Here is a 139,704-nt window from a genome sequence, read left to right as displayed (position 1 = left end):
CCCTACTGTGCATTCCAAGATGCACAGCACAAATGTGCTCTGAACACAACAGAACTAATTGAACAATCACAGCAAAGGAGGTCAAAACCCAACAAACAGTGTAGCATCTAAAATGACTCTGGAGGATTTTAACAGATGGACACTTGTAAATCTAACAGGATTTCCTACTGGTGAGAATGCCTTAGGTAAAATTCAGAATGTCTCATTAAATTGTCAGCCAGCTATGAGGCATTGCTCATGTGAATATGAACAGCTATGCAGCTTTACTGTAAATACAGACAGCCATGTATTAACATAGGCCTGAAAAACAACATTTGGATGCAAGTTTGGTTAGAAAACCCTTTCAAAATTGATGGAAGATCAGATGTAATGTTTCTGGCTGGCATACTTTAGAGATACAGAAGGGAAATTAAGCTGGGGGTCAGGTTTTCTCTCCCCATCCTCGAAGTCATATGGTTTTGCCTGCGTGTGCACTCCCATGCAAATTTGCGAATCAGTTTGGTGTAGATTTCTTAAATCCCTTTCGCTATTGCTTTCTTGTAACCTTCCATGTTCTTATGCTGTTGCTGAAATGCATCAACAGACCCAACACAGGTATAATAGTGCTCTGCGTCTCCCAAGTGGATGGTCTCATTTGAATGTAGGTCAGCAAAATGCAACGACACAGTGGTTGCACGTTTCCACTTTTACACATTTGTTTTACATAGTGCCAGTGACCTGGATAAGGGCAATTAGTCTGTTTCTCACCAAAATGCAGTGTGTGTCCCTTTACCTCCCCCAGCAACCCTAGTGCTTATGAGATCTGTGAGCCTGTTGTTCAAATCCACATTCCTGTACAGTCCCACTTTCTCCGTAAGAAATAGTCTCTGCTGCGTTTATTGGCATTTCTCACAGTATCTGAGTTCAAAGAAAATGATTACAAGTTAAGACAGAGCTCTGTTCTTTAAAGCGCCACAGTGTATAGATCTGTTGAGTGATATATAACATAGAACAACTTCCAACTGAGGAAAGCTTAACACAGCTCGGGCTAGCTTGCTGATAGCTGCTCAGCTCCTAGAATTACTGCTTACAAACCATAAAGGCCCCAGCTTGAGTTTCATGGACCATCCGTGTGTGTGTGTGTGTGTGTGTGTGATGTGTGTTGTGCACACCACAAGTACAGCCACAGGGCGGGTAACCCGCCAACTCCCTAACCTCAGCCAAAAAATCTGGCCACTGCCTGACAGGCTGGGTATGTGTATTCACTGTCTATCAGTGGCAGCAAAACAGCTTAAAGTCAAAAAAGAATCGTGCGAAACCACTGACTTCAGTCGCGGGAGTATTAACATGCCAAAGCGACAGGCTTGGTATCTGTTAAAACTGCCCTTCGTTTCTGTGACATTTTTGGCAAGGAATCAGCCTGTAAATATAAACAGGTCACTTCTCTCCTTACTGAAAAGCAGGCACCTCGGAGGGAGGAAGCACAGTGCATGAGTTATTATCAGAGTAATAAATTCTGCACAAGGTTTGCACGCAGGGGCAAATTTCATGATTGAGCTGAGACTCAAGGAAGGACAAGTTAACTGTGAGAATAAAACACACGCAGCATATCCCCACAGCGTACACCTCTGTTGGGGACTGTTTGCACTACTCTGAGTAGGGCAATTGCGCCAGGACAGGACACATGGGTCTCTGATTGTTGACCAAATCCTTTAGCCAAAAACAGGCGCAGCACTCCTGGGCTAGAATAGTAACCATGGAGTTGTATTCCCATCCAGCGTCCAGCCAGAGAGCCTGCATGTCCCTGACATCTCTCTCCCACTCCCAAGGCTCTTGTACTCAAACTCACTCTGAAGAAAGAGCATTCGATGTGTGTGCATGAAAAGAGGTTACGGCAAGATGCACACACCGTTACAAAAACTGTGCTTGGTGGCACTGTAATAGTGTCACAAAAAATTATTACACTTAACAAAGCAAATGCAATCTTTATTGGAGCTTTAACAAAACAAGGTAGGCCACAAATGCCATGCAACATAGCTCATACTATGTTATATGAATACTTCATATTTGCTGCAGTTGATCGGAAGTGTAAATTGATCATAATGGAAAACAGTAGGGGGGACACATGTATTGTGCTATTTTAGAAAACAAGGATTTTGATTAAAAAATGAAGAAGTTACTAAAAATACATCAATTAAAGACTATTTTTTGTAGCGGTTACTATTTATTTTTCAGGTTTAATTTTCTTTTCATTTCCCAAACCAATTTTTCCCGTCTTAACTGCCCATTGTTTTTTGAATTCTCCTGTCGTCAAGCATGTTAGTACATTATAGCTGTATCAGAAACTTGATCCACACCCCTCCCTTTTATCTTTCAACATCCTTCTCCCTACTGCATACTTAAAAAAGTGTCTTTCCTTTTACTTGTTTCTCAATTGAATCTGAAGGAGAGAAGGAAAATTACTAGAGTATTAATGACAGAAGATATACTAAACTTTCAAAACAAGAAGGCCATGAAAACAGACGTAAAGGTGGAGTTCTACATTCATTTATCCGTACCCAGTGTGTGTTAGAGTTCCTTCCCAGCAGAAAAAAAACCCCTTCAAACTGTCTCTTGCAGTGGAGTGATTCTGGTTGTTGTGGTTCTGAAGTTGCACTGGCAAAGCAAGGAGAATCAGGCACCAAATCTCTGCAGTGGGAGAATCCCTTCCAGCAGCCCTCAGAGCTGCGGCAGTATCCTGCCCTGGCATGCTGCTGCCCTGAGCCTGCTTGGCAGGTGACCGAGCAACGAGCTTTCCTCCTATGCTTGGGCAAATCAAAGAACTCTGAAAGATTTGTGAGATGTGACTTGTTGACAAAAGCCTTGTTGACTTTTCCCTGTTATGGCACATTTATCTATATAGCTACAAGCTCTCTCTGTACTATAATCTCTACCAGCGTACATGGCAGAGAAGTCAGACTGTAATTCCCTTGATCAGCCCAAGAGTCTGTTGGAATATCACATTTGCTACTTTATATTCAGCTGGCATTAAAGCGTATTTGATCAGTAAGTTACCTGTACCACAATTAACAAAGCAATTTCATACTTGTTTGTTTATACCACTTGTGTGAATATTTTCTGACTGGCAGTTTGTTACTGTTCCGTTCACTGAGTTGTCCTACAGTCTGTGTTACTGACACCAAAAAGGAAAAATGATCCTTAGATTCACCCCTTTAAAGAACATTTCTACTGTAAGAACATCAATGAGGTTCTCTTAGTGAGCACAAATGAAAAGTATTTATTTAGATTACCAGTAACAGTTTTATCTTTCCTAACCATTCCTTTTATATTTTGTTAATGTTTTCACAATGCCAGGTCTTTGGAAGGCATCCTGTTTCCGATGAGTTTGTTATTATTAGTTTTTATGGCTGTAGTATAAAATCTGAATCCAGATTTGAACTTTCCCAGATTTTAGAGGTTCAGATTTGGACTATTATAAAAATATGATCACGATGTGGGGCCTGAGGCATGGCTTTGAGCCTAACATTGCTTGCAAATATGACTGTGCCCTTGCAAGGTGATTCAGTAAAATCACATGGTGGGCCTCCAGGTACTTATTTTCAGCTCCGTTATTCCACATTGGCCTACTCACAAGAAAAATATCGTTCATGCTCTGCAAATGAGACACAGAACTGGGATATTTTCTCCTCAGGTGTAAATATCATCAGGGCTGCACACAACTGGAAGTTCTTCACTGCTGATGATTATGTAGGAGAAGAAAAGGACCTATCTGTGAGATGAAGCTCTGTTGGCCAACAGAAGTTGGATCCTCTACAGGGAACGATTGCTCTGTTGTGTTATGAGCCGCTGCCAGCTTGCTGCAACCAAATTCTGAGCGCTGACTACCAGCCAGCTGGTAGTGTCATATAGCTGTAGGGAGGGTAGTGCCCTAGCTAATTAAACCCTTCTGGTGTATTATCACTAAGCTGGTGTGACATAGCTCTTAGCTATCTTGAGGTGTATGCTTACACCAGTTGGGATTATACCTTTTTAGTATATTCTCCAGACAGATTTATGAACCTTCCTTGAGGAAAATTTCTGACTGACCAACTTCTGAGTCTCTCCTCCAACCCAGCAACCTCACTTTAATTTTCTACAAGTTCTAAGAGCAGAAGATGACCTCTCAGACAAGCGTCCACCTTTTTTATTTGGCATCTTGTCCTTCTTTGGTACATACCACGCTTTTGCTGTATGTCAGCCCTCATTATAACTTCATATTCTGTCACTGAAACAAGACACACAGGTGAAAAAATACACAAAAATGGTGGTACTATGTTTGTGATAGGCTGTGCTGTTTTTCTGTCACACCATTTCACGTGAGGCAGGCAAGTAAGGATAAATTAGTTTTGCTTCTATGAAGTTGGTTTAGTAAAAATAAAAGGAGAATGTTAAGTTTTGATGAGCTGTTTTTTAATTCCTTACCACATACCCCAGCTCTGTAAACAGTAAATAAACTCAACAACAGATTCTTGTTGTATGACTTTTACCTTACTTGTACTATTATTAATTATCAGAAAGATAAGAGAGAAGAAGTGAAGAAAGGAAGAAGGACAGAAACTAGCCCAAGAGGCTTATTTTGGGGAAAAAAATTCTAATTTGCAACTTTTGCTCATGCATTACCTTTCCTTGAAAACTCATGGCTTAATATTAAGTACAGCAGTACCAAAGACCTGATTTACTGTGCACATCAAATGCAGCAAATAACTCCCTCATGTAAAGAAGAGAAAGCCTTTCAGTAATTGAGCTCTCACCATGAAGAAAGTGGAGAAGGTGGGGGAAGACACACCACCTGACATTCTTCACTTGCTATATGCAAATTTAAAAGATCATCCAAACAGCTAAAAAACTATGTGTTTTTTGTCTTTCTTTTGTGGAAAAATTAGCCATTTCTTTAGTGGTGAATATTTTTGTGTGAAGAGGTAAATTCTGAAGAAATTGATTGTACTTTTCAGCGACCATATTTCTGACAATTTGTTAAAGACAGAAAGCGTTATCTTCCAGGAGAAGCAGAATTTGGAAACAATAAACTTTGAAGCAGAAGATGCTTGGACTGGGGGAGTAAGAGACGAGTGTAAGAAAATCTCATTTGTACTTCAATAGCAACTATTGAAAGCAACTATTGCTCTGATAGACTATTTTCTGTTTTTTAATCCAAGCAAGCAGCCTGTCTCTGTTCTTACTCATCCAATGCTTTGTCAGCAAGACAAGGAAAAATTTAGATTGCATTTTTAACATGAATGAAGTTGCAAGGGATCCATACCGTGTTTGCAAAGCAAAACCATCTCACTTGGTTCTCCCTTTTAGGGACCATTCTCTTGTGAAGGCTGATATTTACGGAGTTGGGAAGCCAAGAGTAGTGCCAGGTGTCCTGACTACTTTGTGTGTCTCGAATATGCTGAGAAAATGTTGGAGCAGGGAGGCGTTGCATCTTCCTGCTGCACTTCTCAGTGGGCAGAGGCTTCCGGCTGCTGTCAAGTCACTGCTTGTGTGCAGGTTAAGCAGGTCCTACTTGGTGACAGCATACCTTTTTTCTCTGAGTATTCCAGGAATTATCAAGTCTTATTGAGCTGGCCATGCCAGCAAATTCTCCTTCTGTGGCAATCATAATGCATGCAGTGGAAATCTGTAACAAAATTATTTTGGCAATCTGTTCATGCTTGTAATAATCCTTCCAGATGGAACTAATGGGAGAATACCTGATACTGTCTTGTGCTGTAGGCCAACCTGGTTCTCTAATGGAACCCAAGAACAGCAGAAAATAAAATGCAGTGAGACCGTGTTGCCTTCATGAGGTTTTGGGCCTTGAATTAGGGGAGCTCAGCTATCAGGGCTGGGAACCAGTGAAAAATCCTAGCATTCTCAAGGTTACTAAGGGTCCCACATTAAAGGTTATTTAAAAGCTCTTCAAGAACTTTTAAGTTTCCAGGTGAATTCAGTGTCCTCTCTGTAGCCTACAGATAGGAGATCCAGAGTGTGTGAGCATGCCTTGTGCAGCTGGCAAGGGTTGCCAATGTCATGCTGTGCCCTTTTGCTTAGGAACCCAGTAATTAGGGCTTTCTTCTGAGATATGAAAGACCCAGGACAAAACCATTCTTCTGCCTCCTGGGGCATGCACAGGTGTCCTCTCTGAAATGCCTCATTGCCCCAGGTGATGCGGGAAGTTAGATTCAGGCACTTCTGCTGAAGCTGTTCTGCTATGTGCAGGATACTTAAATATTCACAGTGATGAAGGAAGGAGAACGAATGGTTCGTTTGGGCCACCGAGAGACAAGTGGAAGTACCAGGAAGTACCCACGAGGTCACCATCCCCTCCTCTTCCTGGAGGTCCTTCTCTGGCCCCTGACACTGAGTGGTGACTGATGATGGGTTCTCCAGGGGAGCACCCGAGCAGAGTGAGATGTGTGGGATGTGCTGTAGGGTGGGCAGCAGCAGGGGTAGGAAGAATCTCCAGATGCTCCAAAACCTTAATTTTACCCTGACTGTATGGCCTCTCTACTCCAAGGTCTCTACAAGTGATCATAATGTTTTTCTAAAGAATACCTAATTCAAACACATAGTTAGTAAGCTTCAATAGGAGAAAAAAAGGCTTTCCCACCTCAGAGCCCTGTAAGAGCTAATGGACAGACAGAGCATGCCTTTATATGATCGTATTCAGATCCCCTTGGGCATCAGGCACTGAATGTGATGGTGGCACCTAAATCCTCTTTCAGAACCTGCTATAATTCACTACTAGCTGAAAAGCAAACCCATTTACAGTGATTATACATGTATTTACAGCTTCCAGAGGGAAAACAAATAAAGCAATTAATGAAACTTACAAAACCAAAGTGCCTACTCCACAATAGGAATGACTCGTGACAAAAAATATTTTCTGAAGTGATCAATTTCTTAGTGGTTCAGAAATCTTGGAAATAAAGAGGTAATCAGTGATATTTTTTTAAAATTTAAAAGAAGTAACTAATGAATATTATTTTATTTTTAAAAAAGGTTTAAAATTAGTTAATGCCATTAGGATAGCAAAAATTCTTCAAATAAAACCACATGCTTTCTTTCCTAGGAAGATTTTGCCTTAAGAGATTTTAGAGTCCCTGTAATGAGTACACAGTGTAGCATACTCATGATCCATAGGCTGTGGCACGTGTATCTACAGTAGCTATTACACATAATGCATATATAGAATCTTATACAGTAATCCTGCGTCAAGGGAAATACTCTCTCTGACTTCAGTGGGAATTGGAGAGGCCCTTAAGGAACAGAAGAATATACCATAACAGAAACAAAGCTTAGTTTAGATGTGAATCACAATGCTGCCACTGAGTTTATGCTCAGTTTAACCTATTAAACAATGTGAGATGAGCAAAAATTACTCATTTACATACTGCTGATTTTGCAGACTTCAGAAACCCTGAGTATGAAATAAAGAATTTGCCTTTAATAATTTTCAGTGTGGATAATATATTTAAATGTAAGAGGATGCAAATGATGTATTTTTATTGCATTGCTGGTTACCTCTTTGTATCAATTCAGATAAAAGCAGAAGTTTAAAATCACAAAGAACTGCCTAAAAAAAAAAAATCTCTGACCATCACAAGTAAACAGTGGTAAGACTGTGCTATTATGGAAAGTTCTGAAGATTGAGTCACCTATACCAATATAATCAGTGCTGTGTTTCCTGAATGACTGGCCTGGTTGTATAGCTATGTCTGTACCATAAAAATGCAATGATGAAACTGCACAGAGAAAAAGACTGGAAATCACTGTGCACAAATCTAAGTAATATTCCTCTACATTATTCTTCATTAGACGGATTTCCTTTGTCAGTATACCATGTTCATTCCTAAAGAGAGCACTCTGAAATGACAAGATCACTCTAAAGTGCTCTTAGCACTTGAGAACTGTGTAGCTGCTGGGTGTTTTTTTTTCTAATAAATGAAACGAACATTTCTTAGAACCAATGCTTTGGGAGTTAAAAAGATAAAATATTCATTTTACAAGGCAGGATGTGTCTAATTTATCTGACATATTAGGGAGCGACAGGGAAATTGGTGATTATGAAACTTATTTGCTTTTCTGCTGGCTAATTTACAGTTATGATAAATTTTAATGAAATGGTCCTTCTTTTTGGTAGGTAAAGTTATGGTCACTTTCTGCATAGCTGCTTACCTTTGTGAAGTCTTTTCATCTCTCTTTTTCTACTGGTCCTAATCTATGACCCTTTTCACTGTCAGATCTTAATTCCACATACAAAACTGAACAAATAATAAAACACACAACTCCCTCTAATCTCTTCTCATTCCTTCCACCAGCCTTATTTTGTCTGTTTCTCCATCTTATTATGTTTTTCTTCCAACTTTCTTTTCCTGTGTCTGTTTTTTCTTGCTATGACCACGAAGAATTAAGAGAGTGACAAAGATGTGCTATCTGCAAAGATACAATCTCTATGCAGACTTGAGTCCCACAACCATGTTGCCCCAGACTCTTTCCTTTGCACCGCTCCCTGTGGATGTAGCTGTCTCACATGATCAAATATAGGTTATCATGTTCTAAGGAAGCATAAACATTCCAGAGTGCCAGGGGACTACAAGTATTAAAAGCCATTAAAATGTATGAGACTATAGCTTGATGTTCTTCTGAAGATGTCTCATGACTAAAAATGGAGCTGCAGCATTTACACAAGTTTCCATGTAGCTTCTTTCTGAACTTCGATTTTCCACTGGTCATATATTCCTTCCTCCTGAGCTCCTGCACCATTAGGTCTCTCTGGTTTGAGGTTTGTTCTCTTCAACTCTGCCTTACCAGAAAAACTACTTATGTCTAAGAACAGGAGCTGGCAATGGGGGCACCTGCAACAGTGCTGTGGAGACAGAGGGATTCAGACGTGACAGGTACACAAAATCCATCCACGAGACACTGCACACCACCAGCATGTTTTGTGTGCATCAAGAAACTTTTAGGTAAACTGTGGCTTTCAGAACTTTGAAAGTAACTTCTTCCTGAAGTCAGGGTGGAGCAATCCCCTGAGCTGATCTGTCCCTGGACATGAGCTTCTGCAGTGCCCTGCCATTGCTCACCAGTTGAGCTTGTGTGTAGTAACTCATTCTGCACGACCTATTATTTCTGAAAAAGTTAAGATACAGAAGGTTGAGATAAAAATCACAACTGATAAACACCCAAGTGAAAAAATACTTAATGTGTTTTTAAGATTTGGGATTTGAGTCTTACTGCAAACGAGAGGGAAAAAGTGAGAGAGGAACAGAGGGAACGAGGGAGTACATCTTTCTAATTCTAAAAGAATAAATGAAGTCCTGAGCTTTCAGAATGTCCTCTCTCAATTATTATTAATTATCTTATTTACAACAAAAATATTGTATTATGACATATATACCAACCTATAAAACATAATGCATGTCATACATGGGCCACTTTATACCCAATATGTTAGATCAGTGCTGTAATCCATTTGATAAGGATCTAATTATTTGAAAAACAGATGTTGATTTTATTTCAGATACAGTTCTGTGATTTTTGCTCCCTGTCTTTTTAAAAAAAAATAAGGTAAATTAAATTTTGAGATGTAGCATGCTTCATTGTGATTTCCATTATAAATCCTGTGGAATACGTTAACTTCCTGATGCCTTATTCGGAGAGAGAGAAAATAAAATTTTTCAATATACATTTTTTTTTTCTGTGCATGATTTTAAAGCAGCATGTATCAATTAAACTTGGAACCTCCTTCCCAAATAAGCTAGTAAATTTAGAATTAAATGGATGACAGCAAATGTGCAAAAGTCTCTCTGGAGGCATGCTTGGTTAGACTGCAAACTATGTATGTTTTTTCACTAGTAGGGACTAATTTTTTTTGAATGGATGAAGATCAGATTTGCAGCAGTCAAACTCATAACAGATATAACATCATTAAACAAGTTTGTATACAAAGAACACTGTGCTTCAGCTGTTGCCTTCTTAAAGTTTGTTTTGTTTTCCATCTGCTTCTTATCTGATCATCAAGAATATAATCAGATTGTTCGTGTAAAAAGCATGCAGCAAAAATTTCTCCACCCCACTGCAAAGACACAGATGGGTTAAACCTGACAGTGTAAAAGAAAGAGCCTAGACATCAGAGGGTTACTAGATACACCAGTTTTTTACATAATTTTAATGTAACGTCATATGTATACTTACACTTTATATACAAATCTGCTTTATTTACTAGGTATTTCAACATCTCTTCATGTTTCCAGTAATTTATTTTTTTCTTTAGGGGAAGCAGATGAGATTTTAAAGAGGAAAGTTGCACCCAGCTGCTGAAGATGGAGTTCTCTGGAGTAACAACCCCTAATACTTCCTGCTGCTGCAATTGCCATAGAAACCAAAATGCTACTTATACTGCTCTCCCTTCCCTGCAATGAAATATTGCCTTTGGAGGGGATTTAGGGGGTTGCATGCAAAGGCCTTGATCCTGCAAGGGGCTGAACACCCATGGTGAGGTACTGGGATCCTGGTTCCCAAGATATTTACATATATCACATCTACTGATTTTCTAAACCACAGGAAGCTTGATGTAAGATGATGATGTGAACCCTGCCTGCCTTTTAATTCTTGCTGAAAGGGCTGAGGTTTAGGACTTAGCTCATTTCCCATTGCTACCGTTTGGGACTTCTGCTGTTTAAACAGTGATAGGTCTGGTCCCATCGTAAGTCTGATTGGTATTTATTTGAGGTTAGAATGGGTCACAGCAGGCAGCCACCGATGCAGCACAGCCTGATGCCAGCACAGCACTAAACATGTTGGTTTAACTTGCCCAGTTCTTACTATTTTCATATCCTTATTTCAATCTTATGCAGTCTGGTGGCTGAAACATGATATATTCCTTATTTACTGCTGAAGGTATCAGAAACTATCCAGCACAAGTGGCCAGATAACTGTCTACAACTTGAATAAAATTTGGTGGTTTTTTAGATCCACAAGGGATCTCATTTTTTACAGAGAAAGCAGACCAGGGCAATAATAATCAAAGTAATATTTAGCCCTTAATAACGGCCTATTTTTATGCTGGTGCTAGAGGTTAATAGCACTGTTATTTACTCCTCTGTCAAAAAGTACTGAAGGATGTGAAATGTAGCAGTCAATAAAGCTGAGGCGTCAGATAAATAACATTCATATTACTCTCTGACAAATTCTTTTGCTACACAGGGATATAAATAACACTAAGAAAGCAGTTCCTACATTACAAGTTTACTGATGTGTAAAATGTAATTTTAAAAAGAGCCCAAAGCACCAGGAGCGTGACTCTCTGTAACATGATATATAGAAAGAGATATATGGCATATCTAACACCTGTAAGGAGAAGAAACTGGGAGAGTGAGACATCTTTGTGAAGGTGGGATGCAGCACTAAAGCGGAAAAAATGGAAAGAGCAACTCCCATTCAGAGAAGCAATGATAGCTTTATGCACTGAACAAAGCTTCAAAACAATAATGATGATGCTTCTGTGTTCACAGTCCTCAAAAGGATAGACTGGGCAGAAACAGGCTGGCTCTGAGTGCAAAACTGCATTGTGCTTATGCTCGGAGAACAGAGGGTGTGACGAGCTCCTGATACAACAGGGAAGATTTACCTCTGAGGGTTTTCTTTTCTGTAAGCACCCAGGATGAACCAGGCTGCACCTTCCCAACAGTGAACAGCTACAAAGGGGGACACAACAGCGCTCTTGAGAATAGATTGTCTGGCCTTAGAATAACACTTCAGAAGTTCAGCCCCCCGAAAGTGAAAAAGACCATTGTTTGCATTTTTACACTGGGTTTTGGAGTGACTCAGTAAGAAGAGAGATATAGGTAGGTAGACACAGGAATGTGTCTCCTAAACCTACCATGTATAAAATATTGACATTAGAAACAACAGATGTGAGAAATGGCAGCATGCATTAAATGAGTGTGAAGAATGAGAAAGAAATGTGGGAATTGTCTGTAGTGTTGTGTGCATGTCATGCAGACATGTGTCCCTTTGCAGCGTGTGTGATGGAGAAGGAAGAAATCGCTTCGTCCAGGAGAATTGTGCTATTTCTTTTAATTACTCTGCCTCCAGTTTCTCTACTGCTCAGTCCTTCAGAAGGCTTTCTTTGCAATGGTTTGGATTCAAAACTGTACTGGCCGAGCTACTTCCGTGGACAACATTGAAAATCAGTGCAATCTTCAGCTTCATCTAACATAGACCATTCAGATTATGTTCACACCGTGACGATGGAGAGGCCCTGCAGCCCTGCCTGCACTCCCCTTCGCCTTTGGCCCCGAACTGGGGACAGCTAGTGCTGGGCAGGAGGCAGGAGTCCACCTCAGATCCATCTCTGTCCTGCTGGGGGGAGCTGAGCTGTTTGACAGTCCCACAGCTCCAGAGGGGCTCAGGGGGTGGCTCTGTGTCCCTGCTCAAAGTGCTCTATAACATGACCCTTTGGATGACTGCTTCCAATGGGGATTATTTTGGAGTTTATTCAATAATTACACCTCCCACGCCGTTTGAGGTAGGGATTTACAGGAGTTCTTGTCCTGCAAATTACCATGTGCTGTGTTTTCTGCTGTTTTGTGTAATTAAAGAGAATTTCTGCATGGTATTACCTATCGATATGTACGAATTATAAAAGTTTCAATTTCCTGAAAATCTGATTTGGGAAAATGTCAGTCTTGTCTACTGTTTGGTGCAACAAGCAAGGCTCTCTGCTATCACCCATGAAAGACCCCAGCGACATCTGCTCAGTGCCTGCCTTTTGTACAGGGAAGAGAGGAGAAAGAAGGACAGAGAGAAAAAAGAAGGGTGGACTGTCAGCTACTGACTTTACAGCTGAGCTTGGCTATTGCTGAGGTGGATGACTGTTCTGGAATAGTCCTGGATTTTGCCCTTTTATGAGAGATAATAAAAAGTTAATTTAGGATTATTATGCATGATATTAATGTTTTGAAACTTCTTGGAAGTATTATGTTGATATTTTAAGGTTTATGTTTCCAAAATAATTGTTTGTGTCTCCTCTTGTTGAGTTCCATGACCATCCTCAGACCATTAACAAGCATGCAAAGAAATGAGAATAAGAAAGCTGTTTCTAAAATGCCAGAAATGTCTTTGCCCAGCTAAGAAAATTTGTAGCAGAAACCAGAAGAGACAGAGTATTTAAACTGTAGCAGCAGCATGACAAGAATAATCAAGTGTACTGATGGCTTGGACTAAATATGTAAGTAAGACATTTCAGTCAGATCTTTATGCTGTGGGGTTATATAGATTCGAGCGGAAAGATGTCCCTTCAGACTTTTCCCTACTAATTGAAAATGCATTTTTGTAATCCAAACAACTTTACACTCTGTCTTCTTCCAAGAAAATAAGGAAATTACTCAAATTAATATTAATTAAGGATATATGGGAAAGTACTTCTGCAGTGGAGGAGTGAGACCTCTCTAATTTCTTTTAAAATATGTTTCAGACATGGTAGCTGCCATAATCAAAAGGATAAATTTTGCAAACATTATGAACATATCCATTTGGGAAGTCAAAACAAATAAGATGTAGACCCAGCTTTTGTCATAGATAAATAGTTCTTTTTGTAGCAAGCCCTGGAGTATTTAGAGCAACCCAGCAAAGTCCAATGAAGTGTCAACTCAAGCCAGAAGCATTATTATTTATTGTCAGTTAGGACCTTCATCACTTACAGACATCACTGGAAATATTACTGGTGATTGATACTGATGGCAATGATGATTACTCTTGCAATAAGCTTAATTAAAATAATGAAGTACTGTTGCACAGAACTTGGTTGTTGCCCAGGCAGGATAATGTATAAGCAGCACAAAGAAGTCATCAGCTCAGAGAGTGCTTCATATTTCAAGTGTGACATCGCTAGGGAAGCTAAGAGGCATTGTGTGTCATTTCTCCACTATTCCTGCTCCATCTCCTACGTGTGTGCATATACAAATAATTGCTGGAGGCAGCGATTGCCTCTGAGATACTAATTCTGACTCTCTACCATAATGGAATGTATATTGCCTATAGTGGTTGGTATTGCTGTTTTTATAAGATGCTGCAAGACTCAAGAAACTTTTTTGTGTCATTATTCTTCAGGGAGCTCTTCTCTGACCATTTGGTTGTGACAGTTTAATTGATCTTCATCTGCCACAGTGAGTAACCCATGCAATCAAAGGTTATAAGGGACCTGGGGAGTAATTTCTGACCTTTCTTGTTGTAGGTAGCCAATGCCAGAAAACAACCCAAGCACTAAGGTGTAACATCAGCTCATCATTCTTGGACAGTCAGCTTAAGCTATTAGCTGTGCATTTAAAAGCTCAGAATATAGATGTAAACTCAGAGCCACCCAGGCTGACCAAGCTGGTCTCAGACCCAGGTCTTCCACAACATGGGGAGCAGCTATAAAGATCATGGGCATCTCCAATCTCAGAGCAGCACAGACTGTCCCCAGATTCTAGTCTTTTTGGATCAGGTTAATTAAGACAGTAGGCTGTATAAACATTTAAGGGCAAGATGATTATATGGGTTTTCCTAACAAGATTTTTATTTCTGGCTTGTGTAGCCTAATGATTCAAAGTGAAGCATGGATTATTTCAAAATCATTTAAAGACTCACACATCTGTCCTATTATGTAAGACACAGACACTCATTTAGGAGAAAATTTAATAAGAGCTTAGGGAAAAGGCTTTTCTGATCAGGTAAAATGCAACTGTGCAATAAAATTAGGATCTAAGCCTAGAGTTGCTACCACACTGTGCCATTGAGACAGTCTAATTTTGGATATTCTGTCACTTGTTGTTCCTTATTCCTAGGTCAAGGATTGATAATGTTTAATGTTATTTTGCCGGGAAGCTTGCACCTTGTTCCTTTGCCTGTCTGCAGCTCGTGAAACATGCCAAGTGTTTTTTTCTTCCCTGCTACTTTCCACTTACTTTAATTCACTGAGCACTTCCATTTACTCTCACACCAAAGTTTTGAATATAACCTTCCTCTTGAATGAGAAAATACTGTAAAGCTAAGCAGTATTTTGTATAAATTACACACTCTGCAAGTGAAAATGATGTCCAGATGAAGGAGAAAGGGCATGACTTAGGCGCCTGTGTTACTCATACAGACCTGTGGACTCCTCTGGCTCAGCTGAGGATGCACCCTCACCAACATCATTCCAGTTACTCCAGCCACCACAGTTCCAGTACCACCAGTGTCCTCTCAATTTATGCCAAGAAACTATTTTGCCTGAATAAATTACCTTATCTCATCAGTTAAGCCTGAATCCTGTCTCTGTTAAGAGGAAGGGAACCACAAAAGAGATATGCAATCAGCTGAATAGTGATGGCTGTAAAACTGGTTTCACATGAGATGATATCAGGGTTCGGATTTTCTTGTGCATAACAGGAAAGCATATTTGCTTTTGCAATGAGATGTTTTGCCTATTAAACGCAACCCATAGTGCCAACTGCAAAGTGGGAAACCACCTGAAACGTCTTTTACAGCCATTACAGGCAGTCATACAGATTGAGCTCTAATAGTTCTTAAAGAAGGGAGAAATGGTTTGATTAACACAGATGTGTTTGGCTAAACACCTGTATTATCAGCAGAGAGCAGGGTGGCATTTTTAGGAGGTACATTTGACTCAATTTTGTAGCACAATAAAATCTCTGTGGCTTTGTGTCTTGATAGGCCACCAAGAAGCTGAGAAATATGTCACCCCATTTAGGCCATTTGACAAACTGTATTCAGAGTGGTTTCTAAAGAATTGCATCAGGAGTGAAGCAGTGGAGAGAGACCAGAAGGGAAAGCAGAAAGGAGGGTGCGTGTGTGTGCTCAGATCACTGTGTGGGAAGCTGGCTTGCCAGCAGTATCGCTCTCCCAACCATATTCTTATGCATTCCATAAGACCATAAGTCTTACGCAAGGAGAACTACTCAGGATAGGCACAACCGAGGTGCAGCTAAGCAGGAGTAAGAAAGCTAGGAAAACCTGTTGAGTTAACCAAAACTTAAAAGGTTTGAGCTGGAAGGGGTGATGTGTGGGAAAAACCCCAAATTAGTAGAAAGCATCCCAGCCAGCCAAGATTAGAAATTTGGGGGCTTACACAAAGCAAGATAGCTATACTCACAAAGCAGGTAGGTACTCAATTTTAAGTAAATGTGCTTAAAGGCTTTACTGAACAGGGAAGAAAATACGCAACATTAAATGTTTTTCTACACAGGACAGAGGTGCAGCCCTAATATGAATTAGGGCTTCAAAGAGTTTCCATAGAAAATGTAGTCCTTCCATCAAAAAAATCCAAACATGGAAAGGCTGTAAATTTTCCTTTCAGACCTCAAGTGTGTTTATGCAAATATGCTATCCACACCTGAATTCCTTTCAGTGTTGATTTGCCAGTTTTACCTGTAAGATAGTGTAGCAAGGAGTCTTAAAATGCACCATCATACCTCAGAGAAAGATACTGGTGTAAGGTCAAATATGTTGGCCAGTTAGGGAGTTAAGCAGAAAAATTAAAGCATTTCAACAAGGCACCACAGTAATGTTCATGTTTAATTTTTTTTTGAAATGCAAGTTTTCAGTTCTATTGAACATTTTTGTCTTTGTGCAAAAGAAGTAGAAAGCTTTGCTGACAATCACTTTTTCCTATGTTTGTCAAACTTCTAGAAGGACAAATTTATACCAACTCTTTTCTGTCCTAACATTTTTTTTATGCCCAGACGCAGAACATACACATTTCAGGCAAAAGGGTCATTAAAAACCGTATCTTACTGTTAAAAATTACTTAACTGTTACATCTCGAAACATAATTATAAATGAAAAGCCATGAATGTGTGAGAGTATTTATAGTGGGGCTCTGTGGAGTTTGGTCCTCTGCTAAAAAGAAATATTAATAATTTTATATGGAATGTAAAAGCTATGAAGCATGTCTGATAAGGATAGAGAAAGTAGTTAAATAGTGAGAAGGACAGGTCAGGTATTATTATAATCCTGATAATGGGATGAGCTGGAAACAGTCAAACAAATGCGTTTTAACACAGTCATTTACAAGATCATATAGGTAGGAAGAAATCAAGTAGCAAGAATGTATACTATTAACACTGGGAAAGAAGTGATTTTGTAAAGAAATGGGGAGTCACAGCAAATAGACATTTAAATAGGATTTCTCAGTGTAAAACTATGGCCAAAAAGTTATGTAATGCTTTAGTATGTAAGTGAGGATAGAGGGTGATATTATCTATAAATACAGTATCAGTTAATTCAATAGTACAGTGCTGTCTCTCTTTTTTATTGTCCTTCCTCAATAAGGATATCAAAGTATTGGTTGAGAAAAGATCCAAAAGAATAATCCAAGGCCTGGAAAGTTTGTCTTATGAAAGGAATTCTACATATTTAGCTAATGAAGGTGAAATTCTGGCTTACAAACATCACCCCACAGAAAGAAATTCTAAGTAAGTATGAGACTTCTCAATTAACAAGTGAATAATACGATCCATGCAGCAGAAACCAAAAGCAGAAGAACTGAAACTAGAAACATGCAGGTTTTGAGGTGAACAAGGCACCTCTTACGACAGACTGACGGTGGAGGAAGAAGTTTTCCACAACCCAATGTTTTGAAATTAAGATCAGATTGTCCATGGATACTTGTGCTGTGGTTGAACCAAAAGCAGGTATCAGCAGCCGAGCATCTACTCTCTATGCAACCTGTGTGTTAAGATGATGTTTATTGCCCCATATAGTCTTTGAATTTTATCGATATATCAGAAGATGAACATTGTCCACTGCCCACCATGGAAAAGGGTACCACAACGTGTATCTGAGGAAGCTGATCTCATCAAGTACAGAAACCAAAGAGAAGGTAGAATGCCATTTTTCCTACAGATGCATTGTACAAAGAGAGAATTATTGTCAGTCTGTAAGAATGGATAGCGAAGTAGCAATGCTGCAGAGAAGGCAAAAAGGTTTTGAAACTTGAGGTAGGTTCCTATCCAAATTAGGTGAAAAAGTAATACGCTGATATTAATTCAGGACGATTAATAGGAAATACAACATACTGGAAAGAGTAATTTGAACTATCCAAACATACCTGGTTCTGATCTCAGTATAGCAACTCCGTAATCACTTGTCAGCACCACCTGAAATAAGGAAGAAAAAAGATTAAATAAAGAAGAGAACAGAGACTAAGCCAGAGACTATTACAATGGCATGATATAAATCTTACCAGGATTCTTTTGTTTTCCTATCTCAAAGATGACATAACAGAAATTGGAGAGCTTGGAAACAGCTAAGGATGATAAGGAAGGTAAATGCTTCTTATTTGGAGAGGATTTACATTAAGGAGAAGACAAATTTAACAGCTAATAATAGGATACAGTGCCATGTCTAGTATACAGATGGGACACTGCACTTTTGTTACCCTCTGTCTTAATTAAAAAATGAAAGGCAGTGAATATAATTAAAGGGCAATTTTTTTTTTTTTTTTTTTAACAGTGCCTAACAAGTGTGACACAGACCCTCATTTTAGCCAAGTACTTAACAGGACTGAAAAATGTAACACTGTTGCCTAAAAGAGTGGCTAGCATCATCTTAAGCTGAATTTTAAAAAGATTTTCCCTAAGCATGCAAATAAACCCTCATGCCCAAGGACAAAAGCCAGCCTCTAGACGACAGTGGGCTAACAAGCAGCTTCCCTGATGGAGCGTTTACTCCAGAAGGCCCCAGCTCAGCAGTTCTTCACTGGTTAGGAAAGCATGTTGAGTGGAAATGTTCAAAGGGGTAGAGAACAATTAGGTGTGTGACTCCCATCCAAAGTGTGGGGGAGGAGGAGAGGCAAATGCCAGACTTCCACCAGGCTGTTGAAAATCTTCCCATGCCTGAAGTTAAGCATGTGCTTAAATGCCTTGGACTTTCACAGTAGAGACGGGACCCTGGATTAGAGGACTCATGGAATGGATCAAGCATGGGGAGCCCTATGCTGCTGTACAATAAAGCTGAAGTCTCTTTTCCTGTTGTTAATCTCTTTCCTGTCTGTTAGCCTCAAGGCACAGTGAAGAGTTAATTGATTTTCATCCAGGAAAAGAGGACTTCACTGAAAAGTGCAGTCATGGAATTTTTTATTTTATTTTAAGCACCAGGCACACCTGCCAGGCCTCCAATTATTCCTCAGGAGGAGAAAGTCTACTCTTTTTCCTGTGAGGAAACCCTCTGATCCAAGCACTTGTCAGAGGTTTGTACTTCATCTATGCGCTGTGTTAATCTGTCTTCCCTTTTAAAACCCGGCTGCTGGTGGAGGTTTGGGAGTGCCTGTCCTTTTGTATAGGTGTTTAGCAGTTAGAGCATTTAACCAGAGAAAGCTGGGGCTAGTTTCCTCCTCAGTCCAGGCAAATGTCTCCTGCAGCCCTGCTGCCTGGCCAGCAATGAGGGAGATGAGGGTTTTGAGCCCCTTGCACTGGAGTGGCATTCCAACCCTGTCCTGTCATTCCTGGGGCCTAGGCCGTTGCAGAAAAGTAGAGATTCCTCCATGTAGCATCTGCCAGATGGAAGTATTTTGTGTGGGGCCTGACCCTACTGATGAATGCTGGGGGTCTGGAAATGCCCATCAGGTCATGTCTCCTTGTTGAGTTAGGGAGCCAAGTTGGTGCAAACACCACGTTCGGCCAGAGCTAACCTCAGAGTTGCCCTGCCTTTCCAAGGGGAACTGTAATTTGATAATTCGGAAGCACCATTAGGAATCATGAGCCAAAGAGAGAGGTTTTGCACTATTTTGTGCTCTGGCATTAGGTGTAAGGTTGAGGTCCAGCACAGGCTGTTGAAGCTGCATCAGGGTGCTGCCTCACTGTGAAATCTGGACCAGTTTGGGTGAAACCAAACTACAAGATCATCTCTGGGAGAGCACAGAGCGCTCCACTCATTCATGGACATCTACTGGTGCTGCTTATCAGTTTGTTCCCCAGCCCTAACACAGACAATGTGGGCCTTGGGCCCTCAGTACCAAATATTTCCCTCTACACATCCACTCCTGATGCATCACTTCACATGTAGATGAAGTCTTAAGTGTTCAGAATGTTAACATACCTCTGTCCTTTTTTTATGGTTTTCATCAGTCATATTTTGAACCACTAGTGTAGTACCCAGCCAGAATAGTTTTTATAGTACTACATGGGTAAATGAGACCTGTTCTGCTGAGGTTTGAAATAAATAAATAAATAAACCTAAAAAGGCAAAAGCAAGAAATATTTGTGCTAAATACAAGCTTGCACAGGAGGCTGTAATGGCTTTACATTTTTTTCAAATACCAGCATGAGTTCTGTTGTGTGTCTTGTACCCACTAATGGATTTTAACTTTATTACTATCCAGTTTTATTGGAACTAATCAGAAGACTGTAGGAATGAAAGGACTCCCACATTACTGAAACAGTTAATTTTTTTAAAGCCAGGCTACTGAAGTGCAAGTTAAAAGGGAAGAGCAGATCAAATCCATGTGCAGGTCATTTAAGAGCTCAGTCTCATTTTTGAAATATAGATTATCCAGGATAACACGAATTCTGCATTTCTATGTAATACTGTTTCATTGATTGATCCCTTAGGCCAACAGGACTCGGCTCTAGACAGATACCTAAAAATGAATTTAAAAACTTTGTCGTCTTTTAATATTTTATAATCTGTCAAAACCAATATCAGTCAGAGGCTCTGCCTTTTCTCAAGTTCTCATATCACGGCAGCAGATCTTCAGCAGAAATGCATTTTTTTTTCATACGACTAAATGATAGTTGCCACGAAAGCACACGGCGAGTCATGACTCCGAAGAAGTTCCTGGGTGAACAGTAGCAAAGGTGAAGCGAATGGCTAACACCTGCCAAACCCTGCATGGAGAGTGCTGATGTCATCAGCAGTGCCATCACTTCGCAGGCAAAGCCTCTGCTCAGGTCTTGACAGGTAAGGGTAGGAGGCTATGACCTTCAAATAGTCTATTTTAAGATGCATTTTCTGTGTGGTCTTTTTAAGTCCCACTGAAGCCTGCGCAGGACCCAGCCTTTTTCTCATCAAGTCCTTATTTATGTTTATTTATAAGCTTTTTCCATGGAGGTCATCCTGGTACTATGTGAGTGCATTATGTATATTAATGGCCTTGTCCTCAAGCTATGCTAAGAGTGATGAAAGTGCAATTTCTCGCAGGGGGATGGATGCAAAGAGGGGTGAGGTGACGGGCCAAGGTCACACTCAAGAGTCTGAGGCAGAATCTCCTGTGTCCCCGTGTCAGTGTTAACTACTGACTTGCTTTTGGTTAAGTTATAGCTATTTACTTTTGTGGCAGCTGAAGCTTTCACGACCCTTCCCAGGGTCAGGTCTAAAATGGAATAACAGTAGTGTGATGTGATAGACAGACAGAGACATGCGTACACAAACTTCAGGGCTGAAGCATCATGAGCAATTTCACAGACATCCCTGGAGCTCTGATGAACACTCTCTGTGAGCAATACGGAGACAGTGCCATCCAACAGACACAAAGCTGGAGGAGGAATTTCTCGCTCCACCATAGGCTCAGCATGGGAGTACCGGCAATCTATTTAAATGTGCTGCAGCGTACTGTAAAATGGACATTCTGACCCTAGAGCCACCCTGCCTCTTTGAAGAAAACACGCAGATCAAAAGCAGTTCAGATTTTGATATCCTTCATGAAACGACTGACTTTTCAAACCTTGTTACCCTAAAAATACAATACCATACCCTAGGAAACTATCCACTGAAGCACTGGGAATACCCAGTCAGCATCACAATGATGCTTAATACAGGTAAGTAGCAGCAGTAGCAACAACAAAGTGTAATATTTAGTCATTTGCCAAGGCCACTGTTCGGGACAAAACTGCACAGGGAACTAGTTAACCTGCATGATAGTAAAATACTAGCAACCTATATTAAGTTGACACAATAACCAGTCAAGAAAGATGAGAAAACACAAAGGAAATTGCAGTCTGTCCTGAGGTACGCTGAGAAGAAAAGCATATTACTCTCATCCCTTAAAAGACTGCTTTTTAAGAGATGCTGTAGCATCAGAACTGATAGTCCAGGCTAACTGGATTTAAGGTTTCAGGACACACAGCAGCTGAAATTGAAAGTAATGTAGATGAAGGTGATGTGTTTAGCCTCAGGAAGCATGGAATTAAACTGTCTACTGGTAGGAGGTGAGAGAGGAAAAAGCTCGAAACTCAGAAGTTCCTTGTTTCGGCAACAGCAACACACAGGAAGGTGGGAGGGGGAAGGAAAGAGGGGGATGAAACCACAGCAAGTTTTCCCTTCATTGTACCTAGCAGGAGATTAACAAAGAATATGCTTAATTATTGCTTCCTGCCCACCTGCTTAGTTCCTTCAAGAACCAGAGCTCACTCAAATAGCTTCACTCCCTTGGCAAATGCACCCCTAATGGAAGCGGTTACAAATTAACCAGGCCAGCTTCCTTCTTTACCTAGAAGGAATTGCAATTATTTTCTTCTACCTTTTTTTTTCAGACCTGCTGTTGAACTTTCAGTTTTCAAGGATCAAAATCTGGATGTCACGCTGGGGTAAATCGGCGTAACTTCTGTTCAAGGCAGTGATACTGTCTGCATTTACACCAGTCAGTCATCCATCAGTTCTGGATGATCAAATTCACTGTCCTATTTACTGCCTTCAGTAATTCTGTGTTATCCTGGCTGGTGCTAGATTTATTTTGTTAATAATTCATGGGTTGCCTTCAACTTATGACTCTCTGTGCTACACAAATGATATGGAGTAATTAAATTACCTTTAAAGCACCTTGAGTGCTGTTGGCAGGAACAACAGCAAGCATTTAAAAGAATATTTAATACCGTGTGCTGCCGGCATGCATGCTGGGAAACAAGCTCACATCCCAGAGCCTATGCTGGGCCAATCACAGGAGAATGGCTTAATTGGTTAATCATATAAATTACAGTCACTTAATCATTTTAATCACCATCAGCCAATTAGCTCGGAGTTATGGGCTCTGAGGTAACTGTTATGCAAATGTTTGTTCCACTGCAAGCTATTAACAGCCATATTTTCTATATCAAGCTGACAGTGAATTATGTGAAGAAAGTGAGTATTTATTTAATATAAACTTCTCTCCTTCTGATTAGAATAAATCAAATTATAGGAATGGCCTTAAAAGGGAGCAGTTGTCTTCTTTATCGTAGAAATTACCCTCCATCGGTTATTCTGGTGCAGGCATGCTGAGGTGCTCTCCTAGATATTTTTGCAGAACACTACAATGATTGCTCTGACGTCCCAGCATCCCTGTTGCTACTAATGAAGCGCTTCGCTAGTAGGACAGGAATAAATGTTAGCATTCAGTAACTGGAAATTTGTAATATGAGTGAATAGTAGCTAGTTATAACTTTGGGCCACATCTGCTCTGTTTCTGTCAAAATCACTCTGGAATTTAATCTATATGACTGTAGTGTCACCATGCTGGCTTAAGTAATACTATTCACAGTAAGGATCAGAATTTAGCCACAGCCCTTTCTCCTAACTGAAAGAGTACGGATGAAATTTTTCAATATTTGCATTGCTTGGGTAAAATGGGGCAGCTCAGCAAAAGCCCCGGCATAGGAAACACAGAGCAGCCAAAGAATCTTTGGTACAGTAATACTTACAGGTGCATCGGAGCTAGGACATACAAGACTTTTGTGTGATCAGATATCTGTTGATATTAGTTCTGTTCAGGAAATACATTCTTCTGCCCCAGTGCTGACTTGGTCTCCCTTGATAGGCATGCAGAAGTTTCAAAGCTTCATTCCTACAATAAATTTGCTGTGGAAAAAAAAAAAAGGTGGAGAGGATGGGGGACATATGTTAACTCTTTTACAGTATATGTTAACTCTTTTACAGTATATACAGTAAAGTGCACTTAGATATCTAGTGGATACAGAAGGTTTAATTGCCACGGTTCTCTGGAGCATTCAGAAGTTTGTCACTAACAAGTGACACAGGTCTCAGAGAAAAACTCAGGAGTTGCAAAGCCTCACATAGAACACAGACTCATAGAATAATAGAATGGTTTGGGTTGGAAGGGACATTAAAGATCATCTAGTTCCAACTCCCCTGCCATGGGCAGGGACACCTTCCACTAGACCAGGTTGCTCAAAGCCTCATCCAGCCTGGCCTTGAACATTTCCAGGGATGGGGCATCCACAGCTTCTCTGGGCAACCTGTGCCAGTGCCACATCACCCTTTGGGAAGAATTTTTTCCTGATATCTAATCTAAATCTCCCCACTTTCAATTTAAACCCATTACCCCTTGTCCTGTCACTACAGGCCCTTGTAAAAAGTCCCCCCCAGCTTCCTTGTAGCCTCCTTCAGGTACTGGAAGGTGCTATAAAGTCTCCCCGGAGCCTTCTCTTCTCCAGGCTGAACAAGCCCAGCTCTCTCAGCCTGTCCCCATAGCAGAGGTGTTCCAGCCCTCGGAGCAGCTTCATGGTCTCCTATGGATTCAGTCCAGCCAGTCTATAACATTTTTATGTTGAAGGCTCCACAACTGGATGCAGGGACATACAGGCACTTGTTACAGTTGATGTGGAAAGCCACAAATAGCCCATTCTCAGAAATGCCTCGCTACCATCAAGAATCTGAGTTAAAAGGTTTCCACAAAACTCCACTAGCATCATAGTATTTTAGCTTGATTGTTGTGTGTGTGTTGTTCTTTTAAAATATTTGGTGTTGCAAAGTTCCATATTTGAGGCACTAGGAGTCATGATTACATATACACATATCACTGTCATCAGAGTTAGTATTATGGCTTGAATTAAATGTGCCTACTAAGGACATCAGTAGAAAGAATAATATGCAGTTTTAAGCCATGGTTATTTGAAACCAATTAACCTGTTGGACTCTATAATACTCAATTAACAAATTATTACAACATCTATTAACCATTTATTGGTCCTATATTAGTTACTTATAAATAGAACCCTAATGTAAAGCATGATCATTTTGGCTATTTAAATTAACAGTCAGTTGGGAGAGATGATGTATGAGTTAAGAGTAACTCACTTCAGCTCAGAGGGACTGATCTTGTCAGGTGGAGCAGAAAAATCAAACCCCTCACTATATATTAACCAACAGAGAAGCAACTTGTGATTGAAAAGGCTGTTCACAAAGATTTTCCTATTTGGTGCATGGGAGGAAGAAAGAAATATGTTTCTGAGTTTCAGCTGAATCACAGTGATGCCATGAATAACTGATCTATGTACATATACTGAACAAAGAACTACAAATAGGTTGCCACCTCTGAAATGCAAAAAAACCTGGCAAAGCCGGGGAAAAAATTGCTACAACAGCTGCAGATGGGTCTCTACATGCAAAGCAACTCTGATGCCAACCAGTAAAACCTATAGCAAAGGCGGCCAAACTGAATGGCAAGCACCCAGAGGGCAATCCCATTCATAACAGGTCTGTGAGCTAGGAAAATATTTGCACAGAAATTTTATGGAGGAAAGTGAAATTGAGATTAAAGCCTTGATCTTATAAAAAGACCAAGCAGTGACCTGTGCCTATAGAGACAGGCTCTGTCCGCGGCACACCACACAAGCACAGCTCTGTGCCTGCATGGAGGCATGGCCCTGAGTGGCTTGGGGATCAGCGGCATGGCACAGGAAAACCCAGACCTGAGGCTCCATCCCAGATAAGATCGGGTGAGGAATTATACATCCTCTCCTTGTAAAGGAATAAAATGCCTCATTTCACAGTTCCGATCCCCCAATGCTATTGCATCTTTTGATGGCCTAATCTGGGAGAAATCCCTGAAAAATACTGAAGTGATACTTTAAAATTTCTGCATTTCAGCACTAACTTACCTTTCTGTAGCACCAAAGAAACTACCGTTAAGTAGCGGTATCTTTCATCTGTGTTGACAGGGTCCTCTGGTCTTCGTCGTGCCCTCGGCAGAGATACTTACGCCTGGTAAGCACTGCTTCCTCTGCCAAGGTCGTTCTGTGGCTTCACAGACATGCTCTGCCCGAAATAAATTAATAACGGAGCACACCTATCAATATTTATTACAATTACTCAGGCAGAATGTAAAACAAAGGCTTCATCCATCAGCAGCATGCAGTTAAACCATTGGAATGACCCCAAGACCAGGCCCCCGAAACCTTCACCCCCTGTAAATGGTGTTATGTCCTGTCAGAAGTGAGGGTTGGAGCTGCTCTTCTGCTTCTGCAAGGAAGATGGAAGCAGGTGAAGAGTCCAAACAAGAGGAAAGCTTCCTGCAAAGAAGGGAGAAAGCTGTGAGGACTCTAATTAGTCTTCCACTAAAATATTTCCCAGTTCAAAAGAGGAAGGGTGTTGTCTAACATATTCATTTATTCTGTTAGGCTGAAATCCTCCAAAATCTTTCTGACCCACATGCTGGAAGATGTCTTTAAGATGGTGGTTGTGCAAAAACACTCACTTCAGTAGCCAAGTGGCCATATTATGACTTTTCAGCTTTCAAAAATAAGTACAGCTGTGATTTTGTATGTATGTGTGTACTCTTTAAAAGCCTTTAGGAGAAGAAAACCATTATTTTCTTGCTCGTTTATTGAATGACCACTGATTGTCATATTTTGCATCTGTTACTGGAAAAAGGTGTTTGTGTATGTTTAAAAAGATACTGTGATGTGAGGTCTTCATTTCTTTACTAGTGCTATTGTTTTCCTATTCCTACACTCACTTCAATCAAGCAGTGTGAGAGGAATGCCAGATCAGGCTTCCCGAAAATTAGGCTCAATTAAGCCAGGTGCCCTTTGATTGTTAACGATTGATTAGAAAGCAAAAAGACAGATTTACAGCAAATTAGTCAATAACTGAACTTTTTTCTGGTTTTGGTAAAAGAGATCTCCTTTCTGCCTATTGTTATTTTTGGTATTCCATTAAGATGCCTGTGTTTATTTTAGCATGTCTCAAAAGAATTCTTTTTTACTTCTATTGGCAAACCTGACACTTAGAAAAGAATATAATGCCGCTGCTGCTTTTACTGATTAGTGACAGTGTTGACTATATTAAATACGATAATGATCTTAATATATTATCATTTAGGTACACGATGGTGCTTGTTTTCTACTTGTAGTGAGGTCACACTGTACCACACTATTTGTTTTCATTAGTGTGCTGAGGGCGGAGAGGTACATCAGTGCGTAACCCCAGAGCAGGAGCAATCTCCACTCAGGAACAGTGCTGTGCAAATGTTTTTCTCTCTGATATTTTTAAACCTAAAATGAGCACGATGAATCTTTGACCTGCCTTAAGCAACAGTGTGCCTAAGGAGTGGCTTGCATCACAAGCTGGATCAATATTTGTTTCAGGCATTTTATTCCAGACAGACAAGTTATCTAAGGTTGTGAATACCAGCAAACACAGGTAGATGGCTAGAGTTAAATTCAAGAAGGGGCTGTGACAGCAAAGTGCAGCTCCCCTGGAAGCTTAGGCACCTCAGGGAGCAGCATCTGAACAGTAGCTTTCTGAATCTCAGTTTTGGCCTGAATTCCTGTTGAAATTGCAGTTTGGATGCTGGTATGTCCACTAGCTGTAATGCCAACTAGAGCTTAGTAGCAAGGTAGCTCTGAGAAAGATCCTAGCCACTTCTGGTTTTAGAGGCCTAAATATTTTTTAAAAATCTGGCTCCCTAACCAGCTGCACAGAGAGGCATCTTACAGCCCATCACCAAAGCAAAGGCAACCAACAGGAACAACATTTTCCATTGTTCTTCTTCCCCATCTCCCTGCCTCTGACATCTTCACCAGGCTGCAGGAAACAATGAGCAGCTGAACGACACCCAAACCTAATAGATGGGTGCATGGAAGAGGGCTGGTCCTCACGTGACCTGTAATTTGAGCAAAGATATCAAAATCAGTAAGTAAAATAGTCAGACCCTGTTTTTCTGTAAGGGTTAAGTGCAAAAACCCATGACTGTTCTTCAAGCACCGGTATAGCTGGGTGAGCCTTGTCTTGGGCATGCCAAGGAATTGAGTGCAGCCAACAGCTATTCCCCTTTGGCACAGGGCATATTTTCCCCACTTGCAAAGTAAAGGCAAAGGACAACTGCAGATTTCTTGAAGGCACGGGGAACTGCAGACTCCCCTTTGACTTTCTCCCTTTGCAGTGATTGCATGTATGAATTCAAAAGACGTTTAAGTGCCATAGGGAAATTAAGACAAAATCACAGCTGTACTGCTTAAGAAATGTAGGAATAGAAAGGACATGGTTAAATTAATAGGGGTGTTCTGTTGTTCAGATCTGGGAACATGGAATACAAGCCAGGTCTGGGCAGTGAATGTTAAAGCAGCAATAAAATGGGCAACATTAAAAGTATAAAAGGACTATTATAAACTCCTGATTTAGCCTTCTTAATAAAAACTGAAAGCTGGCATTGCTTCCAGTAAGGGCTACTGAAAGTGTGACTGTTAGTACAGGTGAGGCCAGGGAGAGGGAAAGGAAGAGAAAACAGAGCATCAGGAGAAAGTGAGTTTTATTGTCTGATTTTGGTTTTTATTAGCAATGTTTGTAATGAAAAAAGGGTAGCTGGATTGCTCTACTTTATGTGGTGAAGGAGAGCCTGAAGAATCCCCACAGAGAAAGAAGAGAAGGAACTCGCCTGTTTAACGTGCTCCATTTTCCATCTTTGAATCCAGAGATATCAAGCCCCAGCCAGCAGCCAAGGATGAAGTTACACTAAGGAGAAGACAGAAGAGTTTACTTTCTTGGTTTTGGGCTGGCCATAAGTGAGAGGTGACTTGACCTCTCTTACAGGCCTTTTTATTGTGCACAGAGATAAGTCAAAATGAACTTGCACTGTTTCTGGGCTAAAAAAAGCCACCTACTCTTAGCACACAAAAAATCTGACTGATCCTCTGGAGGGTTCCCTGTCTTTGCCTCTGTTGACTGCACAAGGGCCTTCATCAGCTACTCTTCCTCACTGAAGTCCCTTAGCTACATGCTGAACTAAGGTGCTGTGAACCTGGGGACACTGCAAGACCAAACGGGACGTATTGGGGTACTGTGAGCGGCTCTTGTCAGTGCTACAGCCACTGAAGACAACAACCTCTTCTCCATGTGCACTAGACTTCTAGAAACGTGTCACGTGGCAGAAATTCAAAGCGCTGAAGGCTCGACCTTGCCCTGGACATTGGCTAGAGACTTTATTATTAGCTTATGACCAAGAGAACTCTGTTCTGTTTGTTCTTTTCTCATACACTGTATATTGAATTAAATGATGAATATTCCCCTGAAGAACTCTGCTTCTTCCCATTGCTCTTTCTCCTTTAACCCTTAAGGATAGCATCTAAAATGATTGAGAACGAGAGTTAAAATAGCTAAAAATGAAACAGCTGTTGACCCTGATCTTTTAGCCATTTCTTTCAATTTTAGTTACTCTTGTAAAGACCTTTAATGAGGGACACAAAATATTTTTATTATCTTAACTAATTCTAACTATTTTCTCAGTTGTGTCATTCAATATGCTTCTATCGATTAGGTTAATGCAGATTTTTTTTCTTAGAAAGTAGGTTAGATCTATCTGTGACTGACCAAGGCATTTGGTTTATTCTTGCCATCTCTAATTAACAGAAATCAGAGTAAAATAGGCAAGTAATTGAAAGACGATTTCCCACCAGTTTTGAGTTGGTAATGGATTTAGATTGACCTAAGTCTGCAATAATGCAGGTGTGAATGAGGATCATTGAGCACAATTAATTTCTGCTTCCTCAGCGACCAGTACAACATATTTGCCTATATGAATGTCCGTATTTACAGGATAGGGCTCCATGAATGATTTGTCGGATCAGCTTCAGAGAAATGGTGAGATTTGATGATGTAAAGCATAAGGTAGGTGGTGTACTGAGTACCTGCCCTCACACACAGAGTGTTCAGCATCTTGCAGAATTAATCCCTAAATGACGGCTGTTGTGATTCACATTTGTAACGACCAGCTCACCCTAGTAAGAAACAAGCACCATTTCAAACTTTGATCCAAATGTAAATTGGCTGCTGGTCAATTAAACAGAAATTAGATCATCACTCACTAGGCCAAAGACATCAACAATATGTTGATGCATTTCTCAATAGCAATTTCTCAAAATCATTCTGCAGCTGTAATCAGAGAAGGCAACAGAGGTTTGTTTCTCTGCTTGCTTGTAGCTCTGTCCCTTTTGGGTCCAAGAGGAGGTAGCTGTGGTCATGGTCTCGTGCATGGAAGCTCTGGAGAGCTGATGAAAGGAATCAGGCAACAATTTGCAAACTGTGGTTCCTGATGCTGCATTCCTAACTTGAGCAGGATCTCATGCCTCCCACGCTGGGAGGAAAAGTCTGTTCAAGAGAGCTACACAAAAACACATCGCTAACTGGAAGGCAGGTATGGACAAGAGTAGGAATTTTTGTAGATTTAGACCACCAGAGGTGCAAAAAGCATGGTAAGATATTATGTGACAAAATGTCCTAATCAATCCTTGAATTTTAACAGAAGAAATTATGGAAGGAGGTGAGGAATCATCATCAAATGAGATACTAATGCAGTAAGTACAGTAATTGTTCACTGAAGAGAACAGTATGTCAGGAATGCTTTGTAAAAGTCAGGAAAAGCAGCTGTTTGGTCCTGTGTTCATGAGTAATACATGTCTTACAGGCCTGTGATTGTTTACTATGCATCATGTTCTCTGTGTCTCCATATCTATTTCATTCCATAAAACTATAAATGGCTAATATTCCCACAAGTACAAAGCTACAGTGTTGTACTTTCATCTTCTGAAGACTTCATGTCATTTTAAGAATAAGAAAACCTAACTAGATCAAGTGTTAACTCCAGATGAAAAATACATCCACAACTGTAAAAGTCTATGAGAGTGTCTCCCAGTCCAAAGGGTGTCTGAAGATTCCTGTCAAAGATCAAAGGACTGTGCAAAGGGCTGTGCAAATGTGGGAATCTGTGTGCAGTTCATGCACTCTGCTGGATAAGAAATGCTGTAAGCATGGCTGCAAAAAAAATTAAGAGTCCCTCTTGATTGTGTTAACCTGGTTTGTACCACCATTATCATCATTTTACATTTGTTTTGAACTGAAATGTTGAGGATTATAGATAGAAAAATAATACTGGAAGACTGTTAAAATGGACAACTTTCCATAAAAGTCATCCATTTCCAGTGGCCTAGCAACTGCCATGATGACTTGACAAAAAAATACTATGTATCACCTAATTTCAAAAAAATTCTTACCTCTGGGCTGTTCTGAGTCAGGTGCCAAGATAAGGGCAAAAGTTAACCAGGTCAGTTCAGCAACAGAAACTGTCCTTTCTGACTTCAAGGAAGAGGGAAGGACAGGAGATGTGGGGAAGGTGGACCAATGGTTTTAATACAGAGAATTTTACATTGGAGGCTGGTAAGGAAACATGGAAACGTGGAAGTGAAGGCAAGGCAGGCAAATAGTTGGGTGAGGTGGGAGGATTTGGAAATGGAGAAGGAACTGAGGGATGGAAGAAAGGAGACAGCCTGCATCAGAGGCACCACCGAGGTTACCAGGCTGTGAAACAGAAGTGTGCCTGAAGGGACCAGAAGGTTGCACAAGGCACTGAGCAGGGAGGCTGGGTCTGACTGACCAAGGAGACAAGAAAGAAGAGTCCAGTTACGAGGCAGGATTGAATGATGAACATGAGGAGGAGGGCTGCCCAGCTCAGCGAGGAAGGGCCGTGGAGCACGTGGAAGCCGCACTGTGACAGAGAGGCTGTAGGAGACCTGGCAAGGTGTTGTGCTTCAGAAGGGGAGAGGAAGAGGAGGGTATTTCCAGAGCTATAAATGGTAACTGGGATTCCCCAACTTGAGTGTCACTACTCCTCTGTCAACAAATAACTATGAAAACTGGTAAATATTTCTAGTACTATTCTCCCAGAATGATGACAGCTTGGTACTATTATTGGTTACTCCATTAACTCACCTACTAGAGGTCCAAAGATCCAATTCTGGTGACGACCCGTAGGAGTGTCAGTGTGACACCATGTCATGGAGTTTGTTTTTCCATATGCTTTCCTGAAAGCCCTAGGAAATTACTCTCACAAAAGCATATTAAAAGGACTTTATTAATACAGTTGAGTTAATCAGAGTATAAGCTAGGAAATGCCAGAAGTGCCACAACCAGCCGACTGTTACTCCTCTGGGGTGTTGCAGTCCCCACTAATAAAATATACAACCAAAATTATAATAAAAAAGCAAACAGATTTTTTTGGGTCAGTCATGCTGTGATCACTTTGAAAGTGACTGCATGGTAAGGCGAGATTTTTAAAGTTCCAAACAGAAGCAATTAAGTTAGTGAAAGAAAATAGAGCTATTTGCAAATATGCCTTCTCCTCCTTCACTCTCCAGTGCAAGAGTACTCCTAAGGGACCAGTTAATTTCTGCATGTGTATGTAGTGTTCTTTAGGTCACAGTACAGCAGACTGAGACACAGAAGTTCAAGCCAAAATTGTTTTGCAATTAAGAAAGTGTTGCAAGGTGAAGTTGTGAGGGGAAATAATAAAAAAGGAGGTCTTTAGTATCATAATTTTTTTTTTTTTACTTCAATGGGTCTGAAGCATATGTTTTAATCTAAGGTACATGCTTGAGAAATATTGTTTTGAATTAGGTCAGACTTAGATGTTTAAGAGAATTCAGGAATGAGAGGCAAAGCTATACACACTGCACATAGTGTGATGCTTTAGTTTAAGGGTCTCTGGTTATCAGACAATAAAACTGATGTAAATTGTGTTAGTCACATGCATTAAGAATAAAACCTGAGAAAGGACTGACATACTTTAAGCAGCCCACATTGCAAGTGTCTTACGGCTAATGGAGTCCCTCCCTTACAGCAAGGAATTACTTTCCAGAAGGCCAGTGAGATATCAGCACAAATTAAGACTTTTCCACTGTCACAAAGAACACTTTGGATTGAATCAGGGTCTCCTGAGTCCCAACCCTGCCTTCACAGCCCTAAGCAGTTGTATGTAAACCCCTTCACGCTAACTAAAAATAGGCTAAATACATTTTAAATGGCAAGCTTTTGAGAATTGTATTTTCTCAACAACCAGCCGTGGAATACAGAACAAAGCAGAGCCCAAGTGTTAATTGCTCCAACCCCATAATTAAATGCAGACATACTGTACTCTGTGATTCTTGAAAGCTTGCCCACTTATTTTTTTCATTCCAATAAAGAAGAACACCATCCATTTTTTGTTTGAGTAAATGCAGTTTGCAATAGCTGACGTGTCAATAGATCATTGGCATAATTACGATCTAGCTACATGCCAAAAAAAAAAAAAAAGGGAGTAGTCAGGCCACTGCAAATTATTCTGCTTATTAACATCCGGTATGTTTTAGAAAGCAGTGAACGCACATGTGTTTATCTTGCGGTTCTGTCAGGGAATGGCCCTGGGATGGGATTTAGTGCATGCCTGCCTGGATGAGCCCATGCTCTTAGTTGGACAGATGCGGGTCTGTCTGGCCCTGAAGCCAAACACTCACATCAGCGCAGTGCCATGAGCAACCCGATGTGTGTTGCTTCTTTGCTAGAATGTCTTCATAGCTCTGGACCAAAGGCCAACTTACACACATCCAGACCAAAGTGTTTGCAACTAGAACCAGCATCGCGCTTCCTCCAGTCGTGTCCTATGCTCTGAGCCAACACGAACAGTTTTATCCTCACCCACAGCATGTAGATCCTGCTATCCCACTCCAAGCCTGACCTTCACTGTTGGCTCTATTTAGGAATTAACTGCAGGTTGAATATTTATGATTTAGATGTGCCAAGATCAAGCCTTTACTTCCCAATTAAATTCAAGTGGTTGGTTCAATAAACAAGAAATTTCTTCCAAAAATTGCATCAACACATTATATGCCTTCACAGCTTGGACTCCCTAGGCTACCTTCTGCTTATGTTTTATTTACATCCTGCACATTTTCTTTGTAAGTGAGTGTCTAAGTCTGCAAACAAAACCAAAGCTGAGATTTTCATATGATCACTTGTGGATGTTTAAATCAAACACCCGATTTAATAGTAAAATGTGAGCAATAATTTTAATTTCCTTTAGAGGGTGGGCAGCATCAGGGCACTGCTCTCGTCATCACCTCTATGTTGGTGAGGCCCCCTCCTGTGGGTAGGAAGGCAGGGATGCTGTTGCTCTCACTGGGAGGGTCCCCTCTGAGGAATCCCGGACTCATGCGCTTGCATTTTGGAAGTGCACTGAACTAAAATGCAGGTTACCCCATGATCACAATCCACCTCCTCCCCTCCCAGCACCACCTATCCTTTGGGCATTTACCATCCATCTTCAGGTTTCCATGCAGAGAGGGGTTAAAAGTATTGCTACACTTATATCCTACGCACAATGGACTTTGTACCACAATGGTTTCTGCTGTGCCCCAGCTGGTAATTTGAAAGGTGTTTAATGATCCCTGCAGAGTGAAATAAACTTGTAAGGGAGAGGTAAAGCCTCGAGCCTGAATAGCGCTATAAAGCTGTTTAATTCTAGAAAGTTAGGCAATCTCAAATAATATCCCCTTGGGGGTTGAGTAAATTCTTGTGGGAGAGGATGAAGATAGGGTGAAGGAAACGTTTGGTAGATGCTGTTCTGCCAGTGCTTTTGCCTGAGACACTGATCCATCGTTCCTCCACCGCAGGCCATCAGGCTATGCACCCCACCTGCAAAGCAGCTCTTTGAGATTGCAAAGAGGACTTCTGAATCTCATTTGGACCTCCAAAGTATCTCTAAATCTGATCTGATGATTTCCTGACCAGGTATACCTGTTTTTTCCCTGCCCTGATACCCAAATATAATACAGCTAGTGAATTAATCGATTACTTTTTTTCCTCCCATATCAGTACTGTATCCTACTGTCACATTTGCTTTCTGTCTTACATATTTCCTTATAAAGAAGACACTAAACCTGAGGAAGCTGTGGTTGCTTTAGAGAACCTCTGACACAATTCAAACATCTTCCCGGAAAAATATAAACTGTTCCTTTCTAAATCTGTCCTACAGTTTCAAACCAGAAATACAATTCTTCTGAAGCTGTTAAATATGGTGCAGTTATTAAAAGGCGGTGGTGTGTTCAACCAAGAGGCTATAGCATCACTTTGAACAGGCAAACTGTTTTAGATACCCTTATCAATAACAGTAAATAATTACGATTAGTCCTATAACCAAACTGTTTTAGCCTCACGGGAATGCAGGGAGAGAGCTGACTTCTCCAGTGAGAACTGCAGCCATTATTTGGCAGCATTGAACCTAGATTTATGGTATTCCATTAAGAAGGAATGCATTAACTCTACAACTGTCACCACTGCATTGATGTCAAAGGAAGTGCTCTGCCTGGCTCTGCTGACTTGATTGATGGAAAATAGTATATCAGTCTGGTCACTCTCTCTCTGATGAGAAAGGCAAGTATCCTGGATCCCTGAAGCAAAGCTCCATTTTTTTCCTACTCTTGGCTAATTTTCCTGCATTCATTGGCCCTGGCCATGGAAAAGGAAAAACAAGACAGTTGACTTTTTTACACTGCATAAAGAGGAAGCAACCCAACAGGCAGAGCAATGAGGTTGAACCCTTCTCATCTTCCACTCCAGTTCAGTTTTAAGCTTGAACTTTCAAGCTATCATCACACTGGGCCAAACTTAAACAGCAAATTCAAACAACTACAGATTTGGAGATCAATCCAGGTTGAAACCCAGTCAAAATCTTGATTGCAGGATAAAGTTTTCTTACCAGGGGTCCACTCTCCCAGCAGACTGCAAAAATATTGGATTCATCTCATGAATACTTAAAATAGCACCTATTCCTGCAGCACATTAAAAAGGCACTTATTTTTTGCAAAGCGAGGAAGTGCTGCTGTTGCTCTTGAACAGACGGAGAATTGAGACACACAGGAAATGTCTAGTAAGTAAAATAACCAGGGACCACACTCTGGCCCCAGGGCCAGGCAGCACAGCATGGCTCAGCTCTACATACCATAGTCTCTTCTTTCCCTTCCCCAACCCCTCAGACCCAGGGTATTTGAGTCAAAATTGCCTGCTGGGAATGGTCCCTGGCTCATGCTCTCCCCTGAAGCGTGTCTGTGTGTTGTCTGGAAGAATGGCAACCAGCACAGCCAGGACTGAGCTTGGGAGTGTGCTAGCAATTAAAGAGCATGGACAACTGCCGGCCTCTGCTGCTGCCCTGCTCTCTCTGTCAGGGTAGACTCAGGAAAAGAAGCTGTGTGTCCTTTTACAGACCCATAAAGGACTTGGCAGAACACGAGCATTCAACTCCATAAATATGATCCTTGAAACTCACATCTAAACCTACTGGCATTTCAATTTTTAACAGCAAACTGAACCAGATGGGTAGCATTCTGAATCTGCATATGTCCCCAACTGCTTCAGTTGTGGCGACCCCGGATATTTGCCGTTCTGCTCCAAAAGACTTTGACCAGATCAGGGAGGGCACTATTCTTGTCAGTCAAGTCAGGAAAGTAACATAAGGAGGTGGGATCCACGATCAGCTTCATTAGATTTGCAAATGAGAATCCCAAGTGCACGCACATGCATGCATACACACACACGGAGGGCTACGCACGTGCACACACAGGCATGCACAGTCAAAGGGACAGTGCCTGGTAAAACTTATCGGAGCCATCTAACATACAGATAGCAGACAGGTTCTGCAAAAACAGTGCCTAAGTCTCTTGATGAATGATGTCCCCACAGTTACAGTGTTCATCCTTTCCATGTCCAACCCTGCTCCTGTCTGTAGAAGTCACGGCGTTCATGGTGCTGACCAAGGACTAGAAAAATCTGAATTCCTCAAAAAAAAAAGAAAAGGACAGAACCACAGCTAAATTACATACCATACATTAGAAGTGGTGACATCAATATAACACAATTTTTCTGAGTTTTGTTTTCACTTTGGGTCAGGAAGTAAATTCAGATTATGGAAAATACCATTTTATCAGCTTCTTGCCCATACACACTGATGGTTTTGATTCTATGTCTTAAAAAAAAAAAAAATTAGGATTCTGTGAGTTTTCTTCCTGTGTTATTATTAGAAATCGTCCCTGTAGACTTAAAGCTAATGTTCTCTTTACAGAAATAATCTCTATTATTCATAATATTTTTGGCCTGAAATTAGTCCTTCCACAAAGCCTTCCCATCTCAGCTGAAATATTAGTCTCTTTACTGTCTTGTTTCACTGCCCTCTTCTGTTACTCATCTGCTCATACTTCATCTCATCCAAAGCTTTCGCAAAAGCAGGGGGCTTACAATGAACTCATTAATCAACGTTTCTGGAGTTAAGATGTGGGGAAGTCTCACCCCTGCACATCCTCTCATCATTGCTGTGCTCATCATCATCTTAAATTGGTTTGTCAGCCAGCTACTCACCTCTGCTGCTGTTTCTTGCTATGCCAGCATCACACTGCCTAAAAGAAATCATAAATTATGGCACGTAGCAAAGTTCATATACCATTGAGCCCAAATAATCACTCAGAATTTTGTTACCAATATTTCCCTCACAGCCTCTTGCCCAAATGGGTGTTTCTAAGTCAAGTTTTTGCGTTTGCTTTCTGCCAGTATTCATTCAAGTCTCACAATTTTATTAAACGTGAGCTATTGAGCTAACTCAGTTCACTGAGTTATTTCACAAATGATTAACACAGATTATTCCAGAAACCATCACCACTTAATTCTTTACCTTCTAATTATATTTACATATGAGGTTTCTCTGCCTCCAGGTTGAGACTGCAGCATTCTGGTGGTGCTTCTTAATGATTCTTGCACTCACTGCATGGGAAATTCAGTGTAAGCCATACAGAAAGGATCATAACATAGCTGTATACAGAGCAGTGCAAAAACTGGTCTTTTCCACAACAGGGAGCAGATTTTTCTCTATATTTGCTTGACCACCATCTTGCCCTTTCTAATACACTTAGTTGTCACTGGCTCAGAGTATCAGGCCACATGATTCAGCAATCTCCAGGCAAAACATAGTACAGATGTGTTTGGTCAGTCTGCTGGCTGATTGATGATCTATCAGCTGACAGCCTGCACCAGAACTGGCTGCAGATGCCTCTCGTTGAGAGCTGTGATGACTATTCTGAGTGCATTAAGCTTCAAATTTTGTATTTCTGTAAAGAACTCTGATAAACTGATGAACATTTAAATATTCTGAAATAAATATGCTAAACATATTCTAGACTATCGGATTTTATTATCAAAATCTGGACGTTCCAGGGGCTTGTTTTTGATATATTCATAGAAAGTACAGATGAAAAGAAGCAGCATAAGATTTATTTGATAACATATATTTTTAATTGTTTGCATAAACCCTGGTAGGAAAGAATTCTGTGTGCAACCTAACACACACTCTCATCTTTCTGTTTGATTGCAGACTTCCAAATAACCATTGGCAAGACTAGCAGAACACAACAAGCATCTGTGTCTCTGTTTCAGATTCTATTGCCACGACAATTATCTGTATGAAACCAGTTCTTCACGATAATATGTGCTCTACCATAACAGACCCAGTCAGTTTGGTACAATGACTCTTCAGAGGATTTAACTTTTTATTATATTCAATCAAAAAGAAAGAAGCAATCTGGCTGAATAGCTGACTCTTGAGCTAAAACATGTTTTATCCATTCATTTTTCAACAAGCTTTCAAGACTGTACTGCATAAAGTTTATTTTAGCTATCAAAAAAGCTATCAAGATGTGTTACTCATTTTAAACAAATGTTCCTATTGTAGTGTCAGATTTACATGTTTTTCTGGCTCTGACTCAGATGGATTCTTCATGGGGATCAAAGTGATAAAGTTCATTACATCAGAAAACTCACTTAGATCAACTTACAGTACTTCAATGAAAGCGAGTTTCCTTTGCTGGAACAACTTAAAGTACATGCATATATTTTGACGTTCCTGGTTCTAGTCTTGTGATGTTTTCAGCCCAAATTCTCTCCTTGGTTCCAGAGGCACAGAAAAGGTCATGCAAATATTCCAAGGTTATACCCATTTTACACAGCATACAATGTTGAAAGCTGTAGCTTTAAGAGAAACTGAAGTTACTTAACACTCTACCAAGAGCCTGATGCATCATTCAGGAAGATTTTTACTGTCTTTTGTGGGTTCATGATTTTGTCAGCGCACAGGCACAGGTTAGGTTGCATATTTAATGAACTATATAAATGTTTCTCTGTTACTGCCAGCTTCTTCTACAGAGTATTGTCCTACTGTCCAAACAGTAACATTCCTTTACACCTACTCACCTATTCATGAAAACAAAAGTAAGATCAGGTAAAGAATGTTTTAAACCATTTTTAATGGAAAAATGCACATCCATCCAGCAGAACATTTTGTGAGAAGATGCTATTTAAATAAATATTGCCAAGTTTTGAGGGACCCGGAATGGAATGGCTGGTCAGGGAACAGGGTAAGTTGTGAACACACAGGGTCAAATTCCCAAACACTCACGTTTCCTGAGTTTTCCTCAGCTATTGAAATGCAGGATATTCTGAGCTGCCATTTTGTTCTTTCCTTTAAAATGGGTTGGGCTCTAGGCCTTGTTGCATCTCAAGACAAAAGCAAATGTCAAACACTGGGATTTTTTTCCAGAACAGAATTCCTGTTTTCTAGTCACCCCTACCTAAGTGAATAAAACAGTGATGCCATCATCTTTTATTTTATTTTATTCCAGTGACAAGACTCGGGGCAATGGCCATAAATTGGAAAACAGAAGGTTCAACCTGAACGTGAGGAAACACTTCTTCACTGTGAGGGTGACAGAGCACTGAACAGGCTGCCCAGAGAGGTGGAGGAGTCTCCTTCCCTGGAGACTTTCAAAAGCTGCCTGGACTTGTTCCTGTGTGATCTACTCTGGGTGATCCTGCTCTGGCAGCGGGGTTGGACTAGGTGATCTCTAGAGGTCCCTTCCAACCCCTTCAATGCTGTGAAATCTGTGAAATTGGTGCAAGCTTTCTGTTTTCATACCACATTATTTCATTGAGTATTTCTTCCTGAGCTGATCCCTGCAGCTCATGATTAGTAGTCAACTGTGTTTTCAAACAACTAAATATTTCTGCAAACAGTTGCTTAGCACACGTAGTCTGTGATGTAGCTGATTGAGTTATACTCAAATTAGCTTTTTCCACCCCATGGTCTTTAACCTCTGTAGGGCCACTTCCTTTGACATGCCCAGCTGGACGGAGCCTCTTTCACAACTGTTAGTTAGGAAGTACTTCTATTCTGTCCCAGAACTTCAATTCCTGAGCCATGGATCCTGCAGTAAATGGAAGAAAAGGGGCAAGGACAGACTTGAAGCATGCAGACTGTTTCATGCCATGATTACAGATAATGTCAATCTACTACTATATTGCCCACACAAGTACTGCCAGCCTGTGTGACAGAAATGTGCTGACTTCTGCAAAGATAAGTTAAGCGCTCAGCAAAATTATTGCGGAGTTAGAAAGTGATGGGTTGAAGGCATGCATTTCCGTGGGTTCCCAAAGTGCTAACTGTGAATATTTGTAAATGATGCGTGGATAGTTTAGATCTAAGCCTAAGTACCTACACAGTTTTGCTTACCAAGTGGCTCTTAAAAATGACCAGTGAAGACTCGCAGAGTTATGCTTAATATGGAGTAGTAAAGCTACATGCAGTTCTATAGCACTTTCCTCTCTCTCCTTTTCCAAACCTATTTCTATGACTGGCATTAGAACTAAGTCCTGGTGAGACTACCAGGCATGAACCCTTGCCACCCATGCCTTAGCACTAAGTCATACTCAAAGACTTAAATCCGGTCTCTCCACTCTCTTGTCTTTCACAACCTCGGCAGAAGGATCCTCTTTGAAGATGAAGACAAATATGAGAATCTCAGAAGAACAGGTGATTTCATGAAATTTTCACAATGTTGAGATGAAATCTTGCTGCAGAGTCTTAGGGGATTTCCCTGTCATTAAGCCAGAATCTGGAACTTAGCCAAGTTTCAGCCTTTAACTTGAAACCCAAACCCTGATTTAAAGCTGATATTGACCCACATCTGGTCAACATCTTCTGATCTGAGTTTACATGCTGAAGAAACCTTGAGCTGGATTTGTTCTTTTTAGAGGTGATGAACTCCTGTTTGAAAGGTGAAGAAGAGAGCGTTTTCCTTTTATTATTATAGTAACTTATGTGTATATAGTATTTTTTTATCCCCAGAATCCTAAAGTGCTTTAGAAACCACAGAAAAGGATCTCTTAATCCACTTCTGAAACACACCACCTAATGCAATACCATATAGCAGCTTAGGAGAGGATGCATGCCAGAAGTCTTTAATGACCACAGACAGACAGGACCTTGGTTTTAAGTTTCACTCAAAACACAGTAGCTTCATCAGCACAGTCTCTTAAACTCCAGACTGAGTTGGCAGTTCAATTCCGACTCCAAAGACAGATTGCCACCTACTAAATCATAGCGGCACTTGTGACAGCACCAACACATTCCTCAGAGCCCTTCTTCTCAAGCCCTTGTTGGCTGCAAATCCACTCCAATCTGTGAGGTGCAATATGTCTACGTAGGAAAGCGTAAGAAACGGCGGTAAGGGGAGAACAATATCAGAGAAGAAATACTTGCAACCCAATCTACACTTTCTTCTTGAGAAAAGACAATCAACCTCTCAGGTCTGCTTTCAGTTATCATCTTGTTCATAAAAAACACATAAAGGAACTTGCTTAAAACATACCACTGAGGCATAGATGTTATTAACACATAAAGCTTAATCAATAAATTACATTAATTAATGTATCGATCACATCATCTATTTTAAAAATAAACATAACAGTCCCTCCGGTAATATAAACCAACAAGAACATACAATTAAATGGTACCTGAATTATCCTTCTCCCCAGAAATCCTAGACTGATCCAATAGTATTGGCAACTCATAGAGGCTGTCTATTTTTCATAGCATATATCAGAAAAAAATAAATTTCTGAATCAACCTGAATATTTTGATAACAAATTATCTAAAAGAGTCTTTTCAGACATGATAAAACTCAGATTTAGGTCCTTATGTTTTAAAAATTACCAATCTTTTAAAAATAGGCAGAGGTGAAAAACAGTCCTTGCAATGTTCATATGATTTATATGTATACAAGTCCTATTAAGTAAGAGTAAAAAGTGAAAAACAGACTTATTGTAAGGGCAGATGAGGAGACCAGCAAACAAAATATGTTTCAAAGGACAAGGCTTGCCATTGCTAAAGCTGAAGGCTGTTTTATAAGTTGGGAAGTCTCATTTTTTACACGTCAAACTAGATACACCTCTAATTTTTACTAGAGGTTGTGAATCTGGCATTCCAAGTTGCAAATGCTACTTGAATATTTTATCTGAAAAGCTGAATTAAAGGAAAGAAAGAATGAGTGATAATTGTGGATTGTATCTACGATAAGAAAGTGGGAGGTGCAGAGAAAACAATATTTGTTGGACGGATATTCTAACTCAGTTTGAAGTTTCACACTCAGCCATTTTCATTTTCCAAGTAAACGGCATAAAAATAATACAGGAATTGGTCCACTTGCATGAATCTGGAAAGCTATGACCAATATACCAGGCTAAGGCAGCTGCAGAGGAAGAGTCCCAAGTGATAAGCAAGAGTAATGCTGGGATGCAAGAGCTAAGGAATTGAGTCTCATTTAATTCCCTTCAACTTGATCATATACTTTTCCTGTAAAGTAATTTCTGAGGAGCTTAGCTCGGCCAAGAAAAATTAAGAATACTGCACTAAAATAGGAGAAACAGGATCAAGTCAGCTTTTTCCTTAGTAAACTATGCAAAACCTTACTGTACCATTAAGGTACACGATCCAATTACTAAAATATGCAAAATTGAAATAATAAACATGTAGTTTGATTAGACGAGGATATAAAAGCTGTGGTAGTAAAGTCAACATTTGAATCAATCAAGTTTATGAAAATTAAACTAGCAGAGCATGCATAGATTACTTCAGCATGCAAGCATTACTACATTTATTAGGGAAAATGGTGAAGTTTTGTTTTCATCTAGAATGATATCACATATAGGCATGACCTTTGTCACCTCTTTAGCACTACATAAGTGACCTTATCATGCTTAGTGGCAAATGACTTTTCAGTCATTTTCATTATTTACTATTTCCATTAAAGGAACTTTAGGGACATGATTTTTGGTGCTGCAATGCATTAAAATAATCATACTTTTACCCATGCAAACAATGACTAGCATTTTTGCACTCAAAATGAGCAAAAGAAGGTCCACGGTGCCAGACTGCCCAACTCGGGCTGAACACAGAAATGTTGTTTCTGAGCTATGAATGCCTTTTTCTGTGAGAGAATGTTTCTAAGTGAAGCTGCTCAGGTTTCTGCCCTGAAGCTTTCTCAGTTTCTGGGCTTCAGCCTCTGTTGGTTGCAATAGAAAAAGGAAAAGCAAAATCAAAATTTCACTTTAGTCTTTGTATTCCATTTGTAAAACGGCATTCAGAAAAATATCTATTTCAAATGTGAATGCACCAAAACAGATGGAGTGTGGATAATTTTCCCTGTGTGTTCACATTTCTGTCACAAGACTCCTTCATATACACAAAAGCCAAAGGGTCATATATTATGCAAATGGCAATATGAGGAGAAACGCAGTATCAAGTCTGAGACCCCATCATGTGTAACAACACCTTGAGGGCTACTGTCAATTGCTAAAAGAAAAAAAGGTGGCTGCTGCCTAGGGATGCATATCTGCTCTATTTATGGCCCTTCTGCTTCCTTTATTATCCCAAATTGACACATTTTCCTTGATCTCTTTCTCTTGCCTCAGAGATCCATTCAAAGGTTATTTTCCCAATGAGGAAGCAAAGATTTAGGCAGATTTGTTATTCTGAGTTTAGCAACTGTAAGGCTAATTCACCCCTCTACTTGGAGGGGAGATATCTGTTCATCTGCTGACCACCTTAGTCTTTTTTTCAACCTTCCCTGTGGCCTTTGGCAACAGATTTGTGTCTCCTGTCTTTGTATCAGGCAAGTTAGGCTATCTCCTCTAAACCCTGACCAGCGATGTCCAATTGCTTGAGGGTTTAAAACAGTTAAAAGGGATGTGGTGGGGTTTGGTTTTGTGGTTTTCTTTCTTTTTATTTTTTTTTTTCTTTCTTCTTAGGAACTGCTATTAGCCTTACCCTCATGTTTCAGTGAGTTTTCTCCCAGCAGGGAAACTGCCTGCTGCAGGGTGCTTTGTTGCTTTCATAAATCTCTAATTAGGTCCCTATCTGATTTAACAAGAAGTCAATCCTGTCCCCAGTCATCTTGAAAGATTTACAAATCTTTGCTTTTTGAAGATCCCAGTGAGAAAACAGCATCCTACCTATCCCACATCTAATCTTTTCTACTTGCTTTGAAGGCGTTTCCTAATACCCTAACCTCCTCTCTAAATAAAATCAGAGCAATTAAATAAGAAAACATTGTAACATACATTTCCATGCTCAAAGGATGTCTGTCAGATGGTTAGGAACGGTTCCTGACCTATGATAAAGCCCTTTACTGGCACCAACAGGGTTCATTAAAGAAGGTACAACTCCACGATGCTTTGGCAATATCAAGATATTATTTGAATTTCAGAACTAGTGCGGTTTTTGTTGGGCTTTTTTTGTTTGTTTTTGTTTAAAAGTTTAATTTACTTTAATGTTATCCAGCAGCCACTATTGTAGACAGAAGAGGGCCACCAGTGGAATCTGTTCACATTTTCTCCACTCCTTGCTCAGCAGGTATAGGAGGAAAATGGAATAAGCAGCTGTTAAAAAGTTGGAAACAGAGTCTGGAAATCGAGACCAGTGGAACACAAGCATTGATTGTGCATTTGAGTTCCCCCCCTGGGCTTTTAAAAGGAAATTTAACATTTCCAGCATGTGAAGAGGTTATTTCTGTACATGTAACACAAGTGGGATTATGAAGAAGCAGTTTCCCTGATAGCAAAAATTGAAATAGTCATACTCACGTGTCCCCCCCTCCACAACTTACACGACCACTTCTTCTGTGGCTTTTGTCCCCAAGGGAAGCCCATCTTAACCCAGTGGTTGCCTGTGAGGCCCACCTTCCTCTGCAGCTTTCAGCTCAAATGCCAGGGACCTGACGAGATTAATACATCTTTCATGAAGCCATACAAAGGACCTTGTGAGAGGTGCTGAGCGCCCTCAACTCACAGGATCAGGCCAGTAAAAAACTAGAAAAATGTGTACAAAACAGCAGGAGCAGAAGGGACCAGACCGGAGAAATTTCACGGTGTGCTTTCCTTGTTGTCACCTTCTCTCCGCATCCATTGCTTACGGTCAGACCTGACCTGGTGCTTTTCTTTTCCTACACAGGACTGCAGTTCAAAGAGAACTGTCTGTCTGGCATGAATTGTTTCACTGCAATTATAGGAGCAGACATTGACATAGGAAACAAATCACAGCGTTTATTAACAGCCATATTTCCATGAGGTGCAAACATTGAATTTTTAAGGATTTTCTTCTCCAAACAATTTCACAAGCACTGTTGAGTCTAAACAGGGAGGAAGTTAAGAACTGGAGACACAGCTGAGAGTATAATTCATGTCAGTAAGGACTTCAGTTCTTGACACCACCGAGAATATAGATCCAGAAATAACTTTTATTGCCATGACATAGCACGAAGTGTCAAAATCCATCATGAATACACCTGTACCTCATATTTAGCTATCATTGGGCACTAGTACCACAAATCATTAGTGCAAAAAGCTGAAAAGCCCACCCCAAGTCCTAAAGGACAAATGTACTGAACAGTAATTACTGCATCTTTACAAGGCCAGAGCCTCTGTTTAATATTGAAAGCAAAGAAGGAGACAAAGATCTGAAGATGCTGTCACACAACCTGTGGTGATCCTGACTGTGAAACTCAGTAGCTGAGTGCCTGAGCCAGAATATGTTAAAAGCATTCCCAAGGATGAATTTGTCACTTTTCCTTGTGAATTGTTTGATGATTAATTACTGTCGCTGTCAGCAGACAGCACTTTTATTTCCCGCACTTGGTTTTTTCAGGCCTCAGTGTCAAACACTGGAAGGGAACTGGAGCTTGCAACTCTGCTGGGCTGAAGGGCTGGCCAGTCTTGGACATGTTTTCCCTGTGACAGTCTCCCCATCATCATTATCATCATCATCATCATCAAGTCTGCTCTCCACCTCTTCCTTGGAAAGCCACCTGACACTGCTCTTCAGGTACATTTTCCACACACCAAGACCATGTTTGTGGAGCAGGATGATGCTGGCACGGTTAGGACAGGCAGGGTGGGGGAGAGAGGTGCCTTTGGCTCTGGCAGAAGCTCCAGGACCAGTGGTGATGTTTCAGCAGCCACGTTATGCTTCTGCTGGTGTACTCTGTCTTGTGATAGCTGTCCAAAGCACATCTTTTGCCTGTGACAGTGCATACCTGGTGACAAGTGCTTGGCCTTGTGTCAAAACACTCCTGGAACTTCTTCCAGTATCACATCCAGCTTTCTAATGTGCGCATATCTCTAAATATCAAAGCTAGCCACCTTGTTCTAGAAGTAACACTGGGACATCACCAGTGCTAAGGGGGAGCATTAGGATATTGATGTGCAAATGAGCAGACTCACCGAAATCTCAGGTTAACTCTAATTTAAAAGCTACTTGCTAGAGAAATTGTCGACACAGCAGGTCACTTCTTTGGAGCTTGGTTTTGCATGTCAATACACTGCATGCTCCCTCCTTAAAGGTAGATGGCAGCTGAAGAGGGAACATAAGGTAACCAGGGGCTCTTTTGACGAGGGTCTCTATTAGAACAGAGATTTAATTTTTTTGGATATAAGGTCTATAGTAAAGACTTTGGAAAATTCCTACATACTGAACATGCCGACTGAGAGTGGAATAAAAATGAGATTTGTCACCAAGCACATCAAGTGTGTTGCAAGGGGCTCACCCATGTGCAAGTCATACTTTTGATGTAAATCAGAAGAAACAAAAGTATAAACCCTGCTCATCAGCACACTAAAGGCTGAAGAAACCTGTGCAAAAAAACCCTGTCGACACATTCACACATTATAGCAAAACCACACAGTGACGAGCTATAAAGCAAGGCGTGGAGGGATACACTCATTTGTGATCCCACATACAAAACCTCCATGAATACCCAAGGAAAACATGCAATCTACTAAAATATATTGGATCTGTTAAAAAACTTGCATTCCACATTAACGTAACAGCAGAAAACAGTGACATTTCTGCTGCCTGGCTCTTACCTCCTGTTAGGTACATTGTATTATTTCCAAGCAGTGACAAACAAAATTGAACATTCCTCCAAAGGTCACATCTATCACAGTTTTTATTTTCTCATTTGATTCAGTGTATTAGGGTCTTGTTATTTATTCTATTTTACCTGTTTGGTGAAGTAAATCATTCCTCTGCTGGATAGAAACCAAATGTTATTTACAGAGTTGAATGAGTATTTCACAGCAAATAGCCCATCCAGTCAATTCAAATTTTCTTTCTGTTCATTATTTGCTTATGATCAGCTTGCTATTTGTTATCTCAAATTAGGGATAGTAGTTCAGCCTAAATCAATGGAATATTTAGGCTGCCATGCACAAAATCATCGTACTTCATCAAGTCACAGCAAATTAAATTATTTCCAGTTGAATTCTAAATATATTGTCATGCCCATTAGCAGAAAAGCCTTCAAACAGGACATGGCCACTACATTCAGGGTAGCTTGGCAAACTTTGCTTTTCACCTTAATTATGAATATCATGACTCACAGGGCCACCCTACAAAGGGAAACTCATAGACAAACTTGTAGCACCGAGCACAGTATCATATATAAAATCTTTCCCACAGTGAAAAGCATTAAATTAACAGTTACCACCACTGAATGCTACAAAGAATTTCTGAATTAGACCCCCAGCTATTTTCACTGTGGCTTGTTTTACACTATTGGCTTGGTCACCAGCACAGATCTTTCACCCTGAGCATGTTTTTTGCTGGTTCTGGTTGTAACATGAATAGAACAAGAAAATCTTATTTTAGAAATGATAGTTCAGTCTTGTCCTCAGTGGTCCCTTTGTGGTCAGACAAACAAAGTGAAGCCACAGGTTTCTAACCTCACTGTAGGTAGAGGTGCATGAAGCCATCTCATCCCAGAGCAGCACGCTTGGGTGTCTGTGGGAAACACCTTGGCAGGGGATATGCAGAGAACCAGGGCTTGGTCCTGTCCCTCCCCAGAGAAGCTCTGCCCTCAGGAGTTATGCTAACATGCGCTTTAGTACAGGACAAAAAACACTGGAAAGAGTCCAAGGAAGGGCCATGAAGTTCATGAAGAATCTGGAGCATTTCTCCTATGAGGAAAAGCTGAGAGACTGTTCAGGCTGGAGTGGCTGTATTTATATACCCCTCAACAGTGTATATATCCCTCACCTGAAGGGAGGGTGCAAGAGGGTGGAGCTTCTGGTCTCTCTTCAGAGTGGTGCCCAGTGACAGGACCAGAGGCACAAACTGAAACACAGGAGGAACATCAGGAATCACTTCTTCACTGTGAGGGTGACCAAGCACTGGCACAGGTTGCCCCAGGGCGGTTGCGGAGTCGCCATCCTTGGAGGCACTCAAAAGCCATCTGGACACGGTCCTGGGCAACTGGTTCTATGTGGCTCTGACTGAGAAGGGTGTTGGACCAGACAACCTCCAGAGGTGCCTTCCAACCTCAGCCATTCTGGGATTCTGGGATTCTTCAACACACTTGAGGCCACAGGGATGACAGACTGCTGCTCAGCATAGTAGTGCCTGCAAATTTCAGCAACGGGTTGTTCTTGTTTACCTCTTCATGTATGAAAATGTTAAATAGACCAGGTTCCTAGCTGTGACCCTGTAATTCCTGACTTCTAGCTATTTAATATTTTGCTACCTTTCATCAACAAATGTGTTGATCTTCACTCAACTTTCAAGTCCAGACAATTTGCCCCTCTGTTCATTTTTGAGAGATCCTGTCATACAGTAATACAATTCAGAGATCAGCTATGGTCTTCATATTCAGTATTTCTTGAAAAATAATTTGGTTCAATGATATGATCTGATTTTGATAAAACACTTGACACTTTTTGTAACTTGAAGAGCCACACTCCAATTTGAATTGTGCCATAACAACGAGCTACATGGGAGAGAAACGTCTGTCCTACTGAAGCAAATGACGAAATTTCCACTGACTCTGGAAGTACTCAGAATTTTAAAGAACCATGTCCAAGTGGCACAACTCAAGTCCAGGAAGGAAAGAAAGATGTTTCATGCTTCAAAAATACCCACAGCAGTTTTTCTCCTTCGCATTCATGAAAGTACTATAATTCCCAGGCCTGCCATAGAGCACAGCGGATGAACATGCCTAAAGCTACGACAATTTTTCCCGTAGAGGTAAGGAAGTCCACAGGAAGCAGAATTACTTTCTATATCATATGCTTTTTAGCAAATTTTAGTAAATACTTTGGCAATATTCTTTTAGTACAGTACAACTGGTTAGCCTTTATGGCATGCAGTAAATTAATAAGACCTACACACTGATTTTTATTACTTTAGGTAGAAAGATCACAGCCTGCTCAATGTAACTGAGCAACTGTAAATTACTGTTAACAACTACATGAGAGAGAAGGAAGTTGGAAAAGTCACCTCCACACTGACAATTGTTTCCTATTCTTCCCTTGTGGGTTTTGGTAAGGGAAGCTTTCAAATAAAATAAATAAAATAAATAAATTAAAGGGGAGACTAATGGGTTGGAAGCCCTGTATCCCTACCAAGGCTACTGAGGACTTTGTAGCTCACCATCAAAGGAATTCCTTACAACTAACAGATTTGGCAGCTATTACACTGTTAAATTTTTCATGAATGCAAATGTATTTTGAAATCTTTTAAAATCCAGGGTCAGAAAAAGAACCCCCACCCAGAGAACAGTTTTTAAATCAAGTGAATATATCTTGTTTCCACAATAATAACCAGATTAGCTCCATAGGAATACAAAGCTAACTGAGTGCTGCAACTCCTGTATTAGAAAAACAACTGATTTAAATTTAGGCCAGTATCAGTATGCTTCCCAGAGTGAGCATTTGCAATATGCAGAATATGGTCACACACATGACATTTCACCAAACAGAAGATACATTTGAGAGCGGATCCCACCTCAGATGACGTAAGGAGTATCCCCACAGAAGTCCACAAATGTGCTTGGATACAAAATCAATGCCAGTAAGAAGAGGGCCCACCCCACACTGCTGGAAGGCTCAGGTTTGCAGTATTCCCATTGATCTGATGTGGCACAGATCTCAAATGTTAAAAAAGTGAAAAATCAGCTTCTCTTAAAGGACGTACAGGATCTGTCTGCATCAGCAGCACAGTAGGAGCAAATCTGGAAAGCTGCACAGTCGGTTTTAAGGACACACTGGATGTGTTCTGTATCTGGAGTTCTGCAGACCAGCTGCAGCCTGGTCCTGCGCACAGAGGGCCCATGAGCAAGTCAGAGTGCCTGAGACAGACCTGGAGCACCATCCTTCTCTGTCACTTCATCCGAAAGAAAACCTGCTTGTATGCTCTGGGATCGCTCTACAATATGAATCCAAGTATGGTAAACGGGTATGCTCTGAAAATAGGCTGTAAAGCAGGTTCCTGCTCTGGACTACATCCCTGGTTTAGACACAGCCTTAGAGGCTGCATCGATTGAAGAAGTGAGAGGACACTTGACAGTCATTTAGTCTAAAAGTCAGTTCAGGGAGCAGGAGCAAGGTACAACATGTGAAAACAAGAGTGAATGGGGTGACATAAAATTCAACCTCCTTAATGACTTGAATTTTGTCTATTCCCACTCTTCAAACTGCAGAGCGTGTGTAATGCCTGTGTGAGTATTGAGGGTTGCGAAGGTACAAGAGAACAACGGAGCAGGAGGGACAAAACACGCCAGTCCACAAGTAAAAAGAAAGGAAAGCTATAGCAATGGCTGGGGTGGCATCATATGCTGCTTTTAGGGGTGAGAATGATGGGTGTCTGTGGATGGTGTTTTGGGACAGAGACATGCATGTGTGACGGAAGAAGTGAGGAGTAGACCACAAGGCAGAGTGGCTACGGGAGGAGATGAGTGGGAGACACTTTTTAGAGTCTGTGATCTGGAGGCAACAAGCAAAGCAGAGCTGTCACAGAGGGAGAAATGAGAACCAGCAGCAAGAGAATCAATAGAAAGGTCGGTTTATACAGACTAAACTGAAGACGTTTCTTTTTCCTCCTCGGACATGACATGAAGCAGAGGGTTCCAGAAAGCTCAGAAAGAGGCAGGTGCTTGGGTAGTGCTGGATGTACGGGACAGCTGATGTGTGAACAGTGCGGGTCTCTGAGCCCACTGCCAGCCTTCGTTGGACTCTGGTGGTTGATGGGAACCAGACTGGAGGGGAAGGAGGCACCAGCTGCAGAGCTCAGGGGTCGGCCACAGCCACAGAGGATGTCCAACATCAGACCACAACATTGTCCCACCCAGTTCCACTCTGCCTGAAGCCATACTCAGCAACCAGAGCATCAGAAAAGCCCCACAGTGCTTTGCAATGCACGTCGAACAGACATGGTCTAAAGTAGCTAGAGGCAAAATAATTTTCTGCCTGCTATTTATATCCATAAGCATAAGATTTTATTATGGCATGTTGGATAGCTATGTATTTTACTGAGCCCTTTAAAATAATTCCAAGAATTTGACACACTGCTTTCCAAGAAGAGAGCAAAGAATTCCAAAAGGTGTTTTACATGCTGTGAAATTGCAGGTTCTTTCCTTTGTTCTAAATTTACTAGTAATTAATTTCCTCTAGCAATCCCATATTTCAATCTTGGCACTATAAAACCGAGGGGCTGAACACAAGTCTTCAAAGGCAGATGGCTGATGGGCTGATGCAGAGCGCCCTGTAATAATGTACGTTTTATTTTTTGAGGAAGTGTTTGGGTAGCGTTCTTATCATAGCCTAAGTGAAAAACTAGCATCTGGCTGATGAAATAAATAAATGAAAACCAAACAGGGATTTACAGGGGAGAGTTTCTAACTATATTTAGCCTGTCCATGAAAATGATATGTATTTTCCTCAGTCCAACCTTCCCCTATATTTTCAGGCACAAAGACACTAACGTCGTTTACTTTTCAAGCAGAGGGGGACACAAAATGGAAATAGTATAAGCAGTGAAAAAACAGATTAGTAACATTTTTCACTGTTACTAGGGTAAGGCAGAACTGTGCAATTAACTTTCCTGTGTCTAACACTGGCATTCTGCTTTAAAACACACATACCTACATTATACCCTTATTTGTATACCTGTCACCCCAAAGTTTGTGGGATCATTAATACAGAAAGAATCTAGTCTGTCATTTTAAAGACCTTTCCAGCTGCAGCTGGTTTGCACTGAAACTGCTCACACTGGTTTCAGCAGTACTTTGTGGTTTCTTCCCCTTTTGATATTTTTGTCTCCCCATCAGAAAAAGTTGCAGTTTTGCTGCTTTCTTGATTCAGAATAGCAAACCGTTGGCCAGGCTGAAATCAGCTGAGTAGCGGTGCACTTTAAAATGCAAAAGACACTGAAGTACTGTAGCTCTTCTATACTCTGGGGTGAATCTCACCATCTGCTCGGTTTGTGGCTGAGACTGACCTCCCTTTGTATTACACAAAAGTAATTGTGTGGATCAAAAGAAGTTTAAACAGGGAAAAACGCAAGTGCCAAATTTGCAGGCTGCACACAATTTCTGTGCACAAACCCGCAAGCATCCACGAGGCATTCATTTTTATTCAAAGGCGATGAGTATTTTACAGCCTAGCGAAATCCTCTCAAGTGAACACTTCTGCTCTGCTGAACACCAGTGTCTGGTTCCCAATCCTCTGCCATGTACGCTCCTTACCCAACCGAGGATGAAAGCCACCAATGAACAGAGAGAAGCAACCTTTTTCCGAATTTCCAAGTATGAGCTGTTTGTCTAATTCCCACTCTCTGGCATGGAAGAGGCTGGGCAAACATGCCAGCCTGCCAGTCACCAATAGCCTGTTAACATCTATGAAGAGAAAAAGCACTATTTCCAAATCAGGATCCTGCTCCTTCTCACAAAGCAACTTTCTAACGAGATTTCCAACTAAAAGGAACCCAGTAGCTTTCCTACAATGGCTCGTTAAGGAAGTAGGGTTTGTGTGCAAAGACTGTCCTATGCAAATCAGAGCTGATGAGCACTTGACTAATCTGTTTACAGACCAGAGCTGCTGGGCAGGCCTCAGCGATTTTCTATCAAAGCAAAGAACCATTCTTTATGAGCATCTGGTTGTCCCTGAATTGGTAGTTTAAGCATATACCCTTGCTTCAAAGAAAGATCAAAGGATTTATTACTTCTAAATGAGTGCATTATTTCCACTTACTACTTTCTTGTTTGCAATGTGTTATTAACAGCACCGTGGCAGGGTTACCTTAAGAGTTGAGTTTCTCACAGATTCCTGAACAATTTTAGATGTTGTATGTAGCCTGTAATACACAGGCTGTTACATAGGTGGAGAAGGATGTGAAATACTAGGAAACACATTAGAACATCCACGTGTGGATTGAAAAAAAAAACCCCAAACAAAGCAAACCAGCTGTATTTTGATACTTGAAAATAGCTATTTTTCATTTTTACTGTAAATATAAACAGTGAGTCTGTTTCAAAATGACTGCCACAGGTCAGTGGAGCCAGTTTTGGCTCCTCTTCATATGAAAAGAAACACACATCGTTCCTGCTCTCAGAAAAAGCTGAGATACCACAGTCACGAATTAGCACAACGACCAGTTCAATGAACAAATTCCTATTACCCCATAAATGCCTGCCATCCCCATCCTTTTAGCTTACTGTTTATAGCTCCATTTACTTATTAAGTCTGGAAGAAACAAGGGAGACACATTCATTATGTGCTTTCTGGCGCTACTGGGAGCACATGGGAAGCAAGTAAGACCTAACATCTTATTTGCAGGCACACTGAAGGCCTACAGTGAGCTCAGGCACAGCACTGGAAAAGGAATTTTCGGGAGGAAGCATAGAAGTAGATTCCAGGCAGCCAGGGCCAAGGCAGACAAAGCTGCCAAAACTAGAGCCACAAGCGGCCCCAGGGAGAGTTTGGAGAGGCTGGTGTGATGTTTATTGCTCAGACGGCAGAGCTGGGTGGTGCGATGAGGGACAGGAACTGCATTCTGCTGGCTGTGACTGGAGTGGTGGTAGCTAAAGATGTCTGCGGTCTCGGTGTATCTGACTTTATCGCGGTGCCAGAGGGAGAGGATTGAGGTTCCCTCATCTTTTTCACAAGGAACCACCTTCCCCCGATAGGCCTAGCAACTCACACAGCAAAAGACGCTGCCTACTGTTCCCCTTTTTATTAAACACAGACCTCATTTGCATCTGCATCACATAAGCTAACGGAGTCATCTATCCAGGAACAAGCAGAAGGGAAAAGTCACAGCAACGGGAGGTGGGGACAGGATCCAGTGGCTTCCCAGTGAGAGTAACATGTTGGCATTAGGTCCTGTAATCTACCCACCTCCATTTGCTTAGCATTTTTTTTCTTCTCCTCCTCCTGGCAGGGACCAGAAATCAGCTATTTTTGAGAATGAACAGCAAATGTAGCTTTAACACAGTCAAATACAGGAAAAAATAACCAACTGACATACCGTGGGCTCTTGGTGCTGTCCAATAGATAGGTTCAAACAAGGCAGAGCTTACATTTAAACCTCGTACGTAGAAATGCAGAGGAATCCACGCATGTCTTAACTCCCCGTGTCTGAAGCTCTGCCTTCAATCACCAGCGAGTGACTCAAGTTAGCCTTTTTGTGGACTGCAGACTGACGGCTGCCTGACGCAATTACACACCACCAAGGGGACTTGTCCTAGGCATCGTACAGAGGAAGCAGAAACAGGGCACAGACCGACAAGGTGATGCTGTAAACCAGGTCATAGCTACAACACCTAATGCATTAGACAACTACATATTGGTCATCGAAAGCTTCCAGCCACTGGAAAGCAAACATGACAAACTAGCCAGTTTAGGTACTGGAAACAGCCTGTCTACAAAGCACCGCTGCCCAGTATTTGCCCAGCTTCCCAGGAAAGCCTCTGGGACTAGAGAGCTGCAGATAGGCAAACAAACTAGCCTGCAGCTGGCTCAGGTACACCTGCAACCAATGATTACAGCTCAGCTAACACCATTAAATCATTTGGAAGAAAGGAGTCAGAACAAGGTAGGCACCTCAGAGATTTTAAGAAGTATTCCTTAAGTTACTTTCCACATCATCTGCTTCCCTACAGCTGTTGGTGCTGTAAGTTGCCTATATAAATCCAAGCTAGTTTCGTCATGCAACCCAAATTGGAAGACAGACAGCAGTAACGCTTGATTCTGGCCAAATAAAGCTTCTGTCTGACCACACTTGAAGGCTACTGCTTTTACTTGTCTGGTTTCTCCTCTGAATTTCAAGAACACAAAATACAATTAATTTCTGTTCTAAAAATAATGTAAGGACAGAAATGCATTGTAACAATATTTGCATTTCTTTCCAGGGTAGCGGCATTTCAGGTACACGCAAATCTTTTTGTCTGTTGTACCTCAGTTATTTTTGTCCAGCATTCCAAGTCTTTCTGAAATCATTGAACTTCATAAAACAGCACATTTATTATCTCTCTATATAACATTTACTTTAACAAACAGAACACTGTCATCACTAACGAAGGCTCAGTAAAACTAGATGAAGTAACAGATCGATTTATCTCTGACCTGAAATGAAAATCTAGACTTCATCTCAGGGTTAAGGTCAAGAGTTGGATGTAAATGCAGAATGAGCCAGATGACTTTTAATTATACAGTAGTTATTATGAGACATGTAGTACTTTAGAAAGGTTTATCCACCTGTTTCAATTTACCTCACCTGCTCACACTCCATGATGAATACCAAAACAAAACCAAGAAAAAATCACTGCAATACGGATGCCTGGTTCCATGTCATACGTCTATTGAGCACGCCAACCATAAAAATATTAATTCTCTGTCCACCTAAGAAAACTTTGTAGCTGTTGCTATTATTCTTATTGGGAAAAAAAAAAAAATAATGTGTATCTGTGCCAGCTGGCAGGATGGGCTGTGACAAATCATATATAGAATGCCACAAATCTTAAAAATACGGGCAGCCTCTAAGGAACATACATTCATTATGCTATTGCACAGAATGTCAAAGACATCGTTGCTAATCCTGAGCTTTTCAAAAGTGCCGTTTATTCTAATTTGTAGGTGTTGAACAAAACTTTTCCCACTACTGAAATATCTCAATTTTGCAAGGTCTGCAGTAAATGTTCTAAGAACTTGATACTGAAGTCAGTAAAAAGTCTTCCCATTTGAAGGTTCCCTAACTTTAAGGGGTCTTATCAAACCTTAAGTCTACAACACTGCAGAGGACCCTAGCTCCACATGTTGTGCACCAGGAAGACACAACAGAACTTTCTAACTGCCTCAGTTTCCACAACTTACCAGACAGCCTTGTAAAGACAGGCAATACTCTCAGCTTGTCTTGAGAAAAGCTGAATTATACCTATTTTTATATGAAGGAGAAGACAGTGACGGTGTAAAGACAAATTGAAAGCAACAGGTTTCACTGCCAATGAAGTCAGTACCCTCAGAGTTGTGCCTGGGTCACTTTGGTCTTGCTAGTGGACTAAAAGCATAGGAAGACACTCATTGCATAAATACAGTAGTCGTGCAATTGTAGCCCTTCTCTGCTTGCTCCACGGGCAGCCCCAGCCTTTCTGTTCCACACACCATTAGAGAAATTTTCTTGTGACAAAGAACTGTAAGATTTAAACAGCTGAAAAGATGGGTAGCTCTGCTCTCTGGCAGGAAGGCACAGCAGCTATTCTGTCCCCCTCAGCATCCCTCCTATCCCCTGTGGGGCAAGGCAGGGATGGAGACTGGCAACATCAACTTCAGCAGCTCCTGCTGGCTCTGACCCCTCACAGCCACCACCTCAACTTCCCACAGGCCTGACGCCAGCAATGTGGCACAATCCCTGCCTGAGGGATGCGCTTGAGCTCCTCCAGAGCTGTATCTTGGCCACATCTGCACTGGAACCACGTGGGCATTCAACACACTCTGAAATCTTGGCAGTGTTGTGCTTAATGGCAAAATTCCCATTGATTAAAGCAGAGCCAGAATATCACGTATAATACTTTTACTTGGTCAGAATACCTCCTCTTCCTCCCGAGGCTTGTAAGAGCCATAAATAAAGTTAAAGCAATAGTACTCAGCAGTTTTAATAGAAGGCCTTCTCTGTTAAACGACCACCAAAAATAGTTCCTTAAGACGGGTTATACTGAATCATAAATGAGAGAAGGCTGCTTAGGATTTTTTTTTAAAACCATCACTACTTTTATTGGTTGTCAATGTTTTCCTGTTAGTCAATAAATGCATTTGATATAGGTGAGTTTCCAAAGTAAGCATGATGGGAGGGCTAGTTTAACATTCAAACTAATTTAAAAAGAAGTTACCTCAAGTTTCCCTTTGGGACATTTACAAAATATGCAGTTAATTTGTTGCGCCTAATTTGTGTGTATGTACTGGGAGGTAATTAGTGTAGAAATTCAACCAATTTTACAATCTTTCTGTTCAACAAATTACAGTTTTCAACACCTGTTTCTGGCAGCGACAATAGTTTCAGTACTTGCTTAATTTCCACAGAACAGAAGTGTACCCCACGCAAAGCAAAAGATACATTATGTGCATATGCCCATGCAGAATCGCCACAGCCAGCACGAATACCGCCACCATTATATGTATACAGCCACACAATACTCCCTTGCAGAATTAGGAAAAAAAAATGTGTATTCTAATATAAGTTGTGTTACTGGCTTCAGGTATTGGACATTATTAAATGTTTCAAGGCACTTTCCACAATAAGACATTAAAAAAGTTGTTTCTAACTTTGCCAAACTAACTGCTTGTTCTAAAATTTTACGTGCTGGCTGTCTGCCCTGAAGTGGGGCTTTTTGGTGGTGGTTTTTTTTGTTTTGTTTTTAATTTCAGCCAAAATCCTCCTCCAAGAAGGAGACCACAGAACATTTTGTTGGTTTGCCAAAATAGCATTCTGGCAGCCTTTACTCCAACTTGAGCACTCTATGCTTTGGAATAGGAATTTAAAATCTGATGAGAGGTCGTGGGGGAGGAGAAACGAACCCCAGGAAGCCCAAGCTACAAGCCTTCGGGAGAAACATAAAAATAACAGCGGAGTTTCCACATGCTTAACGGAGACTTTATGATTTCAGAAGCTAAAAGCTTCAAAAAGCGTGTCTCACTGAGCACATTCTCTTCCCTCATGGCTCCCAACATTCATGTGTGCATATAACGTCTTTGGAAAACAAATGATTACGCTTCCTTCAAGCCCAGGGTTACAGGTAAACCCAAGGTTCCCAGCAACCACATTCACAGCAAATGCTGCTGCAGCCTGGGGTGGACAGTAGAAGGAAACATCCCTCAGCAGTCCTGCTGATGCCAGCCAGCTGTCCAAGTCAAACACAGAGGAGACAGACTTAACCAGGATAACTCCTTACCTTATCCATTGTAAAACTTGCAAATGAACAAGGATCCTACTGGCAAAACCATCCATCGCTACCTGACCCCAAATTCATTACGACACTAGATCCGTCCTTTCTACTATGTGAGGCCCGAGTCCCATAGGAAAACATGTTATGGCATGTGATCTTGTTACCAAAGGTCAAACCACACATCTGCAACTACGGTTCCATCTTTCTGTGTTTTCCAGCACCTGAGTGTCTGACTCTGCAGCTCTAATATTTTTTTACTGCAGGTGGGTTTGTGTCTAATTTCTGAACGAATGCAATAATCCTGTCAAAATAAGAGTTTTATCAAGAGCGACAAACAGTTTTGTAGAGGTAAGATTGCTCCCAGATTCCCAAATCCCTGAATAACCGACAAAGTAAAACAGTTTTCAAAGAAAACTGAAAGGAGAACAGATCAACCAGTACCGATTAATGACTTTCCTATGATGTTACTAATGTGTTAAAATATAATGTCCAAGTTCTCAGAAGATTATTGACAGACTTGAGCTAATTCAAGCACGCAATTTTGTTACCCAAAGGCGTATACATAAATGGATCTACATCCGAAATAGGAATGTAAATGTGTAGTTGACCACTACGCCTGGTGCCTGCAAGTGAGTCTGAAGCCAAGTGTGTACCTGTACTTTTCCAAGACCAAGGAGATGATGAATGGTTAAGGTAATACATATGCAAATGAACTACCACCTGCATTTCACAATAAGAGCTCTTGAAAAGCTTGGTTTTGCAAAATAGTCTGTAGAAAACCAAGCAAGTTAAAAAATAAGACCACTTAGCACAAGTTTTTGGTTAATTGTGTGTGTATTAGAGCACATCCAAACAAAAAGCAAATAATCATACAGAAACTATTTACCAGTATAGATTTTTTTATTTCTTTTCAAAATAACATGGTTTGTTTGGATTTAAAATACTTCAGTAGTTACCTAAAACAGATGTACACTTTGTTAGAATTTCTGGTAAGTGCTGCTCTCGAGTTCTGAAAATGTGTGACAGAATAAAAGAAAATATAAAATTGAGTTAGCAAAATACAATAACAGAGCTTTACAAGAGGGACACGCATTATATGTTATTTTAACTTAGTCTATCAGGTAAACATGCTGTAACAGCTCTCCACTTAGAAACACATGCCTATAAACTTAATCTGCAACCGGAATCCCAGGAAAAATTCACTACTGATCAACGCAAGTCTAGTAGGTCCAAGGGGAAAAAAAAAAGAAAATCCATCTCAAGCTGTGTTTCTTCATTGAACACATCTTCCCTTTTTCCATAAAGTATTAATTTTTAATTTTAATAGATCACTATATATAATAAAATCACTATATAACATTCTCTTACTATTCAAGAATAGGTTTAACTAGGTCTGTAGCCGTAATGTAAGTCATTTTATATGCAAACAGTTAAGTGTTTCATAAAAAAAATATTTATTTATTGCATCTAATGAAAAAAAAATTGATGGTTCTTAAAAAAAAGAAATCACTGTCTGGCTAATTGCCAAACAATCCCCTCCTCTGGCTTGCTTTTTCAAGAATTATCAAAAAACCCTGGATCTGCTGTGATCTAGACAACCAAAGATGATCTGTCTGTACGGGATCGGGATGCACAGTATTTGATTAAACCCACATACTTCTCAAACGAGCTGTAAGGATAAAAAGATGTGGTTTGTTATCATGTCCATTTTCAAAGGACAGCTCACAAGGTTTCCTCCTCGCGTAAAAACTGGAACACAGCTGAGAAGTCTTTCAGGGCATAGCCTTTTGCACACATCATCCTGTAGATCTGATGTGCCTGGGATCCCAGAGGAACTGGTGTCTTTGTGTTGGTGGCAGAAATCTGGGCCAAGCCAAGATCCTGTGGGGAGGGAGAAGAGGGAGGAAGGCGGCAGAGAGGAGGAATGGAAGGAAAGTAAAATGAGAAAAAGACAGGGGAGAAACAACAAGGATATAAATAGCCACGTACATATTATAGGTTATTTGGCTTCCATTGTGAAGAGAACTTTACTGCCAACAAATACAATAGTCTAGCCTTAAAATTTCAGTCCTGGAAGAAGGGAGTCTTATTTAGCCTTTCATTTTTGAAACAGTAACTCAATGTTAATTCAACAGAAAAACCCCAAACTTTGCAAGACATGCAACCTCCTTCCGGGCAGGAGGAATTTTAAGATTCTAGATCACTATGTAACCTGGTAGCAATGCTCAGACTCCTTTTCCCCACTTTGTTATGTCAACTCCAGAAATAAAATTCCCCTGTCTATTCACTTCAGCATTTCATATAAGTTCTAATGGCATCATTGTCTTGTTTGGGCAAGAGGCCATGTTTCTTTCTACAAAGAGGTTAAAAAACAAGCAGGAGGGATTTGAATAACAATAAAATTGAAGCCATTTAGCCTACATACATTTACTGTAATGTGCCCAGTTGATAGCAAAATGAGAGGCATAGGCCGCTTGCTGAATACAAACGGTTTGCAGCCTAACTGGAAGGATGTATTAAAGAAGGGGACTGTTCTGGGTCTGGTCAAATTTTCTTTAATGACTGAGGATAAAGGGTTATAGAGAATAATTTTACTGTGTTTTTGAACACTAGATTTGGGGGAAAAAAAGAGGGGAGGTTGCAAGGAGGGTGAATTTGAAACCTGCCCTCCAAGAGTCCTTGGTCAACTACATCTATAATCTGAAATAAATAGGACAGAACTCGAGGGCAAGTAGCAGGTACTATGACTGACCACAGTGAGCTAGAAATAGCCAGCTGCATGCATGCTGGACAGAAATGACAAGCTGGGGTGGAGGATGTCTTGAATTCTAAGCTGAATCAGACATGAAATCAGCCCAAGAAGGAAAAGCTAACAAGGGCCTGGATATATAAACAGATCTCTAGTCTAAGTGTGGAAGTAATGCCTGTGCTCAAAGTTGCCTTTATAAGGTCTTGCTAGAGAAATCAATTTTGCGGTCCGTATTTCAAGAAAGTTGCAGAAGAACCTCTCAAGCATTATTAGGAAGTGCCTAGATTTTCTGTCCACCCAGGACTATTGTACTTTATAGAATTTGCTGTGTTTTTATTATTTTTTACATAACAAATCTTTGATACAGGAGGACTGAGAGACTAGTACTGCTGAAAGCACCTTTGGCTTCTCAGAGATGACTTACAAGACAGGTCTTTACTTTCTGTGTGTCTGGATTTGAATTAGCACAAGGAAATTCAAGATCTTACTCTACTCTCTAAATGTCACTCCGATCTGTAAATCGGCTCTATAAAGGTCATTCTGATACAAATCAGAATTATAGTTACTCTTCCTATTACCCTTGAATGACTTCAAGATCTAGGAAAATGGGAAAAACATAGGTATGAGATGTCACAGGACCCAAAATATTCTTCATCTGCATCAGGGCAGTTCATTCCTTCCTGTCTAGCAATTCTTTTGAAAGATGGATGACCTGACAAATGTAGGAACCATTACTTTACCCTCACAATAAGATATTCCATGACATATTCCCAGTGTCTTCGAAACCCTCTTTGTGAAACCTGTTTCCGTATTATCCACTTTATTCAACAAAGCTTAAATCATGTAATGGAATAGCAGAATGGCAAAATCATGGAACTCCAAATTAGTGAAGGTGCTTGGTTTTGGTAGTGGTGATTGTGATCTATCTCTCTTTGAAGGGGCAGTCACAGAAGCAATCCCTGAAAATTCTGAGTAGGCTGCCAGCACAAATACAATTTCATAAAGCAGGTCTGCTCACTTCAATAATGAAACTCTGGCTCCAGACAGTTGAAACAACAGACAACATCTCAGTAATTAAATGGGCAAGGACTCCTGACTCCAAAGTGCAGGAAGGTTGTTTTGGTTTTTGAAATTCCATTGTACAAACTAGAACTCTGAAGGAAAAAAATGCAAAATGTAAGTTTTGAAGTATTTTGCACCTTTTATCTTGAGCTTGGTGATTCCTCGAGTGAAACAATACAAAACAGCTCTGAAAGAAATTTGCCCTTTGCTGACCTTTTTGGAAAAGAAGAAATTGGACCATAGTTCAAGGCTCCTCTCATACTCTCCTGCAACTGACAACATCTTCCAGATGTTGCACTGTAGCATCTTCTAGCCACTTTTTCTCAGCTTGGAATAGGGAAACAGATTCTCTTTCAGAATCTGCATCCAATGCTCACTTTGGAAATGTTCCTTACATTTATTTTGCAGTTGATGTAAACGAAACAGCCACTCGGAATAAAGCTCAAAGGCTGTCTTGATATGAATCAAGAATAGTATGATATAAATCAAGCCCTTTTCAGTATTCAAAGAAGACATTTAATTAGCAACCATGCTGTGAGTGAAAGATGGAACCTCTGGCCTGCAGTGCCTCGGACACAAAGATGGTGAGGGGAAGTCAGCTAGCTTTTTTTAAATGCAAAATCTTTAGAGCAGGTTTCACATTAAATGACTAAATTCTTTATTTCAATATCAGATTTCAAGATTGAAGAGCTTTTCAAAGGTGTTTGACATACTTTTCTGTCCCAAACACTCCGGCTTTATTTAAGACATCCATTGCTGACAAAGTATTTTTAAGAAAGCCTTTAACTTCTACCATATCCGATATGCGAGCAGAAACTTGAAGTTTAGTAACTGTGTTCCATGACTGTGTTACTGAGTCACTCTTAGATATTCTCCTTGTGGAGTATTTTCTTCTCAACCTCAGGGTTGTACCTACCTCTTTCTTTTGAATATACTTTTTTCTTAAGTGGCAAAGGCATGCTTTGTATTTTCCAGAAAAACAATTCCCCACCTCAAACAATTCATGATATGTCACATATCAGGATGAAATGAACAGTAGAAAAAGTCTTTCCATAAACTAAGGATCAGTGTCTTAAATAAGGTCACCATTGCACCAAGTAATACCCTGACATCATCAGCTGTCTTGGCTACTTACTCATATAAGTCATCTTCTGCCTACATAGAATAACATAGCATTGTTCAAGAGGCATGAGAGGAATTTAGTGTCTTTCCTTCTTACTGAGGATTCCAGCCTAAAGCAAGCAGTCTCCAGGACAGGCGTAGTCAGCAGAGGTGAACAGCAATTGCAAGTCTTTCTGAGGAACTCTCCTCTTGGTTATAACCTCTTTATAACCAAAAGCTGGCAATTTCAACAGGCACAAGCCAGGCTGCTATTTCTCCACTGAAAGGAAGATCTTTCAAGGCAGCTTCCAGAGGAGATGAAGGTTCCTCTTAGAAGCAGACCAAAAGAAAAAAACCCTTTACAAAGAAATTTAAAGGGGAGGGGAGGAAATACGTGCCCCCATCACATTTATACTGTGAGATTATCCTGGACAAGAGTAAGTTACGAACCATGAGAACAGAGACTGCAGTGTGAAACAGGGCACAACAGGCAGAACAGACTCTGAAAACAGCACACAAGATGGAAACAAGAGCTTTGGGGCAGGGCCAAGGTCAGGTTGCTTAGGTCTAAAAACTCAATAGCCCTGGCAAACTCAAAACAATAACCTATCACATGGCCAACCACTGAAGGGTTTTGAGCCATGCAGCATTAGCAAGATTTTTTGGTGCTACCACATGTAAAACACTCTGGACCCACTCTGGACAGAACTTCGCTAATTCCACCGAACGTGCACACTCACCACTTGACATAAATAACTGCAAACTGACAGGAACAGTATCGGTAGGCAGGTATTACATACTCTGTGTGGCAATATCCGAGTTTGATCACCAGCTCCGAGAACGTTATTTTAATTTTAAGTGCTTAATTTCCACTGTACGTGGAAGAGCTGAAAATGGCCAGAATGCCTAACCAGTTGGGGGCAATCATAAACTGCTATGCCTAAAACCTCTCCTGTATGAACTCAAATGCCCTCATCAGAACAGTATCCCCATGAAAATAATATTCAGTGTGAAATTATTTCCTTCACTTACAGGCTTAGAGGAGAGATCACTTCCAGGGCTGGTTTTATAATTTACCTTAGGCAATCAATGTGCTAAATGCAGAAGTAGTTCAAGAGTCAGAGTTCTATCGCTCCTTCCTGCGACTTTGTGTCCTCATCAGTGGGATGAAGAGCCCTGACCTCCTTGCCTACTTTCCTCTGGCCTCTAAGAGCTTCGCTTTCCTGACCACAGAGTGACTCAGGACAGTGCTTTTCCTAGAACAGCCAAGAGCATGGCAGTAAGTGCACTCTCCTGGGATGGGATAGCTGTAGGTTACAAATTCTTCATGCTGAGAAGGACCTAAACCCCAGATCTCCCACTTTGTGGACAAGTAATTTAGATTACTAGGTTACTAAATGTAAGAAGCACTACTTCTGCTACCAACAAAGACAACTCAGGAGAGCTTACAGCATGGTGCAGATGCCTGCAGAAAATCAGTCAGTGGGGGTGTGTGCTGAAACCTATCTGCTTTTTGCACTCCAGATGGCCCAGAGCACAAAGACAAGCACATAAGCAGTTGTCTTAGCAAGGGAGGGGATGACCAGTAGCACAGTTTAAAGTATCTGGAAGAGATTGGTCCCAAAATCTTAGATGTTTATGTCACTATTCACACCTAATTAGATCACCTGGATTTCCCAGAATTGGTCTCTTGAGTTTAGGCCTTGAAATCCTAGAGCAGTTATGCAAGAGGCACCTAAATGGCTAGCTGAACGCTTGCCATACACACAAGTCCATCAGGACTCCTGGATTAAGGCAGAACTCAAAAAGACAGTGCATATAATCTCACTGAGTGGCTCAGCAGTAATAGTGGCTAGAAAGAGGCTGGAGGCTATGGAAAAGCCCCCTACTCCACTCATTAATTCAAAGCTACAGTAAGTGGTTGGGTTTCCCTCTGCTCATGCGCACATATTTCCCTGTAATCACAAATTTTCACCAAGAAGTATGTTTGTTAGATGCCCAGAGAGAAGCAACTGCACATATTTCACATGTAAGTGTTACATACCTTAGCCATGAGTGTTGTTCCAAAGCCACCTTGATAATTATTAGCAGATGGGACTCCTTCCATCACTCCAGGAACAGGGTTGTACGTGTCGCTTGACCAACAGCGACCTGAGCTCATATTTAGGATTTTGGCCAGCAGCTTTGGGTCAAGGCCTAATCTGTCAAAGGTCAAGGAAGAGAAGTGTTAATGTCAAAATGCACAAGACATGGGTGACTTGTTTTACATCTTAGCACTCTACCATCATTTCTCTCCCTTTATTATACATCATGAAAAATGACAGAGTATTGATATTGGGGGTAGGGATGCTGTATTTTAAATTAAAGAGGATCAATCCACCATTTAAGCAGTAGGTTTTCAGACTTTTTTTCCTTTTGCTCTAAGCAAATCCCCTTCACCTAGCAATTTTGAAAGTGCAAGCAAAATAAAGGTCCCCTCAGAAAAAGCAGTTCCCTTGTATTTCATTTACTAAAAGGCATTCTCTGTTCTGCTACCTACTATGTCACATACTTGTTCTTCATATCAAAATTATATTCTCTAAAGCTGAACAAAGAAAGAAATTCACAAGCAAGTGTGGCAGCGTGAAAGTACACGTGTGATGTGTTTATATGTGAATGCTAGTGCATTTTTGATGTAAGCAAGACGATGCAAATGATTCTGCTCTAATAATGTAAGTAAAAATGTTACATTTCTCAAAATATATTACTATTGCATACATCTGTACATTCTTCGCTGTTATTAAATCTTCATTATATACTCCTGCTTATGTGGCAAGTCTGCCTCTCACTGTGACATATGTTATCTATTTGCAAACATATATTATAGTTCTGGGTCAACTGTTGATAAGGTTACTGATCCCGATAAAACAAAGCTTGTCCAGGTAGAAACATCATTTGTTCTAACACAGAGCTGATGGCATAAACTGCTGCTCACTGTAGACCCTGAAAGTTCTTCAGTACTGTAGGTAATTAACACTCTTACGAATTCACATTCATGCTGATTTTAAGTTGCAATGGTAATTTAACACCAATTGCATTTATACCAACAAGGAGCAGCAGCAGTTTATCTGGCCCTGTACACATGTTCAGTTATGCTCATGACAAACAAGAAAGCAAGGGACTTATCTCTAGTGACAATCCATCATGAAGAAAGGACATTTTAGTATGGTTCTATCACAACTTTCTATGAAGGTTTTTTTATAGAAATTAACACTCTATATATTAGCTCTTAGACCACAGACTTTTTGCAGATCCCCATAGCTATGGTGATCCTAACATCATTTCGTGGTGCTGTTACATGCAAGGTTTCAATTTGTAGATGAGAAAAGCTTGTAACCACTGGAATAGTGGCTAAAATATATGTGTATTTATTCCAGTAGGCATTTTGGATTTGAAAAACTCCATTGAAGGCAGCGGGTCCTACAGCATGGTTCCTATTCCCATAATGGCATGTGTCTCCTGCAATTCTGCCCTCCTAATGCAAAGCAAGATCATATTCTGTACTGCAAAGGTAGCTTTTTAGCATTATTGCTGTACAGTCTTACTTATAACTTGATGCAGCAGCCACTGGAATTTAGTGGAAAGTCTCCTGCTGGCCTGAATGGGATCAGGCTTTATTCTCGTCCACATTTTTTTCCAACTCTCCGACTCAACTGAATGCTTTCAACAGCCATTTATCTAAAAAAAGGGTAGCATTTTCCAGCACTGGTATGTTTTCACAGTATTTTAATTGTACTTTTATCTTGATCAAAGTCTTCATCAAGAACCACTCTAAATAACTGCCTTAAATGTTGTCATCCAAAAACCCCCACATTTGGAGCAGACACCGCCTGAGCTTTCAAATAAACAGAGGTTGCTTTTTTGGCCAAAACAAATCTCTTGGCTTGTTTGTTCCCTTATCATTGTTACATCCAGATCAGTATTTTTAGCAATGTAGTGCCTGCTTGTGCCATATCTAGCTGCCTGCAGAGGCCCGTAATTACAGCTGTGAGTATACCGCAAGACAGAGAGCTTATTATTTCAAAATGCATATAGCCCTCCCGAAAAATGCTGGTTTTACAGTGTTCCAACTACCTCTCCGTGAAAGCATCTTTAAAAGATATATGTGTATTATAAAGATATGTAAAATATTGTCTGCACTAGATCTGGCATATTTTCGCTCCAGGAAAAGAAAAAGGAAGATAGTGTCAGTTTAAATCCCTGCTTCTTCAAACTTCGTTGCTCTTAAACACCATGCGGATTCTCTTCAGGAGACCTGAACCTACTTTTTTTTTTTCTCCTTTGCAGCAAGTGTATCATTAATAAGAGCAAGTTAGAAGTGCTTTGCATTTCATCTTTCTGAGGATTCATCCACTGGTGCATATATAACTGACAGTTAAAATTAGACATATATTAAAATCAGTTACTGAAGAAGTCCTCTGTCTTCCACTGCGCCCAAAGCTTGTAATGGCCTGAAACCAGCTAGAATATACAGTAATTGTCATTCAGTGAGAGTCTATCCTAGAAAGTCATGCTTCAGTGGAGAAGACTGAGTTTCCATTTGAAATCAACAAATTAATCCAAGACAGGTATCTGAAAGGGCAAGTTTAATAGGAAGCAGCTACTGGGCTCTCAACCATGATAAAATGTTATTGCTGTTTCCCTGTAAATTGGCTGGGAACATATGATACTCTCTGCATAAGAGCTCCATTGCTGTTCAAGAGATATACTGCTCAAGCTATCAAAATGATGACAGTCTGCCAGTCCCCATAACAACTTGCCATTGGATCTAGCAAGAGCTTGTGCATGCGCGTGTGAATTTACAATTACCAAAACGTTCTTCTCCCTTATAAGCAGAAAAGAACTCCATGTATTAACTGTACTTATAACAGAGCAAAGACAATTGCTTCCCTCAAATCAATACTTCTTCAATAACATTCCTAATGAACTGAACAGCAGAAATCAGCTATGGACACACATACCAAAAAAATGGTTAAAATAGGATCCTTTCGATCCACTGCTCAAAACTCAGGTTTTGCTGAGCTTTGATAAAACAACATACTGAAATTTTCTCATACTCCTCCAACAGTTCAGTCTGGAACAGACAGAAAAATTGAAACGGAGTCTCACAACAAAGATAGGTGCTGGTCCTATTTTAATGTGTAACAAAAGAAGTAGTTGAACTGTTGAGAGTTCCCCATCTCGAGGTGCTTCAGATAAATACCATATGAATTTGCAAATATTCAAGCAGAACCTTAGGACCCTTCTCCCACAGCTAAAATTGGTGTTTTAACCACGGTTAAGTGCTTTCAAGTGTCTTTACGAACCTTTGCAAGACTTGGCTACAGCCCTATGCTGAAGACAGCAGAGCCACGGTGCTCTTGGAGGAATTACTCTTCAAGGCACTCTTACTAAAATTCACAGTGGGGTTGTGCCCGGAGCCTGCAGCACACGCTCCTCTCTGCACTGATGACTCCCCTTTCTGCTCTCATGTCCTTTCAACTACAGCCCAGAGGTGCTCGCAGAAACCAGATCTAGAGACTGAAACTACATGATGCCTTGGCATCAGAGGGTGAATTTCTTTTACCGTCTGTTCACTTTACGTATCTAAAAAAGCAAGCAGGCACAAATCCATATACAGTAAAATTGCTTAGGAAGCAGATGTATTTGCAGCTTTTAACATAAATCTGAGTGGCACTAGAGTCCCTCCTCGTAGGGGCGACTTTCTCAGCTGTTACAAGTACAAAAGTGATTCTGCAGTGAGGTTATTGCCATAGAGCCCTTCTTGCTCTCCTGGTCCCTTACATCCTAACCATATTAAGCAGCCTTGTCCTATATTGTGTCACCACATAATCCCTTCCCTGAGTCTGTGCAGGCAGTTTGTGAAGGGACTGCAAACTGCCTGACAGGCACCAACTTCCATCTGACCTAAACACGAACCAGTTACCAGCAGTATTTCATTTCCGAGCATTATTTTGCTGGTGTTAGAGACTGTTACACTAGAACTCAGATCTCAGTAAAAGAAAGTTACTGGCACTGCGACGATCAGCAGAAATAGTCTCTGGCTGTGTATAAAACAGTGTCACAATGTTTTATTTCTCATTTGTGAAGTTTACATGTGCTCTCTGTTTCGATCTGACACAGTAAGTCACTACAGCATTCTGTAGTATGCACATTATCCATAAAAGCATCTAGCAAAATCTACTCAAGATTTTTCTATTGAGAAGTTGCACTATCATAATAGAAAAAAAGAAAATACAAAGGAAAATGTGAATTCATTTTCGGAATGTCTGCAACACATTCTAACTTTTAGTAGCAACATACATAAAGCACTGGGAAATTAATGGAAAAAAACCAAACCAAAAGAAGCATTTCAGTGGTCAGAACTCCGGATGGATTTTTTTTTTTTTTTTAAATTAGCTATGGAAACTAAACCAAATTATGTCCAGTGAAAACAGACATCTTCATTTGTAAATTAAGATGATTAGTAAATGAAGATAATGTTAAAGTAGGAAATTAAGTGGAATATAAATGCAGAAATTACGTAAGACTATTTTTCTTCTATTTTGCTGGGAGTTTATTGTGGAATTTTTGCTCATTAATGTCAGTTTTCCATCCTCCTCATCACATCTATTTGCTACTTATGTTGAAGTTTGGAAAAATTCTATAATTTCAAATATAAAATAAATAAAACAATAGCAGATGCCATTTAAGAATTGGAAATGTGTAAAACCAACTCTCTGCTTCAGAACATGTGCTTTGTGAAAACATTAAAGAAGATGTGGTTTATTGACAGGCTTAGTATCACACTGTTTTGAAGTCTTAAGCACAGACTATATATTGGTTCCTGGAAGGTGCTGTAATACAAGTTTCTAGTTACATCTAGTTCAGTCTGCAATATTTGAATAATTAATTATCCCAAGTCCCTGAAACTCAAGATTTAAGTCACATAGCAAATCTACACAATGTATGACATGAAGATTATTTTATATTTTATCTAAATGTTAAGAACATGTTTAAGCTCCACAACTCCTGTTATGAATTCTTTAGATTTCCAGTGTCCTTTACCGTTATTAGGTAAGATTCAGATTTTCTTTACCAGACATACATCAATCTAATAAAACAAGTTCAGCTTCCTACACACTCCAGACTAGGCAGCCATGCTATCCTTGGAATTTTAGACTTGGGAAAAAAAATCTAATAAATTTATTAATATAGCAAAACTTCTAGTAATTAGAACTGCTAACTTGTACATTAGAAATTTGTACACACCAAAAGTGGAAAGCTCTTATTCTAGTTATATGCACAAGTCATCTTCTCCAGGATTTAAATCACTGCACATTAAAACCAATGCAATGGTTCTGAATTACTTCATAAGGCTTTAAATTACTGCCTCTGTCTTAAACCTCATGCAGTTTTGGACTAAATGAGACTCTGCTCTTTGTATAAATCAGGTTACAATCAGCAAGTTTCTTCTACAATAAGTACAGTTCCTTCCTGATTACCGTGACTGTAGGGTAGGAAGGTTTGTCTATTGTCACCTTCACACTGGATTTCTGCTTACAAATGCTGAATACAAATTCAGCCAAAATTTAAACTGCAAAAGGATAACATGAAAAATGAGAATTCTAAACACTTTCAAGCTACAGTAGCTGCAGACATCAACTCATTCTGCACAGGGCTTACATACCCAGAATATCTGTCTTCCAAAGCTCTTGATTTTATTTTATCTTCAATTTTAACTCTAATCATTCTTACAAATGTAGATAAAAATATAATGAAAAATCAGTTGCATATGCTTTACTAAGTGAACCATGACTTAAACCAGAACCTGATGAAAGCTTGACACTATACTGGATTACAATAGTTGTATACAATGCTACTGTTTTTATTATGGCTTGATGCAGACATGCTTCAGTATCTTACAGACTCTCGATTTTAAAATGTAAATGGTACAGGATATTGATAAACCAATTAGCACTGATGCAAAGCAAATTCCTCTTTTATCTCAATTACAACATGACAACTTAATAGGTCAAGATAGTCTAACATCTGAGACAAGGGCAATTCAATAAAACAACTGCATCTTGATATGGTAATTAAGAGGAAATGTGAATCCATTACATTGCCTCGTGTATGTGTGCACATGTAGGCATTCTTTTTTTATTTATTTAAGCATTTGATGCTCTCTTGCTGTTTTTATAGTGTATCAAATCCACATGAACACACGGTCTAAAGCCCAGCTGATAAGTATCTACAGTATCTGTAGTTTTAGCAGGCCAATTTTAAGGATGCAACTGTGCAGATAAATAATTCATGAAGAGACCTTAAAAGATACACAATTGCAAGATAATATCTTCGAACATAGGACTTCTCTGCGTATAAACCCGCAAATGATTTAGGTCTGGCTAAGGAAATTTATTACGGTTCAAATATTGTGATACTGAACTGTACTAGCATGCATTCTACTGGAAAACAAAACAAAATCTCACAGACCACAGCAAAATAAATAGGTTACAATTGCAAAGGAAAAATTGTTTTGTTTGAATATGCTGCCATTTATAAGTCAGATGCATCACCTGCCAGAAAAGAAACGGTATTCTTAGCGTTGACAAGAGTGTAGTGGAGCATACTCCAGCTTTTTGACAAAGTAGAAGATTTGGCAATTAGGACAAACTTCAGTGGCAAAGTTGAACAGGAACGTAGATATTCTTTTTTATGCCTTGATCTTATTTTGATAAACACACTGTACTACAAGTTTTACTTTACAATATATTTTGGAACATTTTAACAAAGTAAACAAAGCTAACAAGAGCCATATGGGAGTATAATACTCTAAATACACTGTATATTAGGTGAGAATACAAACAAAAAAATACCTCTGTATTACCTCTGCATGTTTATAATGCATAACAAATATTATTGTACATTGCACTACAGCAGAACAAATAAACTCTTAACCTCAGATGCAGAATGTAACAATCTATACAGCTAATACGAGACAATATTCCCGTTCTGAAGAGCCCTACTTTAGTTAAATAATCCCTTTAGCTTTATAAGAGAATTTCTGGCAAAAGTTTATGCCATCTGATCATCATTGTCTCAGTGAAAGTCAACTGTAAACCACAAAAACTGTTAACGTAGAAAAAATGCTTCAATCCAATACAAAAATCAAACAAACCTGATTCCAAGATTCATAGCCTCGGCAGTTCCAATCATACTGATGGCCAAGAGCATGTTGTTGCAGATCTTTGCAGCCTGAAAGTAAGTTAAACCATCAATTAGTTTCTGCATCTTCACAGACCTAATATGTAGAAACCTTCCTTAACTAGGTCTGGAACAGTATGATCAAATATGTTCTGACGCCTCTCCTCTAACTGTAGTGCCAGTAAGCACAAACCTACAATAGTATAAAGTCAGTGAAATCTACGCTACGTTTCCTTCAGAGATCAGGAAATACTTTTTTTCTTAGTACAGTAGATCAGTTAGTACATGTGGCAAATGTTTGTCCTTCAGAACATTCAGTAAGTCTAAACTTAGAAGAAACAAAACTAAAATATTTTTCCTTTAAAAAGTATAATCTCAACAAGCCAGTGTGGAGAAGGACCAGGTCAGATGTTTTGGTGCTAAGGTACACAGCATGCTGGAGAAGAGTGCCATGAGGTCATTTTATGAACGCATGGTTGAAGACAAGTAAACAAGCAAACACATATGAAGATATATGATCATGCATTTAGTTTTGGAATAAAAGAGTAGGTATCATTAAAGAAAAACAAAGCAAGAAAAATAAGACTGAGATAACAAGTAATCCCTCAGGAAGCATTACCTGCCCGGTTCCAACCTCTCCGCAGTAGACCACATTGGAACCCATACATGTCAGCAACTCTTTGGCAGCATCAAATTCTTGTTCCACCCCACCAACCATGAAAGTAAGGTTTCCAGCTCGAGCAGCTCCAACACCTGAATCAAGACAACACTGGATTTATTATCACTATTTACAAAAAAAACTTAGAACTTTATCTTATCAGTAAGGGTCTGATGATGTAAAATATATGTGCTTAATACTTCACTTATGATGCGCCTCTCAAAGTCTATGTAAAAGTGAGCTATAGTCCCAGAGATCTTAATTCTCAAACATTTGATGAAGATGACGCCACCTTATCTTTCAGGCGTACTGGAGGAAAAACAACTCAGAAGACCTGCAGAAAACTGGCAATATCACTCTTCACAGTTTCATATGAAGAGACAATCAACCCTTCCTGCAACTTTGCACTCCACAAAATTCACTATATCTGAATTACTAAATAAAATTTGTTTTGTCACTATATCTGAATTACTAAATAAAATTTGTTTTGTCAAACTGCTTTTTGCCTACAGCTGACAATCTATTGCTCAAAGTTAACTCTGCTTATATCAGCTTTTCCAAACCTAGACTAATTTTTATCTGTGCTTCCTGATTTTTATGTAACTGAACAACTAAAAGACACAGGCATATAAAACTAAGCCTTCTGAATCTCTGCAGTTCATTATGTTTCAAATCTGAAGAAAAATTCTACTTAACTTTAGAAACTCTTAGTTTCCTACACATAAACTTAACACAGATGCAACAATGTAAAGAACTATGTAAGAATGATTCACACACATACACACACTATTCCCAGTTTTACTCCTATAAGCCTGTCCTGTCTTTATCACAGGTCAGCAAGCACATACTGTAGTTCTTTGATTATACAGTTCCTAAGCATAAACCCAGCAATTTTTCCATGTAATATTTATCAATTCCATGAAATATGCTATTCCTTAAAAAAGCCTAATTCTAATATGAATTACTCTTACATCTTTAATCTCCTCATCCCCAACATTCAATGGGTAGAACGGAAAATTTGCCCCAAACTGATGAACATACCAGCTTCCTCACTATTACTCACTTCAGTCACCATACATTCTCTGTGCTACGCATCAAACTTTGGCCTGTTAGGATGTACCGCTGCAGATAACAACCTACTTTCACATGAAATGTGTTCAATTAGGTACAGTGTTCTTACAAACAGAACGTCCAAGTGAAACACACTGTTCTTCCTCCACATAGCGGACCATTCTGTTTCTACAGTGTCAGGCTGCTCTCCAGCTCTGTGTCACAGTTCTTCGTCACCAATCAGCTACCATAATAAACATTAATAAATGTTTTTGTTAAAATAGTTTCCAGAGTGTAGCTGGAACTGTCTTCACTGAGCTAGATGTTGTATAGCGACAAATGAGACCACGCTCTTAAAAAGCTTATCAGTTGAAGATAGAGCTTTTTTCTAAAAAACAAACAAGCAAACAAAACAAACAAACAAAACCCACAAAAACCCCACAACCAAACAGCTCTCTGCAACTTAATCTCAAACAGGAAATAAGTTATTCTGTTAGAAGTATACCCCACTTAAATAGGCTATTTCTGTTTTCCTTGTTCCCCATTAATAAATGAAATTATGCAATTAAAAAAAACACAATAGAAAGTGAAAAAAGTAAGTCCATAACTAAGCCATCACAGCAACCAAGTTTGTGCACAAAATGTTCTGATAAAGGGGCAATGATAGCAGGCTAATCAGAGCTTCTCTCAACTTAAAGCCTTAAGCCTATGTAAGTGCTGTACCACAGCTAAAAAGTGAAGCGGTCAGTACTGAACTTCCTTTCCGGCATCAAGAACAGTGACATAGCAGCTCCTTACACTTAAGAATTTGAAGAAATTTTGTTTGCTTTCCCATAAACATTTCAAATGATGCACTTTTTTTGCGCGTCTATGTCTACAAATGCCCCTTTCTGTATCTGCCAAGCATTTACTCCCCCTGCCTTCCAACCTGCATCATCTTTTGCTTTCACTGAAAACTGACTGATCAAGGCCTCAAAAATAGTAAATACCTACCAATTATGTGAAAATAGGCAACAGAGGAAAGAGGTTCCCACTGATGAAGTGGCTGATCAACCTGTATTACAATGTAGAATCACAGGATTGCTGGGGTTGGAAAGGGCCTCTCGAGATCATGCAGTTCAACCGTCCTGCTCAAGCAGGGTCAGCTAGAGCAGGTTACCCAGGACCATGTCCAGTTAGCTCTTGAGTATCTCCAAGGATAGAGACTACATAGCCTCTCTAGGCAACCTCTTCCGGTGTTTGAATACCCTCACAGTAAAAAAGTGTCTTCATGTGTTTCAGATGGAATTTCATGTTTTAATTTGTGACCACTGCCTCCTGCCCTGTCACTGGGCACTACTGAGAAGAGTCTGGCTCCTGCCTCATTATTCTCTCCAATCATGTTTTTATAGGCAAAGATAAGATACCCCTGAGCCTTCTCTTCATGCTAAACAGTTTCAGCTCTTCTCATATCAAAGATGTTCCAGTCCCCTCATCATCTTCATGGCCCTTAGGTGGACTTACAATAACTAAATCGGTATCTTTCTTGCATTGGTGAGTCCAGAACACAGACAGACACACAGCTTTTTTTTAAAAAAAAAAAAAAAAATCAGCCTACATATATAACACTGCTGCTCCTAGAACAACACTGTTGAAGGACTGAATTATTTACAGGAGTAAAGATCTTCCTGCTCAGGTTGAGAGACACCCTATTTGCAGCCAATCCTTAATCTCAGCTGAACAACTCCTCCCGGAGCAACTCCCAGGAATTGGGCTAAGAGTAAAGCCTAGATTTAGAGCTGACACAAACAGGTCATTGTCATCTTGTTGGCTACCCGTTTACTATGCACATGACCGCAAAGATTGCTACATTAATAAACACAATGATTTTCATTCCATTCCTTTAGCTATTTTTATTCAAACCACATAATGGCCTTTACCACTAATCCTGTGATCTGACCTGCAGCAAATTAAGTAGGCAATTTAAGTCAAAGCTTACAAACAAAATCCAGTACTATCCATCATAGGTCAATAGCCTTGTATCTAGATTACCGACTGCTAAATAGCTTCAGAGAGTCATTTATTAGAGCAAAATTAATGCTGACAATAGTTTTCAGCTGGTTAATCTTCTGACAGCTGCACTCTCTCACTTGTTCAAACACTTACATTTCAAGTAGAAAAAATAAATTAGTTAAGTAGAAAAAAAAAAGAGCAATTTGGTGTATAATGCAGAAGGCTTGGAAAATTCTCTTTTTAAAAACAAAAAACCTGTTTACTTCATGGTAAATTTTATCATCCAGGGTCCTTGCCAACGATCAGCTATTTTATCAGAAATAAAAAAGCAATGCAGCAAATCTGTAACACTGGCAATTAAAAACCAAAAACAAAACCAAAAACAAAACCAAAAAACCCCCACACATTTGGCAGGGAGTCTAGGAGTGTAAGAACTGGAACTTCAGCTAAAAATAGAAATAAAAAACCATTAGACAAGAATGCAAAGCTTTATTTCACAATCCCAGATTCCATACCAACAACACAGACCAGTAAAGTATTATCACACTAAAGAGAACAAGGGAGAAAGCAGAACAAGTAATGTACTTTTAAAAAGCTAATAATTATTTTTCATAATTTGATTTTTTAAATGATCTCTTACCACCTATGATAGTGCTATTGTTCTTTCTAAACCAAAAAAAGCCTCCTCTTATCCTCAGAAATACAGTTCTGAGAACTGTATTTGTGATTAGCATGTGTAAGATTTCCTCCAGTGCAAAGCAAGACTGTTGGAACGCAACGCTGCAGTCCTACACTCGGCTTCTCTCAACAATCCCCCCACCCCCATGTGCAGAATCCTTTAAGAAGGTTACACCAGTAGATCCCACTGAGTAGCTCAACTCCGAGTCCGTAGATCATAACACCACCGGAGTTTTTCCCAGAGGTACAGGGTTGCAGATAAACATGAGAAGCGAGCTAGCTAGTGAGGAGGCATGCCAAAAGATGAATCTAGGAAAAAGTATGGTGTGAAGTTACAGAGCAGCACTGCAGTATGGCATACACACTTGGAGATGGGTTTCCCACTTGGGTCCTAGAAGCTTTTGGACTAAAATTTAAAAAAATAATTTCTTTTATCAGAATAGGTACATAAAGAACAGCTCTTCAAAGCATCCTGTCTCATCTGGCAGAGTTACTTGTGGGGCATGGATTAGTTCAATCCATGTGTTTCTGATTTTGATGCCAATGGGTTGTTCAGTGAACCTCTTAAATAGCATCAAAATTTCAAAATTTTAGACGAAAAAGTGAGAGGAGCATTGGGAGTCCTCATATGACAACAGCAACTGGTCCCAGCTATCCTGGGACAGTTTGCAGATGACCTCAAGTTTCAGCCTCCAGGCCAGGCAGCCTAGTTCAGCAGCCACCCTGCTCTTCCCTATTCACTTTTTGTTGCTTATTATAACGGCATTTAACGTCTTGGAAAAAGTCTTTGTCAGTGATGTTAAAAATAAAGGTCTTACCTCTACAGCTACATCAATAAAAGCAGTTTGGTTTCAACCAGTTTGCTTATTATTGAAACAGTACAATTTGCTAGAAAAAACATGTTAATGTAAAGATGTTACATGAAAATATCTGCTTTTGGTTTCGGTTTTATTACATTACCATAAGATGAGCAGAGGAGTTGAAAAGAAATGATACTATAAGGCTATGCATTAGAGCACCATAACAGTGGAGATGCTGAAAACAGTTACACTGCTGAAAACACAGAGCAGCCAAGCGTATCCCGGTGCCAAAATATTTAAACCACTGTTGCATGGCACCTGCAGATAAAAAAAAAAATCGGTGCTGACAAAGTTCAGAAGAAAAATGAAACCAGTGTGAATATAACAGCATTTAGTTGCTTCAGAGACTCAAGGACAAGCTGGAGATGAGGACTATAACATCAAGATGAGGGAAAACAACACCTATTTTACCATTCTTCTATTCAACAAGAACGTCTCTTCTGCCTTGTCTATTGAGCAAGGCAGAATTTTAACTAATTTTGTGATCTAAACTGATTAAAAAAAATAAACAAGAAAACCAGTACTGGAGTTTTAACTCTCTCTTCTGTTTTACAATATTGCATCTTCAAGCCCAAGAGCCGAGGCTTTGCCTGTAATGCTTTGGGAAGTTCAAGGGAACACTAATCCTTTATTCTGATATATTTACAAAAATGCAGCTTAAGCGACTGTAGTTCCCTCAAACAAGCAGTTTCTTGTCATGTTTGCTCTCTTTCAGATAGGTTGAGCTTGAGAGCCTGCATCTGTGCATCGTGTGTATGTGTGTGCGTTTTTAAGGACTAAGCAGTTCTTTTTAAGTACCTGCCAGCTCACATGAAATACTTTGTCTTTTGCAACTCACAAGAAGTTAAATCAAGATACACAGAGAAAGATTAACTGAAAAGGTTACTATTGTTTTGCTACATATATAAATCCAAAACCAATTAGAAGGCATGTATAGGCAAAATCAGTTACAAATCCCTCCTGTAAAGCAGAATATTTAAAATGATACTATAAATTTAAAACAACCACGAGGAGACTAGTTATTTTATAGAATATAAATAGCACATCAATTTTTTCTACTTGCTTCATAGACAACGTCTGCCATCCTCAATCTATTTCCAGGAAACAAGTGAACGGAATGGTCTCAGAATAAACCCCAACAACACACCACCTCTCAAAGGGCTTGCGCTTCTCCCTATTATAAAAATCAGCATCAAAACTAGACCTATGAAGCTATTCTGCTGCCGTATAACTAAAACATAGTAAATCACTTAATTTGCTCAAAAGAACTTAAATGTTTTAACCAGTCTGCCATCAGCAGAGATAAAGAAGAGGGCCGATGGGACCGGGCTGCAATGTGAGCCGTCTTTAAAATGCAATTGTTCTAATCATTTTCTACAGATGCAGCCTCACAAGGGGCTGCTGTCACAGGGACCATTTACGACTTGTTATGGTGTCTCTATTGTTTACCAGCGACATTCGCTAAAAAGGCGACAGCTGGGACAGAAAGCTGCTCCTCAACGAACAATATAATCCCGTGAAAGTAATCAACAAATTTAAGGGTGTTAATTAACTTTACACTTTATCATGTTCAATTAGTTGTCCTTTCTCAAAAAGATTGCCGTGCACAATCGGTTTAGAGCGTGCCATGTTTGATTTGTAAGTGATCACTGTTTCTGTTTCAAAGTCCATGTCAGATGTTCTCTTGGGTTTTGGTGACACAGATGAATGGCTCTGCACATGTTAGGGGGTGATCTGGTTTAACATAAACCAGCATAACATAACCCCTTGTTAACGTATTGCTGGCCTTTACAGAGCAAGAGCTGAAACCCCCGCGCACGCGGAGGTGCACATACATGCACAAAACCCCCGCGGCAGTGCCGCAGACAACGAGTCAAAGTTTCGTTTTTGCTGAAATGCAAAGACACAAATAAATGGGCAATTTTTCATCATTATATCTCAAAGCAGGACTTGTCTTTTAGGGGCACGCTTGGGATCATTTCTTCCCAGCAAGATCCCTAGTTCTGCTGCATTATGCACTGTGCACAAGCGCCTTCGTACATTTTACATAATACACGCTGCCTTTCCTAATGGCAGCTGAGCAAGCGCTGGGTAGATGCAGTAAGTTCTTGCGTACATCAAATTCTGTGGCGGCTTTTAAATGCCTGTACTGCATTTATAATGGCAGGGAATCTAGAAGTTGAATTAATCTATTATTAAAATTTGCCGTTTTCCCTTTAATGCACCTGTTCCTGCTTGCTAATGGGACAAGGCAAAGCTCATGATGAAGCGACAATGTACTTGGAAGTGCACCTTAATGAAAGTCATTGCTGTTTCTCTCTTCTGATAAATAGAGCTTTGCATCACCATACCTCATAAACTAGTGATGTTTGAACAAAAATGGAAATGGAGGTTCAGGTCAGTGCTTTGAAGATTTATACAATGAGCGCTCAGTATTACTCCAGACAAAAGCACACTTAAGGAAGTAGAAGTATCTCTTTTACAGCATAATCCAGTTATACAATTTGTTAAATTGTGGCTGTGCAAAGAAAAAAGCCTAGTGGATTTAATTCTGCAGCAACAGGCAAATTAAATACACATTATCATCATTATTTAAGCAGTTACATTGTACATAAAAACAAACTGGGGAAAAAAACCCCACAAAACAAACCACCCACAAAACAAAACAAAAATGCAAAGAAAGCCCAATGGGAAAGTTGTTAACTCTGAAAGCTAATAATGGACTAGGTTAAATATTTAAGAGGAAATTATAGACTATATCAGAAATAGCTGAAACCACAAAACAAAGCAGTAGAAAACATTAGTTTTCTGCTAGGAAGAAGATCTGCAGGGAGAAGGGAAGCGGTCGATAGATCCTTAAATTGGACGCAATAACTGTTCTTCTATCCCAAGTTGGCAGCTGCTACATTTGCAGACCTGGTTCATTATTTACCCATAATGACCATCAAGCTCCAGTCAAAGTCAGATCACAACAACTGTCAGCAGCTCTTTTAATTAGCCTTGTTTGAATTCAGATAAATATCACAATGGCCCAGCTTCTGCTGAAAAAGCAACAGAAGATTGCGAGGAATAAGCTGCTCTGACTTCCTAACAAACAGTATCGTGAAAAAAGTCCAGACAACAAAAGTTTATTTTTCTTAGATTGAGGAAGGGATGGTGATGTGCACGTTAATATTTTTCCCTCACGCGATATTCACATCACGACCTACAATTCCTGTTTATGGCAAATTTGTGCATCTCAAATGTCAACTCAAAGTGTTACTCCACAATCTAAAAGGTAAACTTTAAGAGATGGTTTACAGGTACTAATTAAATCTCTAACCTCTGTGAAATGGTATGTTTTGAAAAACTGAATCAGAATTAAGGAATGCACATATTAACAGGATTATCCTCTCTCCTAATTTATCTCCTTCTGTTTGTTTATCCTCAGGGAACATAATCTTCTGTTGCATCAAACCACTCTCATTCTCCCTGTGTCAGCAGCAGAATAATAATTCCCTCCTCCTCCTCCACCCCCGCCTCCCACAAGCACAGGCAAGAATGAAGAAGAGTGGATCAGACTGTGTGCATCAGCATTAATGCTCCATGCAGCTATTTTCCTCGCAGTAGCGAGACTGAAAGAAAGATGCAAGAGAGGTGCGCAATATGCTACCTGTTCTGGATAGCCCAGCATGAGAGGGAGTAATTAAACAGATTTTTCCTCCTACAGTAATATGAAGGCAGAAGATGCAGCTAGAGAATGCTTTAATGACCTTTCTTTAGCATTTCCCTTGCTGTCACAGTTGGGTCCCTATTTTGCTAGGTGCTGTCTGAAGACAAAAGATGGTTCAAAACTCTCCAGTCCCACGTGTCAATTGGAGAAGGGCTGCTGTACCTGCAAGGATCCTCAGAGGCCTCAAGCAGAATGTGCTTTGGTATTTACATGAATCATGAGGACACATGCACATCAACAATAGGTACATACATGTGTTACCGTAGCAGAGGATACACCTTTTGAGGACAGAAAAAATCCGTAAACATCATCAGGAACTGAAGGTAGAAGGTAGTGTAGAGGGAAGGATAGAGAAACGACTAAACAAAATAGGCAAAATGGTAATGAGAAGCTTTATGCTTTTAAAGGAAGCCCTGAGTGGAATTCTACAGGGATTAGTACTTGAACTTGGACATGGATGCCATAATAAAAAGCTACAATCTGATTCAGATGTAGTATAGAAGGACGCCAAAACACAGAAAAGAATATGCCCTCTCAATAAATCATGCAAAAACTGAGTAGGAGCTGTTGTTAAGGCAGTTTAATATGAAGGGAATGCACCAGGAAAATTTTACGAGATGGTATTAAGTAGCAACTGATGATGCCTCCAAAAGGATTAGCCAAAGAAAATAAGTTGCAAGAGGCAATACGCACAGAAGATACTTTTAACTTTTTCAGCAGAAGTACAAACTGAAAGTCCTGATGAGATTGTTCTGTCTGCAGCAGTTTTTTTAAAGGCATTACATTTAGTTCTAGTCACTGTAATGTCAAATATCAAAGGACCTGAAGAGTTACAAAGTAAAAAGGTTAACAAGCAATGCAATAAGAGAGGAAATATAGTACGATTGATTAAATTATTTGCTTATTTTTAATACCCAAACCGCTGCATCAAAAACGTTTTAAAACAGTAGTTCACGCCAGTCATCTCTCCTATTTCCTCCCTTTCATCTGAACTCCACCACAAAAAGCCCTAGACAACAGAAAAAGCCCTTAGGTGTTCTTGCTGGAGTACCAGATTTAGCTATTCCCTTACCCATCCCTAATATTTAGATATATGGTCTAAATCTCATCTGGGGCTGCAGACTTATACAGAAAAACTAAAACTTAACAACAACAATTGCAAGGAACTACAGTTGTGGACAGCAAAACTAACTGCATAGAGCTTAGCACAGCTCAAAACAACTATTTAGGTTTTTATCTGAATATTAGCAAGAAGGCTGGAGAGCCAGTGAAGAACGGAGTAGTAGATTCCATGTATCCAAGATACCAAAGTTTCAAAGCCGACTTCAGGGGAGTCCAAATGTAAAGCACATGGCAGTAAGCTATCTGGTTAACCATTGCTAGGTTCTGAGTAAGCACCGCAACAAATACAAGAGAAATACCAAATACAAGAGAAACAAAGAAAATAACCCACTATCCAGCGCTACTGTCTTTTAGAGGAAGTGCAAAAATGAAACATGAAGAAGCACACAGCTTCTCAACTACAGTGTTAACCCTCCACACAACTAAAACTCAGCAGACAGCCTCAAGCACAATTCCCATCTTGCCCTGATGAGGCTTCAAGTCCTAGAAATAAATCTTCTTCTCAATCACATTGTGCAAACACAAGGATAATTTTTGTCTGGCATTAGAAAGGTGACAGAGCTGCGTATTTTAACACTCACTGAGGTCACCACAACCCCACTTTCTTCAGAAGCTTCCACTCTGTGCAAAAGATCACCAAGCAGAATATATACACTGTTAAGGGACTATCGGAGAAAAAGCTCAAAGGGGTGAATATTTACAATGTCCCATTAGAAAAAAGAGAAGGAAAAATCCCAGAGGAGCTGTTCTATCTGCTCTAACTGGAATCAACAGGCAATACCCAAACGATCAACAACATCAAAATCCTACAAGCCTAATATTTGTGTGGGATAGCAAACAGAACCAACAGTCCACCTCGGCATCACAGCTTTTCATCTCAGCTGTTTTGACTGAGCAACGTACATGCAAATTCATGACCAACAAAACCAGATGTGTGGCCAACCTTGCTGAGCCCTGTAAACTACAAAAAGCAGTTAGCCGTACGCCATCCTGTTTGCAGAGTTTGCTAGTTATACTTGAATGTCTCTATCTGGAAAGTTTGAGACACTCATGCATTTACCTTAACTCCACAGCAAAGTGCAAGTATGTATACACAGCATCATGGAATAGATACATAAAAGCTGAAACGCTTGCATTATAATGGAAAACCAAAAATGTTTGAAGGAAAAATAAAACAGGACATTTTAATATTGTTTACATATTTCTCCAGTATTACCAGAACCATAACAAAATATTAGTCCCCTCTTACAAAAACAAAATACTTGAAACACTTTAGTCCTTTATGATTTTCTTTACCATGTTACCCTCGTATAGGCCCCCAAAAGCAACAAAACACTGCAGCATGGGTTTGCTTTTTTTTTCCTGCATAATGAAGGCATTAAGCACATTGCTAAAAAAATAAAAATAATCACACTGAGGTATGCATTTAAACTGCGTTGCTCAACAGGTATGGGTTTAAGTGTTCTGCTAAATATAAGGTTTGCTTCTCTGAAAGCCAACTGCAGAAGCCTAAAGTCATACAGGTAAATTATTCATTCATTAGTTCTTTCCTGTTATAGAAGAAAATAAGAACTTTGTAAACACAGAAAAATAAAACAAAAAGCATTAAAATGGGGTGGAACAGCATAGCATACCTATTCCTAAGAATTTCTGGTTTATCTAGGAGCTGAAGATGTAGCAATGCCATACACCAATCCCAAGCAGTAGGAGCATATTGACATTTACAACATTTAAAAAGTATCCAGTATTTAATAGCAGGAATCTAACAAAATTCTAAAATTAAAAAGTATCCAGTATTTAATAGCAGGAATCTTTCAAAATTCTAAAATTAAATAGCAATGTATAGCCAGAAAGAAGTGTCAAGTGGCAATGTTAAAAGAAAACTTCTCCAGAATTTTCTGCTAGACAGTTGCTTAGCTGCAAGTTCTAATGTAATCTGTTTTGGGTACAGGCTATGGCAGGACAAGTAATACAGCTTCACCAACTGAAATGGGAAAGAAATGCTTAAAAAATAGGACTGAAGAATGCACTGAACATTTTGAACGAACTTTTGAAACTTCTCCCTTGAAGTGTTTTCGGTTGTATGAGACCAAGAATTTTTTAATAATCTGAGCCACCATCAGAGTGCACTGCTTCATATACGTCTGTCCGTTCTGCAAGCGTTTGGCACTGAATCTTGCCTCTGGACACCGTGAACAGCCCACACGGTCGTCTTTCAGCTTCTCCTTTGAAATATATGCTTATATTTTTAATACATATAAGTCTGTATTCATAATGTAACACAGTATTTCCTACTGCCCAATTTCAGCACGTTCACAGTTAATTCTCCAAGATTTTATTCGTCACTGAAAAGGCAAAGCAGTATAATAATACAAGATGGCAACAGCCGCTAGAAAAGCAGCTGAAATCGGAAAGATGCAGAGCTTCCTTTTAAGGAATCCCTTCGTTATAAGGCCTTTCCCAGTTCTATTTCCTGTTTAGGGATCCTCTTCACATAATTCTATTATTACTCCTTTGCAAAACAGATAGTGCATCTCTTTCAGAAAACTAGATTTAGCACTGCCCTCCAGCCTAAAATGCAATGTACTTTTCAGTGTTCTCAAATGTACTTGATGCCACTTCTCCAATGAGCTCAAACCCTTGTAATTTAATTAAAAGTCATACTTCTTCGTGTATGAACTAATTCTAAGTTTAGTATGGAAATATTTTTAAAAAGAGATACTATTTTTATTATTACTTTTATTGTTTCAGGATGAGGAAATATGCAATCATCTGGTTTAAATTTACAAATCTTTACATGCTCCAAATGCTGCACTTTCATGAAACAAAACACATTTTCACATTTAACTGTACTGAATGACAACTTAAGGAGACCTAATATAAAATAATTCGCGTACCCTTTTTTCCCCACTAGCTGTAACTATTCCACAACTACAACTTAAGCAATTTTGCACAAACCCAAATTAACCTTTTTTCTTTAATGTAAAGGTATCTAAAGTCAATACTTGCTCTGGTCTTCCATTAAAAAGAAAAGAAAAGAAAAAGTGCATTTCGCCTATGAACAGAATCAAGAGGGTAACAAAGTTAATTATTTCTCATAATCAGTAATTATGATTAGATAAGAGAGTCCTTCGTAATGAACTGCTGTAATGATGGAGGACCTCCATCCTAAGAAATATAATAGTACATTAACATAACTGTGTATGCAAAGTACATAGAACTGCTGCCACAGTTAACTTGTCATTGAATGATTAAATAGGAATTCATAATTAGAAAAATCCACAGTGTAATTTATTGGCCTTCCTGACAGTTCTGGTTCATTAGAAGTTGATTACCAAACAGTGACCTCTAGTGGCCTACAGTTTTGTCATGTTCCCTTGTTTCTTTTGGCAGCTTTTAGCTGCTATTTAACTTTAAAAAAAAAAAAAAGAAAAACAAAAGGCAATTGGAGGAATTTAAAATGTTTCTCTTCATAATTACTACTTTTTTTTTTACTTCTCTTAAGGCATATAGTGTGTTAATTGCTTCAGAAAACGGTTTCCCTTTCTGTAACCATTTATATAAAATTATAAAAACGTATATATACGTGAAAAAACCCCAACTTCTCAGCTTTAAAGTTAATATTGAGGTTAACACGGTTCTTATGCTAATTAATATTTATATTTTAGAAAAAATATATAATATATTAAAAAAAAATCGTTTCTCCAGTGTCACCTACAAAGATCTTGCGAAGCTCATACTTCAAGTTAGCCTTTGTATCTTAAAGTGAAGTGCCTCTAAGTGTTGCCTTCGAACAACAGTCCCTTTTGCACCAAAACAAATCACAGTGGCTGAGGGGGGAAGAGGACAGGGAGGGAGAAAACTCCCCAGTTCTCTGCTCCAGGTAGGAGAAAAAAGACCTATTGGTCTTTTCATATTAATTGTTCAACACATGCCTTGCAACACTCTTGAGTCAAATTTCATTTTTAAAGAATGCAACTTCAATGTAAGTAAGATATGCATTTAACCTCAAAATCTTTTAAGCATTAGAGAGTGGAATTTCCCCTCCTTCAACACAATTAATCCACTGTTAAGCGACTTAGTCTTCTATTTTAAAATTTTCCATTATGATAGATATGCTTTTTCTTGCACTATTTTTAAAATGTATGAATGTTTTTAACAGGAAGTAGCACATCTGAAACTAATACAGAAGCCCCTGAAAACACAGTGTTAAATAAAAATCCATACACAGGCAATTTAGATTTCAGTTGTTCTCATTTTGCATCTTGTTCTTTTTCCAGCACTAGCAGTTTAGAAATGATGTGCATGTATTTTTCCTCGCTTTTGTCTAACACGGAACTAGATACAAAAATTATGCTCCTTTATCAGAGAGAAGCTAGAAAATAATCTGCATAGTCCTGTTCTATACATAAACAGATTTTTCAGAGAAAACTATTCCAATTTCCCAAACGGGGAGAAGTCCACCATCCTTGTATGTTGGAAACAGCTTTAACAATTGCTATAAACAGAGAAATGGATAGCTGCAGGATAGAGATCCCCACCTCTGATTTTCTTCTGTGTGTGTGTGCAGATGAGTGCATGCACACACAGAGGTTTCTAGCTGTTTGTGGCGATGATTTAATATAGTGACTGGATAATGAGCTGTGCTCCCCGCAGCAAGTGAATCACCATTTAATGCTATTATCAACAGTTCATGACCCACCGGCATGAAATGTCAGCCTGATTAATCTGAACACTACTGACCTCAGAGAGGAAAAAGCTACCTTATTGTCAGAATTTAATATATAATAAAATCATACACAGAATATAAATACTTGATCAAGCAAAGCCATTAACAGAAAATCCAATTTATTTTGCTCTGCTGTTTCTTTTAAACTTGCTAAGGCACTTTTTTCTTTAATAAATACTTTTGTCTAGTCAAGCAGGAAGCAATCCATTAGGAACTATTATTTTGATATACAGTGAAACATTTCAAAATGGCTGTCGAAATACAAACCCCAGGTTGATATATATAAGAAAAAAATCAGAATATGCTAGTAGCATGCTAGTGTCAATTCCTATCAGGAAAGGATCAGAAATTGTTCTTGCTTTTCTAAGGTCAATGAGGCAATAAAAATACCAATCCGTAAATAGGAAACAGTTTGAGCGATGCCGTACAGCTCATAGAAAAAAGCTACCTTAGCTTAATAAGACCAATATACTTCAAGATGATTAGAAACTCGTGCCAATTATATTCATGAACATAAGGAGAAAACTCCCATATTTTATTTATTACATTTACAGTCAAGATTTTTCCTTACATAATTTCCTATCACGATACAGCCACACTCAACATGATTTTTCTACATTAACCTATTCTTCATGGAGAATAAACCATGACAACAAGAAAAAACCCCACCTTTTACAAGTCACAATGAGGTTGGTACAATTTTGCTACATCCTCTCCATAGCTCTTTTCAATTTAATCTGGCTAGGAGTCATTAAAAAAATGCAGAACTTTTAAGCCAGGATTTTCAGGATTCTGTACATCACAATATATAAATAATCCAGACTGAAGCTAGGAGGACTACTGGGCATTTATCTGTTGAATTATATTAACTGACACAAGCATAGTAACTACTATGGTTGACTGTTAGAACACTACTTCAAAACAGGTGAAAACTACTGCAGTTACTTTAAAAATGTAAACTGCAATCATTTAACCCCTCACTTTGTCACCTGGTACTGAAACTTTAACACTTACTTTAACACTATCACTTTGTCACCTGGTACTGAAAGGGTTAAGGGATCCTTAGGACAAGGGACTGGAAAAGAACTGAGTGAAATCCCCTGAACTGCCCACATATGAATGGAATGACCGTGGGTGAGAGAGAATGATCACTCCAAGTACTGACTGTAACAACTGGCAGCCAAGGAAAGAAGAACATATCAAACTGACTTGGACAAAACACGAACCTTGATGTTTGAGCTCCCAGTTAAGAGCTCTGCTGGAAATGTAAAGAAGGAATAAAGGAATTCTGGACACTTACACAGGAAAGTAATTCATGCTGCCAGCGCAGACATATGCTTAAGCTTTGGTTTTCCATTCAGAAACCAAACAGTTCCTGTCTGCCAGCTGACTAGCAAGTGTTGTCTTGTTTCGTAAAGGCTGTCCTATGTAGCTGCAAATACCGGTAGCTGCAGTGTGCCTGAGTGGGTAACAGTATCTGGCAGCAGTTTAAAACCTCTGCTGCACCCCTTCTCTGAACTTACACAGGGAAAGAGGGTTTGCCATACAGTAGCACAGTCACAGCGCACTCACTCTTGGGAACATCAGGCCTCAAAATAACACAGCGAGGCTGTATTTAGGTCTCCATCAAGCACAAACTGTACATCTGTCTGCTAGGATGTCCAAAATCCTTTACGTTATCTGTAACTGATGACCACCTTCATGATCATGGTGCCCCTCTTACTCTACTGCAGCTCAGCTCACCTACAAGTCATGCAGTCAGACTACACCTTCTGCGCTTACAAAGCTGTGTAGTCCTCTTCTGCCATGCAAAGCCACTTTGCCTCTCCGGTTCCTCACTGTCCACTCATCCTATGAGCCCTGTCAAAGACATTGTTTGTCAAAGGCATTTTTGTTCTGTTCAAGTAAACCCCATTTCACCACTTTTGCCTCTTGGAGAGGAACAATGAAGGGAAACTTGTTTTTTCCTGTTCCAAACAGCTCCTTGGCACAACCAAAGTCCATCAAAACAACAGTCTTTTCAGACTAAGGTGACAACCCTTCACAGTCCTGACTTGTGTTGGGTAGATGCTACATGTCACATCAAGTGGCAGATTCTGCACACAATCAGGATGTCAAAGACGCAACCTCTATTAAGTAACAGTTTAACCAGAACTGGTATGTTGCGTAGACAAGAGTTTCAAACCATAGAAATACCTTGAAGGTGGTGCTGGCTTACCATAACAGTGGAAATATGGAAGATAGCATCAAAGCACAGAATTGAGAATAAAGGGACCTGCTATTCTTCCCTGAAGGCAGGTAGATGACAACCAAATAAATACAATTTTCCAAACCCTGTGTAGTTCAGTCCACTTTACCTGCTTTGTTACTTTGTTCTGCTTCTACTCTTCCTCATCATGTAAGAGGGGCATATAAGAGAACAAGCAACCCAAATATGATAGAAAGACGTTATTTGCAATTCAAGCATTGTAAATAAATATAGTAAAATTGCAGATATCAACTCTAGAGTGGAGGGACAAGTAGTAGTCAAGGAAGGAGATAACTAGGGTTTGCAAGGTGGAAAAGCAAATATGGAAGACAGAATTGCATCCTGTGCAGGACTACAGTTAAAAGGAAGGACCAAAAATGAAGTAGAGGTTCAGTAGAGCACTGCCTGTTCTTAAGTAAAATTAAATAATGGTGAAAGTTTAAAGGAACAGAGGAGAGATGAGTTTGAATTATTGATGATAGCTGCACATACATTTGCACATACACATATTCACATATGATGAAAATAAAGATGAGGAAGATGACCAGTCTGGAGTATGTGATCTCAAATTTATATCAGATGGAAAAAAAAAAGTGCCATAACTATGAAATAAAAATGTAACCCATATGAAGCAGCCTTAACAACAGTAAATAAGGGACACAAAAACCCCGATGAACATAAATCTGCTACAAAAAGTCAGATAAATTAAGCATGGTAAATTTAATAGTGGACAAGAATTACTTGTAACTGCTCAAAGCGGTCAAGGCAACAAGGAAGAGGCCGCCGTGAGGGCACAGACACATTCCTTCTTAAGAGAAGAAAAGCCACTTGTTGAGAAAAACAACTTCAGAACTAGTAAAACCTATGTGATTCATACACTGGAAGGAAAGAACCAGCCATCCTTGAGGGTAAACAATTTTCTGACCTTGAGCCATATTCATTTTATATTTTCGAAATTTTTATTTGCTAAAATCAGTTTGAACTATAAATGTACCGAATCACACATACTGCAGAGATGTGATCACTATTAATACCTAAGAAAGCAGTCTGAGAATAGCCCCAAACCTCCTATTTTCCAGTATTCTCTAGAATATTTTGTCATGCATGTAATTGGCTCAATAGATTCGGACTGTTTCTGTTTTTTCCTCCACACTCACAAAAAAATTAATGAGAAAGCAAGAACCTTGAATAAATAGTGCGATTTGGCATGTTTTCTACTTGGTTTATAGCTATCTATAAAAGGCCCAAGATCATTCTGAAACATTAGAAAATGAGAAAACAGTGGCTAGAATAATTTCTTAAAGTATGCTTTTAAAAGCTCTTAAATGAAAAGAAAAAAATGCATTTGCCTTCATAGGCAGATAACATTACCGTTTCAAATTAACTTTTTAAGTACACGGAATGTAGATGAAGAAAGAACAGCACTTTCTTCATATAAACACAGAAATAAGGTTTTTAAGAGGTTACCCTGCCTTCTTTCTGTGCTTACTCTGGTCTTACAATTTGTAATTAGGAAACATTCTCTATTTTTGCCCTCAAATATAGCCCAATCAGAGATTTGGGCTTCATTCATAAAGAATGATATGGAAACTGAGAAGGCTAAGTGAACTAGAGCAATTTATTTCAGAATACAGACTTTAATAAACACTCTCAAACAGTGAAGTTTTCCTATTTTTTGTATTGTGCCTTTTATCCTTGATTACCAGGGCTGGATCATGTACACAAAGTATGGCTCTGGCTCCTGCTATATCCCTTATTCATCAACATACCACAGGTCAGTGGGGGCTTTAGTAGGGATAATACAGACATATGGTTAGGTCAGTACTTAAAATAAACTTTTTTTGGCTTCATAGCCAGAATGTCAGTGGGAAGTCAATCTGTGCTCTCTGTACTGAGAAACCTCAAATAAAAGGCTTTGCTGACACCTGCATCTCACTTTTCCTGGGGAGTGGGGGAAAGAAGGAAGAGACAAGAGTTGTTTATTAAGAAACTTACAAAGCCTATTTAATTCTAAATAATTTTGAATAAATAACTGCTCCAAATTTTAATTTAATATTAAAAATGACATTAAAAAATTAAATGCCTGAACCAGCTACCCAGAAACTGGCAGAGAAGTAAAGCATCCACACCTGAAATTACTAACATTGGCACAGACTATACACAGACAGTAATCAGATCTGCTAAACAGAGCCTAACTTTATGCTCTTATCAGGGCAGGTAATCATAACTGCTATAACATTTGAAATACCAGCCTCTAAATAACTTTTGGCTAAACATATAAGGTGCACTTTGGCATTTCAACAATTCCTTTTGCTGTCTGGAGAGTACAATTTAAAAAAAAAAAAAATAAGGAAAGGGAGTAGAATCACCTACAGGGAGCAAAGATGCAGCAGATAGTTTTAAAAAGGCTATTTTCCATCTTGTGTCAAGGGTTAGCTAGAACTCAACACAGGAAACAGTAAAATGATTATGCAAGCAATTCCAAAGGTTGCCAAGTCTCCCTTCTTGAGGTAGCTGTTCAATGTTTTGATTACAGATTTACACTATTGTGCTAGGTTGATCAATGGCATTTATCAATAATACTGTATTTAAATTCATGCAAGAAAACCCATCCCAAAAATTAAATGACAGGTTGATGTCCTAAAAAGGACACTTCCAGAATCGGATAGAAATGCACTCAAAAGGTTTCTGCTTAATTAGCATACAGACTTACTGGGATTATATACACATTAGACTTAAAAATTTCCCCACTCCAAAACAATATATGTAACAAAAATTCAGGGTGGCAAGGAAAGACAGTTTCATTGAGTATGTTTTCTACATGCCTATTTTTTTAATCTGATGGACACAAACCAGTGTTTTGCTCAGTCATTACTGCTGTTTGAACAATAATGCTTTGAGCTTCCCATTCTACAAGCCAAATCTTTTGAGTTTTAAGTTGCAGCATCACAGGACTCAGCAAAATTTATAACTTGTTATTTCAGCCTTCTTTGAGGAATAGATATAAAAATTAATTAAAATGTTTAATGGCATTATTCCACTTCTTTCACAGTGGAACTTTTTGTAAATCACTCATTGCATGCTAAGCATTTGTTACAGTCAATAAGAAAAAATACAAGTAAAAATGTCTAAAGCCTATAAAACAATCAAAGTGGTCTTTATTTTGACAATTTATCTTATTCATTCTCCATTCATATGGAGTTCTTTTAGAAGAGAGAATCCTTTCTGGACAGTCTCTGAGGTGGTGTATCAAAATGTTTTTAATAAAAGAAACGCACTCATCCCTCCAAATTGTGAAATTTTTGGACTTATTTTAACAGACTAATCTATCTCTTCTTGAGACAAAAGGGAACTCATGCATCCTACAACAGAGTAAGATAGATTAAACAGATAAATTAAAATAGGACATTATCCAGCTGATTCCAGACAGTGCCAGAGGGGTATCACCCTGTTAAATCCAGGGTGCAGTAGTTCAGGCAAGGAATTCAAGCCAGCCTACGGAGAAATGGTATAGGGAGCCAGCATTAAATTAGTGTGCTAGGGCAGATTCAAAGACTGGATGAACGGGATGCTTCATGAGGCTGTTTCACACTGCTGTCACCCACACAGAGTCCTCTGTGCACAAGAAGGTCTTTTCTGCTGCCAAGTAGCCTGAACTCAGTTGGGTACAACATCATTCTTGATTAAAAAAAGACTCCAGCCTGACTAATGCCAGGGTGCAGAAGTCCAGGCAGGGTATCCCAGCCCACCTGCAGAGATATGAACCATTAAATTAGATAAGGAGTCTTATAGGGGTCCCTTCACATTACGAAGTGGCTAAGGAAGAGCCTACAGCCAGGTTGCCCTAACTTGAGAGTGGCTAAAGATCATGGCTACAGTAGAATTACTCATGACTGTTAAAGGTACCTAAGCTTTCTGAGGTGGAAGGTAGGGACTAGATAAAGGTCGAGACAAGTTAAGACATAATCATAAGTGACAGGACTAATCCAGTGAGGAAGCAGAAAACCTGGTGCTAGAAGCAAGTGGACAGGTTTACAAAGGCTAAAGACTACTAGCCAGAAAGAAAGAGAACACAAGAAGGAAGGGACTAATGTTCAGCTTGGACTCAGAACTTTTCAGAAAAAAGGTAAAGGTTAGGGCTACTGATTGAACAGAATTCTATGGACGACTACCCCACGGGAACAATCCAGACACTGATGCTTGAAGAACCGCAGAAATCAGGTCTCTCCTCCAGCCTTCCCAAAAAAACCCTGAATTAATAAACTCAGTGAAGCAAGAAGATCCTTAAGAAATGAGGATGTCTAGGGATACTACATCCAATAAAAACTTATTCTCAGTTCCCCCAGTTCGTGGGGGTCCACATACATCAAAAAAGGGAGTGCTCAAATCAGTAGCCTGTATGTCAGACAGCAGGAAACTACTTTTTTCAACTACATCACCTTGTAAACAGAGAAAAGTAACATCAATGAGGACAGAAATAATAAATGGATGAGAGTATATAACTCCCATTAGTGGTTTGATTACTGTTTTGGGCGTGGAAAGACCTGGATTCTTAACTCCTGATAAACAGGAACTTTCCCAGGTTTGGGGGTTGGGGGGACAGAGTTTAAATCCAACTGCTTAAAGCTTAGTGTCTGGGGCTCATGGATGTTAGGATCAAGCAACTTTGAACAAGAGAGGGGTAGTCCTGATTTCTTACATCATTTCTTGGAGGATTCCAGAGGAAGAGATTTCTAGCATTATGTATATTATTTACCTACCTATACAGAATATTTCTGTGCACTACCCAAGTCAAATAGTTGTGCCTCGACTATTACTAACACTTTCCTTTACAGTGTATTTCAATAAACTGCTCCCTTTAACTGAACCTGCTTAGTCTAGAACACAGCAATATTTGTACTCAAGAGAGGAGTAGAGGGTGGAAAAGTTCCAGTATTTTGTCCTATGAATGCATTAAGCAGATAAAAATGCACTTCTGTCACTGAATGGGCATGCTTGGCTAGATGCAGAAATATTGGTATTAAAACTAAACATGTCACTAACACCAAGTGATAGATTTCCAAACAAAACGCTGGAGAAGAGGTTTGTCTTGTCCTTGTTAAAGGATGGAAAAGGCTTTCAGAAGGTTCACTCTCAGCAGTAAAGCAGCAGCTATTGAACAGAAGCAGGTTTCTGAAGCATCTTAACAACTCTCACTGGTGACTTGTTACATCTTACCACTGGTCCCTGCAGGTCCTGTACCCTGACAGGCAGAATGAAAAGATTCTTTAACGGGGCCACTGGCTGTCAGAAGCCACCAGCTGGCCTGCCAGGGCTTTGCAATTGCAGGGGCCAGCTGACAGTCTGGGTGTTGCTGACCATGCTGAGAAACGTGCCACCCAGCTGCTGTGTGGTCACGTCCATCTGGAGATCTCCAGCCAGACAAATCTCCGGGCCTGTCAGATCTCTTCAGCAAGCCTTGTTATGCAAATTCAATTACTCAAGTGTGCCCTATTACTGCTGGCGAACTGCTCCTAGAACCAATCTCACACTGACAGTCAGCTCACATTTTTACCCACCAAAAGTACCTCATTTATTCTTGCTCAACTATTCCCTTGTATCATTAAGGCAGAACAGACAGAGTCCATAGCACTGTAACCTCTCTGCAGTGGGCTACTATTCCTTGCAAAAAGCTTAGAGAGAAATTAATTTAAAAACATACCGCATCTAATCAAACATGAATTAAAGCCACACTATCTACATAATTTACCACTAGAAACCAGAATTATAGAACTTTGACAGAGTTCTAGCTGATGTGATATTTTAAAAAGCAAGCAAATAAACATGAAACAGAATATTCAGGAAAGCAGTGAACTGAGTTTGAGTATTTGCTTTAACACAGGAGTACAGGAAATGAAAAGCAAGATTTCTCATCTTATCTAGCATGCTGGTGTTCAGATTTGTTCGACTAGCCAGACCGCTGCAGCGATAACCAGCTACTACTTTTTCACATATTTATTTACTGCATCTAATTTATATGTAGTCTGAACTATTATTAGTTTTCCCTAACACAGAGATGTGAAAGATTTTACTTAGAGAAATCATCATGTAAATTAATAATATTTCCATTTGCTATTAAATGTTTAATAGAAAAGTTTGGTGAAGGTTTAGAAAGGAAGAGTGAAGCACTGTACTGTTGACTTGCTCAGTATATAAATAAAGGTTTCCACTCAAAACAGCATTGTGAAATTGCATGCCTTAATTTTGTACAGTTATTCAACAGCTGACACAGGAAATGTTAGCAAATAAAACATTGTTTGCTAGAACAAACTACTGTTCTTTGCTATATCTAGCATATAAGCCAAATTGAAAAGATTTGTGTTTTTCAAACTACCACCAAGCAAAAAAAAATATTGTTAGTGAACAAGAATATTGGAGACGTTTTCTAAGGCAAAGAATGTGTCTATATTGAGTACAAGGCTACAGCATGGTTACTTAGCTAGATCAATGTGCAGTGTGTTTGAAAACCCATTTGGGTCTCAGGGCAGATGATAACAAATCAAGCCAAGTCTCTCTAACCTAGTTCTCCTCCCCTTCACAGGAATGAAGTTGCCTTTCTAAGTGTTGATTCATCTTTCCAACTCCTTTCAGCAGTGAGTTTTGTCAAAGAGAAATGGACTCGGGGGGAGATTTACTTAAAAACTTAGCATTTACCCTCAAAAGGTTTTGTCTTTAAAAATGACTGCTAAACAAATTAAAAAAAAAAAATCAGTGTTGGAAGACTTGGGGAAAAGTATTAAGATGTAATTGTAAGACTAATAGTTGATTAATGCCTAGGAACCCAAGCTGTTGAGAAGGAAGATATGAGTCAAGCTTTGGGAGAAACTGGGAAAATGGCACAGTACACCATGCTGGCAGAACACTTGGCATGAGAGAGGGAGATAGGAAGAAAGATATATTTGAGAGGCACTGCTCTGTTAACTCTGGAAAGGGGAAGATAAGCGATGCAGACAGAGATTAGAAACCAGGAAAAGGATTCCAGGAACACATTTACAGCAGACTGCAAGAAATGAAGACTTTAGGTGAAAGATAATAGCAGGGAGTCAAAGGATCATGAGAAGGAGAGGTCAAGGAGAAGTTAAAAAATGCAATTTGCCACGCCCTGAGATAACTTGGTCATGGACCACGGTCATACCAATAGTATGGGAAGATTCTCAAACAGTCTAAGTTTAATGTCTGCAATATTCAGAACACATGCAATTTCTTGAAAACAGAGAAACAAAAGTCAAATACAATATCAGGACTAGAGTGTGAAAGAGGAAAGTACTAGTGATGGGAGGGGACACAGCTGACCAAAACTGTACAACAGGAAAACCCTTCTACAATTGAAAACATTCTGGGAGGGAGATGGAAAGATATTTTTGCAAAACAGAGCGAGTGATAAGTACACATCTGCAAGTACGCTATAAAATGGATGTTTAAAATCAGAACAAAACGTTACAGACAAAGTGATTTTGAAACAGCTTTATGTTTGTTCTTTAATGTTTATAAAGTTACTCAAATCCAATTAAGCAAGGTAACTTAGGCAAAAACTTCACAGCCTAACTGAAGGATCCTAACAAGTGGTGTAAACAGAACCAAAGAAGTCAGAAAGATTACCATTCCCAGAGAAAATGATTTTTGTTGAACTGGGCAGGTAAAGATGGGAAAAAGTGAAAGAAAAGTATAGTGGAAATGGACACTATTGGCACATCTGGTTTTGATTTAGGAGCATTGCTTCTGAAGGAGCTTTAAGAGACTCATTCCTAATGAAGCCAGATATATTCTTGTGAAGATCAACTGAGGGATGTGCATGGAACTCACATCTCTCCCCCCATCCTCTCCTTAACGGTGGCATGAAAAAGCATTTTCAAAAAAAATGGGAGACAAGGAAAGTGTGAGAGAATACCAAATCTAAAATGAGTTTCACTCTACTTGCTATCCACAAAAACCACAGTATCCCTATTCAGGGATATATTAGCACTCTGGGAAAGTTCTGTTTCATTGAAGTAATCCTAAATGACACCATCCAGATAAAACAAGATGGACACCTCTGATGACACCACTCTCAGGCTACTGGTGTCTGAGGGACTCCAAAGTTTCTGTAACAATAATGTAAATATTGTTGCCAGAATCAGGCTGTTATTCTCTAGTTAGGTGATATTAACTATTTGTCACAAATCAAGATACAACTATATAAATGGAATTTAAAGAAGAAATACTGATCCATGTTCCACTGGCAAACAAGACAAGGACAGATAATCCAAAGATAGGCATTTCAACAAAATGGAGCAAATCTAATGTCAGCTAACTCGGTTACGTCAGAAGTACCCTCAAAATGATAGGATTCCACTACTTAATATTACCCAGTACTGATCCACCCTAACTACATCAACTAGTAATCTCATTTTCTGTGTTCCTTGGCCGCAGGAGTGACAGCCAAGCTCCTAATAGTTCAGCTTCTTGCTAAGAAAAAGGTCATAACTATTTCCTACCAAGGGAAAGAATGCAAATAGACATGGAGAAATAGCTCCTTTTGTTGATTCTTTCATCCCAATCTCTTGTTCCCCACCAGAAGTAACAAGAAGTGCACTGCACAGGTATTTCTAGACCAAGCTATAAAAGCACTGTGGTTTTCCTCCAAAAATGCCAAACAAATCAGAAAGTTTCTTCATGCAGTTCTCACGGCAAGTTTTATTCCTGAATTATGCAGGAATCTTTAAAGCTCACATGGTTCAAGGTTCTCATTAAAACTGGTCAAACAGCTTAGTCTCCACCATGTATACATTCAAAAATTCCAGAGTCAAGAAGAGTCAGGGGTTCTTTATTTTCAACCTGAAAGGCTGAAATCCTACATGAGAATAGCATGAAAATTATTTATTCTTAACCTCTGCAATTTCCAAGGTGCCTGATGCAGTAAAGTATGAAAATGTATATGTCTCCTAGATTTTTGCTTAATCGTGTCTAATGAAGCTGTGGGTGTTCTTGGTAGATGTATATACTGATTTAATTCTTTCATTTAATTCAAACAAGCTCCTGCCCTAAATGGTAACTTACATCATTGCGTTAATTTCATAGATTAATACTGCTCTGATTAGAAAAAAAATGGAGTGCTAGTTTTTACTTTGTTGCCTTAGAATTCGGTTGAATGTCCCTTTATCACCATACCTTGAGAAAAGCCAAAGATGGATGTGCCAGCATATACTTCCATCACTACCTACTTTCAGAGATTTAATTTTCAAAAGGAAACTATTGTTATTTTCATCCTTTTCCTTTGTTTCAAATTCCATTCAACAGTCTGAAAGTCTTGCCATTTTAGCTGCATCCTCATGAAAGCAGAACAACCAGAGTATGTTAGCCATAAAGCTGTGTGGCACATCACTCGTTTCTATACTGGATTTACATTTTAGTATTTTTTTTTCAGATCTGCTTCTCCTATACTCTAGCATGTATTTGTTTTCTATGCTGATCCATATTAAACAGAAGCTTTTACTAATTAGCATGCAAGGATATACAGAGAGTGGCTTAAAAAAAGAAAATGTCTTAAGTGCACTCAACTAATTCAAAATCAGGCAGCAATGAGGAGTTAATCGTGTTTTTTTCCTTAGTGAGTACCGCTTTGTATGTATCAACGCTGAACTGCATTTGACTCCACAGTGCTTGATCACATACCTTAATTTGTTGCATCACAATTTAATTGAATGTATTTTTGTCATCACATCCCCACAAAAAACAATGTATCTTGGTCTTTTCTACCCTCAAGTGACCAAAACAATTTTGACGGACTTGTAAAACATACTATCCTCCCCCCCCCCCCCCCCTTTTTTTCCAGATAACCAGCTCACAATGCGTGGATGAAATTGTATGAGTGGAAGGGAACTCTACCACTCCTAATATTTCTAGATTCACAGAGTGGCAGCAGGTAGTGAAAGGTGTAGAACAGAAAGGAAGAATAATAGGACATCTAGTTTTCCTTTTCTGAAAGCAGAGAGAGACCTCGTAGATTAGAGAAATAAATCTCTCAGAGCACAATCAGTTCACTTAGAGCCACCGTCACTGATTAAAGGGCATTTTAAAGGGTTAAAGAGAGCAACCTTTATGTCTAGCAACAGGTTCCATTCATCCGGGCTGCCAGAAAACACTTGGTTCTCCCCTTCTGTAACAGTTCACTTTGGCTACCCAGTCTGTTGCAATTCTGTCACTTACTGATGTCAGCGAGGGTTTTTCCTGGGGTCATCGGAATACTGTTGAGAGAGAATAGATCCTTTGCGCTGAATCTGGCTTCTGCATGGTATTGGGATCCTTTCAACAGCAGCTGTTGGGTATCTGCTCTATCTCCCCCACATTGCCATTAATCACCATGCTGCTTCTTAGAGCCTGTTCCCATTAAGGAATTAAGAGTCGACCAAATGTATACACAGATATTAAGAGCAGACATCAAAAGGGGCCAGAAGAAGAGAATATATGTGTGGACCTGAACGTAGTTCTTACAGTATTTAATTTGGTGAAAAAAATTAGCTCATCTGCTACTTTCATCTCTTTCTATCAAAATACAAGCCAAAGGAAGAAGATAAAGTAGGAACACGTATGTTTCTTGCCTCAGCTCATTAGGAGCAGAGTGCTGAATGTTTTCTGTGAAAACCATTCCTTTATGTACGTGAGATTAATAATGGAGTCTGTAAGGTCATTCTTCAGCGATTTTCAAGTTCTGTGAAAACTGAAGTGGTCAAGTCAGAAATATAATCAAGGCAGAAACAGAAGGATGTCTATGACAAGTGTTCACCTTGTAAAGACGCTCTGACAAGTAATTTATTCCAAAACAGATGGGAGCCGTTATTTCCATATAGCAAGCTTCCATCCAACTCACACTAAACCCCACCAATATAGTTAAATCTGCAAGATTTTAACACATGTGATCCAAGCAAAAGCATAAATAATAAACACGTCCCAACATTTCACAGAACTTGCTGAAAGATGAACTGTAAGCTTGAGACTTTGGAAGGAAAAAAAAAAAATTGCAGACATAAGCAAGGACATGGCCTAACAGAGGCACCTGTGAAGTGGTGGCAATGGACAAAAATTATTTGGACAGTGCAATTAAGAAAACAAAACCAAATTTAACAGTGGCTCCCTCCAAAACATAGACAAATCTCTAATAGGCAAAAGAATCAGGAGATGCTCCTTCCTTTACCATTAGGTGAACATCCAGGGAAAGATCTTTTTTCACCATATTTTTCTCCATAAAATCTGATATTTATATTTACCTTCTATTCCACCTACATAAAAAGAACATTAAAAAAGACTAAAACACAGGGGTACAAGAACATTCATTACAGGTATATCATGGCAAATTGTTCTGAGGATACAGACTGTATTACAATAATGAATATTTAATTAAATGCACTCTACTGATGCAGATCTGCCTGATGAATTCTGAACTTGACTGATTTTTGTCGCAAACTTCTATTTCTATAATATCAACATGACAATAGTGTACCACTGCTGCTGCATTATTACTTTGTAAAAGGAAGTCTGGGCAAGAAATACACAAGTTCACTCTGTACACAGACTTAATTTCTTTCAGCTCCGCTTTTTGATTTTACATTTGAATATTATCAAGACTGGGTAGTAAAAACTCCATACCGAATTGTTGTCCAGTTTTTAACCTGGTGTCATTGTTACTAGATTTCTGCTTTGAGCATGCCTTCGAGCACAATCTGCACTTCATGTCAAACAAGCCATCTACAAAACAAGTAAGTCACATACTCAAAATATACAACCAGAACAACATAAAGTTCCTGCTCCTTTTCATGGCTAACTCAGGTATTTACGTAGTGGAACACAGTCTGACATGAAAGTAAAACTTGAGACACTACCAATAATATAATCAACTCCAAATGCATTTAGTTTCCTTCTGAAAGTAATTATCTTGAGAAAATCTTAATTCTGATCAAGATATAAACTGCAGAAGAACAGACATACAGGGACATAGGAACATTCTTGGGAGCAACAAGTATGATTATTACCTTGATGAAAAAAGAACAAAGGATCCGTCACCCAGTTGGGAGGCTGATGCCAATCATAAATACACCTTTTGAATTTCAGTTATGTTCACTGGAACAATTTCTTAAAACAGAGTCTCTGAGGTCTTATATGAAAAAATGTCTAAGCTAATTAAATCTAAGAAATTTGGATTTAGCATTTATTTTTGCTGTTTGAACAAAAACTACAAGTCACACTTTCTTCTGCAAGGTTGCTTTGGCTGAACAGGCTGCTGTCTAAGATTTGTATTTCAACCATCTAATGGGCAGCATTAATTAGGAAGATTTAAGTGAACCTGCTATTGGTATACATGCCAGTCCTGACAAGACGCATCTTCTTTATGGTAAAGGAAACTCCTTGTTCCTGCTATTGAACTTTGATGAACTGTAGAAAAAAACACTTATGAGTCACAAAACCTATGAGCGAGGAGACAAACATGGAAAAAAAATCTGCAATATCAGGAATAAAAGATGGTTACAGAGATGGCTTGAAGCAGATTAACAAATAGCAGACTGGTAGGAGGAAATGCAGAGTCACCATGAGACCCAGGAGACCCAAGTCACAAACAGGAGACCAAGGAGAGAGATTTATACTATAGGAAGTTTTTCTTACATGGGAAAAGCATTTTCCCTTGAAACAATTCACTGGAGGAAGTTAAGATGATGCCATATGGCCACCTGGTCAGGGCAAGGAAGAGTGGGCCAACAGAAGGCTATCATTAAAGAGGTCAAGAGACATGTATAATTAAACCATCAAAGCGATAGCTATACCACAGATAAGATAACCCAGCAGGGGGAAAAAAAAAGGATGGTGGATAAGAGAATTTAATCTCATGGAATGACAGGCAGGAACTTTTTAGAACTTTCAATCATTTTAGATAAAGAACGCTTCCTTCTGGCCCCTTGAATGGCTTCTTTGCAATTTGCTTTGTCACATGTTACAAAGCAGTTTTTCTACTCTGGCTGCTTTCACTCTGCTGTGGGGTACAGCCTGCTGCATCAGTTTCCAAGGAAAATGAAATCCTCCAGCAGGCTCAGCTTCAAAACTGGAAACACTGTATTAAATTTCTTAATGCTTAATACACTAGCTTTTAAGCTTCTGCTGAACACACAGACCATGCATCATAGGTTTGGGATAGCAGTATCATGCAAGGAACCATGTGCCAGTCTCCTGCAATTCTTCCCAAACCTTTACTGCAATAGGCTCACCATAATGGTGTCTGATACTACACATTTCACTAGAGCAGACATGTCCTCCCATTTGTCCTGTCACTCTGTCAGCCTGTTTATGTTGATGTTACGCTTCCGTTGCTGAGGAATCTATTTAAAAGAATAGCTGCTCTGGCCAGGCCCCCCAAAGCCACACCAGATACTCTAATAATTGCATCAAGTGCAAGAAGATAATAAACATCAGGATAAACGCTCTCCTGCACTCCTAGCAAGGACAGAGATGGAAAAAGACATTTCATTGATTACTTATTTCCCTTTGTTCTGAAGAGCAACATTGCAAATCTGCCCTCATAGTGAATCCATTTCTCTCATGTTTAATGACTCAAAGTTGATAGTCCTGGTCCTAGTGATGAGGTAGAGCTACATCCAAAAATGAAACCCACAGGAGCATTTCTTTAAAGATCTCCCCAGCCACCAGAGAAGGGAGTAGATAAATGTTGGTAAAGTCACCTTAGCTCCCACAGCAAAATGGTACGAGTTGCATAAAGAAGGGTGCTTGTGCTCTAGGTACTCTGGAAGTGCTGCTAAACCTCAGGTATCAGAACAGGAGGCTATGCCAGGAGGAAGGAATTGGAATATTCCTTAAGATTCATCACCCCAGTGAGTCACAACATTCACACAGGCAGTACTTCTCCAGCTAGACTTTCAAACCCCTAAAGCAAAGTTTTCTTCACTGGAAACTCCTATAGTAATCTCCTCATCAATGTACAGCACTGACTACATTAAGCTGAAGAGGCATATAGGCTCCTTCCTACAGATTTGCCGGGGAGATTATTTCCCATGAGAACAAGCTGTACTGATGTCATCAAACCAGACAGACATCAACTCTTTCCATCACAAAGTAGGAAAACCCATCTCTATGATCTGTATTTTAATTCTGGAGTTGGAGAGGCCTCATGAGTTTAACCCTTATCTCCTTCTACTCTTTGGTCTTTTCAGTGAATATTAATGCACTAACCATTTATGTAACATGTTAAATCTCATTCCCTAAAGCTCTGACTCGAAAGTATTTATGATCTGTAAGAAAGCCAATGAAACAATATAGGCTGGAGCACCTAAAATATGTGAAAGGGAAGCTCAGAACTACATTTTCTTTGTATTTATTCTTGACAATCGCCCATCTTTCTCCAAGTTAAAAGGACACAAACTAGAATCAGTGCTCAAATGAAAAACAGCAGACAAAATAAATGCCACTAGCAACAAGTATATATAGTCATCAAAATCTGGAGATGATCTAAAGAACCTGCACTCCATGGCATGAGTGCAGTAAAGGAGACAAGTAAAGGAAAACATCAGAGCTACCAAATCCGGTCAAATCTCTGGCAGCAGAACATATACACACAAGGTGTGGCGAGTCATAAGTCTGCCTGTCTACTGAGCTTTGGACACAGTGTAATAACACACTGCATATACAAATTGGGCCAGAATTCCCATGTCACAGAAGTTAGGTAGTGGCAAAGAAAGAACAAGGTCCAGTGAACCACAGAAAAAATCGTCACCATACAGCACAACACAGAAACTCAACCAACACTCAAATACACTTAAAAATTATGTAGACATGGTGAGCAAACATGCCAATTCCTCTCCCAATAGTATCCCACTGCATTAGTCCCCCACTGCACTGAGCTCATTTCACAATCTTTACAATTTTTTCCAGAGATGTTGGTAGTTGTGCATCCTGCTATCCAGGAGACATTCCCTTCCCTTGGTAAATACAACATCCAACAAATACCATCTACCATGTTAATCTACCAACAACAGATGTATGTACTCAAAGTATGGAAATTGTATGGCAGTTACTCCAAGATGATGGATTTCAATCCGGTGAAAAGAAAGTGAAAGAAAATAATGTGAATTCACCCGCTAGCTACAACGCGTTCTGAGCTAAAAAAGATTGTGTGGTTTTCCCCACATGTAAATAAAAATAAGCCCTTGTAAACTAAGCAAGCTTCAAATGAAGACATTTATTGTATTTTCTGCTTTAAAAATAAAGCAGAAGCAGCACAGTTATTATGACAATGGACAGAGGAGGACAGTCTCTAACACTGAAAATTAGGCAAAAGGATTTATGGCTCATGTATTGTTCACAGTCAGAAAAGGGCTTGATTGTCTGACCTGTAGCAAAACACAGCGGTACTGCTGGTAAGACTGGTAACACGTACATGTGTACTGAAGGCAGTGCTTCATCTAAGCATTTTTCAAAACAGGTTCGTATAATCTTTTAACTCTAGTTTAGTCAGAAATTAACAGAAACTAATTTCTGAGACCCTATCAGAAATTCTCCCAGGTGGTATTTTCAAAAAATACTATTTTTATCCAACTTTCATTGATTACTCATACACCAGTCCATGAGAAAAAGTATTCATTCATGCATTCATTCCTAGAATACCTTAAGGTCAAAGACTCAATATCATTAGCTTACTCACATTCTGGCAGGCCTCCAGGACAGTGTTTTTGCTTTACATAGCCACTTAATGTCTTCTAACAATGAAAAGGGTCTTCAACAGAAGCTGTTTTGTATTTCCACATTATATTGGCAGCATGGCAAGGCCCTTTCTTTTAAATATCATGTATAATCAGGTGAAAAGCATTACACAATAACACAATTTGATCTCATTACATTTGCTGCCAGACAGCAAAAAACCAAAAATGCAGCAAACTAAATTTCTAGGGAGAGATAACAGAGCACATTTCTTAATATCCTCATGTTAAGAGGGTTGCTGAAGTATCCCTCAACGTATGTAAAAATGTGGTCATAGTGCCATAAATTCAGTATGTGGGAAGTGTTGGTACTAATTACTGGTATAGAAACCTTGACACTAGACATTGTGAAAACCAAGCATCAACTAGACCAGCTCTTTGACAGCAAAGAGATAATTATTAGGCTTCCACTCTTAAGGAATTCCCAGGACTTATTAATGCTAGCACACGAAAAAACCCTGATCAAAGAAGAATAGAAGCTTTTTTCACTGTGATAAAATGACTCACCTCTAAGAAAAAGATTACATATGATCAGACAGTAAGACCCACTTAACGACTGCTTTGTCATGAGTTTGCTATAGACATCCTAATCATATCATCATTTTTCATTTTCACAGATGCAACCAAGGAGGTGATTGACTAAATATGTCAACAGTTTCTCGAAGGCTGCAGAGCTAGAAAAAGAACCACATATTGCCTATTTACTTTCCTTTGGCTTTGTCACTATCTATCCAGGCAAAGACAAGCCACCAAATCTGTGGCTGAATCCATGCAGTGAAAACCACAGGCTCAAGGAAGTTACAGGATCGTGCATCCGCTTGTCTGAATTCTGCATCCCAAACACAACTTGACTTGCAGAGCCTTTTTTCAAAACTGCTTAGATAATGAGAATCTTAAGTCCAGCTACATGGGTCTTGGGATCACTGGCACTTTTTAATGTTTTAAGACCAACTCTGAGACTCTCAGAATTACTATGTTTAAAAAGCCAACATTATGGTATAGTGTTCATGAAACAAGACACAGAATTTTCAGATCTGTCATACCTCAAAAACATCAGAACTGACTAGAAAGCATACCTATAAAGAATTTTTATTCTTCCATGCGCTTCTTTTCCCTAGCATTCTGGAATATAACCCTGGCATCTGTATCTGACCTCTGCACACTGGATACCAAACCTCTTCACTGGGAGCGCAGTTTGGCACTGAGCCTGGCTAACCAGACAAGGGTGATGGACTCTCCATCCTTTAAGGTTTTCAATACTTGGTAGAAGAAAGCCACAGCCTACCTCATTCATGACTTGGCAACAGTCTTGCTTCAAGGAGGAGGCTGGACTAGACAACCTTCAGAAGTCCCTATAAATAACAACTTCTCTGAAAATGAGATGCCAGGACGGTACACTGGTATTTCCTTCCCAATGAATAATAGAAAACAACCCTCTTAAACACACCAGATTTCAGAACAGCCCTAGCATGCAAAACACAGTGTGTGTTGTGCTAACCAATAACGTTTTCTAGATTTCCAAGTTTTGCAATGCTTTCATAGGCTGTCTGTGCCCATGACAAAGCCTTGAGGAAATCATACTCTTCATCCAACAGCTCTGTAGCTTTTCTATTAGCCAAAGCAAGCTTAACATTAACAAAGCTATTTCTTTATGGTATAATATACTCATTCAGACAAACTCCTCACCCAAAACCAAGACCTAAAAGCTTCTTATTCTTTATTTGGATTAAGACATAAAGCCCTGGCACTTAGGAGTTAATCAGTACAGAATTCTCCAAGCCAGCACCCATATATGTACAGTCCCTTCTCTTCCCTGTGATCCCCTTCTTGGTTTCAGCTAGTATCTCTGGATCTCTCTTACCTGCATGGATGACACTTCAGTTTTTTCTTGGGCAGTCCACAGTCCAGCAGTGTCACACTTTCTCCCCAATACTCATTACAGCATTTTCTACTTAGATATTTTACTTCAGAGTCCACCTCTCTAAGAGAGCTGCATGCTTCAGAGACTACATGAAGAGAACCCCTGGGGAAGCAAAGCAGCAACTTCAGCACGCTGCTCTCACTTAAAAAAAAAAAAAATTCCCCCCCAAAAGTCAAACACTGCCTGCTCCCCAGAAAATTTTAAGCTAAGCTAAGGCTTCTAGGACAGTCTTTTCTCCCTGCCTTTTGACCTCCTGCCTTTACAGAATGTTCTTCTTCCAAAACAGTCTCCAACACCTTACTTGCCTGTCCATTTCTACCGGGAAGCACATACCTTTCCATCCTCACTTTTTTTCACCACAAACATCCATGCCCTCAGTTATTCAAATTGGCCTGACAGTAGAAAAAACCCACATTGTTCAGTAGTTCACTGTCATTCAATACCTACAGCTCCCAATTGCTATCTTCTAGTTGCTTCCCATGCATACCCTGGATAAAGTATTAATTACTCCTACTGTTTGATACTCTTACTGCTGATTACTCTTACTCTATTGGCCTTCAAAGGATACAGGTTACTTTCATAATATAGGACACAAGTGTGCCTTCAAAGAAACTCCAAAGTAAAATAAAGTTAACAGATGAACACAGACACATTCTACAGTCAGGTCAGTCAGCCTTGAAAAACGTAAGGAAGACTGTTAAGTATTAAATAAGAAAATCTAATTCTATGACAAAGCATAATTTCATCAAATGTAACAGGTACAAATTCTACTATGCTGGATTTTTCTTCAAAACCATCAAAATGATAGCAAGTTCCCTATAGTCTAGCGTATGGATAAAACCCTTTTTCTAAAAACTGAGAATGAATTTGTTTTTATCTAAAAAATTATAAAACCTGACACTATTTAAGAAGGCAAAGTGTTGATACTATGTTTAGAACACAACCACTAACATTCAACACACTATGTGGAACTGACACAGAATGTCAGTTTTGCCAAAAATGATAACATGTATTTTTTCCACCACCTGATCATATTAATCTGGGTTTCCTATAACACTATACATTATTTATACAGTAAATATGTTATTTATATATAAATAATTTCAAAGTTATCGCTGTCTTGTGAGGCATTGCAGTGTTGCAACTTTTGACCATTAAATGATTTTACAGATATAAAACTTCAGATCATAACAATTAAGATACTGACATATTGAAAATCTACTATTCTCCTTTCTAAAAAATGTTTCTAGTAGCAACAATAATTATTTCACTAGATAATCATTAATGCAACAGAAATAATTCAGCAAGAATGTAAGGTACTACAATTACTGTCATTTTATGGCCTCAGTACATATTTGTATAGAAGGCTGAATGCAGTAACACATCAGAAAATACCTTATTACCCTGTAATAGCGCACACACTCAGCTACCTCACTGGCATTATAAAATGGTTATTTTAGGTTCTTGTTGTTATAAAGAAATCTTACGCTTTTTGTTGTTCATTTCATTGGGTACTTTCTGATACATAAGGTAGGGCATTGTAAGATAAGAGAAAACAACACGGCTATAAATGCACACACGCACACATGTCCTACCTACTAGCACCTAAAAAGTATACAGTCCATAGGTGAGAACTTTAAACAGTGTACGTATACTATTACTCACTTGAAACATTATCTCTGAAGTAATTTAAAAAAGTCAAATTAGGAACAAGCAACAATGTACTTAAAATTTCAAGCTCAAATTTTCTCAGCTTACTGGTTGTCACCTTATTTAATGGGGGGTTTATTTTTGAGAAAACAACACAAAATGCAGAAGTATTTATGTCAGATATGTTGTTCACAAACCAGCAAAGGCCAGAAACACATGCTTTTCCACTTCCCCACCGCACAGCTTTTCTTATTAGTTACTCGGTGTCCTGGGAGGGAGAAGTTCTGCAATCTCACCACACTTTGTCTGGCCAGGCACAGCCCTGAGCAAAGGTACAGGAAAGTGTAACTACAGAACAACTTCTGAAATGAGTAACAGGAGTGACGTTCGAAAAGTCATGACACGTCTTGAAGACACTGCTCCCAACTGCTCGCAGTCCTGCTCCATTATCCAACATACACCAGCTGTGAATTCTGCTTCTAAAGCAGATTCCACAGATTTCAGTTCTGAAACTTCTGTGGCTTCTAAGGTTTTTACCTTATAATCTCTTTACTTACCTATTTTACAACTAATTTACGAAAATAAAATTATCTAATCCCAGAAAATGGTGAAAACAATGGTCCCAGGCATCTACTTCAAAAGCTTGAGGGTGTTTTCTACAGAAGCAGCTTTAATTTCTTCCTCTATACTTACTTCCAAACAAGTATGAGCTGGACTATAAACCAAAGTTTAGGATTTTTCATAAGTTATCACAAGTGTGGCATCTTTGCATTGCCGCTAACTAGTGTTTTGTTAAAAAAACCCAAACCACCCCCCTTCCCCCAAAACCAAAATTGGATTTATTTTATTTTAGTAGTGGGATTCCAGTACATCTGCTACAAATTTGAGAGTCTTTGGGAATATGCAGACTTTTTTTCCCCTTAAAAAAAGGCCTTTCTGTACTTTTTGAAATTTCATGTAGAGTTAAACCAAAATGTTACTAGGAACATCAGCTGCAAAAAATCATATGCATAGCTGCATGCTTTGTATACATGTAGACATATCTTAAAAAACTCTAACTTTTGACAATAGAGTAGCCAAACATCTTTCAAATTTTCTAAAGACCACATGCTGCATATTTAAGCATTTCCATTTTTACTGATCCAAGCCAAAAACATTTACAAACAGAAGGATGAAAAAAAAATTAGGAAGTATCTATGTAGGAAATGACACTTGTAAAGTTTAAAGCAGTAAGTACACAAATACTATAAAATCCAGCCCCTCTAAAATGACCGTAGCTGTAAGTGATTATAGCAATTAAACATTCCCATTATACAATTTTAATGAATTTTCTATTTTAAAAAATATGTTTCTCAAACCATTTGAAAATGTACAATATGCAATATGCAACGCTGCCACGGTTTTGACACAATATGTATACACACACATACTACCCATGTCAAATGAAAAGTCAAAGAGAATTCTGTTTTCTGAAGTCATGAAAAGACATTTTATTACTTTGTTCTTCTTCTTTCTTCCTCCACTCCCCAGCTTTTATCTAGCTAGCTGCACTGCAATGCAATGCACTGGATCTTAAATGGATACTATTATTCTATCTTTTTTTCCTTCAACCAGGTGCTCTTGTTTTTCACCTCTGTGCTGTGAATCCCACAGCAGCTCTCAGCAGCAGTGGTGTTACACTGAACTGAACGGGTGGACAGAGAATCAAAACTGTGTTATGGTTAAACAGGTCTATAAGCAAACAGCTCCAACTTACAGAGGTTCTTTTCTCAGCAACCATTATTTTTAATGAGGCCAGCTTACTTTTGGAATCTTGGCAAAAACCAGTCATTTACTCCAGTCCTAGAGCAATGACTGCACACTGGGCAAACATAAAGATTACATGCAATGTAAAATCTGCATGTGCATATCATTACACAAAAACCCCATGATGTGCTGGGAAAGAGGCCTGTCAAGCTATCGTGTTTGTTAATGAAAAGAACAGTTTTATTCCAAACCAGTCTACCTACTGTATCAGATTTGATAGAACAAGTGTTAACTAAACGTTGTGCTTAAAAGCTTTGATGAGAAAATCTAACACGCTAAACTAAGAAACAGTTCAAGGACAGCAGGAGGCAATTCCAGAACACAGGCGCAATCCATAAAGGCAAACTACCACAGCTTTTTGATGTTAAGTAAGTAGCAATATCAGTATACAACAAAGCTTAGAGGCAGACTGTTGTATCAAGTTTAAAAGTTTAATATCCAGGGTCAAAAGCCTCAATTACCCATTCTACTATTTTTCTTAATGGAGAAATCAATGTGAAAGCATGATTTGCTGAAAGCATTACCTAAATTATCACATGGGCTTTTTCTTCTTCCCCTAGTAACTGAATTTTTAGTATTTCAGTTATGCTGTATCTCAGATACTCAGACTACAGCAAAACATACACGTTTGGACTTCAGCGAGGTGGGAGGTCAGAGACACTCACTTTGAAAACATATACATTTCTTAAAACAGGTTATGCCCATTAAATGGCTGAAGAAAAAGGGCAATGGCACAAGACGAGTGGCCCTTAGTAGAACTGCAGATAAATCAATGCAGTAGCACTTGAAATTTATCTGTTTCAGGGGAAAGCATAGAAGTACACATTTAAAAATACAAAACTGGGGAAAAAATCCCCCCCTTACTCAAACCAGAGATTAACTATGGTTTTTACTATGTTACTGTATTAAATTTGTCAAGCAAGCCACATGATACACATTACTAGCTAGTTAATAATTTAGTTAACTGGTGAAATGATTTTCCAGTTATTTTTCATGGGTTATATGCTTTCTGTTGTCCATTTATAAAACAGTTTGGAGGGTATGATTAAATGGTAATTGGAAAAGGAGGAAAGATATCTTTTTAAGGCAAAAGAGGAAATAAAAAACAACTTCATAATTGTACTTTTTCATCTTTATTTTGAATATTGCAAGACACCTTTGCACTCAGTACAGGACACCAATGGATTCCTCTACATATTCTTCTACACCTGTCCACTCCACATCTTTTAAGAAATTATTGTGACATTCATTATGGGTGAATCTAAGCTCATTCATTAATGAGTTAAATAGGAACATTATTCTGTTTTTATCACCTTACCAAAGCAAAAAAGAATTTGCCAATACCCTGACACTGGAGTTTTACTTTTTACTGTTTTCAGATGAAATCTAGAGTTATATCACTTGTTTTTTTAGGAATATTAATCATCATCTTCAGGTACTCTAAATAAAGCCCTAAAAGTTAGACGAAATGAATGTGGTGGAGGGGAGAAATGTCTTCTGTACAAATCTTTTTACAAATTATCAATTGCCTGTTTTGAGCAGGCTGGGCTGCAATGCCACCTGGTGGCTTAGAAAAACTAACAGGATTCTGTTTGAACAGTGCTGAATGGCTTGGAAAATATGCAGTATTCTATAAAAATCCCCATCATGACAAGAGTGTTTAAGTGAATAATTTGTATTTCTTAGCTAGCAAGTATTTTTTCATTCTGTTGCTCCCAGTGAGCAGGATTTTATGTTTTAAAGTTCACATGTCCAGATCTAACTTTACTGGAACTTCACAATTGTTTTCAATTGTGAGTTGAACTTGCCAATGAGTATATTACACTGTAAACAGTTATACACATACACACAGAGTCTAATTCACACAATTAATGCCAAAAGTTGAATTTTTTCTCCATTTGAGGAAAAATCAAATACAGCAGAAGTCTAAAAGGAAGGTTACTGAAATGCTTTGTAAAATTACACTGTATAATTAATTCCATAGTAAGAACGTTTTTATGGTGTGTGTTGGTGACCTTTTATTACCATCAAGTTCACAATGCTGGTGGGCTGCCTTTTAATCCCTCCGCAGACAAAGGCACTAAATAAACACAGATCCCTTCCTGGGAAAAAGTCCTCTCTGGTTAAATGGTAAGGAAATGAGTAAATCATTAGTAATCTTTAAAGCCTAAGCTATAAACTCAAGTTACCTTAAGTTAAAATGAAAGTGTCCTGCAAGAGTTTCAAAGTTCTGTCACAGATAGAAATCTCCAGCTCTTGACTCCAGACTAGGCGCCAGCTGATAAACAAACAATTTAAGTCAAGAGCTGGAGAATTCCCAGCTTTTTCATTTAATGGCTTTGGCCAAGAGTATTTATTGCCTCCAGTTTTATTCTCACTTAGCTCTAAGAGGAAATTTAAACTCATCATTATCTTAAAGCCCCAGATGGGCCACAGTCAGCTCACCTGATAGAGCTCCTTTTACTCTGCATAAGTTCTACTCCCCACTAGAAGTGATGTAATAGCGTAAACTAATTAAATGTAGTTTTAGGCTGACTTTTTAATAGGCTAAATAAATTTTGTTCAATATGGTTTATATTCCCACTTGGGGCAGTAACGATTCCAAAAAGTTTAACTTTACAGTTTCCAGTCTAAACTACTAGTAATTTTCTCCATAAAAGACAATTGCAACAAACAAACAGACAGACAGACAGTCAGTCTGTCTTTGGAACAAGGGTATCCAACTGTTAAAAGCAACTGTGTTGAAAATGCTTTGCCACAAATTGATTCATTGGTACCAAAAAGTACACAGAATTGTGAAAAAGCAGACTGCATAACAATTCCAATACTTCAAACAAAACATTTCAGGAATGCAAGATGTAATTAAAATTTGGTGTTTACTTCTTGCTATGATTTTAGAATGAAAATCAGAAAAACTGTGGAGCCAGGAATTAAATATTAACTAAACATCTGTGGTTAAGCCAAGGTGTGGAATGCGGTGAGCAAGTCCAACACCAGAATATTTTATCCTAACTCAATGGGAAGATAGCATCAACCTGTGCCTCAGATATCACCTTCCTTCTTCTGTTCTAAAGGTATATACATTGGAGGAGGTTAGAGTTCTTTAAAACAGATTCTAATGCTTATTTAACTTCAGAGACTTTTAAATCCTGCATGACCTAGATTCAGCATGTGCCACCTCATCCCAGGCATCTCTCTCTAGTAAAACATATTTGTCCTGTATATTAATAGTTTAGAATGTTTTCAAATTTCACAAATGTCAGAGGTGGAGAACTGTGCTTAGCAGAATGTCTGACTACAATTCCTAAAGGGTTAACAGAACTCAAACTTGAAACCAAGAGGTTGTATTCCCCTCCCACCCGGCCCCCTCCCTACAAAATACTTTCCTAACCTGACTTGGCTGAAAAAGCCAATTAATTGTTCCAGTGTCTGCCAAGACTCCTTATTCCTTTAAAAACGTGGATAATGTTTGAGACAGCTGGCTATTCCAAACCCAGGTAACACCCCTAACTGTGGAAAGAATGAAGGAACATCAATTATGATATAGTATTTTAAATGGATTTGTAATGAAACAGACAGATATCTGAAAACCACTATATTTCCAGCATATTATTATTTAAAAAGAAAAATATGTTATCTAGATGTCTCTCCTGCTCCTCTGAATATATGGAAGCAGTATAATGCAAACTGCATTAAAATACGTGGAACTAGTTTTTCTGTCTTTGTTAGGAATCACAGAATCATAGACTCATAGAACAGTTTGTGTTGGAAGGGACCTTAAAGACCATCTAGTTCCAACCCCCTGCCATGGGCAGGGACACCTTCCACTAGACCAGGTTGCTCAAAGCCTCATCCAGCCTGGCCTTGAAGACATCCAGGGATGGGGCATCCACAGCTTCTCTGGGCAACCTGTGCCAGTGTCTCACCACCCACTCCAGGAAGAATTTCTTCCTGGTATCTAATCTACATCTCCCCGCTTTCAATTTAAACTCCTTGTCCTATCACTATAGGCCCTTGTAAAAATTCTCCCCCCTAGGAATAGTACAGACAATTTAAAACACCAAGTGACAGACAAGAACCTTACTGAGCCTGAGCCTTTGCAACCTACAGAAACCAGTCATTTTAGGTCAAGTTAAGGTCATTGCAAGGCAGAGAGAAGAAACCCTGATGACAGTTGTATGCCAAGTATCTGGCTTAGCACTGAGTGAAGAACTATCACTAAATCCTTATTTACTTTTCCACAAGAATAAGAGGTCTAAAGGATACTACAGTGCTAGGGTAAACAAGAAAATAAGTCCGTAAAACTCCTTTTGCAATATATCTGCTCATTAAGTTCACAATACGAAATTGCTGGCTGAGCTGCACACGGAGTCAATGGAAAGAGGATGGAGAAAACGAAACATTCAAATACTAATAGTTAACAACTAAAACACAGTAAGCCATATGATTATACTGTACAGTTGTAATAATACAAATTACTCTTTTATCATCTCTTATATTTTAGAAGAGGCAGCAGTCATTTATATTTGTTGACAGCATTCCCACTATTATCAATTAGATGCACTAGATTGATGGTATGTCTTTCCTGTAACTTCAGATTTATTCCACTGGTTGTATTTTTGGAAATAATCTCCTGTTTGAGTTAATAGGAACATCAGCATGTAATATATTTTGTGTACTTTTGAACATCCTTCTATAGTGAACATGTACATGAAAACACAGGGAAGTGTAAGACAGTATCGACAATTTCTAAATACTGAGGAAAACTACAGAAGTTTCCACAGATATATGAAAATTAACACAATAAAAGAAAAACGGGCTGGGTTTTTTTTGATAGCATGTTTACATCTTTCTGGGTATTTTTAGCTTGTTTGATTTTGTTTGTTTTTTAAGGAAAAGAAAAATGTTGAAGGCCTATATGCAACACTTACAAATCGGGCCTTCACACCTGAACTGTGACTTCTCCAACCTAATTTTCCCCCTCCTTACCCTTGATTTCACAGAATCATAGAATGCTTTGGAAGGGTCCATTGAAGATGACCTAGTTCCAAGCCCCCTGCCATGGGCAGGGACACCTTCCACTAGACCAGGTTGCTCAAAGCCTCATCCAGCCTGGCCTTGAACACTTCAGGGATGGGGCATCCACAGCTTCTCTAGGCAACCTGTTCCAGTGCCTCACCTCCCTCACAGTGAAGAGTTCTAAGGTATCCAAGTTATATTGCCCTTAGAAAACATATCCTCAGCTTGGAAAGTTCAGATCCAGTTGAAGCAACACACGCAGGTGACGAAGAGCAGGTCAGTACAGGTATGGATTCTAACAACATTTGGCAAAGTTGCAGATGAAGTTCAGTGATTTCAACCGCCTACATGGGCATTAGGAGCAGTTAAAACTCGACACTAAAGCCACACACCAAGAAAAGAAACACTCTTGGTAGCTTCTGCAACTGCAGTCTATGCCAGATGCTTACAGGCAAGAACCTTTCAGTTAATAAACCTCCTCCAGTTCTCTTTTCCCCCCAAAATCCTGTATATTTTGTTATGGAAATCCAGGACAACGCCTGGAATTTAGAAAATGTGTTTTATTTCATCAACCAGTGTAGAAGATTCTCAAGTTGTTACAGAATCAAGTGATAGAGATTCAAGAATGCTCGTTCCCAGCTGTGACAGCAGTATGCATATTAATGTGGATGAATGAAGGGGAAAAATGGGCATTACTTCTGTTTCAATTAGAGAGTTAGGAAGTGAGTGACAGCATTTAAAATGAGTCACCCATTTTTATGCTGAAGGGACATAAATACAGTATTAATGAAACATAACATCTTCCAAAGCCTAACTACATAATTCTGCTTCAGGTTAATGTTTGCAGATGCTGCTTTGAAAATAACCATAAAATATTCAAACCCGATAATACTACCCCATTTCCATGACAGTCAGAAAGGAGTAGAAGTCCTTGTGATAAATTATATTTCAACAAGGTTTAAATTACGTATCAACAAGGTTAGATGCTGAAAATAGCAAACAAGAAATCCTTGAGTTTAGGTGATACCAAATAACAGATCCTTTCCGTTCAGCTTGGGATGAAGGATATTTCCAAATATATGTGACGCCCTTATAGCTGCAGGAAAAGTCCCGCCAAATCATACCCAGGATGTCAGCTCTTTGAAACCCTTGATTTTCCCAGGTAATAACTTCGTAGTATAAGACAGACAGATCACCCCACAGACAATTAAAAGGTACTGAAGATATACCTCTTCAACTTGCACTATATTCCCATTGAAATGGATGGGCTTAGGTAGATGCTGAAGTGTTTGATGCTGAACTGGTGCTCTGTAGATGTGCTCTATTATGGGCTAATGTATAGCCACCTCTAATGATTTTCTTTCACATGACTGCATATAGTTTAAATTTCTTGATCCTTAGCAATAAAGCAATACCGGTAAAAATGTTATTAAAATTAAAGTTTTGATAGTGATGAACTAATCATGTGTCTTGTGACATTTGCTGTTTCTGTAAGCTTTTGTTTCCAGACTACGAAGCTGAAAATAGCATAGTTTTAATACATACTAAAGTTTTAGCCTTCAGTACTTTTAAATGTTAATGCCAACATGATAAAAATAAACCGTTAAGACTTTAAATGAGTTGTCTCTAAAACACTGAAGATTTGGAATGTTTGACCTATGAATTCATTAAAATCTAGAATTAGTGAGGGGAAAAAAAGAAAGATGGAGAGGACTTCCAAATGCTTCAATGGGATCCAGTGCCCCATGGTTCAATAAGCCGTTGGTATACGCTGCCATGATTAATTATACTCATGCTTCCCTTCTCCCGCTTCTAAATACAACAGAAGACAAAATAAAACAAAGCCATCTTATTATTTGCCTGTCCAATCAGTAATCTGCATGAACTACCTGAAAATAGAAAACTTCAAAATGATGCGCACACAAGAAGTTGCCAAACCACATATCCACTCCCCACTTTGTTTCCATTGACTAGCTTTTCCTTGTGAGTAATTCAATAGCAAAGGCGAAAAAAAAAAGAAGCTATTGTACTTCACTGCTTCTTGTGCAATGTGATGAAAGAACCGACTTAGAAACTTGTTTTCTATTTTCAGCTGTGTTATTTGGTCTAATAAAAGCTTCTACCTCTCCATACACAATTTCCCTTCTTTGTACTTTTAAACCACGATGTCAAACACTGGTACTGTGTTACCATAATTAGTACTGAAACATTATAGATATGTATTATTTGTGTGGCAAGAATGTAGTTAGCATAATAATACAGTACTACTATGGCAAGAATTTACGATTAAAAGAGAGTTGAAATTCCTCTGTGGTTCAGCATTCAGGAACAAGCAAAACCAGCAACTCACACCACTTCTAGACCCAAGGATTACTGCACCCAAGCAGTAATTTACACACATCCCACAAGAAATGGCAGAGCCATAGGAAATGCCACTCTTAACCACACAGGGTTACATTTGACTGACAACTGCATTTGTCCTGTCTTTTTCCAATTAAGCTCCATCTGTTCCTCGGTTGGACTGGTTGGCTTGAAGCCTCTCAACATAACATCCACTGTATTGTTGTACCTACTCCCCAAAAACCTTTCACTGCCAGAAGCCAGGGCATGCTTCCTCAAAGCATGTCATTGGGTAAGGGCAGCCAAGACAGGTCAGTGGGTGTGAGTGGAAGTGTGGCACACGAGCATTGGGAGCAACCTGAAAAAGCATGGTTTTACTAACTTTGACACATCCAAGGAAGGGTTAAATACCTACAAAATAAAATAAAAAGCACCATTTTTCTTTCATTATATAGTCTGACCGAAAAAAGCTTCTGAAACCAAAATTAAATACTGTGTTCCCTTCCACTCCCCAACATAACACACTCTAAAATAAATAATGGCCAAACTGATTTAAATGAAATTCTGTAGAAGAATTTGTGCTTGGATGAAAATGGCACATTTAAGCCTGAAGCAAAAGTAAAACCGCCAAGTTATAAACCTCTCAAAGGCAAGGTTTATAATGGAAATGCCAACAGACCCTTAACTATAGTGGAGCTGTTAGGTGCCAACACATAAATAATTTTAGTTTTTGTGGTCACTTACGATAAATTAGATACAGTGCAAGTGGAAACAGTAGGGTTCTGATTCAGTAAACAGTAACGGCGAAGACTGCATGTTTGGATTTTTAGACAAGTATAGCATAGATTTGATGCTGGCTCTGAAATGGAGTCTGTAAGGGACGTTTGGACTTTTTAACGTAGTAAGCAAGCCATATTCTGAATTCTTGAGGGCTTGTAAAATACAAACTCCTTAACAAGCTTTGCTGCCTACTGTTTCAATCTTCTAAGAATTCTTTGACCCAGTTACCAAAAAAATGCTCCATTCAAGATCGGTATAATTGTCTACTAAGGAAAACAACATACTAATAAGTGTACATAGCTACATTTAGTGTTAAGAATTGCTAAGCATGCTAATAGAGTGGGAAAAAAAGTGCCAATGACCAAACAGTAACAGATCAATCACCACCTTCTTTATTAGGTGTGCCAGTTGCTGCACCACTAATAGAAATGCCTTAGAATTACAGAATGGTTTGGGTTGGAAGGGACCTTAAAGATGACCTAGTTCCAACCCCCCTGCTATGGGCAGGGACACCTTCCACTAGACCAGGTTGCTCAAAGCCGCCTGGCCTTGAACACTTCAGGGATGGGGCATCCACAGCTTCTCTAGGCAACCTGTTCCAGTGCTCACCACTTTCTCCGTGAAGAATTTTTTCCTGATACCCAACCTAAATCTACCCTCTTTCAATTTAAACCTGTTACTCCTTGTCCTATCACTACAGGCCCTTGTAAAAAGTCCCCCCCAGCTTCCTTGTAGCCCCTTCAGGTACTGGAAGGCTGCAATAAGGTCTCCCCGGAGCCTTCTCTTCTCCAGGCTGAACAAACCCAACTCTCTCAGCCTGTCCCCATAGCAGAGGTGCTTCTGCCCACGGAGCATCTTTGTGGCCTCCTCTGGACTCGCTCCAACAGGTCCATGTCCTGTCCCCCATGTTGGGGGCCCCAGAGCTGGACACAGCACTCCAGGTGGGGTCTCACAAGGGCAGAGTAGAGGCAGAGACCCCCCTCCCTCGACCTGCTGGCCATGCTGCTTGTGATGAAGCCCAGGATACCGTTGGCTTTCTGGGCTGCCAGCACACACTGCTGGCTCATGTCCAGCTTTTCATCCACCAGTACCCCCAAGTCCTTCTCCTCAGGGCTGCTCTCAATCAATTTTCCACCCAGCCTGTGCTTGTCCTCGGGAGTGCCCCAACCCAGGTGCAGGACCTTGCACTTGGCCTTGTTGAACTCCATGAGGCTGTCACAGGCCCACCGCTCCATCCTGTCCAGGTCCCTCTGGATGGCATCCCTTCCATCCAGTGTGTTGACCGGACCACACAGCTTGGTGTCATCATCAAACTTGCTGAGGGTGCACTCGATCCCACTGGGCATGTTGCCAGCATGTTGGTTTCCTATACCTCATATAGTGAGTTTGCTCTAGCACAGGAAAGATGCATTTAGGTGATCAGGTATGTTCATTTTGGCCCTGGAAGGCATTTATTGCATTGTTTCACAGCAGTCAAGCCCCACACCTTAGCATGAGGATGGTACTAGTGCTCTCTGCAGGAACTTCCATCTTAGACAGGGTGGGAGCTCTCAGAAGAAGCCATGATTCAGGCCGAGGCTGCTAAGAGGATGGTCTATCATGGGAAACTCTCCTGCTTGCCAAATTCTCATCAGCTTCTCATTTAGCACTTCTGGTACAAAACTTTCCCACTGCCTGAACATCACCCCCAACTCCCCACTAATATAAATTCTAACATAACTATCTGCAATATACACTCCTAGTTTACTCTAACTAGAGCTCTATTACGACAGTGTTTCACATGCTGGTAATGCTACTGAATATTCCTTTCTCCAATTGTCCTCCAACTTTTAAAAGAGAGCGCAAACCTGTATTCTTCTAGTATACTTGATATAAAATGCATTATTCAAGACACTAAGAATTTAGCTGCTCCCCAATACTGGTTTTGGACTACTAATAATTGTAGCAATCTGGGAAATAGTTTAATTGGAAAAATGTTGGACATAGAAATCAACCAAGTTTGAAGAGCTAACTATGTACAGTCACATGCCTGTGCAGATTATCTACAGGTTACTTTTATATTGATTTTTGAAAAGTCATGATTTTAAGCAAAACCAAGATATCTAACACAAATGAAACACAAGAAGTATGCTCCTCAGGCAGAGCTAAAAGTCAACATGACTTTCTATCTATTCCCACTGGCAAATATAGTAAGAGCCACGAGCCACACATTCCCACCATACGTTCTCAGAAAGCAAAGGAAACAGATTGAAAACAAAATGACACCAAAAAGGTGTTGCTTCTGAGTGCGTATCGTTAAACTATATAGTTTCTGAGTAACTAGGATCTTACACAGTTTGCAGCAACTCATATCAAATAAAGCAAATGGATAATAATTACATGTCAGATTAGTATTGTTGCCAATGACCTACACATTAAAAAAACCCATTAGCTAACCAACAGTTAAACAACATAAAGGGATACTATGAAATCATTATGTGGATTTATTTATAATACATAAAGGTTTTTATAAAGTGTTACACAGTGTTTCACACGTTCCCCCTCCTATATTTTACTACAGACAAATTTAACATTCTTCCACATTACAGAATAATTAAAATACAACTGGTTACAGAACCAGGAACAGAAACCGAAGGGTCAGCATTATGGTGACATTTCCACGCATTACTCTGTTCCTGTCAAGCCACCCTTCAACTCTTCTTACAAAAAGAACCTTAGACAGGTTAAAGCTGTCTAAGGTCTAGGAAATCCAAGTGCTGTGTACCAGCAAAACTACAGGAATGAAAACGATAACTAAGTTTTAAGGGTTAAAACAGTAGGTCAAATACAGTGCAGTAAGTAATTTTGTTTTCACTTCAGGTCCAATGTTGTGCTTGGCATGAAGAGAACTCTAGTTAAAAACTCTTTCTTCAGCTCTGAAATCCATGACTCTTCTGTCTTCTGCATTTCAGTAGACTGACCCAGTGAGCCAACAAGACGAAATACCATTGGACAAACTGAAAGGTTTGCACAGTTTGTAAGCTCACAGCTGAATTCTAAATGATTATCAACAGAAAAAGGCAATACTGTTTCCCTTATGCATTTCTTTAATCGTATGAGTCATGGCGTCTGTGGTTGGAGGTGGAAGAATTAGGAAATCTTGACAATTCTGTGTGCTTTCTGTGGATTAACCAGAAGTCCTGCTAAGGACAAAAACTCAAGCGACTGAATTGTCTCACAACTAGAAATACTTCAGCAAGCACAATAAACGCGGGGTAATTTCCAGGTATTAAAGCACAGAGGAAACGCTGCAACATTCTCCCCTTTTTTTATTAGCACAATTTAAGAGACTTGTCAAAACATAAAGATGCCCTCCACAACAAGAGAATTTAGACTGACTTAGAATGTCTCTGGATCGTCAGATAATATCGTCATGCGTAAATCCCATCCCTGCTCCACTCATCACCATGACTTTAAAATATTTTGCCTGTGACCATCATGGGTGAGTGATCCCTCCCTGTCCTTGCCTTGACACATGAGCCTTTCCTTGTATTTTCTCCTCCCCATCCCACGATGGGAGGAGCGAGTGAGCGGCCACATGGTGCTTAGTTGCTGGCTGGGCCTAAATCACACTAGTGATTAATGGGCCTACAAAGGAATCTTCTTCAACACAGAGTAATTTGCATGAATGTGTCCTAAGACTTTTGCTCAGGTACTTAGGATGTTCATGTTTCTTCTCATGTGTCTAGTGTAAGATCTGCAGCTCTCCCATGCTGAATAAGAGACAAAATAAAACGTTCAATTCAAAGTCTTCAGTGGCTCAGTGTATTTAATGTCAGGTTTCTCTGGACTTTTTTTTTTAAATTAAAAAAAAAAAAAACAAACCAAAACCAAAAACAGGAATTGCACCCACAGACTGAAAAAGTCTGTTTAAGGCAACACTGAATTGCAAGTACAAGTGCTTTGCATTAAGGTTCAGAGTAAGTTGCATTTTCTCCCAGTGGCACCTCCAGTGGTTTTAGCTGGTGGGCACTGTCCCCATGCTGAAGACCACTATGCAGGCAAAGTCTGCTCCCAGTTCTACTCTGTGCTGCACCTTCCAGTTCGTACTTCCTGCTCTGGTGTGTGTAGTGCTGGGCTCGGTGCCGAAACGTGTGACATCCACATTTAGCACAGTGCAGAATTAGGGCTCAGAAGGTGTCAGGGGTCCTGACTCGGGTCTGTTGTTCATCATCCCCACTGTCCCAAACACGCTATGAGTCATGTTAAGTTTCTGGACTAAATGAAAAATACACACTTTGAACAACATGCTCTGATTAAAGAGCAAAAAGAGAGAAAAAGAAACCTATGAACATTTAAAACCAAAACAAACTTTGTAGAAGTCACCACTGCATTCCAGAAACATTTCCAAACACCACCTGCAACTCCTTAAATTTAAAAGTTCTCTAGAAGAAGCAATCAAAATTAAAAAAATTAAATTAATTTGGTTTTTTATTCTCTAAGACTTAGGACATGCTGAAATTTGAAGATCTTTCTTCCTCTGTGTATCTCAGAACACTTGACAGGATGAACCAGATACTGGCATTAAAGTAACCACAAGCAAACAGAGCAGCTATTAGGAATGTGGTAACAGCTCCCATATAGCCGCGGATATTAGAACCAGTTTTACTGAGAAAAGGAATGTTGGCTCTAATTCTGCAGTTATCCATTACTCTTTTTCAAAGAGTGCCACAGGGATTTTTAACTTCCATCTGGACAGTTTTCCTTTAACTGTTTTTGAACACCATGTGTGAGAACACAACAGAATCGTAGACATTAGAGATGGAAAAGACCTATTAGATCATGCAGCCATCCTCCTGCCAGTTAACAATTTCAGAATAGTTCCTAGCACTATGCCCAGTACAGTTTAAAGCATGTCAAGATATTTGGCTTCAGCCATCTCCTTTGGAAAATTATTTCACACTGTATGAAGAATGTTGTTAGGAAGTTTTTCCTAGTAGACACAGCATGCATTTTTCTTTCCTTAATAATTCCCAGTCTATTATCCCTGGTTATATCCCATTGGCCCAGCCTAAATAACTCATCTTTACACCTTCAAATAAATGTAGACAGATATGTTTCCCGACACACTGGTCACTAGTTGGCCAGACTACACACAATTTTATAGCCAAATTATACATTATACTTTAATAAAATCAGTCATTCCACCCTTTTAGTCAGTGTAGGAACAATTGTCTCCACCCCAGTGAACATTTTTAGATGATACTCTCAACAAATCTGTTTATTCTTCCTGTCTTCTGCTACCTTTTGCATTCTCCATAAAATAAAACAGAAAGCATAATGGACTCACAGAAGAAAAATATCCTCTCAAACTAAGCACATCAGTAAATGTACTATCTAACCCTTCTGCAACAGCAACTACTGCCAACATCACGATTTCTGCACAGGGTTTATACTTCCTCTCTTCCCAGTGTCAAAATACGCGTTTTGCCAATATGTTACATTTTTAAGATCTTCATACCTTTTCATCTTCTCTTCCACAAAATAGGTCTATTAATCTAGCTTTATTTTGACAAACATAAGCATTGTTAAATAGTTTAAAAGATAAGTTATTAGGAATTAGAAGCTTTTTAAGCATCCCAGATTTCAAAGTATTTCTTTGTCCTTTCAGCTTCCTGAAATCAGTTGATCTGATCCTTCCCTTTTTGGTATTGGTCACTTCCTGCATTACTTTTACCTCATTTAAATTTCAGAATAACTCAATAATATTTTTCATACTGCTTTTAACATTAAGGTCGTACATTGTAATTTCTACTATCGTGCCTAGATCGCAGACTTTGCACAAAATTAATAGGATGCATGTAGCAAAAACGCAGAGAGATTAAGAAACGTGTCAGGAAAGAAAAGATTAGGCAAGACATGGAGTAACTAAGGAATAGCAGAAGGGAGGTGAAAATGCCGTGGTCGGTACAAAGAGCACAGAGAATATTGCAGCCATTCTGAGTATACGCATTCAGGGTTTAAAAACAAAGCATGGAGGCATAAATCCAGAAATAAGAATGGAACAAATACTGCTATGCCTTTCTTTCCATCATTTAATGGTTAGCTGGAGCTTATGGAAGTAACACTCTATGATAAAACAGTTTGAAATGATAGCTGGATTAGAAACTTCAACCTTTCTAAGTACCTGCAGCCCACAGTTCCTACCACAGAAAGTTTTATTCTACTGTTTATTACCATTTTAGCATGACTACAGTTGTCTATATCACAACTCATAAATAATTAGCCATCTTACTCTTTTATTAATGACTATCTTGGCTAAAGTAGACAGTGAGGGGAAAGATGTACCTGTTTTATTATCAGATCTAAAGAATCATAAAATACATAAAGAATACTTACAAAGTAATTGAAAACAGCTTAACTGCACCTCCAAAAACAGAAAAGCAAATCAAGCTGTCACATCTTTTTGTAAAGTTCCAGAAGAAAGCAATACAACACATTTTAAGCAAAGAGGAGCTGATATGATTTCAACAGTCAGTCGAAGGGAAAAAAGTTGAAAAGGTAGTATCTGAACACTAACAGTGCTTACGATGAAGAAAGCATCACACCAGAAATAAAAAACCCAAACACTTCATCCACTGTACTTTAGACAATGCATATTTTGTATACTGAATTAAAAAGAGAAATGTTACAGCAGCACCAGTGAAAATGCTAGCAAAGTTTGCTCTGGTTGCAAGGTGAGAATCTGTAGTGTACTTTCAGTGAAATCAGTGGGAGGACAAACTTGACACAATTCTTAAAAGCTAAATTTAGATCCCTTACCAGCCAGCAATGTCTTCGGTGCCAACAGAAGTCAGTTTTAAATATGCATCTCTGATAATGTGTGCTTTAAAGCCTTTTATACATACAAAGATGCAGAATCCTATCTTTGCAAAAAGGTAAACTTACTCCTCTAGGTTTAAAAAAATTAAACATTAAATAAACAGGGATTTTGAATATGTTTTCTCATTTGTCATATGCTCACAAATAGCTCACAAATCAGGGCAGCATGGGAACTGTGACACAACTTTCTCATGTGGACCTGCAAGAGATCCTAATCCCAGGGTAAAGCGATTGCTTCCTCTAGAAAGCATTAGCAACATAATCTGCATGCAACTACTGGGATGAGAAGTATTTTCCAAAGTCAGCTAATACAAAATAACACCATAGTAACTTGGTGCATCAACTTCCACTTAATGGGTCCTGACTGTAAGCTGCAAGTAAATGCTGTAGGCCAATCATACGAAGAAGACGGCACTACTGCTTTGGCACACAGGCCCATCATGGGAAAGAATCTTGCAGGGGTAAGGCTGCAAACAAGCCACTAAAATACGGCACTCATGCTAGGCCTTAAGATACTTCATTTGCAATGCCAAGACAGGACTAAAATCACCCCTATTTCTCCATAAGGTTTATAGACAAAGCAGTGTTCAAAATATTTAGTTTGTGAAATAACTTGTTCACAGTGCAGATGAACATTACCATCCATCAGCCGACACCCAGATACCTAAATACACAAGTGGAATTGTCTGCCAATAACAGCTAGTAAACAGACAGGTCTAAAGATGACCGTTGATGCATGCTGCTTTCTCTTCCTCCTCAGCGTGTCTCACAGATGCCCTCCCTCATACTCCTGCCAAGTTTGTTGCATTGCACAGCAACAGAATAATGCCTGCCAATTTCTAGAGAGCTGAGCATACTTCTCCGTTTAGAGTTTTGTCTAAAGGCCAACAACGCAGTCAGGATCTACAAAAATACCCCAAAGTCATGATGTGTTAGGTCTTGAAAGATGAAAAGAACAAAGCATAGCATTAAAGATTTTTCTAACATACTTAACTCCTCCACATTTCTTGTAACTGCCCACTTGAAACATGGTTTGGACAAAACACTCCTTGGCATTCACAAACATATTCCGTACTAGAAAGCTAAGTATCAATTCTTTATCCCTCCTTCAGAATATCACTCAATCTGTAACTGACACTAAACACTAAATAATGTGTATTCAGATGAATCACTAACACCAAAAAAGCCATGTATATTCAGACTAGCCAGCTGTATGTTAGCATATTAACCCAGTCTTGGCATTACCATTTTCTCAAGGAATAAAACACCTAAGCCAGCCAGGGTTGTTTTGGAATCAAACTTTCTTTGTAGTTACAGCATAGTCAGCCTTAATGAAAAAACAAATCACAGACATTTCTACAAGGTAAATAATTCCTTCAGGTAAACAACACATATGGGGGAAAGGGATTGAAGACAACTACACAAACATGTCAGCATTGCCCAACTGATAAGCAGAAGGACATGCTGTGTTTACAAAAGGATCCGATGGATATATATACCACCCACAACATACTTTTTTCTGTGGTTTTTATTCCCAGTCTGACAAGGTATCTATCTTTATATAAAAAGGGACTAATATTTTGTGTAGGAAGCAAGAATCTTGTCTTCCCCACTATATTATTCAATATGGACTACCTGGGTCTTCCTACTTTCTGTTTACATTAGAATTTGGATGAAAGTTTTGGCTTCCATTGTGTAGCCAAATCCTGTTTTAGTTTTCAGTCAAAAATTAAAAAGATGGTTAGTTTTTGCACTTCATCGGCACTCATCTTCATGATCTGAAATTCGGGCTATGCTCTTTCTAGCTAGTGCATCATACCTTTGACAAGCTCTGTGAAGCCAAATTCTCTCTTACCCTTAGCATTTTTATTCTCTCTCAGGTATAATTCTCTGAATTACCTCTTTAAAGACAGGGAAACAAAGAATTCTCATGATGCCACTTACATTAATTTTTAGAGTAGATTGTAAAAAAAAATCAATGTTTTCCCACACAAAATGGGTTTTTCTCACCTTCCAATTCCAGGAGTTTTATAGAATAATTCAATGATAGTAACAATCTGCTATGGTTTTGTTTTCAAAACCTTAATTTTATGCTTCTGATCTCCTCTGTCCACAAAATGAAAGACTGCCCTGCTGTATGTTATTTCTTACAGGAGATGAAATACTCAAGAGATCTATAGTTAGCAACTTTGAGAACAGACAAATATCACCCACATTCTTCAGCTGTCACAAAACCAGAGGAAAACGCTGCTTTTTCTTGACAATGAAATCCTTTCTTCCCCCCTTCATTCTCTTTTTTAACCAATGAAAAAGCAGTAGAACTACTTAATGGTAATCAGTCTTTCTGTTAGAAAGAAATGGATGAGGAGTGAAGAGATGTGAATACCTGCATAAAAATACAACTTTCTAGAAGAAGTTAAATTATAAAGACCACTGTACCATATTACATGAAAGCTCAGTTTCCCTGGGTCTAACACAAAAGCATATTCCTAAATCCTAAAAATATTCCTAAAATAACATAAATTTCTTTAATGCAATAGAACAAAAAATATAATACTGTACATATAACAAAGAAAAGCAACATGTACTAACAAGGGTACAAACAGGTGGCTGAGATTGAAAAGAGACATGTTCAGTATGAGGTAAACTGCTAATGAAGACTTACCTCCAGAAACCGGGGCATCCATGAAAACAGCTCCCATTTTTTCAACTGCTTTGGCTAATTCTTTTGAAACTGTAGGGTCTATAGTACTGGAATCTATTAGCAATGAGCCTTTCTTCACTTTTCTAAAATAAAGATTAATTGTTATTATTAAGTATTTCTTGTACAAGACATCTGCAACTATTGCCATGGCCCTTTCTCTTCCTCAGCATGATAAATACACAGACACTTTTTGGTACACTAATAAACACAAAGTTTTAAACTCTGTTGAGCAAGATCTGCTCAGTATGTATACTCCTGAGTATGCATACTGCACAGTTCCGAATGCCTCAAAACACAATAAAGCCTGAAAACAAAAAAAAGATGATCCTCCTAAACACTATTATAAAAAAATTAGACAACAAGGAGCTAAGAAAACCTGCCATCATGCAAGCTTGAGCTGTAGATCATACACAGATCATCTCTTTCATTCTAAGCAACTGAACTAAATGTTAACACAGCCTAAAATTTCATATATAACAATAGTTCTCTTTCTATACATAGACAAAATCTTAAGTTCTTATCAGAACAGCCTGACTGCATTTTTAATCATTGCTAAAATTTATTCTACATTAACATTGTAACTAACATCACAGAAGCCTACTGCAGATTTAAAGAGAAGCATGGAGAAAAATGTTAAGTTTTCCCACTAACAGCTAGTAAATTTAGGCAGAAGAATTGTATCCCCAACTGTAGAACCCAAAAAGTTTTATATGTATTTTAAAAAAATGCAATTAAGGTAAATTTTTTAACATCCTCAACAATGAAAAAAAGGTTATATTTTTACCCCTCTTTCCATTCAATTGCATCATGATTTAATGTCCACTGGATCAAACACCAAGAAATCACACAACACAATTTTTCACTCATAGAAAGGTGTGTAATTTAAAGCCACACACGACAGATGAAGAGCCTTGTTGCACCTTGCATGCTGTTGGCAGTACAGTGAATTTCACTGACTGGAATTACTAGATTGCTGGAAATAGTCTCTGAATATATACATGCAGTTGTGAACCACACTGGAGCTCCAGACTTAAATCGTGCCACATACACAGAACTTGTCCTTTTTCACAGAAGGGTGAGCTGCTTGAACACATGCAAACGAAAACCAGCACAGCAGATACAGTACTGCATCATCTCCCCTTCTGTTCAACATAAGAAGCAGTGGCACAGGCTCCTTGGTAACACAGCGGGATGACTGAGTTAATCCGTCACTCCAGAGCATCAACGTTTTCTCCAGTAAAGCTTATAAAGCTTCAGAAAATGATCAAAGTCAAAAGAGTCATCACGAACGAGGTCACTCAGAGTGACAGTTAACCACTCCTGTCAAATTACCCTTCCTTCTCTTGAATATGGGGACTGAGAAACTGCAGCAGCACAGGACTCCTTTCCACATCCTCTGTTCCCCGAAGTATTTTCCACATGTGGGTACTCAAAAGATTAACGGGCTGTCTTATATCAGTAAGTACTGCCAATCGGTCTTCAACGCATTGCCACCCTGGATACAATCCTCCCCCTGCTGTTTGCCCAGCTTTGCGGGACTTATCCAATTACCCTTCTTCCCTGAAGGGTCTAAGCCATGGATACTTAGATCTGATCAGTCCTACCTTGTGAGGAATTAAAACTACAAACAGTGAGGGAAGGAAGCAACTATTATTTCCTATAGTGCAAGAAGAATGGAAATCCCTCTCCTCTATTTAATTTTCTAATCACTGCTCCTGAATATTGCCTACAATCAATACCTAAAAATGGTATCATTGGTTTTAGACAATCTACTGTGCTGCCTTCAGTGTCTTTCTTCCTCTACATTATTAACACGGATAACAGTAAGATGCTACATGTTCCTTAGAGGTACCGAGTAGCCTTAGGCAGCCTGCCAGGAGCAGTACACACGTGGCCAGAACAGCCTCTAAATACTATTTATTTTTTAATTTGGGAAGTAAAAAAAAACTCTTTAGCATTAGAATTCTGCAAAATATGGATTTTAGGCTCGGTGGAAATCCCTCTGCAAATGTTAAAAAACACTGTTTCTCATTAAATAAACTCTTTATATATTTTCTTGTGTAATAAACAGACAATAAGAGTAGAAATCAATGAAGCCTTGTCAGCTATTCTATGTTAATGCACTTTAATAGCATGAGACACAATGGCATCTTTTCAAAACATTTCATTTACAGGGTTTCAAGTTAAAGAAAAAAGTATTTGAGCAAATAATTGTTGCCAGCAAAGATCCCAGTTATACTTGTCTGTGGTACAATACATTACGGTAAAAGAAACATGCAACTGAGAAGGCAGATGATAGTTAAGTTGTCTCAAATCCACATGAATTATTATCCTACTGAAAATAAAATTAAGACTGTATGCAAAAGCCAATCAAAAGCAAGCACAGTTTAAAAGAACTCACGTAATTAGAAATACCACTACCAACAAAACCAAGGGGAACATCAAGTTAAGTGCCCTGAAGGCACAGCAAAAGTTACAGCAACGGCAATCATTTGACAATGTAACACAGCCATGGATAGGAGGGGAAATTCTCCAAATCACAAAAAATGCTTACTTTAGAATTCCATTTGCTCCTGTGTAAACTTCTATCGCATTGGGACTAGAAGGCAGCATGGTAATAATTCTGTCTGCTCTTTCTGCTACATCTGCTGGGGATTCCGTTACCTTTTAAAGAAAAAAAATTACATAAGCTTACATTTCCTGAAAAAGAAATGTCAAACACGTTTGCTGAGTTTCCTTTTAGTATGTGCAGGTCACCACTTACAACTAGGTAAAAAAATTAGAGCACAAGAAAAACTGCCCTCCTAATGGAACTGTTGATTAACTGGATCCAGTAACAGAAAAATTTCAAAAACTGAAAAGGATGTCCTATCATGGAAGTTCCTCCAGAACATCTGTCAGTGGGGCGCTTGCATGCCATCAACCCATTCATGAATCTTCAATTCACTATAAACCATGCATCTATACAAAATATCTCTACAATGTTTCTAAGGAGGGGCACCACAAAGGATCACAAAAAAAATCTCACTTATTTCCTTGTCTTATATACAGCCTTGGGAGACAGGAAAACTGAAAATAGCCAAAATACTTACTGCACCTCTGAGCCTCACCTTAAAAAAAAAATCAGATTAACCGATGTTTCTCACCATATTATGGTTGACATTTTTAAAAGGGAAAATTATCAACCCAAGCATTCCTCACCAAAAAGGTCTGATCAAGTTTCAAAAGATATTGCTAGGTATTGGTTGTTAAATAAAAATACCTAACCTGCAAGGAGTATTACCTTCCCCAGCTCATTTTCAGAAGTAGGCAGCATGGTATTTAAGATACATACATAAGAAGTGAACTACTGACAGATGAAGTAGTGGCTTTTACCCATAAGGCATCTGTCACTAAGGTTTTTGTCCAATACTAGTTTTAGATAATTATTTTAAAAATGCATTGTTAATGTATTCATATCTCAGGAAAAACAGCAACAAAAAAATAGAGCTTGTTCTTGTATCTTTAGCCCACGAGGATCAAACCTGATTTCACTCTTTCAGGCAGTTTTACTGAAAGGAATTAGGCCCCAAGCAGGAAGCAAGATGAGCAGAAAGTAGACTTTGTTTGTGGACAGGGCCTGTAGTATTTATTTTCCAGTTATTGTTGCTGAATGATGAAGAGTAACCTTAATATTACAATGATCTATTCTGCTAGATATACTACATGCCTTTGTTTTTAAACTTCAAGAAATGTCTTAAGCAAAATGTGGTATGTACTTCTTATTCAGTGTGAATAAATTAGAATTTCCATTTGACATGGCTTTAGGTTAAGAAAATTGCAAATGAACAAATAGATGACCTCATTTCACCATTCCTTATCTAGTTATAACTACGAGTATTTGTTATCATTCTTGTTAGTTTTGATATTAAAAGCCCTTATGTAAACAAACTCTTTTTACATACAATACATTTGTGTGTAAAGCATGTTATATACACATTTGTAAGAAATGCTGAATAACACCTTGAAGGACTTCTGGGTTACAGCATGAGAAACTTCTTGGTTTCTCTTTGACTTAAAAAATAAGTAAAAGAAGAGCAGACTGTATATATTCACTGAACCAAGTTCTCTCTCTCTCAAAAAAAAGAGTAACTGGCATAGATGAGACTTAGAAACAAGCAGGTTTTGTTTTGAAAGAGTAAGTCACTACTACACGAAACATCTGGTACACCGCACAGTTATGAAAGGAAACATACCCTAGTCTAAAGAACAAAGGTTAGGAAGAATAAATGAGGCAATTATAAGCAGAAAAGCTTCTATATCTGATTAGTTAATTTTATGACTTGTTTCCCTGGAGACTGGGGACCCTAGCTCTTCATGCACGGGTATGACAGCTTTGTTTTTAGTTCTCAGTATCCCTGGTTTGGTTCAGTCTCAATGTGTATTACTAGAGGAGAACAGAGGAAGTGTGTAATGGTAGCCTGAATTTATATATGTCTTCATATTTGAAACTATTATCTCCAGTATCCTTAGAGGTTTGTAAATTATCAGCTGAAGGCTGTGTGGCCATTTTCATCTTTCAACAAGAAGTCGATAAAACATACTGTTTTGGGCAAACAACTACATCAGCCTCACATGTCCACTTGGCTACATAGGTAGGATAAAGCTAGTGTTTGGTTACAGATTTAAACAATTCTTAGGCAACACAGATATATAGAAAATACAGTACAGTGCCTATCTATGCAGAAATTAATTTATTTCATTCGTGTCTTTCAAAATACTAATATGCCTTTTAAATGAAGAAAATGAGATTACAAATGTACACAGACTGGGACGGTACTTCCACAACCATACAAAAGAAAATAATTTTGCTACCTTGAAGTAAGTAGCAAAAAAAATGGGAATTAAAGTGGCAATTGTCATTCTTGGCTTTTTGGTACTGTTAACAAATACGATTAATAATCCCAGAGGAAACCTACCTGCCTGGTTCAACAAGCAGCATAGAAAAGGGGTTTTTTATTTGAGATTTCCTATCTCAGCATACAGTTGAACGACTTGAAAGCCATTAAGAAACACTAAGCATTTGAAACCATTACGAATATTCGTGTAACTTTAAAAAACATACCAAATACTAATTGCTACCATAGGCCATACTGGCTCAGAGTAGTCACCCACCACATTCCATACATGTTCTGATACTTGCCAGTTCAAGCACACTTTTGCAGTACGCAACTGGATAGGGGAGACTTTTCTTCATACTGGTCATTGGTTTATGCCCTTCAATACGCACATCTGCTTATACTTGTTCCAAAATGCTTCCCTGTTTTCTTTCTATTTACAGAAAGTCAGTTAATAATTCTACTTGCCTGAAATGCTATTCTTACTGAATACACTGCAGAAAGCTCCATTTTTATGTTGCTTTATGCATCAGATGACTTCAGTAACACTCTCAAACTTCCAAATTTGAGATTCAAAGATATGTAAACTGAAGCAAAGTAACTGTGTGACATATATGCACTCCACTGTGTGAGAAAGGAAGTGGTAACTACGAGGAAGGGGAAAGAGACAGTAGAGTGTGGAGGCTCACAGTTCAGTATTCTCCCTTGTTTGTAGCCTTTAAACTTTCTCCAAGTTTCACCCCAAGTGGTTCCATATGCTCCAGCTCAGCCAGTTTTCCCCTTACTATCCCACCATCAGCAGGCAAGTGGCTGCCTCCAGACATATACTACCTCCCAGTTCTTTACTTCAGAAACTAAAGAAAGTGGAGTCACAGAATATGATCAAACATCCCTCACCCTCCATATACCTTGGTAATAGCACTGACTTTAAACAATGGACATTTGACAACATTTACTGTTTCTTGGGGGGCATCTTTTCACCTCTGTAACACTCCTGATGGCTTTACCCTACCAGCCAGACGGAATAGAAAGCAGCCCTTGGAGCCCAATGTTCTTTCTACAGCAGTTTCTACAAGGCCCCCTGGACCCACAAGTTTCCAAGTTTTGAAAAAAACGTTGGGGTAGGATTTACACCTATAGATCAAGAAGAGGAAGTTATGTTCACGTATTTTCTTTAAGTGTGTTTTATTTGTATGTAAGCCTACCCGTGTATTCTCTTAGTGATTTACGACCTTAAAACATAGTTTTGACTTTATTTTTAAAAGTATTACAGTTCACCTTTACTATCACATGTTAAGTCTTGCAGTGGATGCCAAGGATTCTATTACTACGGCAATAAGCTACCCAAATGGGCAGCCACAGCAAAGAGATCCCACAGCAGACTATGAATTAAAAATACAGCCAATTGTTCAAAACAGACTTCCCTTCCATTTGCCCAGCCTATTACTCAAGACAGGTCTGGTTTATGCCTGAGGGTCTCAGCTGCTTTAACAAAATAAAAACAGTAGCTACGAAAACAACCTGAAAACCTGACTTTCCCACTTTAGGCCAAGATTCTGTAACTATTCAGGGGGAGCTGCAATTAATTATCAGCTTTATAATTTTACCTTTTGGGAATCTGGACATTACCTCATTATTTAAAACAGCTATAAATAGCTCCAACAGGTCAGACTTTCAAATTATACAATTCCTCTATCTAGATTTACCTAAAAATTCCTTGCCACTGCTGGAAAATTACCTCCTATCCTCTACAATGTCACATCAGATTATTATTTTTGCATTGCTTTCTCCTTATTTGAGTCTATTCTTCTGTTTCAGTGTTTTGTGCAACTATCCATTCAACCACAACTATCTAAACTACTGTAGCTTTCAAGTATTGTCAAAAACATTCAAATACATTTCAGACACTTAGAAAAGACAGTCCCGACTATCTGAGAGACTGAATGCTTTTCTGGGTATATTAATGGGCCAACAAAAGCAATAGCACTGACTGGAACGGAACCAAGATTTCACAGGGTATAAGGCAGGAAGGTAAACCTCCTTAATGTGACCAATTTCCTTCTCTCCTTTTTCCTTTTCATTCCTTCCTCTTCTCTCACCATAACCTTCCTCACCTCCAAGAGAATAAGCACTTAAATAATTAGATTTTTCCCCTGCCCCTGAGGACTGCACCTTGAAGCAGCAGGAAAGCTCATATGTCCCTATAACTCAGGAATTTTTAACTAGGGTCATTTAACCTGAAAAGGTCAAAGTAGGAACCAGATGAAAAGCAGCCCACTGGCCATCTAGACCTGGGGGAGGAGGAAGCAGGAGAGAGAAGGAGGTGAAAGAACAGGCCATCAACCTACTCTCATAAAAAGAGGGAAAAAACCCCAGGTAAAGTCACCCAACAAGGTAGCAATTCTGGCTAACAGCAAGAAAACTACTTATGGTAGAATCATGTCTTTGCTCCAAGCAAAACCTCCCAGATTCAGATTGTATTCACTATGCTGTGTTAGTTCGAACTGTGATCTTAACCAAAAAGAAAAAAACCAACAAAGATTATTTAAAAAACATTGCATGCAAGAACCATTCGATACATACACTTATTACTGGAATAAAGAAAGTTTATTACTGTACCTGAGCACCCAAGTCTTGAAATTCTTTGCACGCTTCTGGGAAGACATCATATGCAATAACTGGATATCCATGTTTTACCAAGTTTTTTGCCATTGGATTTCCCATGTTACCCAGCCCAATGAATCCAACTGGGGTTTTGGAAGCCATTGCCCTAGAACACACTGATTTCAAAACAATAAAAATTAGTATATTTGTATTTTAGAGTAATACGTAACAGTGATGTAACAAAAGACAGCATGTAATCTGTTTTCATTGATTTAAACAATTCTATGCTTAAAAATGGTGGAAATGTGAATCCTATTCTACATAATTTAAACCACAAATTATAGCTCACATTGAGCCAAAAATACCACCCCAGACTGATTTTTCTACATATCAAAGAAAATTATTTTAATTAGGAAAATGCGGGTGTTTGAACAAGTATAGGAATAATCAAACTTGAGCAATACCTCTGAAAGCTAAGGTCTGAGTTTCAGTCTGAGAGGAGGTCAAACACAGACTTAACATATGCAGCTTTGTCTTTGTTTTGTTATATGTCTAAAACCTAAACTGGATATGCAAAATCAGATTTTATACATATTTTACAGACTCCTTGTTTGCAACTTTGGCTGCAGCCAGGGGATACAGCACCTGTTCTCTAGAAATGGACTGAGGTTGCCATTTGTTATTTGCGATAATAGATCACTGCAAATCCTTTGAGCCATGAAATCACTTGCACTATAGCTTAAAAGCAAATACTGAAAACTAGAACAAACTAGATTATAAATACAGAATTATGAAGGCTTGACAAGAATAACTACTGTATTCCGTTTGTTGAAGACAGAACATCAAGCATAATCTGCAACCTATAGAAAATACTACGGTTTCAGTTACTTTTTACAAGTAGTTAGCAAGTATCAAATGCTGGATTGTAAGCAGCACTGCAAGCATATCAAAGGCTGGACAGTAAGTAGTGTTGCAGACATCCATCTACCGCAATCAATGTCTTACCACCCTAAACACTCCTAATCCAAGCGCAGCACAACTTGGCAGTGACAAGATTTCTTTACAAATTATATAAAATAATTTCTCCTTTATGGAAAAGGAAAAAGGTACGCAGAATAAACACTACGGCATGTGTCAACTAAGCAGCCAGAAACAAAGCTAACTAACTACAGAACTACTGTAACTCAGAAGTACACATACAGAAAATGTGCCTAAGCTGGATCTAGACTCTAAGAGATCTCAATGCTTAGCTAAGAATCCTCTCTAGGCCAATAACACTTCATTAATCATTTTAAAGTCTTTCTGACTTTAAGCTCCTTCTTAGCCAGCAGTGGTCATGCTCTTTCATCTGCAGCACTATTTTGGAAGTGACACATTTAATACATCAGGTTCGTTGAGAGAATTTTGGTCTGAGACGGTTTCCACAGATGCCTGCAGCAATTACATAGCTAAAGAAGTAGCACAATTTAAAAGGAAACTGCACTGGGAAAACACTTAGTGCAAACTCAGATAAGTTGGGAAAAGAGCACATTGCTTTTTAAAGAAGTGTTACATGTCAAATCTAGGAAACAAATGAACAAAGAGCCTAAACCACCATCATCAGCCATAGTAATCATCTTGGAGCCTTTTCTTCTCATAGTTTCTATGAGTCAGTCTTGCCCAGCACATCACTTAACACAAATCTAAAATTGCTTCTTTTGTTAGCCCGAAGCTTCCAGCTTCCAGAGCAGGTTCAAGTCCTGGTTTTCAGCATCTTTCTTTCTCTACCCCTTAATACCAGTGAATCTTATTTACCTTGACTTCAGTAAAGCTTCCAAAACAGCCTCCTCTAGTATCCCAATAGCCAAATGGGGAAAGTATGCACTGGACCAGACTGCAAGGCTGTCTGATGAAGAAATATTGTCTGGACTGTTGGGCTCAAACAACAGTGACCAGTGCTCAAAGACTAGCAACAGTCAGTTATGCTTGATGTTCCTCATGGGTCAATACCAGGGCTGCTACAGCTTAAAAATTTCATCAGTTACTGTGATGATGAGACATAAGCACTCTCAGCAAGATTACGTGTGACAACAAATTGGGGGAATGGCTGAAAAGCTGTGGGGCAGGGCTACCATTCAGAAAGACTGAAGAAATGGACCTCAAGAAGTTCAACAAAGACAAACACAATGTCCTGTACGTGGGGCAGGAGACATCACTGCAGGCTGAGGAGACATCACTGCAGGCTGAGGACTGGCTAGACAGGTTGCAGCTCTGCAGAAAAGGACCTGTAGATTCCCGTAGGCAGTAAGTTGAGCATGAGTCAGTAGTACATCCTTGCAGCAAAAGGTTATGACACACTGTGCTTCATTAGCAAGACCATACCCAACAAGTCAAAGAAATTGGTGATTCCACTCTACGCAGCACAATACACGGGAGATGCGGTTAAACTGCACATAGCCCAGCAGACATCAATTAAGATGTCTGAAGAGCTGGAGAACATGGCATATGAGCAGCTAAGGGAACGGTCTTTGCTTAGCCTGGAGAAGCCAAGGCTAAATTGCAGACTTCCACTACCTACAGAGCAGGAGGGAGGAAGAGTTACAAAGCAAACAGAGCCAGATTCTTCAGAGAGGTGTACAACAATAGGTCACGGGGCAGTGGCCAAAAGCTGCAGGAACGAAAATTCCAGTTGGAAATAAGAAAAGAATCCGTCATGACTGCAGTGGAACAGGCTGCACAGAGAAGTGGTAGAACAGCCATCCTGGAAGCAACCTCGGAGCATTCTAAGCAAACTAATCTAGCTTTAAAGTTAGCCCTGCTTCCAAACCTCAGGGTTTTTTTCTATGAATTCCAAGTAACCTCATCAGAAGCATAAATCTGGCTACCATTTTTAGGCTTGTTCATGTAGACTCTTCACTTTTATCACTGAGATCTCTTCTCACACCATCTCATGGATATCTAACCAGCACCTCAAACTAAACATCAAGAAATCTCTTTATCATCTTCAGAAAACTTTCTTGGTACCTTTTTTCTTTACCAGTGCTGACACCAGCAGTGATGCCTGTCACTCATCTACAGCCTAGAAAACCCATCCATGACTTGCTTAAATTTAATTGATTCCTCCTTCATTGTATCTGAGATCTCAGCTACTTCAGAACCTGGTGCCCTGCATCAACATAACAGACCTAAGTTTGCCTTGATCTTCACAGAAATACTGGGACTTGAGAAGGGTATTTTGCCCATGTCACTTTGTGTCACTCCTTCTATACATCCTGCCTTACTTTTTTACTTTACTTACTTTACTTTACTTTACTTTACTTACTTTTTTACCATGACTGCTTTGCTTTAATGACTTTTCATGGCTATCATCACATCTTACTATTAAGGCATCAACTGGTAATTAGACTGCAATGGCAGATCTATTGCCAACAAACACTTTTATTACTTCTCTATGGCAGCTCTTCACAATGTAAATATTCACAAAACTAACTCATTCTTCCCATATAAGGCCTTCCTTAAAAATCACTATTTGGCAGTATCTCCAGAAGGTATAGAATCATAGAATCACAG

General features: G+C 39.2%; 1 protein-coding gene across 1 annotated transcript; it reads right to left on the bottom strand.

The window, feature by feature from the left end:
- Nucleotides 1-59,517: 59,517 nt before the first annotated feature.
- HIBADH (3-hydroxyisobutyrate dehydrogenase) lies at nucleotides 59,518-136,326 on the bottom strand. Its single transcript, XM_010149722.1, has 7 exons — nucleotides 136,171-136,326; nucleotides 131,229-131,338; nucleotides 128,636-128,757; nucleotides 73,394-73,527; nucleotides 72,749-72,825; nucleotides 65,594-65,750; nucleotides 59,518-60,518 (listed from the first exon to the last, which is right to left on the bottom strand). The coding sequence occupies exons 1-7, from the start codon at nucleotides 136,315-136,317 to the stop codon at nucleotides 60,360-60,362; spliced, it is 906 nt and encodes a 301-aa protein (XP_010148024.1). The 5' UTR covers nucleotides 136,318-136,326; the 3' UTR covers nucleotides 59,518-60,359.
- Nucleotides 136,327-139,704: the final 3,378 nt, after the last annotated feature.

The sequence above is a fragment of the Eurypyga helias genome, unplaced genomic scaffold (assembly GCF_000690775.1).
Source record: "Eurypyga helias isolate BGI_N326 unplaced genomic scaffold, ASM69077v1 scaffold10394, whole genome shotgun sequence".
NCBI lineage: Eukaryota > Metazoa > Chordata > Aves > Eurypygiformes > Eurypygidae > Eurypyga > Eurypyga helias.
The sequence above is the reverse complement of the archived record's forward strand: the minus strand, read 5'-3'. Positions and strand labels throughout refer to the sequence as shown.

What these genes read in the sequence shown, in the direction of transcription:
- HIBADH (XM_010149722.1), bottom strand. Translation starts at nt 136,317, where the DNA reads ATGGCTTCCAAAACCCCAGTTGGATTCATTGGGCTGGGTAACATGGGA. An exon ending in GGAGCAAATGGAATTCTAAA is followed by an intron (nt 128,758 to 131,228) that starts GTAAGCATTTTT and finishes TCTTTATTTTAG; the next exon opens with AAAAGTGAAGAAAGGCTCAT. An exon ending in GCTATGAATCTTGGAATCAG is followed by an intron (nt 65,751 to 72,748) that starts GTTTGTTTGATT and finishes GACCTTTGACAG; the next exon opens with ATTAGGCCTTGACCCAAAGC.